The sequence below is a fragment of the Vulpes vulpes genome, chromosome 13 (genome assembly GCF_048418805.1).
Source record: "Vulpes vulpes isolate BD-2025 chromosome 13, VulVul3, whole genome shotgun sequence".
Classification (NCBI taxonomy): Eukaryota; Metazoa; Chordata; class Mammalia; order Carnivora; family Canidae; genus Vulpes; species Vulpes vulpes.
The window spans coordinates 68,538,946-68,683,124 of NC_132792.1; the positions used below are offsets into that span (position 1 = coordinate 68,538,946).

Genomic DNA, 144,179 nt, shown 5'->3' on the forward strand with positions numbered 1-144,179 from the left:
TTTATAAAGCCAGTGAAGTGGCCCATGGCTAGGAAATAATGAGAACCCTGGGACATCGTAAAGGGCTTGGCTGGCTGGTGGATGGAAATATGGAGTGGGCCTGAATGTGAAGACCTTTGTATCATATGTTAATACCCATGAAGAGGATCCATAGAAAAAGCACGAAACAACTGAGCAGACAGAATGATCCAGCAAGTTTATATCAGCCAACCTCTATTATTAATCACCTTGGCACTGACATGGTGAACCCATGAATGAAGTCACCATGGTGACTATGCATGGGCCAGATAGCACAGATTCCCATTTACAAGACCCATGGAACCACTGCCACCACAGAACGTGCCAACGTTTGGCTTCAGAGAAGAACACCATGACCTTCCATCTCCTCTGGAACCCTGCCTTGATGCACTTCCAGTTACTGGCTTTAGTCTATATCAAAGAGGTCTCAGATTCATTCTTAGAATAGCCTCTTGAAAGATCTAAGAGCTTGTTCACCTTGGAAATATTACAATAACACTTAGAATTCTTAAAACTTCTCACTTGTTGAGCTGCTAATCTGGACAAATCCAGTTTTAGTCCTAGTAGAAATATGATTGGACTTATAATTCTTTTGGTTATCTTTAGACAGTTTAGAGGTTGACTGAAGTTAATATATTTATAGACGAGGTCAGTTTTACTAACACTAAAACAGCATCATAGAAATCTATTAGAAAAAGTAGAGGGATGGGCAGCCCCGGTGGCACAGTGGTTTAGCGCCGCCTGCAGCCCAGGGTGTGTGATCCTGGAGACCCGGGATTGAGTCCCACGTCGGGGTCCCTGCATGGAGCCTGCTTCTCCCTCTGCCTGTGTCTCTGCCTCTCTCTCTCTCTCTCTCTCTGAATGAATAAATAAATAAGTCTTAAAAAAAAAAGAAAGAAAAGGTAGAGGGCTCATGCAAAGTGCTATGAAGGAGAAGGTGATTTTCTTTAAAACCCCACTACTTCCATTTTTGTGAGTGTGTGTGTGTGTGTGTGTGAGAGAGAGAGAGAGAGAGAACTCAAGAACAGGTGAGCTGGGGTCAGGGGCAGAGGGAGAGGGTGAGAAAGAATCTCAAGCAGGCTTTGTATTCAGTGAGAAGCCAGACTCTGGGCTCTATCTCATGACTCTGAGATCATGATCTGAGCTGAAATCAAGGGTTGGAAACTTATAACCAATTGAGCCACCCACGTGTCCCTAACTTCCCCCATCTATTAAATCAAATTTAACTCCATTATTGTAGGAAAACTCAAATGCATCATTATTACCTTTAATCAATTTACAGTATCTCATAATAACGGGTTAAAATCTTACAGGATGTACTTTAAAAGCCTAATATGTCTGAGAGGAAAACAACAAAGTGATCTTTGACAGAAACCATTGGTCACATATAAGACCAATTCTATAGCTGGGAAAACATAAGGACATGTATTTGTAACATCCATAATCTGTCAAGATGGTATTTAAAAGTCTAGCTTTTGGGGATCCCTGGGTGGCTCAGCAGTTTAGCGCCTGCCTTTGGCCCAGGGCGCGATCCTGGGGTCCCGGGATCGAGTCCTATGTCAGGCTCCCTGCATGGAACCTGCTTCTCCCTCTGCCTGTGTCTCTACCTCTCTCTCTTTCTATGTCTATCATGAATAAACACATAAAATCTTAAAAAAATAAAGCCTAGCTTTTGAGAAATCTGTTCTTGACAGCAGAGTAATTTCAACTGAGGAAAGTAATCCTTGAACCAGTTATGGAATTATCTACGATTTCAACATCCAGATAAAGCCTGCTTATTTGGGATAAACTTGCTATGAGGCTTCCAGATTTGTAAAACTTTGCCTGACCTTGTGGATCATTTTCAAAAATTCCACAGCCAGAAAAGTCTCTACATGATTGCTTTAGAGAGATAGCATTTTATGTTGACCTCTTGGCATATGGTGTAGCTACAACACATGACAGAGGCTTCTTCTCTTTTCTCTGCTAGAAAATGATCGTTTTGTAATATTGGGAGCCAGTGGCAGAAGAGATGCCTACATCCTCTTACCTCAGGCAACCAGAGGAGAAACAATTGAACTCTCTGAACGCCTAATAAATAATCCAATGGCAAAAAGAACATGAAAGAGCACGGGAATCGCTTCAGGCATTTTCCAAATACTAATTGTGCCTTTGGGAGACCTCTGATTTTAGAGATTTCAGGAGCAAAATAATCGATTTTTCTCATATTGAATTAATGGTTTAAAATTGAGATTAGTCATATTAGGGACTTATATCTTCACTTAAGGGAAAACTTAGCTTTGCATTTCGTAGGGTTCTGATACCTCTGTGAAATCCTGTACACCTGGCTTGGCAGTTCTGCTTCTCAGCATGCTCTCGGCTCTCTATCTTTGCTACCTGCTGTGCCCTAAATTCTCTCTGTGTCTTAATGCTTCCAAGTCTTGGCTCTGTCGGAGATCCTTCCCTGTCATCCCTGATTCAAATATCAGTTCCGCTAACATCACTCCTACATGCAAAACCTAATAAGTACATGTGTATATACTTCTCCACATCACAAGCTGAGGTAGGGACTGCCTCCCCCGACTCTCCCCCTCTCCTCCCCTTCCCTGCTATGCACACAGCTTCTGTGGAGGCCTGTGCTTCTCCGAGGATGACACTCAACACAGATACCTGCCACTGAGGGCATAATTGTCCACCTACCCCCACCCTCACCCCCCAACAGCCCTCAGCTAGACCATAAACTCTAGAAGGGGTGGTCCTTCTGGAAGCATCTTGAAAGCCACTGTATCCAGCGTCCACATCATTGGAAGAGCACCTGACCCAGAGAAGGCACTCAACATGTATTTGTCATTGTATTAGCCTTCTGCAAATTCTTGCATGGTGGATTTAAATTGATACAATTTTTCTCCATTTGGGTCAAACTGTATTTATTAATAAACCTTTCCAATCCGTCAAGTGCTTTTGGAAATGAAATACTACTATTGTTGTCTAAGCCTAGCTCTGTTCCTCTAAAGCATAGTTCAGGCACTGTTATTCATGATTTAAATGCTTTGGAAGATTACCAGACTTTATGTAGTTGAGATTAAACTTTGTAGGTTCAATCTTGGCCTCCCTGAAATCAGCAAAAGCCACAACGTACGATTCAACATGTAGAAATAAGAAATTGTGGCAAACTGACAACTAGCATATATGACGCTAAATAAGTTAAGAATGTGTAAAATTTATACCTGTGGTTTTCTGGTTTTGCAATCTGTAATAAAACTGCCAGTATTTGGTATAAGAGCTGGCAACATGTTTCATTTAGTCCAAACACTGCTGCATAAACCAAGTGGCTGTTCTGCAGAGGGATGGGGAACTCCAGAATTCTTCAGCTGAACTGCCCAAGTGTGGGGGGTTCCATCTTCTCGGCCACAGGGAAGCCCTATTTGACTCAAGTTTGGAAACTATTTATGTAAAATAACACTAAATCTGTTAGAACTCTTCGGATGCACAAAACCAAGATTAAACAACATAAATGACATAATCTGGAGTAAAGGCTGTTATTCTTCTTTGAAACAGGCCTTTTCAGGCAAATAAAATAGGTGATTTTTTACACACAACCCTAAGTTAAAATTGGGTTCACTTCAATTTAAGGTTGCTGTTTGTTCCTAACATATGTTCACTATTCTCCCAGCTGCATAATATCTTTGGAACATTCTCCCGAACAAAAGGCTCAGACTCCTTCACTCCAGTGAAAAGATCCAAACCCAGATTGGAGATTTTCCCATGCCCAGGCACTTATTTTGAACTTTGGAGACAGAGGCCCACAGGCTTCCCCTTTCCATTTCTTTCTTAATCATTTCTTACATTTTCAAGGGCGAGAATAATGAGGTTGAGATGCAGTGAGAGCTCGCTGTGCGGAATTATTTTGTTTTACTTATTTACTTGGCATTAGGGCCTGTTGGTGGAAGGAAAGTCATTCTATCTCTGAGAACGACAAAACCCAGAGTGTTACACTTGCTTTCTTCTCTCCTAAATGACCTACCAGGATCATCCTCTCTGGGCCTGCACAGGCTTTTCTACCGTCCCTCTTACTTAGGATGAGGCCGTTTTGTGTAAACCTTTTACATTTCAACTCTGAAGCCACTATAACTCTTTTGACTCTGGTCTTTAAGTCATTTTGTGTGTATTCAAAGTGCTCAACCATATCACAACCTGGGAAATGTCTTCCTTTTCACAGTTCTAGAATGGCAGTTAAGTGTGTGGACTCAGGAGTCAGATGACATAGATTCAAAGCCCAATTCCACTATATGGAGGCTGTGTGACCTATGTCAAGTCCGTTAACCTTTCTGAGCTTCCTTTTCAGCATCCCTAAGATGGAGCTAGTAATCAAACCTCTCTCTCAGGGCCGTAACGAGGATAAATGAGATAATGTTTGCAAACGGCTCCGCAAAGTATCTGCAGACATTTCGTGCTCCGCAAATGTAAGCTGTTGTTTATATGTGGGTTACCATTACTGTGCAGTCTTCTAAGTTGTAAGATTCTGCTGGGAATATCATCCTGTTCAGCTCTTCATTATAATCATAACTGGGTCACCCTAAGTTATCTCTGCCAGAGAGGTGCTTCGGGCCTCACCTTACAAAGCACTGATATTAATTCATTTCTTTTTAATTTATCAAGGGACTTCCACTAGCTACTAATTTAGCAGAGCCCAGAGTCTCTCTGTATGTCCTTGAGCTGAGATGCAGGAAACCAAGTATGTAGGGGAAAAAAAAATACTAATTGCTTAGCCTTCCAGCTGTTCATTTTCTTGTTTTTCAAAATGGCAAGCAAGAGACAGGAAAAAGGTTGTCCTAAATTGGAACTTGATTTAATGTGTTCTGGACACAAAACTTTCACTTCTTCAGCCCCCTTCAGGCCCAAAATACATGAAATACAACCTATAATGTACTTAGAAAATGGCGAGTAAGCCTAGAGGTCAGAGACAGTCAGGCACGAGGACTACTTGATCTTGCTCAACAGCTGCTCTTGCAGGCTGGCTTTGCCCATCACCTTGGTTCTGGGGTGGCAGGAACAGGCCTTTATGAAGCAGGGAAAGAAAAAGCCTCTCCTGATTCCTCTCTCTGCCCCCTAACGTCTGACTTCAGGGAGATTGAAGTGGCTGAAGCTGAGGACACAGGTCCCTTGGAGTCCACGCAGAAGGCACAATTGTGGTAGCCCCCGTGGGCAGGGGTAGCAAGCCCTGTCAAGGCTCAGTGGACAGGACACAGCCCCATACCGCTGCAGGGGCCAAGTCCTGTTTGCTGAGAGGGGAAGAAACAGCTACTTCTGTTTTATTTAGAGGAAGAATGGTTACTCTGCCTTGTTTTTCCATTTCAACTTTTATTATAATTAAGACTCCTCAGGAATAAAAATCTATAGGATCTTTTCTTTTGTAAAAGATTTTATTTATTTATTCATTGTGGCAGAGACACAGGCAGAGGGAGAAGCAGGTTCCCTGCAGGGAGCCTGATGTGGGACTCGATCCCAGGACCCCGGGATCATGACCTGAGCCAAAGGCAGACGTTTAACCCCTGAGCCATCCAGGTGCCCCCAAATCTATAGAATCTTAAAGGATGTTTATTACAGAAGATAATCCAAGGAAAAATTCCCTTTTTCTCCCACTCTACCTATATTCAGAAAAAAAAAATGACATACAATGAATTTAGGATGAAACAGGAATTTTGATAGTTGAAATTATAATTCTTATATGAAATAGTTGTTTTACTTTGGTCTCTTAATATTTCTGGATGTCATTTTCCTTAGATAGAAAATGAGGGGCTTGGAATGGATGAGCTATAAAGCCCCTGTCAGGTTTTAAAACTTTATGGTTCTGCTGGAGGCTCAATTTATAAAGAAATATATTGTCCCCCTACCCCTACCAGTCAGTTCCAGATAATGTGCTATTTTTCACAAACACTGCTGATAGAGCATCTATTTTCAGTTTCCAATGCAATGGAGAACAATGTGACCCATTTAAAAGCTAGCTTATGAGAGAATATTATCCACCAGTTATCAATCCTTCTATTTAATTTTCTTGATAAGGACCATATGATAGAAATATTTCCTTGCTGCAAAACTAATAGCAGTCTAGACTATAGTTGATAATAGTGTACATGCACTCTGTAGTAGCTCTGAAAAATGATTTCATATTTGTTGCCAATTCAATTTGGATGAGTTGAGAAAAAGGAAAAAAAAACCCACTTTTGTGCTCATTTGTCCTTAACAACTGAACAGTTAAAAAGACATATGGCTTCTTCAGATCATTAGAAACTGTAATTGTTAATTTCAATTTGGATTGCTCTTGAGTTTATGATCCAGAAATGATTGCTATTAAGAGCATATGAAATTTCTTTTTTAGTCTTAAGAAAATATTCTTCTGTTCATATATGTGCTCTCTTAGAATGAGCTTAAGGATGGTTACTAAGAAATATGGGAGAGTAACAAAACATGGGAAATAGTGTTATTTGAATGAATAATTCAGTTGATGGATGTAGTTTCCTACATTTTATCTATCTAAAAACAATCTGACTAATGTCTATCCATGGGTGATGGTTAAAAGAACTAGAAAAAAAACTGTTTCCTTAAAGAGGGGACAACTTGGCCATAATGGATAATAAATGATGTCAATGGCTCCTCATTTTCATCTTCAATTTTAGTAACGAAGTTCCTATTCCAGGTTAGGAGCAAACACCAGAGTATGTATTTTTAATGATGTATTAACTTTTAAGTGCATAATTTAAAAAATACCATAAAAAGATGGTACATTGGGATGCCTGAGTGGCTCAGTGGCTGAATGTCTGCCTTTGGCTCAGGGCATGATCCCAGGGTTGGGGATAGAGTCAGTCCCACAATGGGCTCCCTGTGAGAAGCCTGCTTCTCTCTCTGCCTCTGTCTCTCTCTCTGTGTCTCTCATGAATAAATAAATAAAATCTTTAAAAAAAGATGGTACAATAGCTAACGGATATTCTGTACAAGGAGATGCTTATGAAATGCTTTATAAAAACAAAAATCAGGGTGCCTGGGTGTCACAGTTGGTGAAGCACCTGACTCTTGGTTTCTGCTCAGGTTGTGATCTCAGGGTCCTGGGATCAAGTCCCGTATTGGGGTCTACACTCAGCAGAGAATAGAGTGTAGACTTTCTTCCTCTGCCTCCCTCCCTCCCTCACACATACACACACACACTCTCTCTCTTTCTCTCTCTCTCCTTCTCTAAAATAAAAATACAAAATATTAAAAAAAAAAAAAACAGAAATCAACCCAGCAGTACTGACAGTATGACTCTTAATCCTTTCTGATATCTGATACTCTGACCAGGAACACTCCATACACACACAGTCCTATGTACACAGACACACATACAATCTCGCATGCACACACTACACACATGCTTGCATATAGATGATGCACACAAATATGCACACACACCATACATGTAGATGCACCCCTTCCACACATGTACACATACCATAGGCAGACACACACACACACACTCCCTGAATTATTGGCCATGGGAAGGAGGACACATCCTGAAGTGGCAAAAGTGTCAGGTAAACTGACAGTGAAAGGACTGAGTGGTGCCTGGAACTCAAGTCATGGCAGGGAGCGCTGAGTGGGCTGCTCTCTCACTGTCCAAAGGAGCTGGAGAAAAAAGATTTCCAGGAGGGCTGAGAGCAACAGACCAGGGGAGCATATTAGCAGTGCTGCACATGGATGATCCTTCTGCCCCCAGCTCACTTTTATTTTTATTTTTTATTTAAAGATTTTGTTTATTTATTCACTAGAGGCAGAGACATAGGCAGAGGGAGAAGCAGGCTCCCTGCGGGGAGCCCAATGCAGGAATAGATCCCCAGACCTGGGATCATGACCTGAGCCAAAGGCAGATGCTCAACCACTGAGCCACCCAGGCATCCCCCCAGATCACTTTTAAAATCAGTGGTATGGGGAAAGCCAGTGAAGAGGGAATGAAGGAAGTAAAGGATGGTAGGGGGAGCAGAAGAGGGAGAGACATCCCTTAAATCATTGCCTTGGCTTAAGAGGAGGTGACTCTGCATTCTGGTCAGCTGGTTGTCCCCGTATAATTAGAAACAGTATCCCTTCCTCTCAAAACGTTCCAGTATGGATGATAAACTACTGCCCTACATACGTGCATGCCTCAAGTACTGGCAGCACAACTAATGATAGGTCACCAGCCCTGGGACTCTAAAGGGTCAAGTGGTGCAGTAGGGTAGGAAAATTGCTGAGGATTTGTGGATAACTCAGACAAGAAATAAGAAAATGCCACTGCATTTTTCTTATACGTTGTATAATTTTTGAAAAGATTTATCTATTTATTTATTCAAGAAAGACACACAGTGAGAGGCAGAAACATAGGCAGAGGAGCCTCCCTGTGCGGAGGAGCCTAATTAGGACTCGATCCCAGGACCCCGGGATCACAACCTGAGCCAAAGGTAGACGCTCAACTACTGAGCCACCCAGGTGCCCCTATATTTGTATGATTCGATAGACTTCTTGGAGCTTAGGGAGGCAGAGAAGTGTGTTTGTATTATAAATCATGGTCTTAGGCTTAGATAAGAGATTTTCCTCATCACATCCGTCAGGGTCATTGTCCTTCTTTAGTCTTGAAGGCAGCCCCTGTGGTATTCATGGCCTCCTGTTAATCCCTCCCTGAGTGCATGCTGGATTTTTTTTACTCCTTTCTAGCAAACAGAATGGGGCTGAGGTGATGGCATGCTTCTTTCAAGATTAGGTTATGAAAGACTCTGGATTCATCTTGGCGTTCTCTCCCTCTCTCTCTCTCTCTCTCAGGGGAACTGCCTGCCATGTTGGGAGCTACCCTGTGGAGAGGTCCATGTGGGGAAGGACCTGATGTCTCCAGTCAACAGTTGGCAAGGACTGAGGCTGCCAACCACCCTGGGAGGGAGGCCGGAAGTGGATCTGGGCCCAGTAGAGCCACGAGATGATCACAGCCCCAGCCCACACCCAGACTATAGCCTTGCGAGAACCAGAGGTGCCATCCAGGCTGTGCCCGGATCCCCAACCCATGGAAGCCATAAGGTGGTAAGTTGTCTGACCCCCTGGATTTTAGAGTAACCTGTGAATCAGCAATAGATAATTAAGACAAGCACCTTTTTTGTTCCCCTGCAGAGTTCGTGGATTGGCTTCCCCACCTCCCACTGACCAAACCTGAGTAAAGCAAAAACTCCTCAACTGGCTGTCATGGAACAACAGTCACCAGATGCCTACTGTTTAGTGGGAGGGCAGGAATGCAAACACGGTTTTGAGGGAAATGGCAACAGTGAAAGGATTTATATGCAGGGGAGGCTTCATCCAGGCGAACCTCCACCAGGGCAGCCCTTGCCTTATTCTCTGTCTAAGCTCTCCAACCCATACAGCCTCTATTGTGTGTATGAAGGCTGCGTCTGGACTCAATGCACTCACTTCCACTTCTACAGAGCGGCTTCCCAGCAACGGGACAACTCACCTGCTTTTTCCCTTGGGAGACTCTAGCCTTTCTAGTTCCCTTCATTGGGGGCAGAGGCCAAGGCTCAGCCTGTGGTGCTCTTGCCTTTACTGTGTTTGAAAAGCAATGATTCCATTTCCTGCAAATTTGTAGTAAAATGTTTTGGCTGTGTTGCACATTTTACTTCATTGGTTTTAAAGCATGCTTTACCTATAAATGGGGCCACTATTTATTTTTTTGGTAAAGGCTCTTCTCAGTTCACTCTTGAGGGACAACAAAACCCGTTGGTTCAGAGGTTGGCTCTGGATCTCAGCTTCCTGGCTTTAGGTTCTGGGTCTCACATTTACCAGCTGCGCAACCTTGGGTAATTTGCTTTGCTTCTCTGTGCATCTGCTCACTCAAACAAAAATTGGATGGCAATAACTGTTATTGTGCACCTGTGAACGTGTGTCCCTTATTTATAAGGCCTAGAGCTGGTCAGCTGTTCCAGAATGGCAAACAATTAGGAATACACGGAGGACGGTCCTACAGGGTGCTTGGGCATGAGGAAGTTAACATGTACAAAAAACCACCTGGCTCTGAGTGAGCATTCTGTGAACCTCACCCACAACATCATGATATCACTTGGCATAAATGTAAAGCCACCGTTTTTAAAAATCAAAGTGATTTCTTGAGCTAGAACTGTTTTCCCTCATTTAAATTTTGGGAATTTGCCATGAGTTGTGAAATAACCCATTGGCATATACTGGATTCTTAGAGAGTGGTCCATGACTCAGATTCCTCAATAGAAGTCAGTCGTCCTCATGCAAAGCCTTTAGAAGTCATTTGCAGTCAAAGGGTGGGGATAGATTTGAATTACTCCAAGAAAAGAAAAATTGCCTGTTTAATAGGTGAGATGAGGACACTGTAGAAAACTTATGGAACTTTGGAAGAAGTGCAGTTGTAAAATAACCGAGGTATTGTGGAAAAGTCAGTTTTGTTAGTCAAAGGAAATCGTGATCAAAGTTTCAGTAATCCCTACAGAGGAGATGAATATGTACCCAGTGATGATGCACAGATACTCACAATGATCTCATCCCATAGATGTTATCAATAGCGATAGTTTCCGGTAGACTAAGGAACATGTGAGTATAGAATGCTTGGATTGTAAGGCCTGGAAATTATATTACATATAATTATCTGTTTTGGAATTAAAACCCAGAAGGTGATATATGTATACAGGTATAGAAACACCCACACATTACAACCTTCATGAGAGGCTTGGGTATATCTACTCCCAGGCTTCTTTCCTTCTTTCTGCTTCCCCGATTATGTCCCCATGTCCTTGACCTCCTGTTTGCTGTTATGCCTAGTTAACTGATCTTTCCCTCAGTTGACTAGCTTGCTCCGTTTATGTGCTTAAACGCAGGACATGCAGGTGCCAGAGGCTGTTGGTTACAACCACAAGTATTCATGCTGGTGATGTGAAGTTGGCACATATTTTTCCCACAAGCACAGGAATGTACATGGGGGAAAATATATGAATGAGTATATTATATTAAAAAAAAAAAACTACAGCAGATCCTAGTCTCTTGGAAGACCAGCAATGGCATCCTCTGGGATCTTGTTATACATGCAGAATATTAAAAGAAAGAAGAAAGAAGAAAGAAAGAAAGAAAGAAAGAAAGAAAGAAAAGAAAGAAAGAAAGAGAAAGAAATGCAGAATATCAGACCCAAACTGGACCTATTCAATCTGAATGTGCTTTTTAACAAGATTGTTAGCAATCTAATTTTAGAAATACTTCCTAGGAAACATATTAGATTAAAACTCAAGTTCTTTTTTTTTTTTTAAAGATTTATTTATTTATTCATTCAGAGAGAGAGAAGCAGGCAGAGACACAGGCAGAGGGAGAAGCAGGCCCCATGCAGGGAGCCCGATGCAGGACTCGATCCTGGGTCTCCAGAGTCACGCCCTGGGCTGCAGGCGGCGCTAAACCGCTACGCCACTGGGGCTGCTGCCCAAAACTCAAGTTCTTATAACAGCATAGCATAGCAGTAAAATCATGGAAACTAAAGCTAGAATGCCTAGGTTCACCAATGAACAACATGAATCATGCAACTTTCTAACATCTCAGAGACTCAATTTTCTCATGTATTAAATGGGAATGATCATAGTATTACCCCATTGGATTGTAATTGGATGAATAATTACAGAATGCTTGGAACAGTAACTGGCACTTAGCAATTCAGTACCATAGAAGCACTGGTTCAATATGCTTTTTTAAAGCTCAGTATAACATAGTCAAGAAGTTCTAGAATTTCTTTCAATAATAAACTCATGGAACGATTAGCAAGGCTTACTTGACTCATTTCTCCACATCCCCCCCCCCCCCCCCCCACTATTTTCTGACTTCCTCTTCTGGGCTGCCTCTGAGCCTTGTACATATTCAACTCTGGACTTTTTACTCTGTAATGTAATTATTTGTTTATCACTCTGCCTTCCACACTAGACTATGAGCCCTTGGGAACAAGGTCTCTATCTTGGTCTTTCTGTTATCCTTTCAGAGTCTGGCACAAGTAGGTGATCAACAAATGAATGAATAGATGTTTGGTTCATCACTATTTCTATTTCTTAATCTTTCTCAAGGCCTACACATTTCTTTCTTCTTCTCATGCATTTTTCTCTTTATATTATTTAACACCACCAATTGATATTCACAGAGAACCCATTGTAGATGGCTGTATATATTTTTTAAGTTTGCTAAATATGTTTTTGCATTATTTATATCAGGTTTGAAAGTGGTGCCTGCTAGTTCTGATAATGTAAAACCCAGCATATTTCTGTAACACAATTATTCCACGGAGAATTTTTGCTCTAAGAAAGTTTGGCTCTTGTCTCCTTTAGTAACAATAGGATGTGACTTCTTTCAGTTTTAGCTCCCCTGGACACACATTACAACTTGTGTTATGCACCTAGATATTTGGACCTAATTAAGGCATACATTCTTATCTTTGAATACTCAGCAAAAAACTTGCAAACCAAATCCAGCAACATATAAAAATGATTATACACCATGAGCAAGAAGGATTTATTACAGAAGCACAAGGTTAGTTTAACATCAGAAAATCCATTAAATTAGTAATACATTCTATTGATAGAATAAGAGATGAAAAAGTACATGATCATCTTAATGGACCCAGAAAAATATGTGACAAAATCCACCACCTTTTCATGATAGACACTCAGAGCAAACTAGGAATAGAAGGCAACTTCCTCCCACTGAAAAAGAGAATCTGAGAAAAACTGTCAACAAGGATCATACTAAAAGGTGAAAGATGGGGAATGTTTTCCCCTTAAGACTGTGGACAAGACAAGGACGCCCACTCTCACCACTTGTATTCAATATCGTACTAGAGGTTCTTCCAGGCAAAGGAAATGGTAGTGACTCCTAATAGATTTCTTTTTGAGATTGATAAAAATGTTCCCTACTTTGATTATTGTGATGTTTGCACGACTCTGTAAGTACACTAACCCCTCTGACTTGTACAGTTTAAACAAGCATATTTTATGTTATGTAAATTATATTTCAGTGTAGCTGTTAAATAGTCACTGTAGTACAAAATGACAAGTGACAAATGTTGTAACAGGCCTTAACCTTTTCCTAAGCACCCAGGGCATACCGGCAAGTGCACTAAACTCTTTAAACATATTTCCATCATCGCATATAAAGGAAATGTTGCTATTAGGCCTATTTTACAGCATTCAACAGATAGGGAAACTGAGGCTTAGAAAGTTGAAGTGATCTTTCAAGGTTATACAACTAACAAGTGGCAAAGGTGGAATTTGGTCCTGAATACCATCAGGCCACAACGTACAGTGGGAGTAAAGGGGAAGGACCATCCAAATTCTGCTGTTAGTGAACACATGCTTTGATTATTAAGTCCTTATGCCATTATAATTCTGTGGACTCCTAAAGGCCGCTTCCCTTGGAATGAGGTTTGGGACTGGACTTGGAATGGGTGGGGGGCTCATCTGAGTCACAGAATGTTCTAGAAGTGAGCTGAGCTGAAACACAGATTCAGGTATGGTGAGATCACATACCCAATGGCAATGATAGCATCCTACCTAAAACCTTGGCAGCACACACAGGCATAAGAGTAAGACCACGCTCTTCCTTCAGCTCCTGGGAGATCTTCAGCATCACGTCCTAGCTCTTACAAAGCAACCCAGCCTGTGGGAAGTAAACATTCATGAAGTTAGGATGGGACAATAGCAGGTGAAAAGGGGCTATAGGAGGAGATTTCCCTCCTGTTGCTAAAAAGATATTGAGACTCAGTGAGCACTGAGGCACGTGGAGCTTCTCTTCTGTGGAAATCTTATACCCTCACTGATTCTCTCTGGCCTCCCTTTTTTTCTTTTTTGAGAAAGAGAATGATAGAGAGAGAGAGAGAGAGAGAGAAAGAGAGAGAACATGCAAACATGCATGAGCTGGGGCAGGGGGTGCAGAGGGAGACGGAGAGAGAGACTTTCAAGATTTCAAGCAGGCTCCATGCCCAGCACAGGCCAGATCTCATGACCTTGAGGTCATGACTTTGAGATCATGACTTGAACCAAAACTGAAAGTTGGACACTTAACTGACGGAGCCACTCAGGCGCCCCTCTAGCCTGCCCCCTTTGTGACTTGTCTTTACCTTCAGGGTCCTTGGATGTTTCTTTTAATGTGTTTATAAATATTGAATTGGAAGTTGAAAACAGGACAGTGTGAGAAATCCGGGTTTGCTGGGCTCATCATCACCAGCAAATGTTGCATGGGGAGTGACCTCCACAGGAACTAGGGTGTTGCTATTGGCCTCCCTGGAGGGCCCTGAATCTGTGTCTTTTGAAAATTCCTGAGTGTTCTTAATTATAAGAATCTTGTTTTGATACATTTTACCTCAATTTCACCTACCTGTCAATTTCAGAGCATTTTCCTTATGGTTTTACACTGGGGAAAAACCTAAGTAAACCTCAGGCACTAAAAAATAGCTATCTATGACACATTTAGAAGGGAAAGCAGGGCATCTCAGTTGGCTCAGCACTTTAGTGCCACCTTCAGCCCAGAGCGTGATCCTGGAGACCTGGGATCGAGTCCCACGTCAGGCTCCCTGCATGGAGCCTGTTTCTCCCTCTGCCTGTGTCTCTGCCTCTCTCTCTCTCTGTGTCCCTCATGAATAAATAAATAAATAAATCTTTAAAAAAAAAGGGAAAACAAAATAAGCTTAGGATAGTTTTTAAGTGATTCTGAAAAAAATAGGTGCATGGAGTCTTATACATATCTTTTGAAAGAGGTAGGGAGCCACAGAAATGAATGACATAAAACTTGTGACATATGCATAAAATCAGCAGTACTGGTTACTGAGAACTTTCTCTATGCCAGTAAATTAGCTGACCTTCAGAGGAGAAGCTTGGGCTCAGGACCCCTCATTTTCCTGGGGTCCCTTGCAAGGCCCTTGGAGAGGCTCTAGTAGTTTTATGTTCTTAATTTTTTGTTTTCAAAGACAGTAATTTTACTGAAGTATGACATCATGTAAAAGAGGGGTAGATGATTTTGCATTATTCTTCCTGAAGAGGATCCCATACTCCCAAATCGAGTAGGTTTCAGGCCCCAGAAAACGTGCCTCAGCCTCTGCTTAAACTTGTCTCTAGAGAGAGAATTTTTCCCTCCATCTCTCCCATCCTAACCATAGAGTTAGATCTTGATTACCAAAAGCCTCCCTGAGTTCTGAGAGGTTTTGGCATCTGTTTTGCATTTTGATAAAGAGATCTATGAAGTGACAGTGGTATCCTCAGGCTGGAATAATGTGCTCAACTTCTCAACATTAAATTTAAAAGATTTAATGTTAAAAAAATAATCTAGCATTTGAGTTCTAAAACGAAAAGTACAGGATAGGGGAAACTTGGCTAGAGCGTCATCTGTGAAGAGAAGAATTAAGTGTTCTGTTTCACTACAAACTCAGTGTGTCAGTAGGTGCTAATGAGGTTATTAGAAAGCTCTGGAGTTATGGGATGTGCAGTAACCAGGCAAGCACTGTTCTCAGACCACATTTAGTATGTCCGTCCTAGTGTGTTCTGGGAATCCTATCTCAAAAGTCTTAAAGCATAATTTTCTAAAAGATAAAATCAAAAATAAAAGGAACAGGTGTCAAGTATTTTATTTAACTCATTAATTAAAATCTACTTGAAATGAGATTCCGACTTACTGAGACTTGTGTACTCTACCAGACAAAACCCATTTGCATTGCCAAGGACAGGAATCATTTGCCTTGCTATGGGTGAACATTTGCATTGTTACCCATTTTCTATGACTTAAAGTCTCTCTCTACAGATTTGTAAAATAGCCAAGTCAATCAAAAGCAATCAGAAGTGCACACCCTTATAGAATTAGATAACTCTAGAGGGTCTGTTACCAATGCTCTGAACTCCACTGAAAGAATACCAGAAATCACCTGGGCCCATTTCCAAGGATTTGGACAATTTTTCCTATATGAGAGATATTACCGAGGAGGAGAATATTTAGTGTGGAGTAACTGTGAAAGCAGAAACTCCTGACATCAGGCATCTTATGGACAAATGATGTTGGGGGGGCAGGGGGAACTGTGGGATATTTTCAGCCCAGGGAAGACAAAGTATATTATACTGGGGATATTTTCTACCTGGCAAAGATAAGATACATTGTTGACAGTGATTCAAGTTATACAGTATTACAGAATTGTCATGAAGCAAAGGGTTATCCTTCTCTATGGTTTAAGAGGCCAGAACAGGATAAGGGGAAAACAAACAAAAAAACCCAGGAAGTTACAGCAAAGCAGATCCTAATTCAATATATGAAATTCCTGTTCGGAAATGAAAGGGCTAATTTTTGGGTTCCTTGCCATTGGAAATATTCAAGCAGAGGTTGTATAATTTTTTTTTAAGGAATTTTATGGACCTATTTTTTTAAAAAGATTTTATTTATTTATTTATTTATGACACACAGAGAGAGGGAGACACACAGGCAGAGGGAGAAGCAGGCTTCTTGCAGAGAACCCGATGTGGGGCTCTATCGCAGGACCCCGGGATCATGACCTGAGCCCAAGGCAGATGCTCAACTGCTGAGCCACCCAGGCGTCCCATAGATCTAACTGCTACACTTTTCAGAAATTTGGTCTACAGCAGTGTTGTCTTAGAAATACAATGCAACTTGTGGAATTTTAAATTTTCTTGTAGCCAGATTTAAGATAAATACTGATTACATTGAGTTCACTAATATACATTGTTTAACCGGATACATCTAAATCCTTATTAGTTAAGCACACGATCAATACAGAAACCATGAATGAAACCTTTTGTTTATTTTTTGGGCTGTTTCTGAAATTCAGTGTGTATTTTCCAGGTGGCAACATGTCTCAGTTTGGACTTGCTACATTTTAACTGTCCAACAGCAACATGTAGCTCTTAGTGATCTTAATGGACAGCACAGGTCTAGACCACTGATTCTCAAACTTTACCCTGGAGGATTTGTAAAGACATTATTGCTGGGCTCCATCCCAACTCTTCAGTCTGGAGTGGAGCCCATGAATTTGCATGTCTAACGATTTCTGGGACCGTGCACTACAAACTTTTGTTTTAGACAAACCTAAAATCTTTACACTATAAGATGAGAAATGCTTCTCTTGACATGGGTATACATTTTGGACATCTGTCACTTATTTTTGTTAAATGATGATCTTTGTGCAATAAAAATGAGATTTTTCTCAAGTTTGACTCCAAAATGATTGACTTTTTCAGTCTTCATTGAAAGTTGCCTCTCATATCATCTTGAGCTCCTAATGTTTTTCAGCATTCATTTTTCAACAGAGGTACTTTTACAAATTTCACTGCAACTAGATAAACACTAACATAAGAGTGATTTGAAAGGGGAGTTTAAGATTTTTATATTCTTATAAAGAGCATTTAATGATGGGGTATGATTTCCCAATGTGTTAGACCCCAAAGATATAAATCTCTTTGTTTTTCTTTTGTAACATATCTGTAGGCTACTGAATTTATCTAAATCTTTCTTGAAACTATAAATTTGCTAAACTATATTATAATTTTATAATAATAATTTTATAATAATAATTTTATATCAAAATTTTGAAGCTTAATAAATATATAAAGTAAGCCTTCTAGTTATTTTTCGTAGAATTTTATCTTTTGATTTCCAAGAGGAGCTTTTTAAATTTTCTTGTGACAGGATTTGGCAATCACATCTATATCTAACTTACTGATCCCACATCATTTCCCAACTAGAATGTGTCTAGATATCTCCTTGGGAACTTTAGTTCGGGTCTTATCCAATGATGCTTATCCAATGGCTATCTCCATCTATATCCATAAGGAATTCCATTTTCAACTTATGCTATCAAAACCCACATTTCTTGCATGAGTGTTTTGGTTTGGCCTCTTCGAATGATCAGTTAAGGACCAAAGCAGTTATGAAATGGAAAAAAAAAAAAAAAAAAAAGGAGGAGGAGGAATTGCATCTCAGTGTTTTGGGAAAGGAGACAGACCTGGATATTCTTGGTAGCCAAGAAGACAAAAGTTTCTTCTCAGCAGATACACAGACCTTTATTTTCATGTAGCCAAGAAACAAAAGTTTCTTCTCCTTCTTAGGAAGTTTGGGAATACAACAGGGGCCATTTTTTCATGGTCTTCACGAATGCACAAGGTTTCCATCAAATCCAAATATAGATGGGCTTGGATGTGCATGCTAGTCAGGAACACCAGGTTCCCATCAGGTTTTTGTTATAGAGGAAAAGCTTATTCAAGCTGGAGCAATTCCCAGGGAGGACCAAAATCAATGGCTTAAAAATATTAAATATAGAGAATTTTAAAATGTAAATTAAAGATTTATGAAGCTTTTCCTAAAAAAGAATTCCTTTAGGTGTGCTGTGGCTCAGAGATGCCATGTGAGAATAGGATTTTGACCTTCAGAGTATGTACCATGAAACAATATATTTGCTATTTTTGCTTGGAAGTGTTTAAATTATTTTCAACAGACCCAGAATTTTCATTTTAAATTATGGAGTTTCCAAAACATGTTACAGGTTATTAAAAAAAGATAAAAATATCGTCATGTGAATTGGTCAGCTAGCATTTATTTTGACCATCTACTAGGAGCCTGATTCTTAGTAGGTCCTCAAGATTCAAAGATGAATAAAATGTGACCATTAACTTTTGAGAGCTTATCCTCAAGTGCTAGAGAAAGACATGCGAGTGATAATTATGGTGCAAATGCTTTGGGAATAGCACCTGTTTTTGCAAAATGTGGGAGTTGGGGAAGGTTTCACAGGGAGAAAGAATTTGAGTAGAGTTTTGCAGGCAGTGAGGGAGTAAGGGGGGTTTGGAGGTAGGGAACAGAAGAAGGAGCAAGAGGTGTTCTCCCTTCAGATGGAGGGAGCACCATAAGCAATATCCATAATAGGAAATACATGGCATTACATCTGGGGACTAGAAATTATTTGGTGTTGCAGGAGTTATAAAAGAGGCTGATTCAACCCAAATGAGACAGACCCTGGGTGGCATGCCTGGGAGTTTTGAGAGCATGTGGCATTCGAGATGAAGATAATCGAGAGGGAGGGAGAACAGCTAGTAGGTGACTGCAGTAGACAGGATGAGAAATGACCATGTCTAATTACCCAGCATCCTGCTTGCTACTCAATTGTGTCTATCAGTAAGCATCTTGTACATTTTGAATGTCAAATGTATTTTTGAAAAACAGATTTGAGCTTGTCAACAATCAGCAGCTACTTATTAATTATCCCACATATTTCTGGAGTTACAATATTCTTTTACAGGATTAATGAAAGCCATACCATCTTTGAAGCTAGCAGGTTGTGCGTGCATATTCTAATTTCACTGCTTATTGCTTGTCATGTTGGATAAGTTACATGAACTCTCTGAGCCTCAGTTTCCTCCTCTTTATCACAGAGATAATAATACATCTCAGAGTTGTCATAAGGATTAAATGAAAAAAAAAAAAAGGATTAAATGAGCCAATAAGTCTAATTTGATGTAGGAATGAGTTAGGGGCAGATGGGGCTAGGCAGGGGAAGATAAGAGAAAGGCCCAGAGTTAGGCTCCCAGAAATTTGTGGGCTCCCATAAACCCCAAGGACACTGAAAGGTTCCTTCTCATCCCGAGAAAACAGAGATGAGATAGTAAAAATGGAGAAAAATAATAAACCTGGCTCCCTTGCTCTAAAATGTTAGGGAGTATCTCACTTTGATAATTACTAAGTAATCACAGAAACTCACCAGGCCAGAAAGAAATAGGTCATTAAGGTGTTATTAATAGTCCCTGCTCAAACCAGGACTGCACAAGAATCCCAAGGCGGTGGGTTCCCTGGCTAGGTTCTCAGAAAAACACTGCCATGCCACTAAAAGCCCTCAGTGGCAACCCTGTCGGGACCCCTCTCACTTCTGAGAGCTTTCTCTGTATCTCTGTTTAATAAACTTCTATCACTTTACTCACTCTCCGTTGTCCACAAGATTCATTCTTCGACTCCACGGGACAAGAACTTTGCTCTCCCATATCAATAGTACTTGATTCGAATTTGGTGCTCAGAATGTCCTCATTGCTGCTCCTGTCCTAACCCCTTCCCCGACTTTGGTGTGAAATGTGTTTTTTTCTTAGGTCTGTTCATAGATTTAACATTGAATTTATTGAAATAACTTTTAGAATTTTGTAGCATCTCTGGAGAAACTGGAGCCACTTGTGGATTGGTTTAGTGAAGGTTTGCTCTAGCCCAGTGATTTTTAGTTCTGCTGTATATTGATATTAATTCATAGAGCTTTTAAAAATTATGATTCTTGGCTCTGAACCTCTCCCATAGTTCAGAACCACTGCTATTAATTCATTTGAAAGAATTCTTCTGAAGATTCATCTGATCTGGGGCTGTTATTTTAGTTTTTCACACAGACTACAGTAACTGCTTTGAGTATTGTGAATGAGGTTCACAAGGGTGTTTTTTCATAATTCATACTCAATCTGCAAAATCATGTTGATAGTTTAGAATAGCATTTAAGTTGTCACATGATTGTTCTCCAGTACCTTTTTCCTAAGTTCATTTTATCATAAAAGATTCCTTTTCTGGGTCACAAAATGAGCTAGGTTTTTTTTTTTTTCCTGGCAGAAATAACATACTAAGATTATTTAATTTTGTTCACTTGGTATGACTTTAAGGACTCAGATTAGAAGACTCTTCTTTATAGTAGGACATGACTCAGCTCTGGAGATGTTAGTAATACATGAGTCTATCCAAAAAATTGATGGTGAAACTACTAGAGGCATTGCTGGAGGCATCTGGATCTTTCATTGTATTGTGAGCATCTGGGATAACTCCACCAATTAAAGGGAACTCTTACGGAGCCCCTGCGAAAAGATTCCAAGAAAGTGTTGTCAGAGAAACTTGAAAAGCTAGGGAGAATTAATGGGAAGAAAGAAGAGAAGATCACTAGAGTTCTAGGTTGGGAATTTCTTGATACAGAGAACTGCCAAATTCACTATGGAGAGTGGAAAGAATGTTAAGCATTAACAGGAGATCTTAGACAACCACTAAGGGTGTAAGCTTGGGGGAAATCATATGACCTCTCTGAACTCTGCCTTTTGCAGGTGTTTGTGTTTTTTGTTTTGTTTTGTTTTGGGTCTTTTTTGTTTGTTTGTTTGTTTTGAGAGAGAGAGAGACAGAGAGAGCAGAGGAGGGACAGAGGGAGACAGAGAATCTTAATCAGGTTCCACATCTAGCACAGAGCCCAACTGTCAAAATGTGGGACTTGATCTCAGGATCCTGAAATCATAACCTGAGCCAGAATCAAGAGGCTCAGTGAGGACTGAGCCACCCAGGTGCCCCTGAACTCTGCCTTCTAAATGAAGGGATTTGCAGGGGCTCTTCCATCAGGAAAAGTTGTGAAAAGACGTTTGAAATGGGCAAAGGAGATGTCTGGATGTTCTTTTAGTGGGAATCTGGCCATTGTGTCAGGGGCCTTCCCAAGAGAGTCAGATTCTCTGGGGCCATAAGTCTTCCATTGTCTTTGCTGTATTTTGTAACTCTGTAGCAATAGAAATGGGGCCTTAAAGTCATTAGTTTATAAATTTATTGAGCTGCTGGGAAACTGTAGCTGGGAAACCACTAGACCCTAGCAAGGCAAGTACAGAGAAATGAGATAGGTTTCCAGTCAGTTCCTAGCCTAGGAAAAGAGTCACATACCCCCCACTGTACAGTCATCCTTTACCTGTTCCCCTACCAACTTCCCCATCCTCGAATCTATCCAGGAATAGAGAATAGGGCAACAAAGAAACATTATGCAAAAGGGTAAGGTGGGCATGAAAACAATTGCGAGTATTTTATAGTTAATGACAAGTTGTGTGTGGTTAAGCTTTTGGACCAATTACTGAGGGAATTTAATGAAGCTAGATGGTAAGATTTGACCAGCTTTTTTAAGAGCTTTGTTTTCCATACTAAAGAAACATTATGCTTGAAGAAAGTGAATCTTATATACTATATGTGTCAGGGCATCTGTAGGGATTTTTAAGCAGGAAAGAGACAGGATGTTACCTTCACTATTGATATGGAAGATGAGCAATGAGGAGAGAGGGGAGACCGGACTACCTAGGTGAAAGCTGGCAGAGTTTTGAACAATGAAAGTAGCTGTGCAAATGAAAAGAAAGGTAGAGGTGGAGAGCTATGCTTTGAAATGGAATTAACAGGATTGAATTAGAGAGGAATATTGCATTTATGAGAAGGAATATAGTGCGGGTTGATTATGAGCTTTCTATATCATACCAGAGGTAAAGAATGTAAGAAAAGTAAGTTGTGAAAACAGGTGGGGTAAGTAAGGAATGAATTTAGCTACAGACATGTTTGAAGTAGCAACTTAGCAACTTACCAGTGATTATGAAGCAAATTTACATTTGTATAATTATTTATAATCTTCAATAATCTTCGTATGTTTTTTTATAATTGTGAGTTGACACTTGCATAGTATCATATTTTTGTCTTTTATAGAGGGCAATGCTATTCTTATCAACATCATGAATGCATGAATATGGATCAAGTAATTTGTGTGTCAGTGGTTCTTTTCACAATGAAAGCACATACAGTTGTCCTTTGATTTTCCCTAATGGTCACACCATGATTTGTAAGGCCTGTTTCTCAAGGAAATTACCAGAGGCCTTCTGTGTATGGGTACACCATTTGTCACGGTACCCCAGGCCTTTACACAGTATCTACTACAGAGTACTTAATCAATAAATGCTGCATGAATGAATGGATGGTTGCATGAAAGGCCACATTCAAGTCATCAAAGCTTAGATAGAGCAGTATAGTTGCATTACTGATGGACCTCCTGAAAGAAGGTCAGCACTTGGTATTTGTATCTTCATCATGTCCTTGAGGGTTGCTCACATGTGACTTGGGCTTTTGAAAGTGCATAAGAAGTAGGACAAAGTGTGCAAAAATTCACATCTCAAATCATCTTCTTGCCTTCTTCCTATAACCTCAGTTCCTCTGGTAGATTTATCAATTACTTCCCTGTATCTGAAACGTAAAGATCACACGCCTTCCCCCATCTATGTGATCATTGGTTAGAGAGGATTATGGAAAAACCAGTCTAGAATACATATAGTTGTCTAAAACCAAATTATCTTGAAGTCAAATACCTAGAGTCACCTACTGATTGTCAGCAGGTCCTATTTTTAATCTGTGGTCTCAAAAGGATATGGTCAATTTCCTAAGGCTTTTAATACATTTGAAATCCTCAAGTGATGGACTGTTCTTGTATTGTTTTACATACTTTGTAAAAAGTGCACACAAATGTGCAAAACCTAAAGACCACTTCTGACTATGAATATAAAAATAATAATGATGATAATATAGACAGTAATGAAACTAATACTGGTAATTATCAAGTTAACTTAAATGTAAAATGACCTAAGAAAATATCCAGGTCATACACACAAAATGTCAGTTTCTTATAATTATAACCATAATAATGACATCACTTGAGTGTTTTACTTTATTTTTTTTACATTTTTTACATTTTTTACATTTTTACATTTTTACATTTTTTACATTACATGAAAGGTAGAGTCAGTTTTGCTATAACGTGTTCTTAAAAACCAACACATGTGTTCTTAAAAACCAATGTGCAAGGGGCTCCGGGGCGGCTCAGTCGGTTAAATGTCTTCCTTGGGCTCAGGTCTTGATCTCTGGTTCCTGGGATCCAGCCCTCTAGGACCCTGCTTCTCCCTGCCCCTCTGTCCGTCCCTGCCCTGCTCATGTTCTCTCTTTCTCTCACACTCTCAAATAAATAAGTGAAATCTTCAAAAAACAACAACCAATGTGCTATGCAAAATTGGCAGTAAAAATCACAGGGCACATGGAGGAAATGAGTCTAGGGGCCAACACTCAAAAACTTCATCAGTGACACATTAAAGAAAAAAAGGGAATGTAATAAAGTGGTAGTTTTTGGCACATTTCAAAGATGCATTAAATGCTAAAGTAAGTGTGGCTTTTAACCTGGAAAAGACGTTTGCTGGTGGAAGCAGGTATTAGAAGGCTGCAGCTTGTGGGTTACTGTGAAGGGGCAGGAGGAAGGTTCCTTGAAATCTTAGGAACAGTTGTCACATCGGATGAAGCTGGATTGGCTGCTAACACGTGGCGAACTGACATAACTTTAGATGTCTGAGGTGTGCATGTGTGCGCATCTAGGGTATTCCCTGCACAACTCAGTTCAACCAGGTGCAGTTTTCTGTGTTAGTTTGGTGTTTCTCACTGGCAAAAGTGCATAAGCAGCAGGGAAGTCTTGTGCTCAAATTGTTCCTCATTTATCAATTGCAGCAGCACGAATTTGCATTTTCAAAACAAGCACTCCAGTAGAACTGACTATTCTAGTTTAAGTGCATTATCTATATGAACTTATTTAATCATCCCATCGGTTTGGTACTATTATTGTTCCCATTTCATTAATGAGGAGGCTGAGGCAGACAGTTGAGCAGTCTGATCAAGATCAAAACTTATTGAGTGACAAAGCCATTATGTTGTACTATACTGCACTGTCTTTCAACATTAAATGTTAATGATACATTTAATGAGAGCAGTGTTTCCATCAGACTTTTGGAGAGGATCATTTGAAATAATTTTTACTGTCTGATAATCATTGTGTCTCACCAAAATCTCTCATGTTGTAGTTTTAGTCTATTTTTCTGTTATCTCCTTTGTCCGGGTAGGGAATACCAAGTCATAGTGTTGTATGTTACTGCCCCTTAAGTAATTAAGGCCCAGTGGAAACTAGAGCAGTCAATCTTGTTTAGTGCTTAGCATGTACTCAGCACCAGGCTACACATTCTCTTTCATCACTGATAATTATGCTAAAAGTAATATTCAGTGAAGTCTAATCAATGGGGTTCCAATCATAATGTAAACATGCTGTGCTCCATTAGCATTAGAAATGTTTATTGCTTTGTGTATTTCATTAGTGTCCCTGGTTCCTCCTCATTACACAAACTGTTTATGAAGTAGAAATATTTAATATAAAACATCTTGAACGCTTTCTGTTTTTGAGGAGTAGCGTTTTAGGTTGCTAAGTAGGCACTTAATTCATATCCCATTGAGAGTTGGTTGCAAACGTGAAAGGATGAATAATGACACTCTGAATGGGCTTTTTGCTACAATAGTGGCTAAAACTTGGCTCTGAGTGAAAGGTGGGAGAGGGTTATGGAATAATAAGCTTTGGCTGTATTGCTGGTTGGACTTGGTTCAGATTTTAATTCTTCCATTTGTTACCTGTGTGATCATGGCTAAGGCACTTAATTCTCTGAGTTTCAGTTTCTTCCTCCATAAAATAATACCTTTGTCATATTACAAATTAGTAAGCTAAATCACATTGCATACTTAATATATGATAGGTGATTCATAAATTGCCAGCCAAGGAGGGAGGACTCTGCAGTCCACCAAGAGACCTCAGATCCTGGGCTTTTAGTCTGAATAGGGCAAACCTGAGGTTGAAGCCAAGCTGTGGACCATGTGCCACAAGGCAAAAAAGCTAGGGAAGGGGTAGAAACAGAGGTCACAAGGACAGAGAAGGGAGAGGTCAGAGGAGCAAGTAGAGGACTAAGGCTGCAGAGAAGGGCTGGTTTTGGAGCAAATCTCTTCAACCTGGAATTCCAGCCCCTGATTCCCTTTTCTATACCTAAGCACAGTTTGAATACATGGCATGTAGGACAGGACCAGTGGACCTTAATGTAACTTATGAGCTTTAGTTAATCACAGCATATCAGTATTATTAGCTCATTGTCTATGTAACAAATGTTCCATAGGGAATGCAAGATGCTAAGAAGGGGAAATTGGGCTGCGGAGGCCAGTAGATGGCAATTGTTTATACTTTCTGCTTGATCCTTTTGGGACAAAAAGAAGGGTTCATAAAATAAAATCTATTACATTTAAAAGAAGTTTCAGTTATAGTAGGTCTCTTTTTCCAAGCTTTCTTCTTTCACTTCCTTTGCTCTTGTTTTTTTTTTTTTTTTTAGTTATAGTTGAAATGATTTTTTTTTTTTAAAGATTTATTTATTTATGATAGACAGAGAGAGAGAGAAGCAGAGACACAGGCAGAGGGAGAAGCAGGCTCCATGCCAGGAGCCCGACGCGGGACTCGATCCCGGGACTCCAGGATCGCGCCCTGGGCCGAAGGCAGGCACGAAACCGCTGAGCCACCCAGGGATCCCCTTTGCTCTTGTTTTGAACCCTCCTGACCCCAGCTGCCAAGACTGGGTCCAGCATATCTCCCAGTTTTCTCAGAGGCAGGCTGCAACACGGCTGGAGTGTGCACTTTAGTTGGTGTTTGATTCTTAACAGTTCCTACAACTCATGTTTTCCCCGTAATGGTGATGGGGCAAATTAGCTGAGTTCACCAAGTCTAAAGGAGTTAATTTGGCAGCTCAGAGCATAGGTTTTTGAGACAGACCTCAGGTCGCTCACCACCAAAAGTCTTTTGGTCTCTCTTTTGGTTTCAAAAGAGACCAAAAGTCTGAGCCTTTTGTTTTCTCACCTGAAAATGAGATGATATTGAAACTCTTCTGAGAAAGTGAGCAAATGGACACCATGGGACATGCATGCTTTACAAAGCATCTGCTACATCGGCAAGTGCTTGTCTCGGTTATCCATGCTGCTAAATAAACCACTACAGAGCTTCCTGGATTACAACAATGATTTATGATTTATGATTTCTCACAGTTCTCTGAGTCAGAAATACAGGCAGGGTCTTTCTGCTACACATAGTATCAGTTGGGGTCACTCACTTGGCTGCATTCAGCTGGTAGCTAAGCTGGGTTGGAAGGTCCCAAAGGGCTTTATGCATGCGCCTGGGCCTCTCTGCTCCTGCACCCATCATGACCTGCCTACCTTGCTCTTCCTCGCAGCATGGTGGGCTCAAGGCAGTAGGCTTTCATCTGTGACCACTGGTTTCTGAGAGCAAAAGAGGAATTGGCCAGCCCTCCTTAAGGCTAAGCCCCAAATTGCACAGGGTCACTCTACCAACAGTCTGTTGGACAAAGCAGGTCACGAAGCCAGCTCTGATTTAAGGGGAGGGGAAAGAGCCTCTTCCTAGAATGGAAGAGTGGCCTGTGCCTACAGGTGAGTAAGAATTGTGGCTGCCATCTTTGGAGACAACCACAGTGCTCAAATTCTTTCTTTCCTGTGAATTTGTTTGTCATCTTGCCTAACAGGCTTCCTTCTATCTTCTACAGCTAAATGGCATGCTGCAAGGCAGACAGAGGTAGTCTAGTTGCTGTGGGAACTAAAGTATGGGTGTGGCCAAGGCACTGTTCTAACTTGGCCACTGTATTTCCTTGTTATGCCAAAGAGGGCTCAAGACATTTTTAGTATTGTTCTGTCAATACTATGTCCTCACTTAAGCATATTATCTACTGTGTATTTTATTTTCTGTCATGAGATTATTTTGAGACTTTTTAAATAAGAGATCACTAACACAAACATAGACATTATTTGAACGTGACATTTTACATTTTTGGTAATACCATAGAAAACCTACTATTTTTTCCCCCCCAAGATTTATTTACTTATTTCTGAGAGACACAGACTGAGAGATTGAGGAAGAGACCCAGGCAGAGGGAGAAGCAGGTTCCTCGCAGGAAGCCCGATGTGGGACTCGACCCCAGATCTTGGGATCATGACCTGAGCCCAAGGCAGGCACCAACTGCTGAGCCACCCAGGCGTCCCGAAAACCTACTACTAACACCACAGAAGAAGAAAAGTTGAAGCCACACTGGCTTCTGTATTTGAGTTTTTGTTGTTTTTCCTTTTGACTAGTATGTCCTTTTCCCCTCCTTGCCTCCTGCCTTCTGTGGGCAAAAGAGCACTTATCTTTCAAAACCGTTTATATGTCACTTCCTTAATGAAGCCCCTATTGACACACCTGCCACCAAGTAAACTTGATCACTCCCTCTTTTTGTTGGTCCCACTGCACCCTGAAAGCTTCTATCTTGGTAATCATAATTTTTATTGCACTAATATATTTATAAAGGCTAATCAGGTCGCCATATGGCTGCTGGCACAGGGAAACTAATTCCTAAGTGCCTACCATGTGTTATGTGGGGGATACAAAGAGGGATAAGAGGAATCCTTTGCTCATTGTCGATTGGAGGGGATGACTATAAAATGCATTTTTCAAACACGGTCTTAATTTTGGCACTAGAGATCTGTACCTGGTATGTGGAAGCACTTTAATCACTTGAGAGTGGGTTTCATTTGTCAGAATACTAGGAGGGTCCTCTAGAGGTTTTGCTTCCTAATAAAAGTAGATTTAAGAAGCCTCACTATAATGATCCCATGTTCCAATGGCAGCCTTTGTCATTTTGGTGCTAGAAGTAGGGCCCCGTACATAAGTGGTATGATCTCAGAGAAGTGAAGAGTTTTGGCACGTGTTTACTTAGAGCAGACGGGGATTTCTGATGGATAAGGGCTTTCTCGCCCTGTGGTAAGGCTGTGAGGATCCTACCTAGCACAAGGGCTTCTAAAAACTTCACGAGGTAGGATAAGGGCCCTGCCTAAGACTCTTCATTTCCTTGCAGGGCAGAGAGGTACTTTTAAGCTGAAGAAAAAGATGAAAAAAGCACTTGAGGAAATGAAAATTACCCTTGAACTGGCCTTTACCTGATGAGCTACTGTAACAGTGAGATTGTACTAGGTTATGCTGCTTAGCAGACGATCCCAAAATTTCAGCGGCTTATAAAACAAAGCCTTACTGGGCAGCCCGGGTGGCTCAGCGGTTTAGCGCCACCTTCGGCCCAGGGCTTGATCCTGGAGTCCCGGGGTCGAGTCCCAAGTCAGGCTCCCTGCATGGAGCCTGCTTCTCCTCTGTCTGTGTCTCTGCCTCTCTCTCTGTGTGTCTCTATGAATAAATAAATTAAAACAAACAAACAAAACCAAACTTCTCATTGACATAACATGTCAACTCCTGGTTGCCTGATGGCTCTGATCAAGGAGTCTTCTTCATGCCAGGATCCACACTGACTGAAGAAGCAGTGCTTTTCTTGGACTGTGTAATCTGGGGACAGAGGGACAAATAATGATGGCAGAACCACATGACAACTCCTGAGGCTTCTATTAGAAGTGGCTTGTGTTGGGGGGAGATGCCTGGGTGGCTCAGCAGTTGGGCCTTCGGCTCAGGTCGTGATCCTGGAGTCCGGGATCGAGTCCTGCATCTGGCTCCTGCAAGGAGCCTGCTTCTCCCTCTGCCATGTCTCTGCCTCTCTCTCTCTCTCTCTCTCTCTCTCTGTCTCTTATGTATAAATAAATAAATCTTTTTTTTTTTTTTAAAGAAGTGGCTTGTGCATAGCTACCCATGTTTAGTTGATCAAAGTGGGTCCTATGGTCAGTCAGTGAAGTATGATCTCGAAGAGAGGGGTAGCAAATGGCAGGAACATAAAACCAATCTGTTACAGCTGTACCAAGCCTGAAAACTAAAAGCTGGTGTTCGGAAGACAAAGCCCGAGAAGAGGTCAAACCAAAGTAGATTCATAAACAAAACTTTAAGCAGGCAAAGTATGAGACCAGATCATCTGATAAGAAAAAAAAAATACAAAAGAATCAGAATGTCTTGCCTTATAAGCAAAGCTTGAAAGCTTCAGAAATCAAAATGTACATAATGAAAATTTTGACATCGTGAAATTTAATAAAGGGAAACCTCACTCAGATGGAGTTGGGAGGCCGGAGGGGGAGACAGCAGAGGGAGCCTAATCTCTCAAACCTCTGTAATAGGAAGAATTGTCAGCAGCAAAGAATTATTAATTAATCCCCTCCCAATAGAGAATGACGTCCATTGTATCTCCTACAAAAAATAAGCCACCCCTGCAACTCTGCTAATGAGAAACCATTATCACCCTGAACTCTTGCTCTTCTCTGATGAACGACCCCTTCCAACCTCCTTCTTCTCTATAAAATAATATCCCTCTCCTTTATGTGTTGGATTTGTCTATGGTTTGCTGTAGTTTACATGTTCTGAATTGCAGTTCTCTGATATTCCTGAGTAATTCTATTTTTTCCTGTAAAAATTGCTGACTGCTTTGTTTTTAAGGTTAACAATGTGTTTACTGACAAAACAAAAATCAGACTAACAAACAAAACCAAAGAAATGTCTTAGTTCAGACATAATCCTACTGAAGCCCATGTTTTTTTGAGTAATCTAGGTTAGTCTTGGCAGGTCATGGAGGTACTTTGTGGAGAAATGGATCCACAGTGAGCACACTTCCATGTATTTGGCATCATTACTTGTGCTCGAAATGCTGTTTGCTCATTCACTGGCCTCTAAATCCTACTCATCCTTTTGCATTTGCCTTAAAAGTCATCTTTTCCAAGAAACTTTTCTTGATCATTCCCATCTGTATGAACTGCATCTTCCTTAGACATAATGGTGCTTGCATCTCTATTAACTACATTGCCTTTATTATAGTTACTTATTGACTCCCCCCTTCCCAATCCCAAGAGAAATGTGAATTCCTTGCAGCCAGAAGGGGTGTTGTTCATTTTGGGGGGTCTCCCACAGTGCACAATGCAGAGCACTGCATGTGAAGGAATATAGTTCATTGTTGAAATTTAGAAATTTGCAATCTGGTTAGAAGCCATTTGACATACATATATTAGCTCTGTCCTTGAGGTCCTCCCAGAGCATAAGATGCACACAAGAAGAAAATAATAATTGTTCATGACTACTGTAGAGCCGAAACTCACCAACACAAGAAAGCCTTCATAAGGTTGGGAAAAGATGGGGAAAGATTGGGAGGAGAGAGATGTGTAAGTTAGGGATGCTGGGGAGCAATCTTAGTGTCTCTTCGTCCCTGTGACATCTAGATCAGTCTGTCCCTTTTAGGTATTTCTATTTTCTTAGTATCCCTCTGCTGATGTGGTTTGACCTCAGTTAGGCAAACACTAAAAGTGAGCAATATAAAGTGAATTTAAGGAATTGAATATGATATTAGGTTGAAATATCTTAAAAATTACATACAGGGATATGTGGAGTACTTGTGTTCATAATATAGAGCACGGATATTTTTAGATTCTCTGATATTAGATTTAGGTGTGCTTGTTCTAGTTTATAAATCAAAGAATTGGCCTATATCTTCGGTCTGTGTGTTTAGGTTTTATAGTGACAGATACCTTATAATAACTAGAAATAGAAATTCCATCTTTAGTGATAATATAGTACAGGGACCTGAGAAGAGAAGGTCTTAAGGTGCTGTTAATTAGCAGAAATCTGAAGCACACAGTCTCAAAGCAATTAAGGCTGTTAATTGAATACTTGGATGCATAGTGGAATGGTTCATATGTTGCTGGGTAGGCTATCCTAGCCTTACAGTGGGGAGCTACATTATACACATGATGGCGAATAATTTAGAAAGAACAAATATGGGTAAACATATGTTTGTCTAGTAGTTAACTGAATTTATGAATAGTGATATATTGTTGGCTATATACAAAATGGCCCATTAGCTGCAAAATTCAATATTGATAATTCAATCTTTCTGCCTGTCTGCTATAAATATGGCACACCATTTACTCATGGAACGTTGAGTTTTTCTGCCAGGGTAATTTTGCTGTCCTCTGGTTTGGTAAACATCTCTATAATTCATGTGATATTTTAAACGAAATTGGTGGTCACACAATGGCTGCAGTTTGGCACCTATGCATGTTTGGGCAGAGCGGAATGGACATTGCTTATGAGCTCAGGGTGGCAAAATGATTTTATTATTTTCTACAGATTCCATTAGCTGCAGCATTTGATTCATGTGTGAATATCCTTCTAGAAAGAGACTTTAATGAAAACTTCAAGACTGTGAAAAAGTTTTCAACAATGGGAAAAGTGAAATGTTCCTTTTAGAAGAACTTCAATAAAAATGGTTAATACTTTGGGTAGTGCTTATTACTTTTAAAAATGATAGCTGTAGGGTAGACTTACCCTTCTGTCAATCTCAGGCTTATTAGGGAGCAGAGGAGAGAGGGTATCCACTAAACAACACCCAAAAGGCAGTGAGTGAAGAATGAATTTCATCTCCCTTAGACTGTGGCTCAAGTCCTCATAATGGTAGACTTTCTAGTCTCTATCTTAAGGGGAAACATTTTTTTTTTTTTTAATGAATGCTTAGAACCCTCAAAGCTAAAGCTGACCAATAGTTTTCATCTATTTTGCCGAATGTTCCAGAAAGTGTCAGAATTGAGTGATTTGAGCTGCCCCCCCCCCCCCCCTTCAATCCCAACTCTCTTTCTGGGCTAATTTCTAACAACCTGTTAGGTGGCTTTTTTAAAAAGTGGAGGGCTGAGCAGGCAGTGAAGATTAGGAGCACAGAACCTAAAAATCCCCAGGAGGAGAATCTCCATCCCTCTATAAGGATTTAAGCATTCATACAGATGGTGTGATTTAGGAACTGGCTATTCGAACTGCTAACAGATATTTTGGTGCGTGCACGGAGCATATAAAAACAAATTTCGCTTAAGGTCCAAATCTGAGCTTATTACGCATATACACCTTCTAAAAATGCAGAGTAAACTTGCTCAGGGGTTTTCAGCTTGGGGCTTTTCAAACGCATTGAAACAGGGGGCAGAAGGCATTAAGTCACTGGGTACATGTTTAAGAGGTAACAATGCGACCTCTTTGATCGGGAAAGTTCCTGTTTGTTATGCAATGTGTGCATTTCATTATTTACACGATTTCACTAGGCCTTTGGGAACTGTGTACACAGCAAGCTGTGCCTGCAGCAGCACCCAGGCTCCGCTGCTAAAACCAAACGCCCTTTCTGTTTTGCTTTCCACTCCTCTTGCTTTTCAGGTAAAAAAAAAAAAAATTTAATGGGGGAAAAAAAAAATCCCAAAAGCCAAAACCCAAATAGTATCTACTTCTCCAAAACAATTTTGTCTTACGTGTTTTAGGAAGGGCAAGTTTCTCGGGAATTTTTCCATGCTCCTTTCCACTGTCCTCTAAGGACGAACTGTAAAGTAAATAGCCGGTGATAAAAATCCAGAGTGGAAAACTTGCGGGGTCCTTCCAGCCCTCTCTTTTCTCTTACCCGTGGCAATGAATCTCTCTCCTCCCGGACCTGCCCGTCGGCTTTTTTTTTCTTTTTTTCTTTTCTTTTCTTTTTTTTTTTTTTTTTTGTATTTCCTGCAGTAAAGCCGAAAGCAGATAAGGTGGCAAGCCCCGGGTCGAGGGCCGGCGCACTGGGGTCCCGGGGGCAGGTGAGCCCGGGCGGGGGGCGGGCGGCGGGGGGTCCCCGCAGGCAGGGCGCGGCGGCTCGCGCGGCTCCAGGGCCGGGGTACCCGGGAGCCCGGGGCCGCTCCCCCCGGTGCAGCCCCGCGCGGGGGCCGCGGAGCGCAGGGGCGGGTCCTCCCGCGCCAGACACGCCCCGGCCGGGTTTATAAGCCGCGGGAGCCGCTGCCGGCGCCGCGGCTCCGCTCGCGCTCCCCGGGTGTCGGGACGCGCCCCCCGCGCACTCCCGCCCCTGCACCTTCCCCGCGGGGGCGCCCCGGGGACCCTCGGCCTGCCCATGGCTGACCTGAGCTTCATCGAGGATTCCGTCGCCTTCCCGGAGAAGGAGGAGGATGAAGAGGAGGAGGAGGAGGGGGTGGAGTGGGGCTACGAGGAAGGTAACCGGCCGCGGCAGGCGGGTGGCCGGGGTCCCCGCGGCTGCCCCGCTCCGTGCGCCGCCGCGCGCCTGCTCCCCACGCGCGCCCCCCAGCCCGGTCCCCTCCCCCAGCCCGGCCCGGTCCGGCCGGTTGGGGATCGCGGGCGGCGGTTCGCCCCGGGAGCCCGGCCTCGCCTCGCCTCGCCTCGCCTCGCCTCGCCCGCCGGGGGCCTCCTGCCGCGGCCCTGGGCGGAGGATGCTGGCGACGCCCCGCGCGGAGGGGTCCTGCATCGCCAGCGGAATCAGCGGGTTTGGCCCGGAGGGGGTGGGTGGACTTTTCAAAAAGTTGTGTCTGCTACGTGGACCCCGGGCCATGCAGGACTCTCAAGAGGTCTGGCCCCTGGGGGTGCTGCCGCCGACACAAATGTGGAATTGATGACTCTGATCATGAAATATGGCAAGAGGATGTAGGTACCTGCTTTGAGGACGTGTCGGTGTGCGCGTATATGCATATGCCCGCTCCAAATGCGCACTTCTGATAAGAGGTGTTCGTTCATTCACTAGCCACAGATTCACGGGTTTTGGCTCCTATCAAGCAAAGTCAGAGTTTCAGCTATTTCCCAGTAGGTGAACGAACGGGCAGAGGAAATTGTTGTGGATCTATTAATTCTTTTTCGATCCCTTAAAGATGACCTAAACTTCCCAGGGTCATAAATTATTATTACGTCCACGTGGACACATACAAATGGAATATTTTGTTAGTACACGATTCTGTATGTGGTATTAGGTCGCTGGAAATATGAATGCAGAAATTCACACCCATTTGGCACGTTTCATCTACAAACAGACAATAGTCACGACTTTAACGATGTCAAGGATCATAGACAGTGTCTAAACTAGCTTTTCCATGTTAAATCTTACTGGAACTTTCTAAAACCTGTTCTAAATTTGCTTCATTTTGTGCTTAGGTGTTGAGTGGGGCTTGGTGTTTCCTGATGCTAATGGGGAATACCAGTCTCCCATCAACTTAAACTCAAGAGAAGCTAGATATGACCCCTCGCTGCTGGATGTCCGCCTTTCCCCAAATTATGTGGTCTGCCGAGACTGCGAAGTCACCAACGATGGACATACCATTCAGGTTATCCTGAAGTCAAAATCAGGTATATTAGAAGATGCTTTTGCATGCCTTTGTAAATTAGAAGTCCTCCTGGAGCTGTTGAATTGATTTGGCTTGTATGACTTTAAAGGTAGAATAAACATGGTACCGTTATCAGGATAGCTTAATGTACTATAAGATGCACTTTTTGGAATTAATTTCTAAAACATTTTTGAAAGGATAGAAGGATGAAATTATGACGGTGGTACTTTGGTGGTTCTGTGTTATATGATGTTGCTGGAACAACCTTAGTTGATCAACTTAAACTTTGTGGGATTTGAGGAAAAGTATATGCAAGTGTACTAATCTGTATTTTGTCCTAAACTAAATTAATTATTAGTTTAATTCATTCAGAAAATGATAATGTTCTGTTTCACTACATTGTAAAACTAAAGATCAGGAGTTATGGACATAATCTGGCATTCCAGGTAGACTTCTCAAATTAATTTTCTCTACAATATTAACGTGGCAAGAAGAATGTTAACTAAGAGCAATCAAAAATCTCCTCTAAACTTGGTTAAAGATTGAAATGGCCAACAGAACTCATATTAGTATTTATTTATTTTTAGCTCTCCTCTCCTTTGAGCCTGTTTGAGATGGATTTGAAATGTTTTGTGGAAAAGGTGTTGGAAATTGGCATAAATGTAGAGGAGAAGAAAGAAGAATTTTTTGAAAATTAGAATTAATGTTATACTTAGTGAATTGTTGGATTTCTCTCTTGGACAGAATATAAAATTAGAGTATGTTGAAATACTAGAAAGTACTAATTGAACAGAGATCACCTATGCTTAAATTAATTCTGAATCAATGACTTGATATTTCAAACCATAAAATCTTTAGGTTTATTATTTGAAACAGACTAGTCATTGATTTCCAACTATGGAATTTTTCTTTTAAAATTCATTGTGAATGTTCCTGAACTTTAATTTAGAATCCACGAGCTAGTCATAGAATCATGTAATCTTCCCTGATGTTCTGAGTTTAGTCAAACTATGAGCATCATCCAAAACAGATTCTAGGTATTACTCTATGGAGTCAAAGAGAGACCTGTTCAGTTGTAAATTTGAACTCAAATAAGATTTTTTTTTTTTTTTTTTTTTGTGGGGGAGCTATCAGTCAGGGACATTATGCTTTATTTTTATTTTTAAACTATATAGTTAAATTATTAAATATTGGCTGTCTTGGCTTATAAAAAGCATATTAATGTAATATATGTGTACTGTTGTGTTGACATGCCTTTGTATTTCTGGAAATAAACATTTATGTATCTATAAAACAAAAATGCATTTCACATCAGGCACCATGGTGAGTGGGTATTGGTTGCATACAAATGCGTAAGACTATTCTTGAGGAGTCATAGTTTAGTGAGAATACAGTCCTTTAAAATACTAGTGTAAAATGTTATGAAAACGTTATGAAATATGGAAGCATGGAGGAATGACTGAGTACAAATACTCTCCGCACTAGGATCCAATTAACTCGACCAACTTGAATTTGACATTTCCTTCTGGTACCTTCTCAAACATTCATGATTTTCCTCGGCCCCCTCTCTCATCCCCAAAACAGACTATCTAGCAGTGCCTCGACTCTCTGATCATATGGTTTTCCCTTGCAGTCTCCTCTGTCCTCCACCCCTGACCAGTAGGGAAGCGGTCTCTTGTCTGTCTCAGCCTAACTTGGATACACATGTTCCAGACCCCTTACTCCTGCCTCCTTAGACAGCTTGCCCCTTTAGATGTCCTGTCTCCCTCATGCTGCTGGAATAATTTCTTCTTTGTTGTTTCCGCCTTTTCAGTATTTCTCAAACTTAAAAAATGAGTAACAAAAAATACCGTGCCTGGACCATTTATTTTCCTAGGATATTTAAGCTTCTCAAAGGAGTAGTCTGCAAGCCCTGAACATCCTGCCCTTCATTTATTTAATTCAAGTGTTAATTTTATCAAAATAGAATATAAACACAATTTAAATAGTTGACTGGTAAGTACTATATGTTTCTCTCTATCCTGGTTAGGTCCCACCCCCCATCTCCTACCACTCCCCCCGCCCCCCCCCCCCCCCCCCCCCCCCCCCCCCCGCAAAAAACTTTTTGCACTGGTGACAACCACTTTCAACTCTGAGCTGTTTCTCCTGTCTCCATCCCTTATGGATATGTTCATACTGTCATGTCTGACATATAGGGTATCTAAATGTCATAACTCCTTGCTATGGAAAATTAGGCTGGTTCTCTTATTACCTTCCCCCATTGTGGTTTTGCCTCTCTTGTCCCTGTATACTTAAATGATAATTTTTATTTAAATTAATCGTACTTTTATCATTATGATGACATAGCTGTTGTTTCCAGCTGGGACTATATTCTACATCTTTATTAAAAGACATGGAGTTTTTCTTCTCTGGAGTGAATGCATTTTTATTTAATTTCTTATTTATCTATCATGATTTTATTTCCAGACTCTGACAGATGGCAGAGCTACGTGGAGAAGCCCTTCCCTTCCTTCGCTTGGTCCTTCCCACCTCCCTCTGGAGGCCTCTCCCTTTGATCTCTAGGCCTGCCCTATAGCCCTATCACCTGCAGCTCCCTGGACCTTATGCCTGGGAAGTCCCTTTACTTGTCTCTTGAGTCCAATCACATGTTTCCTGGATGCTGTGCAGCCACTATTGAGGTTAATCCCTCATTTCAGGGAATTTCTTGGTTTATTCCCTTCTAAAATCCATCTTGAAGTAATTCACTGAGAAGAAAGGCATGTGAGGGCTAATGTTTGGATACCCAATATGGCTCTGTGCTGGGTGATTAGTGGGCCTTTTCCTCAGGAAAATTGTGTCTTCCATTTCTTAGAAATTTTCTAGCATTATTTAATTGATAGTTTTCTGTTTTTCCTTTTTTTTCTTCTTTTATAGCTACTATTTTTGTCTTTTTGTTCTACTTCCTGGTAGATTTCCTTAGCTTCTTTCTATTAAACTTTTATTTTCTGCTTTTACATTTTTAACTTCTAAAAAAGTTGTGCTTATTCTGTGGTTTTTCTTTTCTTTTTTTTTCTTTTTTTAGTTTTTCAAGTACAGCTTCTGGTATTTACTTCATAAATGCAGACTCTTTCTCCATTCTTTTCTGTATTGCTTTTTTTCTTTTCTCTTTATGTCTCAGTTTATTCTGGGTTTTTTCTTCTATTCTTTTCAAATGTCTACTTATCTTTGGCTCTTTGTTCATATTTAGGAATGGGTCTAAAAATTGGATTAGAGGCTCTGTGCACCTGGGCAGGGATTGAGGTCTGGTGGATGTCACAGTAACATGATTATGTAATCTGGCCATGTTGTAGAAGGAGCTTTTGTAGGTTTATCCATTTTTCTGGAGAAAGGGATATGGTGCCTCACACCTGGCTCTCAGCATTCTGATTGTTGAGCCACAGGCAAAAGAGTCTAATCAGAGTGGTACATTTCTTACAGCTGATGAACCTGTGTTGACTCATCATTGTCACCTAAAACTTACAGTTTACATCAGTGTTCACTCTTGGTGTTGTACATCCTATGGGCTTCAACAAATGGGTAATGACATGTCTTCACCATTATACTGTCCTACAGAATAGTTTCATCATCTTAAAAATTCTCTGTGCTCATCGGTTCTTCTTTCCTCTCCATCTCCTGGCAATCACTGATCTGTTTACTATCACCATAGTTTCATATTTTTCAGAATGTCATATAGTTGGAAGCTTACATTGACTTCTTTCACTTAGAAATGCTCATTGGCTCTTTTTACTGGTTTTCTTTGGCTTGCAAGATTCAGTTGGCAATCTTTGTTTTACCTCCTGCAAGGTGTTACTGGCTTTGGAATCAGGTAAATAGAAATCAGGCCCACAACCTGCCCTCAAGAAGGTTACAGTGGTGTACTATGAAAGATAAGTGTACGGGAAGAGATTATTTTTGGGTGACGTTATTAGGGGAGGATTGACAGAGGAAGTAGCATTTGCAGTCATCACCGCAGAGTGAAGAGTATTTGGATTGGAAATATTGGAATATATGGGAAGAGAGGGCAATAAGCAAGAAAGACACAGATATGGGAAGGTCTTAACATTGGATGAGGAAAAGTGAATCCTGAGGTATATCTGGAAGAAAAGATTGATTCATGTTACACAAGGTTTAAATGGAGAGGTTGTGTTGGAGCAAACTCATGAGGGATCTTGAATCAAGTCTGAAAGGTATAACCTTTCTTTTTTCCTCCTATAAAATATGTTGTTTTAGGAAAATTAACCTGGCTTTACTGAATAAGGTGGGATCTGGGAGAGAGTGGGAGCTGTTGGGTTGGCAGTTCTGTGGAAAGGCAGGGATGACACAGTGAGATTTCTGAGATGCTATCCACAGGAAGTCAGTGATTGGTTATGTGGAACAGGGGAGAGGAGGAAACCACTGGAGGGATGCACTGGGGTGGAGACCCTGTGACCGGACCCATCCTGTCACTGTGCTTCACCCTCTGCTCTGAACATATTTCAAGGTGAAGGATGCCTCTTAACATGGAGTTGAGCCAAGCATCACATTCCAGGTGCTGGTGTCTCCTTGAGTATGGAGAAATGTTATGAGGGCTGCCAGATTATTTAATTTCTCTGCAAGATGTGAATCGCTGTACCACTGCAATCTCAACATTAAGTGTTCAAATAAAAATCAAACATACTGGGATCCCTGGGTGGCACAGTGGTTTGGCGCCTGCCTTTGGCCCAGGGCGCGATCCTGGAGACCCGGGATCGAGTCCCACGTCGGGCTCCCGGTACATGGAGCCTGCTTCTCCCTCTGCCTGTGTCTCTGCCTCTCTCTCTCTCTCTCTGTGACTATCATAAAAAAAAATCAAACATTATTACAGTGGTATAAAGAATAGCTTAAATATAAAGATATAACTATAGATTTCTGGTCTGAGTGGTTTCGATACTTAAGTCATGAGAAAGTGTGAGACTGGCCAAGCTTCTGCGGTGGAATGTCATTCCATATGACTACCATCAGGGTGTTAAGGGTAATGCCATTTTTAATGGACCCATCAGAATGGGAGAAATTGCTAATCAGGATAGGTCATTTGTGCCCTTCACTGTAACTTATTATAGAAACCCTAATTAGACAATTTTACTTCTGGGTCTTTTATAATTCTCAATATTAAATTCAGGCTAGATTACTTTTATTATTAATCATACCTTTCTTTTTCCCCCAAAACGTAACAACTTTTTATAGTGCTTCTTAATAGCCTTGCTGATTTTAAGATGAAGTCAAAAATATCTTAAAATTATTTTCACTTAGGAAGTAGCTCTGTATTGCTTATTTATATGAGATATCAGGGTTGAATTTCTTTATGATTGTCCTTATTATTAGCTAACTTTGGGGGTCTTGCATTCCTTGGACAAGTGCCTTAATCTGCTTCACTTTGTGTATATAGACTCAGGCTAACTGGCCTCCTCCCCATACTCTTGGGGAGGAGTTGATGATATTTGTTCTTCAATATGAAATGAAACCGTATGTTAAAAACTAAAGACAGTAAAATAATTGATTTCGGCTTTTAAGATCTCAAATGCTTTTTTAAAAGGACTAATTTATACTACTTTTAGAATGTTTTATGAATACATTTTGGATTCCTTAAAAGTTAAACTGAGGTTATAAAATCTTTAGATCCATCAAGAATGACCTGTTTGGGTCTTTAGATCATTTAGGGGACACATCAGACCAATAACAGTTTCCCTCCATGTCGGAGACATGGCTCTGGAGGACTCTGTCTCCTGGCCTTACCATCCATGCCTGGGTTATGACAGCCAACCAGTTAGGCTTGCCCTTTGATGGTCCACCGTCCATGAAGATATGGGAGTAATATTTTAAAATGCAAAAAATATCAGTTGTCTGATTAAAAGTTATTGGTGATTCCCTGTGTAATAAACTCCAGCTTTTAGGCATAGCCTGCAAGTCCTTTATCTTGGTGCTCACATCTCAAAGCCTACCTTTATTTTCCTGAAGCACACTCAGGCCTTTCTCAGCCCCTTCTTTCTGTGATGATTGTACTTAATCACTTCTCTTAGCTTACTTTTCCAAGTTCTGCTTAGTTATCTCCTCCCAGAAAGTCCTCTCTGACTTTCCAATGCCCCCTTGGTTTTGGCATGGCCCTTGCTGGGTGCCCTCCTGGTTCCTTGGCACTTTCCCTTACTGCTCCCAATGTAATCTGTTTAAACTACAGTATTAAGTTTCTTAAGCACTGAGAATGCCCTGCCGACACTGAGACTGTGTCCTTCTTTTTACAAAAATCCTTGGTGGACAGCACAGGGCTGGGCATGGAGTCTATCTTAAAATACGTGTTGGACTCAAATGAAATGAGGGGAATAAGCCTTGATCAGCAGCCTTCGAACTACCTGGCAAATTTGTTTTCGGCAAAGGCTTGTGGAAGCTTAGCTAGATTTAGGTAAATGCCTGTATTTTGTGTCTTTATGGGGTTCTCAGATTTTTCAGAGGCTTTTGAAAGGAGCTCTTTTTATATGTACAAGCATAATAGCCATGCCTCTTAAAGAACATTAAAGAAAATGCAGGCAGTGGCAGTGGCATCAGTTTATTTTATATTCTTTTCACAAGTGTGTTATTCTAAGGAAATGTGGCGTTGTCATCAGTGGGAGTTTCATTGTAATTTTATTGAACACAATGACATCACAACTAATAAACCTGCCACATGGTGACAAAATATCACTCAGCAAAATTTGATACTCATAAATGTAGGAAAAGTTGTACCCCTTTTAGTATTAGTTGTTTGCCTATAAAAAAAATAAGCTGTGAAAAGGGAGAATAATACTTTAAGAGGATGTTGCCAAAAGGGTAAAACAGAGCTGCTATTTATTTTAGGTCTATAAATGCAATCATTCTTGGGAGATGAACAGGTAATGCTTTTAGCTGGCACCTCATAAAATTTTGAATTCAGTATTTTGTTATTTTTTTTATGGCTTTGTACAGCCTTGCGATTTCGGTGTGGTTTAACTTTGGAGTGTTCATCTGCTGCAAAGGAAAAGGTACCTAGAGCCTTGATTGCTGGCTGCATCTTTGTCACCTCTCCCTGGGGACCAGGCCTGGGCAAAATGCTTGCCTTCTTTGTGTTTATTTTCAACCCGACAGAGGGTAAGACCCGTGAGGATCTTATTTCATTATAATTTTATTAAACATAATGGCATCATGGCTGACAAATCTGCCAGGTAGTGACCAAATACCACTCAGCAAAACCTTGATCTTCATAAATGTGCGAATTTTCATTTCACTCTAATAGAATGTAAGATCCATAAGGCTAGTGAATTTTGTTGGTTTTATCAAATTCACTGTATCTTACGCATTTAATATGGTACCTGGTATAAAAATATTAGTTGAAAGGATGAGTACAGGAAACCCAGTGGGCCTGGCACTGCTTCCTGTCAACACACAGATCGGTCCAGTTTGAGTTTCTAGGGCAGTTAATATATCAGCTCGGTCCTCAAGTTCTATACTAAAGGCTTCATTCCTAGGAAAGAAATATTGGGCATCAGTCAAATGGGGGTTGTATTTTGGTTTCCTGAAATCACTGTCAAGGTCATTTTCCTCCATCTCTATAGGAAGGTATTGGTAGACAGCTCTCTAACAGCTCAGAAATACTGTGTGCTTGTGTGTGTGTGTGCACCCTACAAAGAGGTTTGGGGCAAAGATTTTTCAAATCCTCTTTCCCATTTAACACGTGCTTCATTTCACAATGCTCTCCTTTCTCTTTCCTCAGTAATGTGGAGCTCAGCCTCCTCTAAGACAGTTTCCAACTTCTTTTGAAAGTAGAGTGTTGGACAACCGGCCCCCAAGCCCCAGGTCAGGCCTGGCTGCCATGGGGAGGGGTGTGTTTTCGAGTTTTGATGATGCAGGCTGGGGTGTGGCATGGGATGTATAAGAAGCTTTTTCCCATTTATTCTTTTTGGTTTGGGAGGTGGGATACATTCCACCTTTGGGAGTGGGAACAGTCTGGACTTCCTTCCTGGTTTTTCTTAAGACCAGCATTGCGCAGCCAGGGGAAAGGAGTGATTTTTGAGGTTATTCACAAACTGTGGCATGTTGGTTGAAATAAAAGCATTTTACCCACCGTATGGATGATTATTGGAGAAGATGCAGTGCCTTTGCTCTGCAATTTGGGATATCTGTAAACCTGTGTGATCCATGTATTTACTTTTTTTTTTCTTTATTGTTTTGGGAAGTAGGATGAAGTGTAGTACTCAAAGGAGGGACTGTAATTTAGAAATCCAGGCTTAAAGAACTCACTGTTTTTTATCTGCTCACGGATACGGAGATCTGAACTTCCCTGTCCTGTCTAAGTGTGAGATGTGGGTCAGAAGATTGGAGTTCCAGGCTCCTGAAGTCCATCCTAGCCCATCCCAGCCACATTTCCTCCCCTTTCTGTGGTAATGGCGACTGACTGACCCCTCCAATTTTTTTTTGAAGATTTATTTATTTATTAGAGAGAGACTGAGCATACAAGCGGAAGGGGCAGGGAGAGGAACAATCTCAAGCAGACTCTGCACTGAGCACCAAGCCTGATGCAGAGCTCGAAGTTAAGACCCTGAGATCAACTACTTGAGCTGAAACCAAGAGTTGGGTGTTTAACCGACTGTGCCACCCAGGTGCCCCTGACCCCTCTGATTTGTTGTATAACTTAAAATAAGACCAAGCATTAAGAAAACATAAAAATCGTGTGAGATAGTATTACCCTAAAAGTCACATGTGTCACTACCTTCCTGCTTAGATGTGAGGTTTACACCCTTGGAAAATTTTAATTGTGTTTTGCTGCTGGTACTATTTTTCTTCTTTGGGCTGATAGAAAGCTTCAAACCAAACTTTTGGAGGGTACTTTCTGTAAGGACTTCACTTTTCCATCTGTTTCTGTCTCTTGTCTGCCTTTTCCCTCTGCTTTTCTAATTTATGTCTTCTGGCTGTATGACAGGTACTTGATAGAAGAAACCTTAAATTCTTTTTGCAACAAGGAATGAGATGAAGAACAAGGCAAACAAATAAATTTTGCTGCACCAATTTCCAATCCTCTCAGGTTTAGAATAGGGATGGACAGGCGGCCTGTCCCTCTGGGTAGTGCTCGGCTTGGGGTACCACTGCCTCCTCCACACTGGTGGCCCAAGTGTGAATGCTAATCTCTTTCAGAGACTGCTTCTTGGGGGAGGAGATAAATTTTGTCAGCTCCTTGGCTAAAAAGAACTTACAATTCTTAGCTGGTGCCATTTGGAATGAAGTTTTTGTAGGAAGAACACAAACAACGTTTATTTGTGTCAAAGTGGATCATCTGTCATAAAGGAGGTTTTTCTCCTTGACATCGGCAAGTGTTTAACTTAGGAAAGTGTTTTATTGCTTCAAGACGGGATCTTACACAAATGTATTTTTCATCCTCCTTTAGAGTTATTCTTGTTTGGGACAAAGTTCTGGGTCATATCCGGAATTGAGAAATAGAGACAGGGCCCTGTCGGACAAAATGTTAACATTTTTTCCCCCAAAGGTTAACATTTTAAGTATTGTTAATATTTTACTGTAATTTTATTCCATTTGCATTTCTGGGGTACTAAGTGGGAAATCTCTTTTTAAGTGTGATTTCTTTGTCTAAAAATCGTATTGGTGTAAGCATTCTTGTCATGGGTGACTTTGTTAGCTTACGCTTGTTCTCTAAACTGAGAGTATGGTACACATGGGGGATCTATAAACAAAATATAATTTATTGATAGGTCGATAGCAAATTACCAGACCCTGTTCTTGTCTCCTGAGCAGTGCTAAGTGTAAGCCTCAGGGAGAATTAAGTGCTGTGTGTTTTCTGACCACTCCTTTACCTGTAACACACAGGAGGTTGATGGTATGCAATATTAGCAAGTATTTCAAGAGCTTTTAAACTTCTACTGTATCAATAGGACAGTGTAAACGCATCCCACAGTTAGAATATATTTCTTATTTGGGCACATAAATGTAATCTATAGAGCTCACGAGATCTTTCTGGCCGAAAATGTCCTCTGTGTTGAGAATGCTGTACTGCTGAATATGTTTTCTCTTAATTAAACAGAGCTTACTTTCTTTTTTCAGTTCTATCAGGAGGTCCATTGCCTCAAGGGCATGAATTTGAACTGTATGAAGTTAGATTTCATTGGGGGAGAGAAAACCAGCGTGGTTCTGAGCACACAGTTAATTTCAAAGCTTTTCCCATGGAGGTAAGAATAACAAATCATCTTGTGAAAATCTTATTGTTCATGTACAGTATTCAGCGATCTACTGAGAATGGTTTAGTTTAGAAGTAGAAGCACAGCATTTAAATTTTACCAGTTTATATTAAAATAACAAATGCTTAAGGAAATGTATGCTTGGGCAGCAAATGACACTGCCCATTGACTTTGTTGAGTTTGGAGAATGCACAAGGGTGATTGGTCATAAAGGTAATCTACACTATTAAGTTTCATTTCAGTATTGTTACTGTTCTAAAAATTTGCCTTTGCAAATTCAGTAGGTCATTTTTGTAGATGCTATGAATAGATGATAAACTGCAAACCAGTTGTCAACATTAGTGAAAAGTCTAGTTTAGCTCTGATTAAAATTGGTAAGTTGGTTTGAATCACCCCAGGCAATTAGAGGGAGAGGGATAGGGAGAGGGAGAGGGAGAGAGGGAGAGAGGAGGAGAGAGAGAGAAGGAGAGGGAGAGAGGAGGAGGAGGAGGAGAGAGAGAGAAAGAGAGAGATTGATTTTGAGAGAGAGAGAGAAAGAAACAGAAATTTTAAGAGAGTCATTCTTTTGTCTAAGAATTCACTGCTTGCTTACCTTCTTAGTCAATTCCTGTTCTTTCTTCGATACCTACCTGAAGTATCATTTCTTCTGTGGGGCTTTTCCTGAGTCCTTTCCCCTAAGCAGAATTAATTTCTCTCTCTTCTTTGTGCCCAGTCTGCTTGACAGATTGTTGCCTTGGCACTCATGGATTGTAACTTTTAGTGTCCCCAGTGTCTTTCTCACTGATCCTCTGGGTTCCTGTTATGGACCAGAGTGTTAGTACCCCTCCCTCCATGCATATGTTGAATATGATGGTATTAAGAGGGTGGGGCCTTTGGGATGTAATTAGGGTTAGATGAGGTCACGGGGTTGAATCCTTGTGAATGGAATTAGTGCCCTTATAAGAGTCCCAATAGAGCTTGCTCCTCCCTGCTCATTGCATGTGAGGACTCAACCAAGAAGGTGACTCCCTACCATGCAGGAAGTGGGTCCTCACCAGACATCAGTTGTGCCAGCATCAGATCTTGGGTCGCCCAACCTCCAGAACTGTGAGAAATAAATGTCTGTATAAGCCACTCCATCTGTGGTAGTTTATTATAGCGGTTGACGTTGACTAAAACAGCTCCTTAAGATGAGTCTCCCTCCCGTTCTTCTCTTTACACCCATCATTTAGTCCATAGCTGGGTACCTCAGAGACTATCCATGTTGGTGAACTTCAGACAATGTTGCTGTTGGTCCAGGCTATGTTGATACCTCTTTCTGTAAGGACCTGCAGTTCTTTCCAGGAAACAGCACTTTGGTGACACTTGACAGTGTATTTTGGGGGGATGCTGGAGTGCCTGTCTTCCTTCCCAGTTCTCAAGTACCCATATCCTTAATGAAGCGTGGGATTGAGCATGGCTAGGTACCGTGCCCAGTTCCATTTCAGTAACTGGAAATCACTGTGTAGTTCGCAGGAGTGATACATATACTTCACAGAACGAAGATAGAGGAAGTATTTCTCTATGTTACTTTAATTACACTTTAAGAAAATCCCTTTGAAATCTCAGGATATCCCTTTTATTAAAAAGACTCGAGTCTGTTTTTGTCTTTGTTTTTAAGATTCTGTTTATTGGGATCCCTGGGTGGCTCGGCGGTTTAGCGCCTGCCTTTGGCCCAGGGCATGATCCTGGAGACCCGGGATGGAGTCCCATGTCGGGCTCCCGGTGCATGGAGCCTGCTTCTCCCTCTGCCTGTGTCTCTGCCTCTCTCTCTCTCTCTGTGTGACTATCATAAAAAAAAAAAAGAAAAAAAAAAGATTCTGTTTATTTATTTGAGAGAGAGCACGTGCAAACACAAATGGGGGGCCAGGGCAGAGGGAGAGAGAGAGAAGCAGACTCCCTGCTGAGCAGGGAGCCCAGGACCATGAGATCATGACCTGAGCTGAAAGTAGATGCTTAACTGACTGAGCCGCTCAGGCTGCCTCAAGACTAGAGTCTTAAAAGTGAAATATTAAATGTCTTTTATAGGAGGGCGAAGGAGGGGAAACTGCATTAAGTTGAGGAGCACCCGAGTATGTGATTGTGGCCTTGTGATTGGGATTGAGGTCTTGTTGGGGAAGGTTGGGCCTTCACATGTTACCACCCTGGGGGCGTTTTTTCTCAGTGCCTATAGGCATCGTCTCACTTGCACTGACTTAAAACACCTCTATGCCATCTCTGTGTCACCTCTGGCGACTGTGCCATCCCCACCAACACGAGAAGGAAAAGTGCACACCAGGACGTGTCAGAAAGGAGACAGGACACAAAACAGTCCAAAACCGTTCAACTTGCAGGGTAGTGGAGGGCAAGGTGGGGGGGGGGAGGAGGACACTGGGTGGGCAGGGCTGCTTTGGATTTGAAAGATCTTTCATCATCTCCTCTAAACTGGTCTTCAAAGACCTACTATAACATAAAAAAATTTACGGAGAGATGGGAGTAATCGTGTAGGCAACAACTTCCGGATGAGAATTTAGTGGCTTTGCTTGCAACACACAGAATTTACAGCCTTGGGAAAGCTTAATTAGATTACGTGAGTCAGTGGTGTGTGCTCTTTGCTCTGTGGTTGAATAGAGTTTCCAGACCACATGCTCAGGCTGGTCCTGTTATTTGGTGGCGTTTTGACTGCTCTGGTCCATTAAACACAGGTAATGGTTTGTTTTGAGTGAAGATTAGATTCTGATAGGCTTTGTTTCTGTAGAAATATTTATATTTAGGATAATGGAATTACTGGCTGTAATTTTTCCAAAATAAGTGATGAATAATATTTGTGGTCTTCGTTATCCCAGATCATCCCTGATTCAGTCCTAGAGAAAATGCTTGTATCATCATCCCAGGTTTGTTTAGTGCCGTACTGAGTGCATAAATGTGGGGCTTTGCAGAAGTACAGGGAGAGATCTATAGGCACGTGTTTTCTGTTTATTTTGTTTTGTTTTAATGGATGCTGTGAATACTGAACTGGGTTTTATTTTACTTTATTTTAGAGATTTTATTTATTAATTTGAGAGAGAGGGCTAGAGGGAGAGCATGAGTGGTGGGGAGGAGAAGAGACAGAAGGAGAAGCAGACTCTTGGCTGAGCAGGGAGTCCCACATGGGGGTTGATTGCAGGATCCTGAGGTCAAGGCCTGAGCCAAAGGCAGACACTTAACTGACAGAGCCACTTGGGTGCCCCTGGGCTGGGTTTTAGGGAGGAGATGGTTCATGTGGTGTGCTGACAGAAGAGACAGACTCTCCGTAGCATAGTCCAGGAGGGAATGAGATGGCTGACATGGAGCTAAGTAGGGAACTTGCCACTGGTCCCCTGGTCTGAACTGCCCTCGAGGGTCACACTGAACACAGGGACATTGCCAACAGAATAGTGGAGAGTGAGGGGAATCAAGTAGGTACCTCCTTGGGAATGTGATTAAAAAAATTTTTTAAGACTCTTTCCATATTTTATTTTACATTTTAACTCTATTATTTCCAATCTCATATGTATACATGTTTCCTTTTTGTTTTTAAAGATTTATTTATTCCTTTGGTGGGAGATGGGCAGAAGGAGAGAAAGACTTAAGCAGACTCCCTGGAGAGTGCGGAGCCCATCGTGGGGCTCCATCCCACGTTCCTAAGATCAGGACCTGAGCCAAAACCAAAAGATAGAAGCTTTAACTGTGCCACCCAGGTGCCTCTACGTATTTCACTTGATTTCACCTAAACTTAAATGAATGGCTTACTAAACTCTGCAGAGAAATAATTACCATGTCTGTTATATGTGGCACAGGAATGACTATTGGTAGTAATTCATCAGCCTCCCTCAACTTTTTAAAACTGTAAATACAGTAAAAGCAATCCTGAATATAATTTTGATACTGCTAGTAGTCAGCACCCACATCATTTAAAAAATTAACACAGTTTATGACTTTAAACAGTTTAAACTGCTGCTCTTTTGCTAAGCAAGATGGATTAGATGTGCCATTTCTGTTTTTTCTTCCTGCGATTTTTAGTTTTGAGAAACGCACAAGCTTTCACGGCATCTGACATTCTCGCTGTGCTTTCATCTTGTAAACCTGAATCCTATTATTAATATTCCGGGTTTATGCTTACATGACAGTGCCTTAGCAAGAGAAGAATAAATTGTGCTGCATTTTTCTTCCTGTTAACCTGAAAACCTAATGGGTTTGCATGTATTAACTATATTCTTACAAATGTCTGAGTCATGTCTACCGGCTGGAATTCTCTTATTTAACGTGCAGATATTTTGCATTGAGCTATTTAATCAAGATGGCAAGAGGAGTAGAAGGTTGTTGATTTAAGATAAGTCTGAGATCCAGTCAAATTAATTCCTGTGTCTTGGTCCTTCTGGGGGCTGCAGAAGCTTCATATTTTCTTTGGACATCATTAGATACCATAGCTCATGACGTCCAACTTTAATGCTCTCTGAATTTTGCCATTTTGCTCACAGTAGTGTGCTGCATGCATCTGCCATCCCACTGGATTTATTCCATTCATATTGATTTTTATTACAAATCTAACTGATAGAGGAACTTCTAAGTATTTAGGTTCACATTGAGCTTTCAGGCTGTATATTTTGTTTTTGTCACTTGTCTCAGAAGACTGTCAGCTTCCTTGCTGCTTCGAGGTAGCCTTACTCTGTGGTCTGTATAACTCTCAGAAATTATGATTAATCTCTACACTTGAATTGCTACTTCCATACTTCTATGGCAGAGTGCTTCCCAGGCATTCAGATTTTATGCTGGCGCAGTAAAATTAAAAAAAAAAAAATTAGAAGGGTGCCTGGGTGGCTTGGTCAGTTAAGTGTCTGACTCTTGATTTTAGCTCAGGTCATGATCTTGAGGTCATGGGATTGAGCTCCACATCTGGCTCCATGCTCAGCACTGAATCTGTTTGAGTTTCTCTCCCTCTGCCCATCCCTCTACTCTCTGTCTCTCAAATAAATAAATAACTCTTTAAAAAAAATTAGAGGATGAGGAAACCAATAGTGTGGCCAAGTCTTACTTTTTCTATCAATAAGAACACATTAACTATGCTGACCCCATCATTTTATAGAGACAGTATCTTTTACTAGCTAAATGTAGGAAGGATACAGTCTGAGAATAAACATAAAGTTGTAAGTTGAACAGATTTTAGTATTTAAAAAACTCACTACATTACTTCTGTTTTCTTAGATGAATGATAGTCTTGTCAGGATGGACACTGATCCTGCCCACAGACCAGCAGGAGAACATGCATGGTGGATCTGGCTTTCTTGCCCTTTGGGGCTAAAAGTTTATAATTTTCGAGTGAATGACCCAGAAGGAGCCTGTCGTAGGACACATTCTTATCTTTATATTGTTATTGAAAGAGCAGCTATTGCTCTGTATACTCTGAAAGGGCTCAGTGGTAACCGAGCCACATACCAGCTGTTTGTGGGAAGTTGAGTGCATTAGGTAAATATTTAAAAAAAGAAAAAGTAAGTTTGATTGTGCAGAGCAGGATTCTTCAGTTGTGAAGAATCTAGGCCTTGGTTGCAAAATAGGCCAACAGAACACTTGTGAGGAATGTATCTCATGATGCTGTGCCAGTTTCGAATATCCCATTCCCCACACTCCAAATCTCAGGTCTTCCAAGTTATGCTAGATTTCCCTCTCCTTTTCAGGCAAATACTAGTGTCTACCACTTAAATTTTCTTTTAGTGAAAATGATCTGGCCTTTTGCTTCACTGCCTCCCAAGTCATTTGCATATTTAACTCACTGAAGGACATTTATTGTGTATTCATTTGTTTTACTATGGGGAGATACCAGGAAGAGTTTGCCTGGTTAACAGTGAAATGAGGATCTTTTCAAGTTACTTTATTTCCACAGGTATCTCAAGTAGAGCGTCATGTTTGTGAATGGCTCCCAAAGTAGAGACTTCCTTTGACTTTCCTTGACTTTGGTGTGAGAATGTGATGAGATTAGATCTGTAAGATACATAATCATCATCATTATTATGTTTTATAAGACAGATGATTAAATCATTTATTTTCAAAAGGAGCTTTAGAGCTCACCCAGCAGAAACTTCTGTTTAACAGAGGACAGATCTGAAGCTCCAAAAGGTTAAGGGTCACAGGGAAACTTCAAGGAAGCCATAATGTATATGGCCTGGGTAGAGAAGGTTTTTTTTTGCTTAATTAAACATTACATTTAAGAAAGAATTATCCTTTAATATTGGTCTTTTCCCTAATGAGTTAGATTGAAAGAGATAATACAACAGTCTTTGTCTCCCTACCTCCCCCGACCCCCACGCCCCTGTGAGGAGCTTTTCAGTCTGCGTGCACCCCCATCCAGAGATGGGCAAGCTGTAGCCTTTGTGGAGGATGGTAGGGACGCTGTGGCATAGTGCCCTGTCTTTACAGGCTGTGAAGACAAAGCTCAGTGGCTTTGTGAAGATAACAGGAGTGTGATGTCACGAAGGTAGAATTCCTGCTGCCCCCTGGGAAGTGGGGTGGATTTAATGGATTCTGTAGTCTCCCCCCACTTTACTGGGGTGCTCACCATGGTCTGGAATTGGAGACTAGCTGAGGGTCGTACACCTAGGAAGTGTCAGGGGCCATACAAGACCTGTGAACTGACTTCTCCAAGGAGAGCTTTGTTTTTCACGTTCTAAAGCTAATTCTTAGCAGGACAATCAATGATAATGTTGAGATTTTATTTGCAGTGATGGTTACCACTGTGGATAGAGGTAGCTTGAGGAGAAAAAGAAGAGGAGTTAAGACTGATACTAAAGGAAATGATTTGAAATTTGAATGTTCAGCTTCTCTGGGAGGTTTTATTATTTTGATCAGAAAAAGGAACAAATTGTCAATAAAATAATTATTATGATTACAGTTTGGCATCCTGGAATCCTCCACAGGGCTAGCAGATTGAGCCTCATAGATAAACAGATGAAGGAGTTAGAATCTTTGCTATGGCCTTGCTGTGGTCATAATTGCGGAAACTCCCTCTCACGTCTGGGTAAAAAAAACAAAAAAAAACAAAAAAACCAAATTTTATGTTTCCTGAGTTCTGATGAACACTTGCATTTTTACTTCATAAAAATCACAGTTCCTGCTTTGAATTAGCATGTTTATTTTCTCATTTGTGAAAATGTATTTAGTGTAGAAACTTCACAGTTTACTGAGTAGGAAATAAATTACAGTGTTGAACAAACAGAAGTGTTCTTTTAGCTGGTACCACATGATGTGGCAATCTGCCATTCCCACTTAGAAATAGAAGTGTATAAGGCCAACTTGACCTTTGAGTAGTCTTTGAACCTACCTTTGATTTTATATTTGTAAGTTTTTGTTGTTGTTGTTGTTGATTATTCTTTGTTGTTTGAAGATGTATAAAATGTTTTTGGCAAACTAAATTTTGAAAGGATCATTTATATGTTTTTTTATAGTTTAAGGCAAATTTGTATGAAATGAAAAATTGTTTCTATAAATGTGCATGATGTGTAATTAATTTATAGGTGATTAAAAAAATGTATAGGTGATTATAGACTTGCAGGTAGAAAATATTTTAAATTGGGTTCTAACAGATCTAAATTCTACAATAAAATATATCTCCTCTTAATATGTCTTTAGATAGGGGCACTTGGGTGGCTTATTCGGTTAGGCATCTGACTTGATTTTGGCTGAGGTCATGATCTCAGGTTTGTGAGATGAGCCCGTTGTCAGGCTCCATGCTGGGTATGGAACCTGCTGAAGATTCTCTCTCTCCCTCTATTGCTTCCCTACCCTCTAGAAAAAAAATATATGTCTTCAGATAAAAGATAGACTCTGATTTAAATATATAGTCCATAACCAAGTGGCTGTCTTATTTATTTATTCATAAAGATTTTATTTATTTATTTGAAAGACAGCATATGCAAATAAGAACAGGAGTAGTGGGGAGAGGGAGAAGCAGGCTTCCCGCTGAGCAGGGAGCCTGACTCCATGTGGAGCTCTATCCCAGGACCTTGGGATTGTGACCTGAGCTGAAGGCAGACACTTAACCCTCTGAGTGCCCTGAAGTGGTCATCTTTAAAATAACTCACTTTCATCTATTCATCCATTTTTCCATCTGTTGTTTGTTCATCCATGTGTCCATCCATCCAGGCATCCATGCATCTAATCAAGTATTTCTTGGGGAATCCACTGTTCAGACTCTGGGCTAATAGCGATACAACAATGAGTGGGAAAGACAACCAGTGAGGCGTATTACATTGAGGGAGTACAAATGCACTGTAAGTTGTCAACTCCCAGCTTTTCCCCTAAATTGATGAGCATTTAAATAGAGTGTTTCCATGGCAGTTAAAGGCCTCATCCCCTCTATCCTGTCTATGTAGTATTCAAACTCTGGCTGTCAGAAGCTAATTAGAGTAAGGTTTTGAAGATGCTTACTAGAAAGCAAATACATTATTTAAGATGTAAATGATTGTCAACCAAAAAAAAGTATTTATTAACTAGTATGTAGAAGGTGCTGTGTCAGGTGTAACCCTGCTACAGGGTGAATTTAACTTTAATAACTTAAAACCAGACTCAGTGAGACACAGGATAGGAAAATTTTTTGATTATGGTGTGTGGACACACAGCAGAATTTATACTTATTTTGCAGTGAAAATCAAATAGCTATATCCTGTATAAGATAGTTGAGTGACATGATAAAACTTCTAATCAAACAGAAGAGGATTAAGAGATTTTTAACTCTGTAAGATCTTGATTAGTATAAAAACTATGTGAGCATGTTTCATTCTGTTTTTTTTTAAGATTATTTATTTAATTTTTTAAAAAGATTTTATTTATTTATTCATGAGAGACACAGGCTCCATGCAGGGAGCCTGACATGGGACTCGATCCTGGGTCTCCTGGGTCAGGCCCTGGGCTGAAGGCAGCGCTAAACCGCTGAGCCACCCAGGCTGCCCTTATTTATTTATTCATGAGAGACACATGAGCGAGGCGGAGACCTAAGCAGAGGCTCCCCACAGGGAGCCTGATGTGGGACTCGATCCCTGGACACTGGGATCATGACCTGAGCCAAAGGCACTCAACCACTGAGCCACCCAGGTGCCCCTTGTTCTGTTTCAGCTTCTTAGGGTTGCACACAGTAGGTGCTTACTGTGGAAACTGAGAACCACATGCCTGGAACCCTAGGGGAAACTGGAGTTTTGCATGCCATGGTTTTCCAGGAGGAAGCCTGTCCTGGTGACAGGCAGGCACGGTTGGTCAGGGGGAGCCACTCTGATTTCACTTCACTGTCGTATCTGCTGTGGGACTTAACATGTAGCCATTTAAGCTTAATTCCTTCGCTGGTACATAAGGAGAATACTTTTGTACCTACCCTTACGAAACTTAGGGAGAGGCCATAAAAATTAATGGTGTAATATTGGAGACACCATGCACTAAGTGTTTCCTATGGTGGTTTAAACACAATCTGGTGTTCACTTAAAGTACTTTGTAAAAGCATTTTAAGGGCATAATTAGCTGCATTGGGTGTAAATCTTGCAATTTATGGCCATGTAGTTGTTTTGTTTTTGTTTTTTTAGAAGCCTTGAATAGGAAAGAAATCCTGATTTTAAACTGTTGAATATCAACATTATAAATAGAAGGAAGACATTTATGCTTCTAAGACCTGACGGATGAAATAGGGACCTTTTTTTCATCAATTAGTGTTTTCTCTTGGGGACCCTGAAGCAGTACGTTCTCTAAACCCAGCTTAACAAGTCACTTAGAGCTCCAGATGATAGAGCTTATTCAGTGGAACCGATTGATTGGGCCTCAGAGTTAATGCATTTCTCCCGAACATTCCTTGGTAAGTTCTCTAAATTGATGAGTTCTCTGAGATCCATAAAAGGATCCCTTTCTCCAGCCTGAATTTTGAGCAAATGAGGAAATAGGGCATTATTGGAGTCATCACACATCACATAGAGAACAAAAACATCACCTCTGTTGTGACTAGAACTACGCAGCAGCTTTGTGGGAGAGAGAAAAGGCTCTGCCCACTTAGTTATAGGCAGGGGGGTAGGGCAAGGGGGAGGACCCAGCTCATCTCCGTAGGGAGGTCCAGGTAGGGTTGGTTAGCCAGCTGTCTAAGGGTAGCTCAGATTTCAAAAGAGGAAAAAAAAAAAAAAAAAAGAGGAGTTAGTTGACAGAGTATAGAGGAAGGCCAGTCTTGTTTAGGGAAAATCCCTCTTTATAGGAACCGGGAACAGGGAAGAGGCATTTCCCGTTAATAAGATACACTCTTCAAAAAATTCTCCCACGTACCCTTAAAAATTCGATGGCACTAGATGCTTGCCTGAGACCAACTATGTTTGGGAATCAGTGGAGGAAGTTCTGTTTCCTTTTATTGCAGGTTTGCTCATTTTAACCATCTGGGACCAAATCCCTTTTTGCTTGCTGCTCCTTTGTACTGAAGATAGTCACACAGTTTCCCACTTTCTAGAAGGAGCTAGGTGATGGAGTGAGCAAGGATTCTGATGCATGTGCAGGCTTTAATTTTTTTTTCTCCTTTCTAATTTACTTGGCTGGGTTTTTGTCCAGTGCAGCATCTCAGCTTGGGCCACTCATTGTTTCACACGAAGATATAATTGTGTTTATATGTATAAATAACTGTTGCACTTTGCAAAAATTGTGAGCTGAGTCCAGGGCTTAAATGATTAATCCTGGGATTGTGCTGAAACTATTTTGCAATAATTTTTAAGAACAAATGTCACTTAGCCACCTTGTCATGGAGAACAAATATCACAGATTTTTATCAGCAGGCATTGTTTCTGATTACCTTATTCGCCCTGACGTGCTGTAACTATACTCCCAATCTTGCTGTTTTCCAGAAGATCCAGAGCTTGCCTGTGTCAGTCAGTGGCTTGGGTCTAGTGGAAGAAAGGCTGTACCAGTAGTAATGTGTGCTGTGCTACCTTTTCCTTAGCTGAGCTCCAGTGGGTTACCTCCTGTGAGGCTTTCCCTTCTAGAGGCTGTTTGCCCCATGAGCAAGTGAAAAGAAAGCTACAACTGGATTTTGAGTCTCTCAGGAAGGCAAGATAACATGGTGGAGGGGTATACGTTTGTTAAGTATTTGTATTTAAAGCCCAAGCCTGTGAGATACACAACCCATAAGACAATGGTATTTGTGTTTAATGACTCTGGAGTGTGGTTGGAAGAAGTGGGATTAAGGTAGAAACATGTGATGAGATAACAATTGGAGGGTTAGTTGTAAGATGATTCAAAAACCACATTTAGGGAGCAACTACTGTGTGTTTGCTGTTGTGTGTGGTGCCGATACATGACAATAAATGAAAAATAATCCAGATCTAGAAGAAGTTTGTATTCCCAATAGGGTGGCAGACCTATTAAAAATGGCTATTAGGGGGTGCCTGGGTGGGTCATTTGGTTGGGTGGCTGACTCTGGATTTTGGCTCAGGTCATGATCTCAGGGTGGTGAGATGGAGCCCCACGTCATGTTCCACACTCAGTGGGGAGTCTGCTTGAGATTCTCTCTCCCTCTGCCCCTCCCACCATGTGCTCGAGCTTTCTTTCTCTTCCTCTCTCAAATAAATAAATAAATTCTTTTAAAAATTGGCTATAATATGAAAAAAGCTTTAGGGGATGATATATAAAAAGGGAACATGTATCAGAGAATAGTGGATTTCTGCTAAGCTTGGAGAAAGCTGTGGAAAGAATGGATTTTGGAGCTGGGACTTGACAACTGGGTAGGAATTTTGCAGGAAAAAGTGATATAGAAAAAGAAAGGTGGATGCAAGGCCTGTCATAAAGGACAAGTGGGATAGGGCTTGATGAGTGATTCTAAAAGGCCAATATGATACTGAGAAATGGAATGTGAGTAATTGAATTAGTCATGGGACGATTAGTAGGACAATGAGAGAGTCAGAAAGTGAGATACCATGGTGGGGAGAGGCTGATGAATTTGGGTTAATAAATGATACTCTTTTTTTTTTCTTTTTAAAAGATTCCATTTATTTATTCATGAGAAACACAGAGAGGAAAGAGAGAGAGGCCGAAGCACAGGCAGAGGGAGAAGCAGGCTCCACACAGGGAGCCGGATGTGGGACTTGATCCCGGGTCCCCAGGATGACACTCTGGGCCGAAGGCAGCGCTAAACCGCTGAGCCACCCCGGCTGCCCAATGAATGATACTATTTTAAGAAGTGTCACTTTACTTCCATCCATACTGTTTTAAATCCCAGAACACTCTCAAATTAGGTAAAAAATAGCATGAGTTGGGGTTGCCGTACCTTGAAACGTTGTAAAGATGCTCTCAGCTGTAGGTAAGGTGAAGAGAGAAAGATATTTGAAGTTCTCCTAAGCCTTGTACAATTAGAATCTGAGTGAAAGCAGCGCTAATCTTTCTCCACACAACAGGAAAGTGCATTAAATGGAGGATTGTCAGATTTTAGTTTGCATTTATTGTTAATTGGAGGTGATTTGTTTTCTCAGGAAAATAATTTTCAGTTTTGGGATTTTCATCCCCTCTTTTTAGTTTGATGATCTGAATGTATTGATCTTCGCAAGGTAACATGTATTTCTGCCTTGGGTTTCCTAGGCAACACCCTAGCAGAACCTCTCCTTTCTGGTGGTGTTTTTGAAGAGAATCTCTTGATATCAGTGCTCCTTGGAATTGCTACAGCTTGTCATTTTCAGTTGCTGTTTCTGGAGTGTCTCCTCATCCTACCTTTCCTCTGGCCATGTTATTTGTTAACATGGATATCCATGCCTTGTCAGTGCACCTGATGGCTCTAGAAGTTTCTGTATTTTAAAAAGTAAAGTGGTAGAAATAGATAGAAAGGTTGAGTGAAATAAGTCAATCGGAGAAGGACAAACATTATATGGTCTCATTCATTTGGGGAATATAAATAATAGTGAAAGGGAATAGAGGGGAAGGGAGAAGAAATGGGTAGGAAATATCAGAAAGGGAGACAGAACATGAGAGACTCCTAACTCTGGGAAATGAACTAGGGGTGGTGGAAGGGGAGGAGGGCAGGGGGTGGGGGTGACTGGGTGGCAGGCACTTAGGGGGGCACTTGACGGGATGAGCACTGGGTGTTATTCTGTATGTCGGTAAATTGAACACCAATAAAAAATAAATTTATTATTAAAAAAAAGAAAGGATAGTGATTGGGAATAGCATAAATGAAGGTGCATCAAGTTACGCTGATATTTACATTTCCATATGTCTAAATTTTATTAGAGACTATTTTGAATTCGGTGTGAAAACCATATTTGCATAAACAACACAGAATTTTGTTTTTGGTTATTAGGGTTTGCGTTGCTGGCATTACTGCTCTGGTGAGTCAGAAGGCTCTAGAGAACTAGACTTTGTGCTGCTAAATTCTGGTCAAGTTTGAACTGCCTTTACAGGAATAATTATCCTTGGTTATTTGAGTCTAATGCCAAAAACATCTTGGTTGCATCTCATTGAATAAATATTGAATCCTGTAGGGACAAAGATTTGAGATAATGGCTTTGCCTTTCTCTTCCCAGCCTTCTTTTTTTGGGGTGGAGTTGGGGAAGATGGTATAAAATTGGCTGCCCAAATACTACAATTGGGGAGGGGGGCGGAAAATCTTCAGTAAGCACGTACATAGTATCATGTTTGTCAAAAAGAAAGTGACATTTTGAGCGGGGCGGAGGGGGGCGGCTTGGGAGCACTGTGCGTTGTGAGATGACATAGGGATGCCTGGAGGAAGAGGGAATTTTGGAGGAAAGTTGTCAGGGACGACTGAAGTCATGCTGAATCTGAGATTGGTTGAGATTTGTATACAATTAAACTAAAAGATAAATTCTAGGAATTTTCACATTGGGAAGTTTGATTTCTAATAGAAATCTGATTCAGTTCCTGGTTTAGTGAGGGCTGTATATAAATATAGACAAGTGAGTGTGAAAGAATATATGGGAAAGTTCTAGGCCATCTGAGGATATATGGGAAAGTTCTAGGCCATCTGAGGATGTAAATAGGACAGTTCTAGGCCATCTGAGAATATATGGGAAAGTTCTAGGCCAGGTTCTAAGGATGTAAATAGGACAGTTATGACCCTCTCCCACTTGGAGGACTTTGTCCTTGCAGTCCCCCAGTCTGGAATATTCTCCTACTGCAGAGCCATGTAGCTTGCTCCTTCAGCACCTTCGCCTCTCTATTCCAATGTCATGGAATCAGTGAGGCTAACTTTAGCTTTCCTTAGCCTGCTGTGTTTTTCTCCATTGTATTTCACAGTGACTTAGTAGTATATATAATTATTTGTGTGTGTGTGTGTGTGTGTGTGTGTGTATATGCCATATGTATAAACATATAACTACAGTGATTTTGCAGTCATCTCTTGCAGCTGGAGTTTAGGGGATCTAGAAATTAAGTCGCTGGAGATAAATTTTGAATGTCAGGTTAATATTGATAAGCTCTTCTTTGGTCAGGTGTATGATGTCCATGTGGCAGTTCACTAAAGGATCGCTGTTCTACATTTTCACAGTTATACATTTTTTTCATGTACTCCCTAAATATTTATTGAGCACCGACTATGCATGTGGCATGGCAGGCTGTCTTAGGGAGTAGGAACACACCAACGGCAAAGAATGCAAAAATCGCTTCCCTGATAAAACTATACATGTAATCGTTTTCATTGATCAGAAAGTTGATTTGGGGAGCTCGTTTTAAACACCAGATGTGATACAACTGGGATGATGGCCTTGATAGGAAAAAGGAGGAAGTGTGAGGAACAATGTGGAGAAAGAACATTCAGAGCTTACCAATGGCTTTGATAGCTTTTCTGGAGATCAGTTGAAACGAGGGGAGTCTGATTCCTTGAAGATTTGAGCCTCGGGGCACCTGGGTGGCTCAGTGGTTGAGCGTCTGTCTTTGGCTCAGGTTGTGATCCTGGGGTCCTTGGATGAGTCTCGCACCTGGCTCCCTGTGGGGAGCCAGATTCTCCCTGTGCCTATGTTTCTGCCTCTCCGTGTCTCTCCTGAATAAATGGATAAAATCTTTAAAAAAAAAAAAGTTTTGAGCCTCAGTAACTGGAAAAATGATGGGCATCTTAAGGAATGTCAGAAAAGAGGACTATTGTGGTGGGCAGTTGTGGTGCATACTTTGTTGTGTGTTGAATTTGACATCTGGGGGGGGATTGTTGTGGTGGAAAATCGTGGTGTATACTTTGATAGGTCTTGAATTGACAGCTGCCTTTCCTCCAAGTGGGGATGCCCAGGAAGGGGCTGGAAATGCAGATTTGAAACTCAGGAGAGAGGTCACCAACCAGGATTTATTGCAGCAGCTGATATTATTTACTTTATGTATCTATTTGAATCTGGCTCTAGGTAAATGAGTTAATATAAGAACACACTGTATCTTTTCTTCTTGCAATGTCATGGGAAAACAGTTGCAATTTTAATTTGGTATCTTATCACTACTGCTTATTGGTATCACAGGAGTATGTAGTGCTCCTGAGTAAGCCTAATGATACTTTACCAAGGGGAAATTATATTCTTAATCCTGGTAATGGCTATTTATGCCCTTAGTTTACATATTATGATTGTAGCTGCCATAGTAGCATATGTTGTCTTCATCCACATCAATAATTAATCCATTCTTGAAACTCACTAAGCTACTCACCTCAATAATAAACTAGTGATAAAATCCAGTGCTTTTATTAAGAAATACCAATGTAAGCATAAGAGATTTAAGACTAGATTTATACTCCTAAAATTGCTTCAGCTGATGATACATTTTCTGCTCACTGATAACTGGTTTACATTTTTCATGTCTTTATTTTGCAAGGTATTAAAAATGATGGTATAGAAAATGCCTCTTGGAATATTTTTGTGAAAAGCTCTATGTCAGAGCAAAAAGCTCAATCCACTTCTGTCCGTTTTTAGACCTAACTTTATTTTCAGGAAATATTGCATTTTGTCTACCAGAAGACCAAATTTGCATTGTAATAAAATTTCTCTTTTATTTATTGAGTTATTATGCTACGCATGCATCGAAGAGATTTGATGTGAGAAACCAACAGAGTGCTTTCATTTAGCATCCTGCAGTTCTTTTAGATGAGTGCCTTAGTTTCAGGCAAGTAATAGGAGACATAACTAAGAAATGATCAGATGCTTTTCCTTCCACATTACAGAAGGTCCCAAAGGGCAGCTCCAGGGTTGGTAATTGAATTGCTAAGCCATGTTTCTAAGGGCCAGTTGCTTTGTTTTCTGCTAAGTCATTTTAGGAGTCTGGCTTTTCACCTTTGTTGATTCATGGTTGCAAGATGGCCATGTCACCTCTAAGTGTCACATCCTCACAAATTAATGATTTAAAGTTGTATTTTCTTGCATCAGAAAATAGTTTTACTGAGAGAAAATTTCCATACCATAAAATTTACCCATCTAAAGTGTACAGGTCAATGGCATGAGCATACTTACTGTGTCGCATGGCCATTAACCATGGTCTGGTTTCACGACACTTCAATCACCCCAAAAAGAAAAAACTATTCCCCATCCCCTACCCTCAGCCCCTCGCCCTAGGCCACCACTGATTGGCTTTCTGTCTATAGACTTTCTGATTCTAGACATTTCATGTAAATGGAACTGCTCAAAGTTTTCAAGGTTCATTTATTCATGTTGTGACCTGAATCAGTACTTTATAACTTTTATTGCTGGAGAGTGTTCCATTGTATGGATATACCACATGCTGCCAGTTGATGGATCCTTCGTTTGTATCCACTTTTTGGTTGTTGTGAGTAAAGTAGCTATGGACAATTGCATACAGGTTATGTGGAGACTTATGTTTTCATTTCTTTTGGGCATATACCTAGGTGTGAGGCTACTGGGTCATATGGTAGCTCTGGGTTTAACATTTAAGGATTGCTAACTTGTTTTCCAAAGGGGCTGCAACATTTTACTAGTGCCACTGGCACTGTATGAGGGTGTCGGTTTTTCCACAACACTTACTATTGTCTGCCTTTTTATATCGCCATTCCAGTGGGTTTGAAGTGGCATCTCATTGTGGTTTGATTTGCATTTCCCTGATGATTAGTGATGTTGAGCATCTTTTCATGTGGTTGCTGGCCCACAAATACAAATATGAATATGTATCATGTTTCATTCTGTTGAAGCTGTTGCTTGATGTCCAAAACTTTTTTATTTGGATGAAATCTAATTCACCAATTTTTTTCTCTCACCTTTGTGCTTTTGGTCCCATTTCTATTTTTTTTTTACAGCAAAAGTATTTTTATAGGTAAATAACATATGCACAGAAAGGTACCCAAACTACAAATAGACAATTCGTTAGATTTTCAGAAAGTAAACATACTTCTGAAAAACTGGCACTGAGATTAATAAACAGAAATAACCAGTATCCCAGAGGCTCCCTTCATGGTTCCTCCAAGGTTAACCATATTCTTGACTTCTAGCATCATAGAGAAGTTTTACCTGTTTGGGGACTTTATATAAATTGAGTCATATAGTGGTTGTTATTTTGTGTCTTAGATTTTTTAAATTCTGCATTGTTTGTAGAGTATTATGCCATGTTGTGTACTTTTTGTTTGTCTACTTTATCTTCGTGCATAGTATTTCATTATATTAATTCTCCACAGTTTATTTTTCTACTGTTGATAGACATTTGGATCACATTCAGATCTGGTCTGTTAGAATGGAGCTTCTGTGAATATTCTAGCCTTTTGCTATGCATAGTTAGAGGGGTAGCATGAGTAGTAGGAAGGGCATAGTTTGGCTATAGTGGATGATGCCAAGTAATTAACCAAAATATTTGCCCTATTGAATATCATTACCAGTCTTATGAATCTCTTTTTAATAACCAGGAGATGTTTTTCCAGAAGTCATCCTCACCCCTACCATTCAGCCGAATTCACCTCGTGTATCATTGTCCAGAATTTCTGGACATGCAGGTTCCATTCCCTTGAAATGACAAGGCTGTAGGTTTCATTAGGTACACCCTGTGGGGCTGAGGAGGGATGTAGCCTTCCCATAAGCCTTTGGCCTCCTGATAACATAAATACAGTTGAGGTTCTGTCCTCATGGAGACAAGGGGAGGGGAACGGATGGCAAGTGGAAGTCAGCTGTGTCTGCCAAAAGTAGGAACATCTAGTCAAACCAATTAGATGCATCAGTAAAGTGGCTTTTTGCTCCAGAAGATAGCTCTTCTGGAATTACTTTCAAAATTTATCAGGCCTTTTGGTTCAGGGTAGCTCAGTACAGCAAGTCTCAATAAGTATTTTCCATAGTGGTTGTGCTTTTCTCATTTTAATTTGTATTTTTCTAACATTACATTTTCATTAGGCCTGCTATAATAAATTGAAGTCGACCTTTGCACAGGGTAGTGAGTCCTCTTATCTTCATCTCAGAGTCTTACTGAAAATGTGCTGGGAAGTGCTCACTGTAAACCCACAGAAACAGGATTGCCATTAAGTTTTCATTACTGTTTAAGGCTTAACTGCAAATTAATTAAAAATATCACATACGGTATTATATAAAGGCAAAAATAATAAAGTACCTGTACACCTGTCAAATAATTTTAGATAGCAAAATTATCTTCTGAGATATTTTACTGTGGAGCACGGAGGGTCTTTGCTTTTCTAAGGGGCCCATCTCTGTGACTGCATATACGCACAAAATAGTTTTACTCTCATATTTCAGTTGTCTAAGACAGATATGCTACCTATAATAAAGACTTCTAGAAAAAATAATTTTGTTTCTATTTGAAATTATATAGGTTTTTTTGAGAATGGTTTTGGATGGCCAAGATGATAAAGGCACTGAGTCTTCCAGTAAAAGTAGGAGTTTGACGACTGTGATTGTGCACATCAGTGGAATAAGTGTAAAACAGAGACTCTGGTCAGTACTGGAGAGACAGGCCCCACTGGTAGGCAAATTCAGGCATAGGCAAGGTTTCTCGTTTTTTTGTTTTTGTTTTTGTTTTTTTTTTAAAGATTTTATTTATTTATTTATTCATGAGAGATACAGAGAGGCAGAGACACAGGCAGAGGGAGAGGCAGGCTCCATGTAGGGAGCCTGATGAGGGACTCCATCCAGGGACTCCAGGATCATGCCCTAGGCTGAAGGGAGGCTCTCAACCACGAGCCACCCAGGTGTCCCAATTTTTCCTTTTCTGATTGGTGTTCCCCTCTCTGCCATATCTGCCTTCTGACCACTTAAAGCACTGTGGTCATTGGTGATTATTCAGTTTGGATTATGTACAAAGTGTAATCATCTTGTTTTAGAAATGTTTTTCCCCTAAGTCAGTGTGAGCTGTACAAAATTGAAGTGCACTGCCATACAAACGTAGGTTAAATTTCCTATCTGAATTGTTGTGCTTTTTCTGGTTCACACCCATTCATGCCTTTCCTGTTCCTAGTTGACCTTTTTTAAAATTTTTTTTATTTTTAATTTTTTACCCGAGGTGCTTTGGTACAAGTTCCATCTCAGTCAAACAGAGTGATACTTTACCTTGTCACAGCATTGAAAAGAAACTTGGACTCCATAGTTTAGGTCAGTAGTAGGCTAAAACCCACTTTTTGAAATGCCCTTTAAGATAATTTGATCCACATTTGGTTCCCTGTAGCGTTGTTCCTGTGTTAACGGGAGAGTCTTAACACATTTCAGGGAAACATGGTCCCCTTTCATTAGCACTAGAAGTGATATGGTTTACAGTGAGTTTCTTGAAGAATGGTTCTTTGTGCTCTCTTGAGCAACAAGTGAGTTGGATTAGTTTGTTATAATATTAAAGTGAATTAAAAACTTACATAAATAAGGAAGTACTCTGTGGGAAAAGCCTAGGTGCAGATTTTTGCAGAGCATTTTGTCTTAAGGATGGCAGCAGTCCTCAGTTTTCATTTAGCTGTAGAGCCACATTCCTGTATCGGGGGGAGTGTTTTGCTGAAAATCTGTGACATGCGTTTCTGTGTATACATTAATTTCTTCAGCCTGTTGAAGTTCACTTTCCTCAAAGTATTTCGAAGACACAGATGTTTTTATTGGAAAGTTTTATGTCCCTTGCATCATCTCACGTCCATGGAGTTAATGCAGGATTCGTTTTACTGCAGTCCTCAGGGAATTGTGGAGATGGCATTAAGGCTTGTGAAGACCATCCATGTGTCAGGCATATGCTATGTCTTATTTAATCATTAAAATATCCCTTAGAGGAAGATGTTATGTGTATTTTTCAACTGAATGATCTGGTCAAGAGGCGTTAAATAAGTTGCCCCAGGTATGTCGGTAATGGCTAAGACTCAGACCAAGTAGCATTCTTTACCTTCTACGATATATGCCTTCTCATATTTCTAATAGAATGGTTCTGATTTTTGCTCTAGATAATTGCAATTCAAAAGTAAAAGTGAAAGCCTCTGAATATGCTGTGTTAATAGACAAGTACCTTTTGAGGATTAGAGTGGATTTTCTTTAACGTTTTCAGATAAATGCACTTTATTGTGAATTGGAATATTTTAATTGGATTTAAAATATACTTCCTGAAAATTAGGTTAATAGGCAATGTAGTAGGTATATAAAGTTGGAATATGAAATTGGCAGGTATTTTACAGAGAAATGAAATAGTGTGAGTTTTAAGCCTAATTAAAATCATTTTATGTTCATTCTTATTACTAAAAAGAGCTTAATACTGTAATTGTTACCACCAACATACGTGAACAATTAATATATAATAAACAAAGTTGGCGCACTGTGAAGATTATAGAAAGACCTCCTTGTAGTGCACTATGTTTTAAAGAGTGTGGGCTGTATGCTGGGGGCAGTTAGAAAACTTAGATGAGCTTTCCTAAGGAGGATGACATCACATTTGCACCTTATAACTGCAAGGTGGGGAATGAATTTGAAATGCCAACTTTGGAGGCATGGAGATTAATTAAGAGACCTGGGCCATAATTCTAGCAATAGATTATGGATATCTTAAACTAAAGTAGCTTGGGAATAAGTCAAGTGGATGGATTTTAAGGAAGTAGAAAATGGCAGGACATAGCTCTTGGTTATTTGTAAGGGAAGAAGATGATGAAGGAGATTTCTGGTGTGGGTCCATTAACAGAGCTAGAAGCAAAGAGAGGGTGACATAGCTCTAAGGAATGGTGGAGGGACTTCAATGATGAAATGCTGATTTTATAATATTTCAGTAGGCCGTTTAGTAAAGGAATCTAGACTTGGGACAGATTTTGGCGAAAGATGTTGATTGTGGAATCATGGGCATCTAGATGGCCAGTGAAGACCTGGGAGTGTATAGAATTACCCAACAACAATATGCTCAATGGGGAGAGAAGAGACAAGAGGATATTTTTTCTAGCTCTCTCTCCCTGTTCATCACATGCTTTCTCTCATTGATTAGCCTGCTTCCTGGAAGCATTTGAATTTGTAACCCTGATAGAAGTGACCCAGCTTTCTATAATGGAAGATAAATAGATGAGTTCAGCAGCATAATGAGAAAATAACCAAAAGGAAGGTAGATGAGCATCCCTTTGTTTTCCAAGACTTTTTTTTTTTAAGATTTTATTTATTTGAGTGAGAGAGAGCATTAGTGGGGGAGTGGGGTGTCAGGGAAGGGAGAAGCCAGCTCCTCGCTGAGCAAAGATCCCCATGGGCTCGATCCAGGATCCGGGGATCATGACCTGAACCAAAGGCAAATGCTCAATTGATTGAGTCACCCAGGCACCCCTTCTAAGACTTTTAATACAATTTTAATACAATACCTTTCTCTTGGCCCCTCCTCTTTCTCCCCAGTCTCGTTGGCTCTGGCCAGCACTTGATATTTTCCAGGAGCTTTCCAGGTAATATCTCTTGTTCTTGTAATGGCCTTAAGAGGTAATAGTATGATCTCTCTTTTATAGCAGAGACTCCGAGAGCTCAGATAAGTTCCCCAGGAGCTCAGAGTGAGTGAGAGTGTTCAATCACACTGGGTGTGCACCTTGGCACTGTGTGCGCTGTTGGCATCAGGCACAGCCCAGCAAACCATTTCTTGGTTTGTACACTCTTCCTTCTTTCTCCTTGGTTTCCCTTGTCTCAGGAGAGCAAGGGAAGTGTCATTCTTCCACGCACTGTGTGAGGACTTATGCTGTGACAGCTACCCTGACCAGTGTTGTTCTACCCTCCCTCTTTGGAGCACAGAGCTGCCCTAGAGGTCGTGGAGCCCAGCCACCCTGGCCACATCCTGGCTCTGTCACTGGTTAGCTGTGTGCCCTTGGGCAGCCTACTTTACCTTCTGTGCCTCCATTCCCTTCTCATTAAGATGGGGTGTTGGTGACAGTCATAGCATCTGTCATGATAAAGATGATGGCAAGGACTGGAGTGAGGTCATGTTTGTAACGAACAGCGCCTGGTGCAGAATGTCCCGGTAGTACATATTAAATAAATACGGATACCCAAAGCCTCCTCCATAATTTATATTGCAGCTGCCCCTTTTCACTCATCTTTTTCTTCTGTTGAATTAGAAGTTTTATATTTTTATTTATTCATACCCTAATGTATTATAAAAAGATTTGAGGTCTTTTGTGCTTCCAGTGTTGAAAGCAGTGAACGCTAAAACCCAGGTATTACTGGTGCTCAGTAAACGTTTTGTTGAATGCTGCCGTGACTTCAGAACTCTTTGGTCAAATGTGTTTTTTATTCGGGGCTCTGGGGAAAGAACACAGACATTATTTACTGATTCACCATACAGAGCGAACAGATGCAAGTATTAAATGACTTCTGTTCTGTAACACCAAGACCCTTTGACAGCTCCTTGCCTTCTTTATTTTATAGAATAACAAATGAAATATAGAGGTTTAGTTACAGCAATTTAATTGCAGCCATAACCCACAGTTCAGATTTTTTTCCCTTGTAAAATAAAAGGGAAATTAAAAAAAAAAGATGGGATATTTCTTGGAAAACAAAGAGACCAATGTCAAAGAATCAATTTTAATTGCTTCTCATCTTTTGTTAAATAGAAATTATTTCAAAATGATGTGTTTGATTTCTTTGATTTGTATGACTGCCCCAACAAGCCTTTTCCAACCTTTCCTAGTGATTTTCCTGAAGGAAGCTTCCATTTTTAAGAGCCCTCACAGCATCAAGATACCCTCTTCCAAAGAGGACAGCAGTATCAAAGCAAACAAAAGGAAATTAGCATTCAAAGAGGAGGTCATTCTGTTTAAAAAAAAAAAAAATCTTTTTAGAAACTACAGAGAATTCCAGTGCCTTTTGAATTGAGAATTCTGAATATGAAGAACACTATAAATAGCTTTTGATATTAATATATTAATAGATGAAGTTGCCCTGAAATGTTTTAACAGACCCTCCTATTTTTCTTCTACCTATGTAAGAGGATACATAATTAAGTTTAGGCAAACAGAACAAGTAAGTGACAGTCAGAGATGGAATTTGAAATAATTTATTTTCCATTTCATGCTTTACAGCGCTTTGTCACTATTATATCTGTCTGCACCTTGGATGTCCTCTGAATAATAGCTGCATAATATATTGAGAGTGACATCTTAAAGTGCAGCAGCACCTGAAAATAATACACATTAAATCTCAGTTTATCTGCAGATGAATGGCTGCTTCAAATAAGGAGGAGTGGATCTGGAGAGAGGGGCTGCTTTCTTGCTCTTCAGTTAATTACTGCTCCAGTTTTGTTACTTAAAACATTTCACTTCCAATTTCCCTGTTGTTTTTAAAATTTGAGCACTTAACGTCAGTCTTTGGTTCAACCCTCTCAGTATAAGGGTAGCTGGAACATTGTCTTTTCTTTAACTTTTTCTCATTTCATGGCTCTTCCTGAGTGCTCTGGAAATGGATGTTCAGAGTGCAGTAGAGCACTGGTGAGGTGACATTCTTGGCTTCTGAAACTCAGCATCTAGTGGGAAATGGGCTACAACTCTTCACGGTTACATTTCTTTGGGACCAAGGAAAGCAGTTAAGCAAAATCAGGACACAGAAACCAGGATCCTTTCTTGATGAATCTACAATAGGTAGTGGCCCAGCTCAGAGGACAGACTTGGTGACTATGGTTTGGCAGAAAAATGGTTTTCAGGTACAATTGCATCTGAGTTCATAGATGCACTGATTTGTCAAAACTTACAGCAGCTTGTGATTCTCTCAGGTTTACTTTTGCCCATTGCAAGAATGGATTAAAAGAATATTAAAGGCGCAATATGACTTTGATTTAAATTCGAGCACACTGTGTCTCCTTGTTTAAAATAAAGGAATCATTGAGCGCTCACTTCAGCTACCTTTTGATTTTGATTTGTTTTCTGATACTCCCTGCTCACCTTCTTGGATGAGTGGCCTTGCCTGACTGGTTTTATCCTAATGTCTTCATATTCTCTTTCTGCTTCTTTTCTCTATTTCCACCGCCTTCTCAATAATCTTTAAAGAGAAAGAAATCCCAAATCTCTTCCTTCCCTCATTTTATTTTGTTTCTTTGTAGCTTTGTTGGGAGCAGAGCTTTGACACTGTGGACCACACTTTCTTCTAGAAAGCTTTTTCTCTTTTGTCCAAACAGGACTTTGAAATTTCCTGGGTTTCCTCTTGCATATTTGATGTTCCTCCTTTTCTCATCTCGCCATTTCTGAAAGCTCAGTCTTCATACTTTTGTCACTCTGTTTTGTGACTGGATCTATGGGTGAATGGACTCTGTAGGTCTAGCTCTCTAGATATCTAAGGCTATCTGCACTCAGTACCAGCAGCCCCTCTTTTTAAGGCAGTTCTTCATTCTGCATCACTTACTCAAGGGAAACCAGTTGGACCACTGTGATGTAACTTTCAACTCTTCTCTACTACTGAACCCCTCTTTCTTTTGGTAGGTGGTCCAAGATGGAAACCCAGTTCTTCATTTCCCTTTGTATCTGCTGGTTCAAGTTGTATCTGTTTCCATCTCCATCATCTGCGTCTTCAGCCTATCAAATGCCTGTCGAGGCCCAGGAGGATAGGTAGAGTTTGGCTAAGTCTCAGGATAGGATAGGGAATGGCATTCCAATTGAATGGAACATAAAGTAGGGAGGCTGTTGTGAACGGTCAGGAGTCATATTTGAGTATTTTGGAGATAGGATGGGGAGGGATGGGGTAAGAGAAATGTAATTTTGTGTGGGCAGGAAATAAAGCAAATTAGACATTTTGGAACAGAGGAAATGTGGTGGAAGCTGCATGAAATAGACCTCAGTTGAGCTTTATAATGCAAACAATTAGGAGCCAGGAAAGGCGTTGGTGAGTTGGAGATAAAGGGGTGAGTGGGGGGGTTCAAGGTCTCAAGCCCAGGAGGTTGGGGCTCCGCGGTGAGACAGTAAGAGGACACCTCTGAAGGGAGCTGATGTCGGCTCTTAGAGATACGTAGCTTGAGCTGACAGGAAGCCATCTGAAAGGGATTGTCCATCAAACATCTGAGGGTAGGAGATTTCACAGAACTTGGGTGAGCGAGTGCATAGGGCTGGAGAACGAACTTTGTGAGTCATAAGTGCCTTTTCTGCTTTTTCCATTCCTTGTGATTCATTCTTTTGTACTTTAATGCTGTCGTGTTATTTATGTTAATAATAAACCTCATTTATCTTGAAGATAGCTTTCTGTTAGGCTGCCATGAAATCTTCAAACTTATTTCTCTCGGTGACAAATAAGTGATTATAAGGCTATGGCTTGTCACAGTTTCATAACTTTGGACAAATTTATCTGTTGCTGTGAGTTAAGTACATTAAGATTAACGTTTCACGGGTACTAATGGCATAGTGGCATAATCAATTGCAGGAAATTTGAATTTGTGAGCCCTATAGCAAAAGCTTAAAGATTTTTCTCTGAAACTATAAAAGGATGCTTTACAGTTATCATATGGTTAGGTTTTTTTTTTTTTTTTAATAGGAAGGAATGATAGTCATGATGCTGATAAGAGTAATAATGGCTCTTTGTTTTTTTTATTTCTCTATAATATGCACATTGTTAACTCACATGAGGCCACATACATGGGCAGTGGTGAGGGCTGGGGGGAGAACGGTAAGAAGTGAGGAAAGACTCGGCTTTGATAGAGAAAGCCATTTCTACTTGGACATACCCAAATTGGGAGAAAGCCAACACCTTTTGTCCTTTGAGGGAGAGTCTCTGAAGGGAGAGCTGAGAACTGCCCTGTTGCCCTGTTGTTTCGGTTGAAGAATTCTCCTCTCTTTTTCAACTACTGTCTTCAGGAGCTGTAGCAGGAGTTGGGGTTCAAAGGGCAGTAGGCAGGCTGTCTGCCACCTGCCGTGCTGGGTGTTTAGGCCTCAGAAGGCCATAGTGAGGCTGAAGTCTGCAGTCCCCTTCAGTGCCATGGACCCTGATGGAGCAAGGCAGCCCTGCAGAGTGGGCCTGTCGTGAGTCCAGGCAGCAGATGTAGTGATAATGCTGCCCAACCCCTACTATACTCCTTGGAAACGCTAAGGGGCATTTATATACTTGAGCTTCACTATCAAGTAAGCTGCTCTCCATTCTCAGAATTCCTCACCCTGCTTCTCTGCATTTGCTGCCTGCATATAATTAATGCTAATGAGCACAAAACGTGCTAGAAATCTAGGAATAGTGAGAGTACTCGGGGCGGGCAAGAGAGAGGTGTGAAGAAGCCAAGCTGGGAAGATCCAGCTCTCCTTATGTTACAGATCCTGATGCTCAGACGAGTTAGTGACTTGTGAAGTTTGCAGAGCTAAAGAGCTATGAACTGAACCAAGAGTCTAATAAGACTTGGGATTGCTGGCTCAGAGACCTTTTAGGAAAGCATGTTGCCTCTAAGAATTTATCAGTAGGGTTGCCAAAGTGCCCTGTGTCCCTGCCTCTGCACTCTGTAAAGTCCTGTGGACCAGACACAGCCCCCAGAGCCTGTCTCGACTGTCACACTTGGAAACTAGCTTCCGAGTTCCCTTCAGTGGTAACAATTATCTGCTTGGACTTCTACTAAAGCTTCCCTTTGGCTTGTTGGGTGGCTTCATCATTTTCTAAAACCATGTTCTTTAGTGTCAGAAGGCTTTCCCTTCAGACTCATTTGTCCCTCAGCAAATTTTGGAATATATAATTTTATTCCTGTGCATGTATAGTATATCATGCACTAATACTTATTTTATCTTCTGTCTTTTTCTGTATATATAATTATTTTGTGAAGCATAGGGAAACTGAAATTTTTAAAAGGATAAAGAAAAAAAGAGTAGAAGTTCTGCTATGTATTTTCTGAGCATCTGTGAATTGTTTTGTATCTCCATTCCCCTTCCCTACAGGAACCATGCTTAGGCTTAGGAGGGTAAATTCCAAATACTGTCACTTTGTTAGAGTTCCTTGTCTTTATTCCTGTTGCTACTAGTCTTGTTCATATTTCAACCTCCATTTGTCTTCACACTTTTGGTTTGTTCATTTGTTTGTACATCCTGTTTATTGGTCAAGATTCTCTAGTGAAACAAAATATATATTGAAAATACACATGTGAGACACACACAGAGAGAAAGAGACAGAGAAACTAAGATTTGTTTTAAGGAACTGGCTCAAGTGATCATGGGAACTGGCCAGTCCAAAACCTGCAGGGCAGGCCAAAGATTGGAAACTCAGGTAGAGTTTGTAAATGTCATAATCTGGAAGTATTATTTCTTCTTCTTCAGAGGACCTCAATCTTTGCTCATAGGCCTTCACCTCATTGGATGAGGCCCACCCACATTATGGGGATTAATCTGACTTAAATGTTATCACATCTTTAAAAACTACCTTCCCAGCCATCTAGACTGTTTGACAAAACAACTGGGCACCATAGCCTAGCCATGTTGACCCATAAAATTAACCGTCATGTACATCTGGCATGATTTTACAGCTAGAGCTTTTGTAATGTCCTCCTGGCTTATCTTCCAGCCTCCTATGCCTGTCTTCCACTTCTTTTCCACCCTCATACTGCCACAGGACCTTAGAAGGACAGACAGTGGCATGGGTGAATTTGATTCTAAGCAGAAAAAATAATAATATTATTGGCTAATGTATTCTTTAGTATTCCCCAAAATACAGTTAGGAAAAAATTTAAAGTTATGTGCCACCTGAACCTCTCTAGCTTCTAGCTTCATCTTTCTCGTCACAGTCAGATACCCATATACTCTAGCTACCCTCCGAGGAAGAGGTACTTTTAGTTCTTTGTATACACTGATAATTTCCCATCTCAATGGCTTTGCTTTATGAAATAGAATCAAGATTAATATGAGGCAAAATATAAGATGATAGGAATAAGGAGGGGGTATGGGAGAATCAATATGAATAATTCAAAATTTTGAGATCTGAAAAAACTTTTTTGAGGTCAGGGGAGAGGAAACAATGAGATAGAGGGTGTTATGGGCTGAATTATGCCCTCCTTCCCCGTATATGTTGAAGTCTTCACTCCCGCTACACCAGGAAGTAATATTTGGAGACAGGATCTTTATCGAGGTAATTAGTCTAAAATGAGGTTGTTCGGGTGGGCCATCATCCAGTATGGCCGGTGTCTTTATATAAGAGGAGGATATTTGGACACGGCCACACACAGGGGAAAGATGATGTGAGGACACAGGGAGAACGTGGCCATCCACAAGCTAAGGAAAGAGGCCTCAGAAGAAACCAAACCTGCTGCACTTTGATCTTGGACTTAACAGCCTCCAGAACTGTGAGAAGATAAGTTTCTGTTGTTTGCACTGCCTGGTCTGTGGTGCTTTGTTACTGTGGCCCTAGCAAACCAATACAGATGGAGTGGGGGCTTGGGGAGCACAGAGTGAACTGGAGCGGAGAGGCCCCAGAAATGTGGAGTGTTAGGTTAGTGGATTGTGCCTCTCAGTTACTACTACTAGGTTACAGCTGATTTCCAAACGTGTTGGAAATTTGCCTGGTCCTTGAGTAGACCCCATTCTAATGGTGTGGAAAGGGGATTTCTAATGATATTTGGCCTTTTTAAAGTGAGAGCAAGAGCCTCCACACGAAGAGGGTTTCCAGTAAGTAGGAGAACAGAGCTGTGTTTCCAAATTTTGGGTCCCTTGTTGATTGTGAGGCGGGGGGATCTCTTCTGCCACTGAACTGCCAAGTCCCAGGTGATCATTTAAGACCCAGATGGTAGAAGGAAAACAGGTGGTAGAGGACCTCTATTTCGTTTTGTGTTATGTGCTAGTCACACAAGAGTCTTAGTGATCTTCCAATTATCCTTTTTTAGCTGAGTGCCAGCATTTCCTTTTTTTTTTTTTTTTAATAGAATGTTTCTTTAGAATACTTTTAACTTTATAGGAAGATCATGGAAATAGTACAGAAAGTTCCCATATAACCCATACCTGGTTCCCTTGTTATTGACATCTTACCTTGGCATGTTACATTTGTTATAATTAGTGGACCAAAAATTATACATAAAGCTTTAATTTTATTTAATTTCCTTGGTTTTAAACTAATTTATTTTCCAAAAGCTCCCCATGATACTGTTACATTTAGTTCTTATGTCTCCTTAGGCTCCTTTTGTCAGTGACATTTTCTCAGGCTTTCTCGGTTTTTGTTGACCTTGACAGTTTTGAGAAGTACTGGTCAGGTATTTTGTAGAATGCCCCTCTACTGAGATCTGTGTGATGTTTTTTCATAATTAGGCTGGGTTATAGGTTGTTGGGGGGGAAGACTACAGGGATAAAATGTCATTTTCACCACATCATGTCAAGGGTGCACTCGATCAACATGACTTAGGGCTGTTGACGCCGACTTTGCACACCCGGCCCAGGGAGTGTTTGTCTGTTTTTTTTTCCCACTGTGAATTTACTCTCTCAGACAAAGTTACCATGTGCAGCATCCACTTAAGGAGTGAGGACCCTCAGTTTTTTAAACACAAAAAAATCGTGAAGCAGGTTTTGAAGATTGGGTGTGAGTAATGATGCTGCTGAATTCTAAGGAGTGGCAAGGCAAAGCACAAAAACAAATCATGGGTATTTTTGGGTTGTTTTGTTTCAGAAAAAATACTCCATAATGTTGCTATGAGAAGTAAGAAAAATGTTGATTTGAACTTTGTGATTTGTCAAATAAAAATAGATTTCAACCTTGGGCCTCCTTTGTTTATTTAATTAAGGCAATCAGTTCTTATCTGTACACTGTACACTTATCTCTACCACTGGGACTCCGAGCTATTGTTGCAGCCAGAAGAGGAAAGATTAAAATTGGTCTGTCTTTCGTTATTAATTGAAATGTTATAGAGCATTGTTTTCTCAAAGGCAGTGCCTTGACAGTTACATTTAGTGGGTGGTCACGGTCCATGTGGGTTTTTCATAGCCTGTCCTAGCTTGGCCTTGAATGTGGTCTTTTTCTAGGTTAGGGTTTCTGTTACAGGCAGAGGACTTCATTACCTCCCTCTAGCGGTCAGCTTTGCAATTTTGAGTTCTAATTGGAGAAATTCAGTAGTAGAAGAATCAAATTAGTGACTATTCTCATGATGATTTTCCTCCACGTTTTAATACGGATGCTAAAATGACATGGTGATTGAATTTTAGCTATGTCCTTTTGGATTAGAACTAATTTTTAAATGAGGCAGTGTTTTGGAGTGGTAAGTAATTATAACTTGATTAAAAGCTATAGTGATGAAGATAGCATTCTAGGCAGAAGGTTTACCTAGCTACTGTTTTACTAAGAACCTCAGTGGGCATTTGATTTTAACCAGGGAATTGAATTTGCCTTCTTGCAAGTGTTTTATCAGTGCTGGAGGAGCAAGTGCATATTCTAGATAAACTTGAAAGCTACGAAGCTTTATGAAGCTAGGAGTGAGGGAGTCCTCTAGAGCATTGTTTGTCATTCCTTCACAGATAAAATTTTATCTCCGGTGCAGGAAATGGCCTTCTTTTAGGGCTCTACATCAACATTCATTATATTACCATGACTTTAAGAAGATGCAGCATTATAGGGAGCTATCTCTGTATATCCTTAGAGAACTGAAATAATTTACCAGAATTTGAGGCTGGCTTTGTCTTATTTTTGATGGAAATACTGGGTGACACAGTATTCAATTTTGCAGGTACTAATCCCTGGCATGAGTGCTGGTGTTTATGCCCAAACCCAGAGTTTTGTTCTATTGAGAGCCAGATGGGATAGTATTTAAGGAAAGGCAACTAAATCAATGTGAAATCTGCCAGTCGCGTTAGTTATGCTCCTGATTAGGCCCTAAAGCAAGAAGCAGCGGTCCCCTGAGCATCACCTCTGTTCAGAAATAAGGAAAAAACCTCATACAGAGAACCTGTGTTAAAGCAGTGGTCTGGGGGATCCCTGGGTGGCTCAGCGGTTTGGCGCCTGCCTTCGGCCTAGGGCGTGATCCTGGGGTCCCGGGGTCTAGTCCCGCATCGGGCTTCCTGCGTGGAGCCTGCTTCTCCCTCTGTCTGTGTCTCTGCCTCTCTCTCTCTCTCTGTGTCTCTCATGAATAAATAAGTAAAATCTTAAAAAAAAAAAAAAAAAAAAAGAAAAGCAGTGGTCTGTTTGTGTCGACTTGGGATACTTTTGTTGTATGTGATACCATAGAGATGTAATAGATACAATTAAGGAGAATTAATCTATCTTTGTTTTTCTAACTGGAAATACATTAATAATGAGGTGACCTGTGTGTTGTTTACTCAGCTCCATCTTATCCACTGGAACTCGACCCTGTTTGGCAGTATCGATGAGGCCGTGGGGAAGCCGCATGGCATTGCCATCATTGCTTTGTTTGTTCAGGTAAATGGTCTCCTCCTGTGGTTATTGTATTGTTCAGAGATGCTTATTTCTAATTCCTTTGCACAATATTTTCTGTTCTCTCTCCATTTTATTACTTTTTAAACTCCTGTACAGAGAACACAGATAATTTAAAAACAGAAAACTTGATTTTTCTGGCTGGTGAGAGAGCAGCCATATTCATTGGTAGAAGATGGTTTATTTAGTTAGTAGAAATTTTCTTCATGCTGGCCTTTAGGGTCTTTGGAAAAATGATGTCGAAAATGTCTCCTGAAGGTAGGAGTTCATTTTATTAATGAAAAAGAATTTTTGAAAATGTTTTTGGACTCTGGCTTACTGCAAAATTGAAGAAAAATCAATAATGTAATCATGTAGCAGATTCTTTTGGCTCTTTGTTATTAATAATTTTCACTCTTAGGATGATTTGAAGTGTCCAATAGAAAACACTGATAAAATAAGACTGGCAAAGATCTTGGTGGATATAGTCAATTTAAAGTTTAGATTTGAGCTCTGTGCTGGGCAGAGGATATTAATTAAATTTTGTGAAACATACAAAAACAGACCACATACTTTCAAAAGTAAAAATTTAATCTAGTTCCTCGCCACCCCCCCACCGCCCACCGTGAATCTCTTTACCTTTGTCTTATCATCTGTTGGATGTCCTAAAAGATGAAGAGATGGAAGAGACCCTGCTTTCCCCCTGCCTTCCCTATCCAACAGGAGAGAAACCAGGGGCCAGAGAGGTCAGTCACTGTTCACAGTCCCACACAGTCACCGTCAAGGGTCAGAAACCATTGCTGTAACTCTGTAACTCTGTGTGGTTCCAGGCTGCTTCCTGGAAAACGTGGGCCTGGAGTAGTAATATTAGCATAGTGATCATTAGTAACTTAATTTTCCAAAGAGAATTGGGCCTTTGCAAACCTGCTTTCTTTTCTGTGGTACATATTTCAATAGTATTATTAAGTACAACAATTTTCCATTATAAATTTCTTTCTCAGGTATTTGTCTATTGATGGTTGGAAGCAGTCACCTGGTTTTAGCCTTTTAATATTTTACAACCGGTATCTTGAAAGTATGACAGGTCATAGAATTTAAAAGCAAATTCTTAGAGTTTTAAATGAACCTTCTTAATGTTCACTTCATGGCTTTTTTTTTTTTTTTTTAAGCAAGGGCCTATATTCCTTCTACATTATATAAATAGAGTGGAATCACAGTATCAAGATATCGGTAAAAATGTTTTAAAATATACACATACATTTTGATAATCTTTAGTGCACAAAAGTAGTAACTGCTGAAGTCCATTTTTGTGACCTGAAGAAGTTAATAAAGCACCCAAAATTGAGAAGTTGAGGCTATAGAAGTAGAAGGCAATGTCTTGTTATTAAAAAATAATAAAATAAGAATAAAATAGTACAAATAACTGAGCAGTCGTATCTAGAAGGAACACAAACATGTTAGTTTCATCTCTGGAGTTGCTATTCAATAAATATTTGTGGATGGAATTAAGTATTAGAATATTTTCACTTAGTGATCCTTAGCCTATTACTGGTGGGGACTGACGGAGCACTAGATTGGAAAGCCAGGATTCTGGAGACTTGCATCACTAGTCCAGGAAGAAGCACATCGTGCTTCTAGATCACGTTCCGGTGATCTAGGAGAGAGGAAGGTTTCAGAAACTCTGAGAGTGGAAGTTCATGAAGGAAAGGAGGACTGATAAGGAGGGTCCACTGAAGCAGAGCGGAGTGGGTCTGACGTCCATCTGGGGCTCCCACACTTGGGCAGGAGAAGGGGAATGGGAGCGGGGAGGCAGAGGCGATGTGCACAGGTTTCCCTTTTGAGAAGCGTGGCTCAAGAAAAGAAACACAGATGGGGTAATAACTCGTGCTGATGTACAGGAATGTCCTCTTTGTTTCTTTTAAAAATCTGCGATCTGCCTGTATTTTTATTCTGAGCAAAAAGCACTAGTGCAGACTCAGAGTTTAAAAATACTGGGGGGGAAAAAGGGATAGTTGATGTGAAAGAGTCCTAGAGGAGACAGGAGGATGCTGAATGGAGAGTTTTGTGGCTAGCCTAACCCCGGATAGGAGGGGGCACCCACCCTTTCTCCAAAATAGAGGGTCAGGAAGAAAACATGGGTAGAAATGGGATGAATTTAAAGGTGAAGAAAGGCAGGAAATTAGAAGAGCTCATGCCTGATGGCCTTATCTCTGAGACCTACAAAGCAAAATTATTTATAGTGTAAGGGGGAAGCATGGGTGGATGATTGGGTTTTGAAATAGCCCAGGAAGGGAACGATGATAGACTTGACAGTCAGTGTGGGAGACCCACTTGGGACTGAACAACATAGACTGTACAGAACAGGATACTGTAGATTGTTCTCTATCCAAGTTAAAGAGTAGAAGATTCTAGCAAATTGTTGCATTGATCTCTTGCAGAGCAGATAATTTGGGAAGACACAGGGTTAGAGACTTGAGGGTGGTTGGAGAGGTGTCGTTCAGGTAGGTGGGAAGGGAAGAAGACAAAGCCCAGATGCTCCTGAACCGTGGCTCCTTAGATCAGTGAGTGGAGAGAGAGAAAAGAGGGTAAGAGCTGATGCATGAGAAGCTGTGCTCAGAGGGAACGGTCTTCGGAGCTGAAGTTTTCAGAGTGAAAACAAATTCAGGGTGTGTTCCCAGGTTGGGTGCTGAGGTGGAATGGAGCTGAAAGCCACGAACTGAGGGGCGGTCAAGCTGCATTCCAGGGTGTTGAAGTCCTCCATAGTAGCAGCGGGAGGTGATGACTATCAGGGAGTGGCCAGCAGGTCATTTTTTAAAAACTTGGTGATAATATTATTTTGCAACAAGTAGAGCGTGGTGGTATCTGAGGAGGATGGTCCACCCAGAGAAGGACGGCCTTGTGCCCGTGGGGCAGAGTATCCACCAGTGGGTGACAGCAGGCCACTGACCACAGCCTTCAGCCCTGTCCCTGGAGGAAATGGCCCAGTGTCCGCTCTTAAGGCCTGGGAGAGCTGTGCCTTGAGCAGACATGAGGGGTTCGCGCAGACCAACAGGTGGTGGTAGAGCTTGGCAGAGATGGGCAGCATCCTGTTCCAGAGGGCACAGCGGAATGAGGTGAGATAGAGTGAGAAGTTGAAAAACACAGGGCCAGGGCTGGGCAGGGCTGATGGTTTGTGTTTTGGATGGCAGCGAAGGATGGCCAAGGTGAGAGGGAAGGAGGTGTTGGTCTCATGGTTGTTGGCACACGCTTGGCTCCAGGCTGTTATCACCTGGACTGCTCTAGAATTCTGGGGACTGGGCTGTACAGAGTTTCATCTGTACTTGCTCTTTGGTGTTTATAACCTCTTCCTACAGCAATCTGGCAAAGAAGGAAAGAGAAGAGATGGAACAATAGCTGGAGTTTGTTGCAGGTTTAAAACTCTTGCCCACAAAGTATGGAATCTTTATAGAAGGAGGAGCCAGTGGTAGTTAAGTGTTACTCTATGTAAAAACTGTACCTGATGCTGTTTGGCATGCCAAGTAAGGATAATAATGGATGATATTAATTGAATTAGGAAGGTCCATGCCCTCTTCTAAGGTCCTTGTTAGAGTCTTACCTTCAACCCCTGTCACTTTACCCGCCTGCCTGCTCTCCCCCACTGTATAGATGAGGAAGCAGAAGGACATAGAAGTTAACTTGCTTAAGGCTAAAAACTTGAGTCCAGATCAGAACCCTGGGCATCCAGTGTAAGTGGCCTTGCCCCCAAACTACTACAGTATGTGGCCTTACAACATTCAGATAAGGATTCTTCAAAGAGCTATAATCTGACAGAAGATACATGAAAGGAAAACAGATGCCAACTGAGGCGTCATCCTCCAAATGCTACATCATGGTTAAAGCAGTACAATGAAGAGAGGTCCGTTGCCCTTGCAGATTGGCAGAGGCTTCTGCTAATGCCTAGGCTTCTGCACTCAAGAGTACATTTGCCTTACATGTTACTTTTTTAACTTCAGAGAATTCATTTTCCATCTTTAACGCCAGTCTGAGGGATTGCAGACACTTGAGAAACAGTAGAAGTCTTGACTGTTTTTGAATTGCTTATCTTAGATTATGTAAGTTTCGTGTCTCTTTTCCTTCCTCTCTGCTGCCCCTTCGGCTGGCACATTTCACATTTGGTGCATGTGGAGAGAAACTGAGAGTGTGGACATGCTGGCAGCTTTTCTAGCTCCTATAGGTCATCCTGCACTATAGGATGCCTATAGGCATCCTTCCAATTTATATGGAAGAGAAAAAGCAAATGATAACATTGTTTCTCTAAGATTTTAAAATATTTCTTATTATTGTCCTCCATTGTCAGGGACCATTGAAACCTGGTTGAAACATAGAAATCAGGTGGCCTTTAGAATTTTCACAGTTAAAGTCAAGAATACTTAGTGTCAAATTTCTTTGAAGTCTCACACACTTTGGAGCATTTTATACGCTAAAAATATGTAATGATATATAGTATTTTAAAATAGAAGGCTATGAACAGCATATTCTGATGTATTTAAGAATAAAATTATACAGTTATATCCAGTAGTAATCAAGAGATGTCCTGATGTTGGTGACTTTGACATATGAAATCACAATCTTTTCTGAATTATTAAATATTTCAGCATAGATACAGTCTTTATAACAATGGTCTAGAAATGCCAAAGGTAAAAATGAAAGGGTTTGGAATGTGGTGGGCAATTTTAATTCAGAAATATCCTTGAAATGTTTATATCACAGTATTATATCATCTGATACACAATTGACCCTTGAACAAACATGGCTTTGAACTGCATGGATCCACTTACACATGAATTTTTTTACAGTAGTGTAAATGTATTTTCTCCTTCTTCTGACTTTCCTAATAACATTTTTTTTCTATCTCACTTTTTTGTAAGAACGTGGCCTATGATACATAATAATATTCAAAATATGTGTTAATTGACTAGTGTTATCAGTAAGGCATTCGGTCAACAATAAGCTATCAGTAGTTAAGTTTTTGGGAATCAGACATTATATATATGTAATTTTCTTTCTCTCTCTCTCTTTTTTTAGGTTTTATTTATTTATTTATGAGAGACACAGAGAGAGAGAGGCAGAGACATAGGCAGAGGGAGAAGCAGGCTCCCTGTAAGGAGCCTGATGTGGGACTTGATCCCGGATCCTGGGATCACTCCCTGAGCTGAAGGCAGACACTCAACCGCTGAGCCACCCAGGCATCCCTATATATGTGATTTTCAATGGCACAGAAGTCAGTGCCCCTAACTCCCTCATCGGTCAGGGGTTACCTGTATATAGCACAGTGGGTGATAATCTATACACAGCAAGGTGTATTTAGAATGAATTCTTAAAGCTGTCTAAGAACTAATACGTTCTTATATTAGCCTCTCTTACACCTTCAATTGCCTTATGTAGCTATTGATGTGGTTATTAATAAAATGGTCATTTACTTATTCCCTGAGAAGGCAATTCAGGGAGACTTGAGCTTCACTTTCTGTTAGTTATTTTGAATGAAAGCTAAGTATTTAAAAATTGTTGTGGTATGGTTTATACTTTATGCATTTCAGATAGGAAAAGAACACGTAGGCTTGAAGGCTGTGACCGAAATCCTCCAGGATATTCAGTACAAGGTAAGTTATTGTTTAAAAGCAAATAGAAACACTGGTCTTGAAAGAGGTCCCCAAGATCACTCTCAGATATGATGATTCACTCAGAGGGTAGCTATTCTCTTGGTTGTACTTTATTCCAGAGGAAGGACCCACGTGTAAAAATGAGGTCAGTGCAAAAGTACATGGGGTAAAGTCCAAGAGAAGCCAGGCAGGAGCTTCCAGCTGTCTCCTCCCAGTGGAATCACACGGGGATGAACCTCAGTCTTTTGGCAGTGATAATGCCACGATATGTGTGAAATGTTACCAACCAGAGAAGCCTTGCTTCGTGTACAGGGATTTTATTAGGGGTCAGCTATAAGAGCACACAGTGTCTGTGTAATGACCCTCAGCTGCTCTGACCCCATCCCTCCTACTCCCAGCCCCAGCAAAACCAAGCTGTCATCATAAGTCACATTGTCAGGATAAACCAATCTGGTCCAACATAGCCCAAGCATAGCCCAAGGCCTTAGGATACAAAAACACTCTTGTCAGACAGAATGTTGTGAGACCTCGGAGCCAGTCCTCAAGACAGACATCTTTTTGAACAACCCAAGCCTGCTGAGTTAATCCTTCCTGCCCACTGGTTATAGGAAAGTTGTGTAAATGAAACAAATTAAAATTATGGCAACTATACTTCAAAGCATTTATGTTAAAAAAAAAAAAAGACAGATACATGTAGGCTGTAAGCTCCTATATCTCAGAGAAAGTGATTTGGTTTGATGCGACTCTGGCGTGATTCAGCCCAGCTTTGCCTGGAAGCCCAGTTCTGTTACAACCAGTACTTTCTATGCTTATATTGGATGGATTGAATCGGAGAGGCCTTGGAAGGCAGTAGTTTAATCCTGAATGGCTACGAGAGATACAGTGCAGAGATCCAAAGACCCAAGGCCGATCCAAAAATCAATGAGAATGAAGTTTGATTAGCTCTAAGCCAGAACAAGCCCAGGGCGTCTTGGACCAGGCAAGAACATCCACCATAGATTTCCCAGGCAGGCTTAGAATAAATCCAGCTACCAAGAGAAGGTACAGACTAGTCAAAAACCTGGTAAGGAGGGGGAAGGGTACATTTTGACTGACATTTGTCTTAATGGCCTGAGAAACGTTCTTTTATTCCTTTAGCTCATACAACATTCTTTTTTATGGAATATAGGGGGCTGGTGGGAAGCAAGTGAGCTGGATTCTTTAATGTGTCAAGTGGAAGTAAGAAAGAGACTGAGGTTACGCATTCACTTGCCCTGTTATGTCTGCATTGATAGAGTAATCTTAAAAGAGATCTCCAACTACCGTGACAAATCTTTTTTGCCTCAAGGGCCTGAGCAATTTAAGTGGCACTATTTAAAATAGTGATTGCAAATGTGAACTGTTGAGTAATGGCACAAATATTTTATTGAAGTTATTTTTATTTTTTAAGATATTATTTCTAGAGATATTATCTCTAAGAGAGACATAGGGAGCACAAGCAGGAGGAGTAGCAGGCAGAGGAAGAGGGCGAAGCAGGCCCTCTGAGGAGCAGGGAGCCTGATGTGGGGCCCAATCCCAGGATCCCGGGGCATGACCTGAGCCGAAGGCAGACACTTAACTGAGCCACCCAGGTGCCCCTGGAGTTATTTATTTTAATTTTATTGAAGTTTAAATGCAGCTTTAATAAAAGTTGATTAGAATTGAATTTTTTTTTTAAAGGTTTCATTATTTACATGAGAGAGAGAGAGAGTGCAGGCTGGAGGCGCAGAGAGAGGGAGAGAGAATCTCAAGCTGACTCCATGCCCGGTGCACAGTGCAGCGTGGGCTGAACCAAATACAAGAGTCAGACACTTAAGCGACTGCACCACCCAGGCGCCCATAGAATGGAATGTTTTCATTCAGGTGTTAGTTTTCACTCTCTGGAGGACAGGACATCTAGAACATAGAGACAAGTTATCAAATGCAAATGAAACAAAATGCAAATTTAGGAGACAAGTTGTGATGCCAAGAAGGTTAGGAGTGGAGGTCAGAGTAGCAGGAGGAAGGTCATTTCAAAAGAATTCTCTGAACCAGGGTTCAGGCATTTTACACCAAAAGCCCAAGTTTCTGGTGTGGATGTGCTCAGAGCAGGAAAAGGAGCCGGCGTGGGCCAGATAGACACTAGGCAGACAACTGGAAGTTTTACTCCAGGAATTATAGGGAAAATCAAACTGTAGTAGCAAAGAAATAGCCACAGACTCAGAACAGGAGTGTCTTGTTGGAACCAGGTGCTTTGGCTCTGGTGAGAGGACAGAGTGAGATACCTACAGACCCATCTGGTCCAGGATGTTACTCAGAAAAGGCATCAATCTGGGTTTTTAGTGCTAGTAATTTTTTTTTTTAATTCTAAAATTAAGAAATTTTATGTTAACATAGGGCGTTTTTTTTTTTTTTTTTTTCTTTTTCAGGGGAAGTCCAAAACAATACCCTGCTTTAATCCTAACACTTTATTACCAGGTACGTGTTATCTTTATCGCATAAGATGAATTGTAATTGGGTGAATATGATTGCATTGTTTCCCTCAAAATGCATGTAATGATATATTATTAGTTAATAAAGTTTCTTTACAATTCGCCTTCTCTGTAGTAGGTATCAGTTTCTGATTGGTCTAAACACGAGAGTAAACATTTTGAAGTAATAAATGTTTTGTCACTTTTGCCATTATTCTCTGAAGAGTTTCCTTTGGATTTTCATTTGCAAAAATCGCTACCTCTGTGTAGAGCATGAGCGTAATAACAATACTTTGATATACTTCTAGGATTGGTCAGTGAGGTTCTTACTAATCTCTAGAGTGAAATAAAGTTTATATCATTTTATAAGGTAAACCCTTTGCAGTGATACTATCATATAAGTGTTAGTCTAATTACCTCGGCATACCTAAACGTATAAGAATTGTGTATAAAATATTCGAAACATAGTTTGTAGTTAAAGGTTGTTTTGTGCAAGATTTTGGTCTTCACTTTGTTCTGCCTAAATTATGTGCTGTTACGTAGTTTTTTGATCAAAACCAAATGTGCTGATGCATTGTATCTTCTATGCCCTATGTTTCATTGCTCTAGAACAAACCAGTTTTTGTCATGTGTTGAACATTTATCCATCGTATTGGATTGTGAATGCCTCTAATGCAGAGCTAAAAGATTTCTTAGGAATGCCTTCTTTTGTCCTATCATACTAGGACTTTAATATTTTAATAATATTTAAAATATTATTTTAATATTTTAATTATTTTTAATTATCTCAGAGATAACTAGAACCGAATAGTTAGAAAAACAGACTTTGAAGTCAGACTGCTTGGGTTTGGATCCTGGCTCTGCCAGTTATTAGTTGAGTGACCTTGGGTAAGTTATGTAACCCTCTGTCGTTCAGCTTCCCCATCTGAAAAATGGGGCTGATAATAGTACCTGTCTTGTGGGTTTGTTGTGAGGGTTAAATGAGTTCATGTAAAATGCTTAGAATGGTGCCTCACATGTAGTAAGTATTGGATTAGGTGTGAATAAGTCAAGTAAATCCTTCAATAAAGTAAAAAATATCACAGATACACTTTTTCCAAAGTGACTAAACTTGATACATACTTACACACATATATGTATATGTCAAGTTTTATAGCCACCTTTGGATTACATAGTGATACCTAGATGGAAGTCACTATAAATAATAGAGGGTTCATCATATTTTCCCATTGGTTATTTTCTCGGTGATGATTAGTTTAAGAATTCATGTGTGAGGCTGTAATTTAAGATGACCTCATCCTGAAAAGTGTTGTTCAGACAATTTGTAACTTTGAGAATTATTGTTGAAATATTCACAATTATTGTTAATTAACTAACTTTTCTGTGACATGTCCACATGGTTGCACAGATCCTTTGCTGCGGGATTATTGGGTGTATGAAGGTTCTCTTACCATTCCACCTTGCAGCGAAGGTGTTACCTGGATATTATTCCGATACCCTTTAACTATATCCCAGCTGCAGGTGAGTACAGCACTTTAAATCTTTCAGAAGTTCTGAGTTAAAGGTTAAATATTGTTTCTGCAAAAGGGAAACGTCTGTTGTATGCTTTAGTTTCCTTTAGATCAGTCATGTCTTTGCAGATGAAAGTTAGATGTCTTGAACCAGTGAAAGCAATGGAAAGGTCAGAGATGAATAAAACCCAGCTGTCATTTATGATCTGTATTTTAAAAGTTTTTATAGAGTAAATATAAGTCACTGAAATAGTCAGACTTTTGATTAGTCTAGTTATTTCTTTATGTGGGATTTCCCAGGATTGGAGAGGAGAGAGTTTTGGAAGTGAAAATATTGGTTATTTCTGTGAGTCGTGTAGGCTTTGTAATATTTCTTTGGCTTGCACAGGAAAGTTCTGGAGGCAGGAAGGTGAAGGAGGTAAAAAGAATGCTCTGCAAAGAGCTGGGTGGCTCTCTAGCCCCCTTTTTGGTCACCTACTTCCCACTTTGGGCTTTGCATAGGTGCTCTAAATGCTGATGCACAGTGGGTGAGGGCACTGAGTTGAATTGTCATGGGACGTTAACTGGTGGAATATGAAGCAACATCATCATTATAATATGTTTATGTAATGATATGATATCATTACAAAAGAAGTGCTTTATTTTTTTTAAAGATTTTATTTATTTATTCATGAGAGATACAGAGGAGAGAGAGAGAGAGAGAGAGAGAGAGAGAGAGAGAGAGAGAGAGAGACTGCAGAGGGAGAAGCAGGCTCCATATAGGGAGCCTGATGTGGGACTCGATCCCGGGTCTCCAGGATCATGCCCTGGGCTGAAGGCGGCACTAAACTACTGAGCCACCCGGGCTGCCCAAAAGAGGTCCTTTAAATGTCTCCTGTCCTCCAGGGATCTAAAGGATACATTCTTTTATTTTTATTTTTTAAAGATTTTATTTATTCATGAGAGACACAGAAAGAGAGAGGCAGAGACATAGGAAGAGGGAGAAGCAGGCTCCATGTGGGGAGCCCGATGCAAGACTCAATCCTAGGACCCCTGGGATCATGACCTGAGCCAAAGGCAGATGCTCAACTACTGAGCTACCCAGGCGTCCCTAAGGGATGTGTTCTAAAAGGCCCAATGTTTTTCTTTATGATCAGCCTCAGCAGATTTAGGCTGTATTCTAAACAAACCAAGTTACCTTTAGTGACTTTTTACCAATTTTTTTTATATCCCCTATCACTTTCTAAGAACTTTAAATTTATTAAACTACTCAGTAAAGCCTTCTTCTGCTTGTCCTTAAATCTTCAAAACCCTTTGAACCTTTAACAGTTTCGTCTTATTTTTCTTTTTCTAAGGATTAATTTTAAAAGTTCCCAATATAGCTTCTCCATCCTTTTAAAGACTTGGATCACATCACCTTTAGGCCTTCATATTTTTAATATGAAAAATCCCTATTTATTCATTCATCCCTATGTTCTTATAAGAGACTCCTCCTGAGTGCCAGGCAGACACACAAAGGATACAGAGATTAAAACACAGTCTTTACCCTCAAAATGTTGACCATAGAGTTGAGGAGGCAAACAATCATATGGTTATGTTAATTATGAGAAGTAAGGTGCTCCAGAAACACATAGGAAAGAAACTCAACTTGGCCCGGGAGGGACAGGAAATAATTCCTGATAAATAGTGGGAATAAGTCTGGTAAAGGAGAAGGAGGAAATGAGAAATTTGAGTTTTTTATTTATTTTTTTTAAGATTTTATTTATTTATTCATGGGAGACACAGAGAGGCAGAGACACAGGCAGAGGAAGAAGCAGGCTGCATGCAGGGAGCCTGATGGGGGACTTGATCCTGGGTCTCCAGGATCACACCCTGGGCCAAAGGCAGGCGCTAAACTGCCAAGCCACCCAGGGATCCCCGAAAAATTTGAGTTTAATGTTAGGAATAGATGTTTGGACTAATGATTATGGGTTCGGATTCTGACCACAAAGATGGTAGCTGCTGTTAGAGATAAATCTCAACATTTCAGTGACTTATCACAGAAGAAATTTATTTATTTATTTAAAAAAAGATTTATTATTTTTTTTTGAGAGGGTGAGTGTACAATTGCACCAGTGTGGGGGGTTGGTGGGGGCGGAGGCAGAGGGAGAGAGAGTCTTTTTTTGGGGGTGGGGGTGGGGGGGAGAGAGTCTTAAGCAGACCCAATGCTGAGTCCAGAGTCCAATGTGGCGCTCAGTGTTATTACCCTGAGATCATGACCTGAACCGAAACCAGGAATCGGATGCTTACCTGACTGCACCACCCAGGTGCCCCAGAAGAAATTTATTTTTTATTCAGAATCCAGCAAGTGGGTTTCTTTTTTTTGTTTTGTTTTTTTTTTTAATTTTATGACAGTCACAGAGAGAGAGAGAGGCAGAGACATAGGCAGAGGGAGAAGCAGGCTCCATGCACCGGGAGCCCGATGTGGAATTCGATCCTGGGTCTCCAGGATTGCGCCCTGGGCCAAAGGCAGGCGCCAAACCGCTGCGCCACCCAGGGATCCCTCCAGCAAGTGGGTTTCTGATTCACAGTGAAGGCTTCTCTCTCTGCATTTGTTCTGGGAACCAGGTTTTCCTGAGGGCATCATGTCTTTTATAAGAGAACTCTTCTAAGCTGGTAGGGTCCTACAGGACTTACTACTCCCCATTTGCCATCTGGTTACTCCAAATCCCTTCTTTCACTGGCATCACATTTCCAAGCAGGGAAAAACGTGTGGGATTAGCAGGTGGGCATGGGAAGGCTGTGCTTATTGTTGGCTGCCCCATCCAGCTCAAAACTGAGAGAAGCTGCAACCTTGGCCACCCTGAGCTGGGGTAGGAGAGTTGTGATTGTTCTGGGAATGACCTATATCAAAGATCAAACATCCATTTGCATTTACTTTTCTTACAACTTGCTTCTAGCAAGTTATGCATATTTCTTCATTGTTGCTGTGTGTAGCACAGAATCTTAGATGACTAAGTTTCAAAGCAACGAGGCTTAATATGCAGTATGTTTTGTGATGCTGAGGATTCATTCATTGGCCTTTATATGTCACTGATTCTATTAACACAAGCAATTAATGATAAGGTAATATGTTGTCATAGTCCTGTCTTCCTTTACCCTTGCCATAGGCAGATGTTAGTATGTGGAATTTCTCCTTTGAGAATAATTTGGGTAATTTATTCATTAATAAATGCATTTATTGATTGATTTGGTAATTAATTTGGTAAGAAGAAAATTTTCTATATTCCAGAGGCTGTAGTAGGCACTGAAAGTGGGAGGACCAATAAAATATGGTTCTCATCTCAAGGAATTCACCATCTAGGGGAAAGGCAAATATATTCACATTTAAAGAACAGTAATTTCATGTGAACACTGCCTTGGTATAACATGAATATGTCCTAGCACATAGGACAGGCACCTGATAAGATTTAGCCAACTGGTAGACCTTCACCAGTCCAGAATTTGGGTGTGGTGTGAGTGTTAGTGGGCATTGCCAACTGGGGAAGAAGTGTCTGCATGGGTACAGAGGCATTTGAAGATGCCCACTGTTAGTGTAAAGGGCCAGTGTCATGAAATAAAATTGGAGAGGTAATCATGGGCCTGACATTCATCAGGGAGCCTGATGTTGTGCTGTGGAGGTTTCTTGAAGGCGGCAAGGAATTACTGAATGTTGTGAGAAAGAGAGAGAGAGAAACAAGGCCAAGTCTGAGTTTGAGAAACCTCTCTGTAGCTACAGTATTAAGATGTAAATCTGAGTTAAGATTGTGACAGTGAGATGAAAGGAGAGGAATGGCCTCAGAAATACTGAAGTAGTAGAATCAGTACAATTGGTGACTGACGACATGGGAGGAGTTCCAGAGAGGACACACCTGCATATTATTCCCTGGATTTTGGCTTGAGTGATTGGTGCGTATAACATATCACTCTTCACCATGACGGAATAAAAATGGAAGAGCAGGCTTTATGGAGAGTATTAGGAGTTTATGATTTTAAATACTGAGAGTATGAAATGCCTCCGAGACATCCAAGAAAGAAGTATAATACATAGGTGATAGTAGAAGCCATCCAGGTAGAAGAGGAAGTCCTTTAAGGAGAGAAAAGAAAGGATGCAAAGCATGGAGAGTGGCAGCTAATAGGTGCATGCATTGGGAGAGTTGTCTCCATGGACTGACTCAAGGGTGGGAAGAGCAGTCAAGAGGTTGATGGGGTGTAATGTCTGGAAGCCAAGGGGAGTGTGGGTTTTAAGGAGGAGGGAGTGGAGAGATGAAAAGTATCAGATTCTGCACACAGTAAGTGAAGGGTGGAGAAGTATTAATTGGATTGAGCCACAAAGAGACATGGTATCTCAGACATGGAGATGAAATAGGAGCAGCTGAGTCTACGGTCCCATTTGTTCAGCATTGCTTTGTTTAGGAGTATTTTTCTAAAAATAGATCAAACCTTTTAGCGAAAAATAAAACTTTATTACCACAATAAATTTCTGTTTACTGAAAGTTAGCTGGGATTAACCTTGTTGAGCCACAGAAGAGAAGATTCTCAATTCCTCTTAGAATGCCATTAAGGACTCCCTTGCTAGCATGTTAAAGCGTGGGAATGTTACAGTTGAACTATACCGTGAATGTTAAGTGATATTCTGTAAATGTGAGAAATAATGTTTTCACTCCCCTGTTGACTAGCGCGCTATGCTAAAATTCAGAGACAAATCACTGTGCCTGCCTTTGTGTCTGTTTGGCTGTCTTCAAGGGGAAACTTGCTTTCTGTTATCCCTCTGAGTAAAGCCAATGACAAACTCTAATAATAACCCTGACCCACCAAAAGTAATGTTTCTTCATTGTTGTTGGGAAAAGCCATATCTTCCTAATTGGGAGTCAAAACCAAAGGAATGTGTATTGGAAGGAATAACATCAACTGCTCTTGAGAATAGATGACTTTCCAGCTAGCTACAGCTTTTTAAGAAAAAAAAAAGGTTTAGGTACTTTAAGAAAAAAAGATTTAGGAACTATTAGCACAAAGTTCCATTATAGCATCTGTTCAGAGGGCAGCAGTGGTAAAATGCCCACACACACATATTAAAATGCAATTTAGAGTGGTTTTGGAAAAAAAAAATAATTTTAGGAGAATATAAATTAGTCTGTCCTTGAATGTTTCACTGTTGCTGCTCATATAACTTCAGAGAAAGCAGAGCAAAAATAGAAAAGGTCCAGAGAGGGCAGTAAAAAATGAGAAGGACCACAGGGAGGGATGGGATTCTAGAATCTAGACCAAGAAAAATGGAGACATCTCCTATTACTGCCCTTAAAGAGGAGCAGACAGAGGCAGTCTGTCAATTATAAAATATTACTTGTATGTAGAATAACAAAAGGTATGGCAAATAGTAGATAGTCTTTGCATAGCTGAGTAGATTGAGAAATAGAAAACTTTATATTGAAGGAAAAACATTTCCTTTTAGATCACAAGGTTAACATGCGTAAATTAAGCTGCTGGGCATTATTATGGAAACAGTTGGTATCCTGAAATATACCATCTGCCATAGGAAATGGCAGTAGCCACATTAAAGAAAAGGCTCTAAATCATCGCAGTATTTTAATGAAATGCACAGCAACTTAATTTCAGGAGGAGTCTTCTGTTGACTGTAGTGTTGATGATTAAGCCTATTTATTCTGGAACATTTACATTTTCCTGGGTACTCAGAATTCTAGAGTATGCAACTGGAAGCCTCTGCTCAGTTGAATTTTTCGTCTTATTCTTGGTTAGCATACCATTTGCTAGAGAAAAAAAAGCATGCCATCAGATAGATTTGAATGAGTATAATTTTCTTTTATTTTGCTATCATCCCTAACTGTTAAATTACTTTTCGGTAAAGGGTGGTCCAAGTATGAGGAAGCTGAAGGAAAAAACGTTCTCAGCTGAATTGTTATGTTTGGAGATGAGATTCCAAGAACAGAATGAAAAATACCAAATTTCAGCAAATATGTCAACAGATTGTAAGACACATCCTAATTTCCGGAGACATTAAAATGTGAACAATATTCAGAATTGATAAAATGTGGTATTTTGGTACTGTGGCATGTGTACAAGTATGCACACATACAGAGAAATGATTAAATTTTACTCTCCTTTTCTTTTGTCTCTTTTTCTGTTCCCCTCTTACTCATCTATTCCTATTTCTTAATTTACCTGCTTTCTCAGGTTAGATGCGCCCGTCTTTGTTTTTTTCTTTCTCTTTCAACTTCAGTAAGTAACACCAGTGAAGCAAAGGACTGTGCTTATTGTTTTACGCCATGTGGATCTATGTCTGTTAGAACTTGGAAGACCACTTTTAATTTTTTTTTCTCAGTTTTGCCTCCTCTTCATCCTTCCCCATTCCATGTTTCCTAGAGGTTGAAAAGTGTGACTCTTCACAGCCCCAAGCCCCAGTCAGGGCATGGTGTGTGCTTGGCCCGTGGGACCTGGGAGCCCACCTGGTCCTGAGCGACTGACAAATGAGGTCTCATTAGGTTCAGGACTCGGCATTAGGGCCTTTCTTGTCTGTGTGCTCCACATGAGTTTTGAGGGTCTGTTAACCCTAAAGACCCAAGTTGTTGTGGGACCATGGCATGGTCATGTCTGAAAACGATTTCAAGTGATTTGGAACACTTGTGAATTTTCTTCTGTATCCGTGATTCTCAAACTTGGGTGGGCTTGTTAGAACACAGATTGCTGCCCCATCCCTCCACCCCCCGCCCCCCCCCCCCCCCCGCCCCTAGTTGCTGACTCTGTAGGACTGAGTAGGGATTTATTCCAGGAAGCACACTTTGAGTACCCTTATTTCTTGCCCATTTGTATTTCCCTCCATGTATAATTTAGAGCAGCACCAGAATGCCAAGTTTCTCAAGGTAAGCATTGGCGATCCAGTGGAAACAATGATGTGAGCCACATATATAAGATTAACATTTCTAGTAGCCACAATAAAAAAAAAACACTAAACAAACAGCTGAAATTAATTTTTAAAAGATTTTTATTTATTTATTTGGGAGAGTGCAGAGAGGGGGGGGGAGGGGCAGAGGGAGAAGAAGCAGGCTCCCCACAGAGCAGGGAACCCAATGTGGGGCTTGATCCCAGGAGCATGGGATCATGACCTGAGCTAAAGACAGATGCTTAACCAACTGAGCCATGCCAGCACCCCATGAAATTGATTTAAAGATTGTATTTTAACCTAATGTACCCCAAACACCATTTTAACATGTAATGAATATAAAAAATCCTGGGTGGGATATTTTTATACTGTTCCTTCTTGCTAAGTCTGACTTCCAGTGTGTGTCCTGCACTTGTAGCACATCTCCAGTAGGACCAGCCACATTTCAAATGCTCAGTGGCCACAGGAGACTGGTGATTACTGTACTGGATAGTGCAACTCTAGATTTTCTCTCCTGGGACTGCTCCCTCTTCCCTTTCTTAAAATGTGTTGTTTTTAGGCACCTGTGGGGAATTTTTTTTTTTCCTGTGGGGAATTTTGGATGTATTTCCTCAGTGACTTCTCTGATAGAGAGCACTTGCCCTGTGGTCACGAACTCTGGACTGTAATTCTTTTTTTTTTTTAATATTTTATTTAAATTCAGTTTGCCAACATGTAGTATAACACCCAGTGCTCATTGCATCCAGTGCCCTCTTAGTGCCTGTCACCCAGTCTGGACTGTAATTCTTGACCACGTTTGCTTATGTGTAACTCATCAGTAACTGTTCTCATGTGAAGATGGGAAGAGACCAGGACTTGGGATTGGAATAAGGGAGGGTTGACATCAGTCTTAACTGGGTAGAGGGTATTGTCTTCTCCAAACTCTTCCTCAGAAGAATTAGAAAAGACCAGACTAAGGAGTCAATGACAGATGAGTTGGTTTATGGATGAAAAGTCTTTAAAAAAAAAAGCAGTGATTTTAGAAAAGAAGTGAAATACTGGGCTGAAGAAGAAGATGAAATAAAAACAATAAGACCAAATATATGAAAGGTGGAGAGACATATAAATGACATATAATCTCAGTGTATATACATGTGTTTATGGGCTATTTAAGCATAGCTTGCTTTTCATGCTTACTTGATTGCTGCCATAAGGAATTATATTGCTCTAATTCATGTATTGTCGTTGCCTGATGATAAAAGAAAATAAAATGAGAACATTGACTTTCATGTGTCCTTTTTTCTCTTTTAACATGGTAACAGAGATGCAAGTCGAAAAAAGTCTGTTAAGAGGATATGCATAGGAACTTGGGAATTTTTAAAATTAATTAGTGCCAAACGCCAAGCCCTGTAAATTAGCACTTTCAATGCACTCCTAAAGAAAGTGGTTTTAAAGCTGAACTTGGAGTGAATAACCTGATTCTTGAGTCAGTGAGGGTTGGAGTCAGTGCCTTAGACCAAGTAGAGTGCATGCCTGGTTCAGAGAACAGTAGCTATTCAACTCTGCTACTTTCAGAAGACCAACATTTCTCCCTGAAGCTTGGGTCTCTGTTCTCTCTCTCTTTTATATTGGTTAAAAACAAATAGCCGTGTTTAAGTAGAGTGGCATTAAAAATTGACAAAATCATCCCTACTGATCCGTGTGATAGTGATAGTCTCTATACTGCCCTGACATTTGAATTTCGTTGCAGACTTTTATCCTGAAATATTATTCTGCTCATTTCTCACTACCTCTCTTTTCGGTGGGAGATAATGCAGGACGCGCTTGAAACCATTTGAAGTGACTAAAGGTTCTGAGGGGTGGTTACTTCAGAAAAATTGGCATTTCAGAAAGACGTGTTCTTCCCTCGATCTCTGTTGATGTTTGAAGTCTTCAAAGTGTTGCTATGATCAGAGAAAAACATTCCTTGTGAAATAGTTCTCTCCAAGAATGCAGCGATTTGAGACTGGCTGGCTGTGGATTCAGATCGTCTGTTCTAGAAGAAGCAGTTTTCACAGAATTTGCTTCAGGCTGAGGTCTGGGGCTTGAAAGATTTACTGTCAGTTCAGAATATGTAAATATAAAATTAACCTGGCTTTAAAATAAGCTTCAAAGTCATTCCAAAATGTAGTATTTCTTAAGTTCTGCTTAGGCAGTACACTTTATAGTCCGCATTGCTCAGCAGTGACCCCATGCACCGTTTGTAGATTCTTCTTGCTGCCATTACGTGTGATTACATGTAAAATGGGTGCGAGGAGGGAGGACTGTCTGTTTTCTCAGTCAGTTAGTTGGTTTATTGTTTCCAGTCTACCTTTTGTGTAGAAAATTGTAGCTAAATATTTATCTCAAGGTGCTGAAGGTTTGACTTCAAAAGAAGTGCTAGTACCTACTGAACACTTCTGTGTGCTGCAAGGACGCTGAATGATTCTCATTAATTATCTCACTTCTTAAACTGTCCTTGCAAATATGGTTACTATCATCTCTTTTACACATGTGAAAACTGAGGCTTAAGGAGGTGACATTATCTGGCCATTTGGGTCTTAAGTGTCTGAGGCTGAACACTTTTGATGAAGAGCCCAGCTGCCTTCACCTTCATAAGTCTCCCGTTTGAAAAAGCCTGACTAGGTTCCTTTCTACTCCAGACTTAGAGAAAAAGTCAGTAAAAATACATTCAACAAATAATGACAGGGGATTCTCTTGCAGCCTTGGCTATAGAAATTTTCCAGGTGCAACAAACGATAGGTGATGCCCGTATTTCCAACCTAAGATCCCAAGAAGGTCTAGGGAAAAACCACTGTGTCGCTTAAACAGCTAATTGCTTGTGTCACTGGCACTTGTGTACAAGTACAGAACGTAGGTATTATAGAAAAGCAAACAAACAGGACAGCGCCAGGTTAGGGTCAGTCTTACCCCATTTAGGGAAAACATGTGGAGACACAAGAAAATAAGGCCTTAGATGTTAGATTTCTAACTTGTGTGCTGATCTAACAAGTGACTTCCTTTCCCCTCAGCTTGGTTTCCCCACACATATATGAGTGGTTGGAATATTAGAATCCTGTGTGATTCAGTTCTTTTGTGATCCAGGAACCCCTTCTTAGGAAATGCACATGTAAAATTTTGCATATCATTTGGGGGTTTTATGAGCCCCTAAAGTCTCTAGGGGTTTCTAGACTTTGATTAGAACCCCCTGAATTGATTTGCATTTTATTTTAGTTCATGAACAGCAAAATTCTGTGGCTGTGCTGTATGAAGCACTTTTGTAGTTAAAAACCTGTGATAGGGGCACCTGGGTGGCTCAGTGGCTGAGCGTCTGCCTTTGGCTCAGGTCATGATCCCAAGGTCCTGGGATCGAATTCCGCATCGGGCTCCTCAAGGGAGCCTGCTTCTTCCTCTGCCTATGTCTCTGCCTCTCTCTCTGTCTCTCTGGGTTCTCATGAATGAACAAATAAATAAAATCCTAAAAAAAAAAAACCGTATGATACACACTTGGTGGACTTTTGGTGGATTGGTGCTGTTTAAAGCACGTTTGTTCCACATTCTGGGGTATATGGAGGCGACAGGTTATACTGAGTTGATTAGAATTTCTGAAGTGGCAGCAGTGAAGCTGGGAGAAGAGTGGACTTGGCCTGTCAGACCTCGCTAATGTGGAAACTTTCTTAAATCTTTCAGTTTCTTCTTTTGTGAAAGGAACGAAGACTGTCATATGACTATGTGGCATTTAAGCAAAATGCCAGACGATGAGTCCTGTAGATAAACTGATGAATGGGAATGAGCCTGGCCAATGTTCATCATGTTTGCTTGTTGCTCAACTACAGCTTGGAGGATCGTAGAGGCTTATGGGTTCTTAGGAGGCACGGACCTGGCAAATCAGAGAAACTGACCCTTGGGACTCTGGGAATCTTTTTCACGTGTAATGAGAATCCATGGGATCTGGGGAGGCCACCTGAGAAAGGGAAATGAACTTGAAAGTTGATACTGCTAAGGGAGGAAGTTGTGCTTAACATTTTTGGAAAGTCAGAAGTATTCATTGGACCTGTGCTCTCCAAAAGTCTAGAGGAGCAGCGGAGAGGGTCTTGTGATGAAGGACACCTCCATCTGATAAATCTGACATCTAATCAGTGTTACCATACAGTTAGACTAGAATTCATTAATTAAAGCTGTGCTTGGAGTACTTACCCATTTGTTCACTTCTTCTTTCTATGTTACAGACAGGCATAAAAACTTTTGGAGGGAGATGTATTTCATTTTTGCATGAGCCACATCCAGCAGGTTTCTGTGGCTGTTTGGGTTTTCTGGAGATCTTGGTATTTCTACTTCTGCTGTCTCCATTTCTTGAGCAGCAGTTCTGTCCAGTGTCTTGGGTTTGGAAGAAATTAAGTCTGTTTTACTCTTCTTGAAGATTAATTTCAATTTTCTTTTTACAAATTGTTATAATTCGTGCATATTTTAAGCCACTTATGAAACTCCAGTCTTGTTCATGTCCAGTAAATAATGACTCTGTTTTGTTCTGTTCTTCTTTTCAGATCGAAGAGTTTCGAAGGCTGAGGACACATGTTAAGGGGGCAGAACTTGTGGAAGGCTGTGATGGGATTTTGGGAGACAATTTTAGACCTACTCAGCCACTTAGTGACAGAGTCATTAGAGCTGCCTTTCAGTAGTCAAAGAGAACAGGAACAAGACTGTCTTCATCTGGGTATGTGCAGATTATGTAAGGAAATGGGGCTCACAATTACGTATACCTGTCATGCCAGAGTTATTCTCACGGTGATCCTGATAATTTAGCAGTATGAATGTACTTCATTTTGATAAAAGTGATGACACATTCTCAAGCCCTATTAATTAGGGCTTGAGTCAGGTGGCTTTAAAAATTTCATGCAGTGTTGATAAAGAACCTACAACCCTTACGTTTTCCTACCAGAGCAGCCTTTAATTCTCATTTTGCTTTAATACTGGCCTTTATATGGTAGGGAGCCCCAAGGCAGAGAGGCAGCCCCTCTTTATTCAAGGTAAAGAGGTAAAGTCTTTGTTAGTACTCACCCTTGAAATGGCAGCAGTCACCTCCTGATGATTGAGGAACATAAGGAACATAAAGAAAGCCACTGGAGCCTCAGAGCTGACCCCTGTCTAAAGCAGATTCGATCTATCTTCTTTATTAGGGTAGGTGAGGGTAGATCTGACATGTATTAAAATCCTTGTCCAACGGAAGTGTTTTTATTTGATCAAGAAGCACTTATTAGGTATGTGAGTATGGTACGTTTCTTTATTGACTGAAATATGATCTCTGCATTTTAATATATTGAATTCAATGTATGTATACCTTCTCCCTAAAGAGCTAACAAAATAAAACACCACAGGCATGGGAAAGATCAAATATGAATAAATGACTGGAAAATGAAATACTGGATTATTTCTTTACCTTGTGAATTGCCTAAGAGTGCATATAGGTCAGCACACGTAGCTGGCCACCCACTGCTTTCCACAAGAGGAAGGCATCTGTTGGAAGTTACATAGGTATATAGGACAGAGCTTGGACTTGGTTTAATGGGTCTTGGTGAGTATGAGCTCACATACTGTATGAGTGGAACAGTATAGACCAGGAGTCACAGATGAATAGAAATCTCTGGCCTTGAGAGACTCACAGTCTCTTGAGCTAGACAGTTGACATGGGAATTTTAAAGGGTGACCATTTTGTCTATGTGTTCCCCAATCCATTTTTCTTGCCTATTATTACTATACCATATATACCCAGTACTCCATCCAAACTGTCTTTTTTTTTTCATATGAATGTGCTTTGCTCACAGTCCTTCCCACCCCTTTTATTGCCTATTAAAATCTTTGCTACCCTGTAGGCCCAACTCAAATACAGTTCTCAGCATGAATTCTCTTCTTCTCCCTTAATTTGTGCCTCTCTATTCACACTGTCTCTTCCATTTAGCTATTTGTGTATTTCTTTCTGTGTTACGGTCAAGCTTTTAAAGGGTTGAAATCTGTAACTTTGAATCTGTCACAACACATCACACTTTGTGTCTTGAGTGTCTGCTGGTCAATTAGAAGTTCTTCAGAGCTACACATAGTGTCTGTCAGCCAGCCACTGCTGGTCATTCCCCGACTCTCCATTTCTGAGCTAGCCAGTATGGTTCTTCCTCTTCAGATTTTGGAGATGGTGGGCAGCCTTGGTGGCTCAGCGATTTAGCGCCACCTTCAGCCCAGGGTGCGATCCTGGGAGACCCGGGATTGAGTCCCATGTCAGCCTCCCTGCATGGAGCCTGCTTCTCCCTCTACCTGTGTCTCTGCCTCTTTCTCTCTCTCTCTATGTCTCTCATGAATGAATAAATAAAATCTTAAAAAAAAAAAAGATTTTGGAGATGGTGAGGGCCAGGCAAAGTTGCTTTGGTATGAATGAGAAGGGACTTTTAGTAATTCATATGTGGTAACGACAGAGAATCCAAGACTACTTTAAGCTAAGCCTTATAATGGAAGAACCAAATAATAAAATTATATTTGACCAAAAATCATTACTTGGTTGTGTGATTGGTTCGGGGTATCCAACGGTCAGAAGGACAGTTAAGGTCTCTGCTCTCAGAAAACGTAGAATCTAATGTGGGGAGCCTGACCATGGAAAAATAAATATTTCCAAAGCATTACAGCTACAACTTAGAATGAGAAGAACAAAAATATGCAGTGAATGAGATTTCAGCTAGAGGGAATGTCTTTTGCAAAGATCCTGAGGGGCTATGCCCTGTGGAGGAGGTAAGAATTTGATGCATTGAGGTCAATGGGAAGCTCCTGTGAGTGTGGGATGTAGTAATCAAAGAGCCCGGGCTCTTATCTTGGAGGCCCTGTGAGCCACATTAAGGCATCTTTATTTTGCCATTAGCGCATTGAGAACCTATAAAGACTTCTGCTCTGGGGAGTGGCCTGATCTCATGTACGTTTTTAGTAGATCACAGTAGCTTTGGAATGAACAGATTGGATTATAATGGGCCAGGAGCAGGAGTAGGGAGATATTTTAGAAGTCTGTTGGGTAGCCAAGATGAAAGACAGAGAAGCTCAGATGTCAGAATAGGAGTGGTGGAGATGGGAAAAAGTTAAAATATGTTAAATAGACATTGAAAGTGATATTTAGGGGTGCCTAGGTGGCTCAGTCAGTTAAGCATCTGCCTCAGGTCATGACCCAGGGTCCAGGGATTGAGCCCTGTGTTGGGCTCCCTGCTGAGCTCCCTCTGTAAGCTCCCCGCCTCAAGCTCCCCCTGCTTGTATTTCTCTCTGTCAAATAAATAAAATCTTTTTTTTTTTTTTAAAGAAAAAGTGATACCTAGTTGACAAATTGGATGATGGCAGAGAGGAATGGAAATCTCAGAGATAACCTCTGGGATTTGGGGGCTTTAGAAACTGTGTGGATGAAGTGCCATCATTGAATGACAGCAGGAAAGTGGGAGGAGACTTTTGGAAAGTTAAAGAGTTGAGTTGGAGCTTGTTGAATGAGAGATGTCTGTCAATTAGTGGACCCATTGTGCAGCCAGCTGGAATTTCAAAAGTGGAGATCAGAAAGGAGGTCTGAACTGAATCTGGGAGTCATTGGCATGGAGATTATATATACATGTGTCATGTTCTAATGCTGCATGGGACCATCTCATTAAGCATTCACAAAATTTAATGTGAGACTTTATAGATAAGTTAATGGAAGCATGGAGAAGTTAGATCACTGGCCAAAATAATGCAGTCATAGAGCAGTAGAGCTGGAAATTGGACCCAGGCAGCCTGACTGGTAGAGCCCTTTTTCTTATCCACTGCCTGGCACAGGCCAGAGAGCATCAGCATGCTGACGGTGAGGTTGGTGTGATATGGAGGCATGCGTGTTGGCAACAGGCTGAAGTTGAGTGGGAAGGGAGGATGGGAGGAACCCTGTGATGACAGCTGTTGATGGGCTGGGTGGTAGGAGAGCAGAAGGCTGCAGCAGTGAGGGGGATAGGGAATTGAGGGACACTTTTCTTTCTTTTTTTAATTTAAAGATTTAAAAAATTTTTATTCATGAGAGATAGAGAGGCAGAGACATAGGCAGAGGGAGAAGACAGAGGCAGAGACAGAGGGAGAGAAGGCAGAGACATCAGGCAAGGGAGCCTGATGTGGGACTCAATCCTAGGATCCCGAGCCAAAGACAGAAGCTCAACCACTGAGCCACCCAGGCATCCCAGGACACTTCTTTTTGAAAAAACCCCACTAGCACTTGTCTGTATGTTGGGGTAATGAGCCAGTAGAGATGGGAAGTGATGAAGGTGCCATTTCTCAGAGGGATTAATCCTAGCAGTGAAGTCTCTAAAGACTTGGAAGGGGACAATCTGAAACATCTTGCTGGGTCAGTTGGAACAGCATGCACCTCTTGATCTGGGGATCTTGAGATGAGCCCCACATTGGGTGTAGAGATTACTAAAAAAGAAAGGCAACAAAATCCTGAGCAAATGTTAAGACTGCCTTTGTTATGAGCATGGTGACCTTCTGGGCTGTACTAGGAAGGGAAACAGAGGGTGGCTTATGGATTTAGTATTTCCATTACTTGCTTTTATTATTTCAGGAAGAATGAGGCTGCAGCTAGGAGAGGTGACAGGAGGAGACAAGGGGGAGAGGGTGGGCTTGCAGTAGCGACCCAGTAGACCCAGTAGGAGGGGCGGGCGGGGAGGTGCAGTGAGGTTTGGTGAATGTGAATTTATTAATTCCTCCAGTCTGGGTTTAGTGTACTCTCTGAATATCAGTAACTGTAAATTACACTTTTTATGAAATCAGATTATTATCTTGAATTTTTGATCCATATCTAGTCCTAGACCAAAGTTGCCTTTCTCCAACTATCTAAATAACCATCACTCTTTTCTTTCTCTCCCACACATGCACGCAGACTGAAATGTTGTGTTGGTGAGATGATGTGTATTTCAGATGCCTCATATTCTTTGTATGATAGGAAGATAGTGTATAATTTTTCAAAGCTTTAAATTAATTATGATCTAGGTCTTTTAAAAGGAGGATGGATTTGTGTCCTTACCTTGGTGCCTGCGGTAACTTAAAAGGGGTCACTTTCCCCCAAATTTCCTAAGACCGATGCAGGAATTCTTTCAAAGGCAACTCCAGTTCTGACTTCATCCTTCTATGAATACATTTTTTGACCCTTTTATCTTGAAATGTGTAATACAAATCTAGTCATAGTTCTACATAAAAATTATATTGGGAAATCAGACTTATGGATGTGTGCTTTTTATTTGATATTTAATAATGCCCTAAGGCAGGTAATTCAAATTTTTATTAAAGTGAAATGATTTGACAGTCAGACTTTGAGTTTAATGCATGAATGTTTCATTTAAGCTCTTGGAACTGAAAAGGCAAAAAAAAATTCTGGTGGTTCTCTAAAAAAATGTTTAAAATAATTCAGATTTATTTTAGCTATGTCTTACTAAAATAACTTTAGTTTTTGGACTTAAAATGCCTTTTTTTCCTTTTTTTGCATGACATGTCTAGACATCTGGAGGGCTTTGATAACCAAGACTTATTATTTCCATGAATAATCTGTGACTTTTTATATTACCATTTAAGAAGTGTGAAGTAAGGTTTTATACTTGTTTAAAGAACTAGGACATAACTCATCCAGGTGCTAGAAATTATTTAGTTTGGCAGCACTAGTTCAGATTTCTGGGAGCTAATGGACATGAAATGATCCTTTACCCATTGAATTTTCTGTGTGAAAACCAAATCTTAATAATAACAAACAAAAAACAAGACCAAAATTTTGGTCCAGTTTACTTGTTGCTCTCGGTATCTGAATATTGGTACTTATGTTCTGATGACATAATTACTTGCCTGTTTTTTTCATGAAGTATTAGCTCATTATTTAAAGCTTTTCTGACTGTTCAAAGACTTATCTGTTTCCCCTGCAACTCAAATATTGTTAAGCTGAACATGTGTACAGTAACTATACTTGATTATAATTATTTATTTTCTGTAAAACCAATGCCACGGGGCTCTTTAAATAGTTTCCTTTCTTCCCCTCTTAAAAGGGGGGAAAAAATCTAAGTATGCCCCCAAGTAAATTTGGGGAAAAAAATAAAACAGTAAAGGAAGAAGAAAAAAGAGGGTTATTAACTAAACAGCTCTGATAGATCCCTTTGTTAGGCTTGCCCTCATTTTTCTTTTTGGGTCTTTGAAGCCATCCTTGACTGTGTTGAACTCTCCCACCCCCTAATATACGTTTGCAATTAAAACTTTTTTTAGCTTTAATAACGCTATCGCAAGCATCAGTTTCTTATCTGTTCTCTTTTATAACCTAAAGAGTTACAGGTTAGAAAAGGATAAGGCATTCTAGAAAAGGAGGGGGGAGAGTGTCAACTCTGAATGACCAAGTAGGGAAAAGCTATTATCCTTCCCAAACAAATGGAAAGCTCAAAGCCATATTTTCAGTCAATAGAACTTGGACTTTCCCTCACTCTAATAATTTAACTTGATGCACAGCATTAGGGTGAGAAATGAAAACTCGATGGATATAGCTGTTTTCTATTTACTGTATCATATAGAATTTCTTGAAAATGGAATGGATTTCCTAAAGGATTTCAGGAAAAGGCCAAAATATCAAGGGTGCTCAACCTATTATATTATGTTTTGATTATGTGATATAAAACTTGTTATTAACCCAAGAAGGAAAAACATCAAAGTTGTATAGGCATTTCTTCAAGATTACTCAACAAGGAAAATAATCATCACCTCTATGTTTATCCTTTTTTCCTTCTTTTTTTAATGTTTTAGAAATGTTAATGATTTATTGTGGATAAAAATTGCAGAATGATTTAGTTTTTTTCTCCCTCTGAATTCAAACAAAATTGTGTTTGGGAAGAAGAAAAGAGAACATTTTATTTGTAGTCATGGGTCAACCTGTATGCTCAACATTCATATATCTGATATCTTAGATATGGTAGGTTTCACGATTTTAAACCTAGAGGCTATATTTTTCATAAGAAAATTACCAAGAGCAGGTTATCTTCTTTAAACATTTTCTCTTATGCCTTTGGCATCATGCCTTTGGTGCTCATTTTTGGTAATTTCCTCAAATCAATTTTTTAGCTTGACTAGTTATTAAGAAAACTAGTTCTTAAGAAAACCATATTCAAGAGGCACTCCTTTCCATTTCCTCCTCGTTTATTTGCTGTCTATTCTCTCAAGTTTCTCTTTTTTTCATGATGAAGTTTACAGAGATTTAGGAAAGCAGTCATCCTCAACCTGGGGAAGTATAAAAGTTCAGCACTCAAATGGACCTTCATGGAGGCCACTTACTGTTAAGAGTCCTCACAGCTCAGCCTGAGGCATGCTCTCTTTATAGGTCTTATCCATACCTACAGTTTCTGTTCCCACCAAATGCAGATGACCCATGCATTTATAGGCCAAGACTAGGTCTCTGTATTAAGTTCTAGTGTTAAATACATCTGACTTTCTCTTTGGATGTGTCAGAGACATCTTAAACTCAGTATATAAAAGAGTGAATTTATGATCTTGCTCCACAGAACTGGCTCTTCTCCAGTTTTCTTAGAAACACAAGTAATACTTGACAACTCTTTTCCTCACCTCACCTCACATTTCCAGTTTATCATCTGGTTTTGAGATTTGCCTTCTGATAACTCCCAAATCTGTCTCTGTGTCTCCATCCCCAACATCACATCCCATGAAGTTAGCCCTGTCTCTCACATAGACTGTCACAAGAGCATCCCCCCTCTCTTCTACATAGGATTATTTTTTAAAGATTTATAAAAATAAAAGACCTGGATGATGTGGTGAAGTCAAACTTGTCTGTTAGCTGTGCTTGGTTGAAAAGAATACTGAATCCACCTATGAGTATAGGGGGATGGAGTGCTATGATTAATTGGCAGCATCTGCCATTGGAGTTTGATGATGGTATTGTAGTTTGTTATTGCCATCCATAATGAAAGTTACTCTTCTTGGCATCTGATTGAAATGTCCACTCTTAAGGTGCAGAGTCTCCTGAAAATGGGGTTTGGAAAACCTATCTGCATTAGATCTACTGATATTTAATATAGAAGCATGAGGGAATGGACTGAAGTCTTTTTAATATTTTCATTTCTTTATGCAATAGTTATGGTCCTGATGATTATATATAGCAAATTTCTTACATTATAGCTAAACCTAGGGAATCTGAAATCTCAGCATGGAAATGAAATGGCATGAGGGTGAGGAAAGAATTATGGCATGATAATGTGGAGGAATCTACCCCAGACCTCTTTATTAGGGATAAAAGCCATCTCTTGAAGAAGGGAAAAGGGTAAAATAGAGAAGAAACCATGCAAGAGAAAGTTGGATATTGACATGACCCTCAAAGGGTGAGAAACAAGGATACCCAGGTGGCTCAGTGATTGAGTATCTGCCTTTGGCTGAGGGCATGATCCCAGAGTCCTGGGATTGAGTCCTACATCAGGCTCCCCATAGGGAGCATGATTCTTCCTCTGCCTATGTCTCTGCCTCTCTGTCTCTCATGAATAAATAAATAATAAAATCTTTTTTAAAAAATGTGAGAAACAACATATTTTAAAATATTTCTAGTAAAAATTTGCCATAAAAAGTTATTCATTTAACTGCAAGGTCTTGGATGTGTGTGTGTGTGTGTCTAAGTTTGCCTTATTTTTTTGGCTATTTCAGTTTTAATTGGACAAACAGTACAGTTAAAACTTGTTTTGGTAACATATAAAGCTAAATAATCTAGATAATACCCAGTATCTTGGGCAGAATCTGATGTTTCTTAGGTGATGGGGAAGTTTCTCCAGTCAAGAAATTTGCCACTAGGTTGGTAACACATTCTCAAAATAAATTAGTTGTTAAAACAAGAAAACCACATTGGTTTTGTTATAAGTCCATTTTCTATTACAATGTTTCTTTAACCCCCTTCAAAATTTCTGCATTTTTGTACTTTCAGTGGTTAGACACTCCTAAAGGTCTTTAGGGCTTGTCTACAGAAAATCTTTTTAGAACATCTTGTAAACACGGAGTTGAACTGAACCTTAATAAATCGCTTAATCCAGTCAGTCAACTGCCGGAAGAAGTCTTCAAATCAGTTATTTCAGATAGTTGGTCTCCTCATCTATATAAAGAAGCAAGCAAACCTTTGTTGTTGGAGAATATCTACTTCAGATGTTTTTTTTTTTTACTTCTGTATAATGCAAAAAGGGAAAAAAACTCCTTATGAAATAGTCTCTCTATAACGTATTAACTGAATTTGGAATGCCATTTTGATACTAAAATTTTTATGGCTTGCCATAAATAAGTATTTTTTTGTTAATGTAACTATATTCCAAGATTTATATTTCTCTTCTTTTGGCAGTGTGTGAGAATTCCTATAACTTTTATGCTGCAGAGAAACTCATCTCGTTTTTTACAGATGTGAATGTTCATTCTGATTTTGGTACAACTAATGATTCTCTAATGGTATCTTTTCTTTAAAGAATGATTATATTTAGTGGGTTCCAACAATAAAATCACTGTAATGAGGAATAAAAGATTGTAAATAAGAATAACAATGTTATTAATCATCTAAATTAGTCAGTTATGGCACATTCCTGTACCTGAAATATTTCCATAGGAAATAATGCTAAAATCCACATTTACTTATAATTAGACATAATACAAACCTTCTCTCATTATAATAGTTGCCCAAATCCCAATTCAACTTAATTTCATTGACTTTGATTTCTAGACTAAGAGCATTAAGCTTGAACTAGTGAAAAATGTATAATATGTGCATTCAATTAAGAAGTAATTAGATACTCAATCACCCTTACAACACACCAGGGATTAGAGAAGAAGAAAGAAAAATGTGACTCACTGTAGTGTGTAAAAGTTTTGTTAATTGGTTTACTGCTAATTGAGATTGAGAAAGTGTCAAAGTATCATAACATAGGTTTACTACTGAACAACCTTAAAAGCTAAGTTTAATATTTTATGATACTCTGATGCAGAATAATGTAGAAATTACCAAGCTGTACGATTTATCTTAGAGTTCTGATTAAAGTTTATGTATTCATTCTAAGTTACACATATTAGTGAGTAGTGGGAAGAAAAAGAGTGAGTGCTTTGTTATAGTTTGGACACGATGCTGTATTTTATGTCATTTAATCCCCACAAGGATCCTGTGAGGCCTGTGTTTTGATTGACATGTTAGAGATAAACTGAGGCTGAGAGAAGTTGAGTAACATACTCAAGGTCATAGTAAAGTGCAGAGCAAGGATTCAGACCCAGGTAGGTTTCGCTGCAAACCCGGAGCTCTTGTCACTACAACCACATTTCAAATAACAAAGGGCAGAAAGTCATGTAGTCCTTGTATATATTTGCCTCCTTATCTTTTTCAGATAATTTCCTGGAAATGAGATTTCTGGGAAGAAAGGACACATATGTTTTCATATTTGGCAACATATTGCTAAATACAGGGTTATGATAATAAGGGTTATGCTAATGATGCAGGCTGGCTGGATCCCTGAGGACCCAGAGTGGCTCCTGCAGGACCAGCCAACCTAGTTTTTGGCTTAGCGCAGGACAGAAATCAAACTCGAGCCAAGAAGAAGTGAGAGCAGAGTATATTGGAGAAAGATTAAGTGCAGATTCACACGGAGTATCTGGGAAACTGGAAAAGGAGAAGAGAGGAGAGTGAATCTCATCTTTGCTTGGGGCCTGGGGTTTTTACTGGGGATTGTGGTCCAGTGCACATGTCTTCCCCGGCATCCAGGAACAAAGATGAGTGTTCAGGTGTCCCCCTTTAGTCATGTATGCCCTGGAACCAGGGCTCTTGGTGAATCAGTGGTCTTGGAAAACGTTCATGATGACCCTGCTTGGTCACTCCTAAGATGTTATCTATTGTGCTGGAAGACTCCAAAGAAATCCCTAACTCCTTGACCTCTGCAAGGGTAACATACATTAACTGTGTAGTGGGCAGGGGGAGGTATAGGGCTTAGTAAGAATAAAAGCAGGACAAGAGAAGAAAAATGCAGGTTTTTTTGGTCCCTTTATGTATATCTGTATGTATGCTTGCACCACTGATTAAATATTTTATAGAAGGTCTTTCTGCCCTTTTTTTTAAATCACTCATTTAATCACTTTCTACCTCCTCCTCATCTTTTTCTTCCTCAATTTCTTGAAATGTGTTCATCTCCATCTACCTCTTGAAATTGCTGTGGCAAGACTCACCTTTGATTTCTTTCTTTTTCTGTTCATTGTTCCCATGTTTCTTAATGATACAGGTTCATGACAGAAACTTCAAACAATATAGAACAAAGTAAAGGAGCAGCAGCGATTTCTCAAACCCTCCTGCCAGTGACAGCTGTCACGAGCTCTGGGGTGCATGTGGAGGCCCCATTGCGTAGTGGGGATGTTTCGGGTTCCATTTTGACTCCACCAAATTAGTGTGTGATCTTGGAAAAGTTACTAATTTCTCTAAGTTATTTTTTTTCATCAATTAAAAGATGTCCATAAGTACCTCATAGTGTGATTGTGAAGGTAAAATGAGAGGATATAATGTGCTTAACATGTTTTTGGCCTACAGTGTAAGTATTCAGTGAAAACTTAGTCTTTTTTTTTTTTTTTTTTGTCTTTTTGGTCTCTCTTTATACATTTATCTCCTATGGATATGTAGACATATAAAGTTCCCATAAGAAACTAAGGCTATTTTTCTTTTTCTTTTATTTTTTCTTAGAGATTTTATTTTTAAGTAATCTCTATACCCAGCATGGGGCTTGAACTTAGAACCCTGAGATCAAGAGTCACATGTTCTGAGCCAGGCAGGCGGCCTGGAGAATCTGGTCATCGTCATCGTTGTTGTTGTTCTTAAGTAGGCCTACATCCAGTGCGGGGTTTGAACTCACAACCCTGAGATCAAGAGTTGCATGCCCTACCAATTGAGCCAGGCAGGTGCCCCAGGCTGTTTTCATATCTGCTTACTAATGTATCTTTTTATGCCATTGAGTAGATCTATGCCATACTTATAAATGATTACCTTTTAAATAAGTTACCTTTAAGAATGTACCAAAATTTTACTGAGCTGTTCCTCTATTATTATACATTTAGGTTATTTGCAGTATTTGATATCATCAGTGCTACTGTGGCTGATTTATGAATCTATTTCCTTAAAATTCTTAGTAATGAGATTACTGTGTCAGAGAGTTTCAATTATAGTGTTTGTGTGTGTATATATATATATATATATATAGTATATAGTATGTATATGTATATATGCAAATTGCTCTTCCCAGGAGTTATGTCCATTATGCTTCCACTAACCATAGTTCTCCTCACCTTCACCAACATAAACTCTTTTCACATTTTTCATCCATACCCATCTGACTAAAAGGAAAAAATATGTTGCAGCATTAAATCCGTGACTATTTGGTTCTATTCCTGAAGTCCCTCTCCTGTTCCATGGGTCCACCTATTCATGACCCACAGTGTTGGTGGCATTAGTGTATGTTTCAGCATTTGGTGGGTCAATATCCCTTACTAGTCCCTTCAGCAGAATTTTTCTCGCTATGCACAGAATTAATTCTTCCAGATAAACTGGAGGATCATTCTATCAAAAGGATGGAAATAAAGAGTAAAAGAAAGAGGGGGTGCAAAAAAGAGAGTTCAAGAAAAGAAAAAAAAACCTGCTAGAATATTTCATTTGGATTGCATTGAATAGATAGTATTCAGTATTTAGTATTGAATATTTCTATCAAGGACCAATGGATAGGTCAGTATTTATTAAAATTTTTATGTTCTTCATTCATTGGATGGCTCTCTCTTATCACTAGACTTACTACGGGATGTGCATTTGGGCTCTAGAATCAGCCTTGGGTGGGGAGCACGGCAGCGCCACCTGTTCCATGACTTGGGCAAATTTATGATATTCTATCAGCCTCAGTGTCCTCATCTATGAAGTAAAGATACTAAGAGTAATACCTCCTAGAAATGTGCAGGTGAAGTGAAATAAGGTAAATGGGCAGCGTGTGCTCAGCAGAGGGTTAGCGTTCAACAAATGTGAACTATTACTATTATTATTTTTTCTTTTTTTTTACTATTGTTATTGCTACTGCTGTCATTATCAATATTGATTAGTACTATTTTCCATTATATTTTTCTATGGGTTAATATTTCTTCATTGATCAAATAATTGCTTAGGTTTGTCTTTGGCTTTTTTTTAAAAGACTTTATTTATTTATGAGACACACACACACAGAGAGAGAGAGAGAGAGGCAGAGACACAGGCAGAGGGAGAAGCAGGCTCCACGAGAGGAGCCCGACGTGGGACTCGATCCCAGGTCTCCAGGATCACACCCTGGGCTGAAGGTGGCGCCAAACTGCTAAGCCACCCAGGCTGCCCTTGTCCTTGGCTTTCTTATCTAACCTTTCACATAGTTTCCAGTAACATTTTAGCTGATTATTTTGAATTTCCTAAACAGACCATGATCACATATGTAAATAATGACAATCTTCTCCTTTCTAATTTCAGTACTTATTGCACCATAGAGTAATTTCAGAATAATGTCGAGAATCTGGCACCCTTTTCTTATTTCTGATATGCTTTGACTTCTCTTTCCAAATACAGTGGCATTTTCCTCACTCTCTATTCTTTGAATCTTCAGATGCAGTGGACATTCCTGACCTCTTCCTTTCTCTTCATCTTTTCTCCCTTTACTTTCCTTCCTCATGACCTGATGTTGTTATCAATGGGTATGTTGGGGGGGGGGGGGAAGAAAAGGTGGCCATGCACCCTTTCTTGTCATGGAAGGACATTTATTTTTAACCTTCTGTTCTGGGTATGGTGTTATTCTAGGGGCTGTGTGAAAATATAAACATAATCAGACACAGACTCTCCCAGCCTAGAGTTGGGAGTAAATCAGGTACATGGCTAACTCCAAATTAAAGCAGCATGTGAAAACTTTCCCAAGAAGGTGTTCCTCTAATGTACAGGACAAAGAGACCATTCTGAAAGAGAATCCTCAAGTCTGATATGTTTCTTTCTTTCTTTCTTTCTTTCTTTCTTTCTTTCTTTTTTTCTTTTTTAAGATCTATTTATTTATTTATTTGAGAGAGGGAAGGAGAGCACAAGGGAGGGGAAGCAGAAGAAGAAGGAGCAGCAGGCTACCCACTGAGCAGGGAGACTGATGCAGGGCTGGATCCCAGGATTTGGGATCATGACCGGAGTTGAAGGCAGACACCCAACCAACTAAGCCACCCTGGAACCCCCGTATCCCTATTTCTTACAGGATTCTTTTTTTAAGGTTTTATTTATTTATTCATGAGAGAGAGAGAGAGAGAGAAGCAGAGACGTAGGCAGAGGGAGAAGCAGGCTCCCTGTGGGCAGCCTGATGCAGGACTCGATCCCAGGACTCTGGGATCACACCCTCAGCTAAAGGCAGATGCTCAACCACTGAGCCACCCAGAGATCACCTCTTACAAGATTCTTATTTTGGAGATTTTATCCTGAGTTATCTTAGTTAGAGAGGGAAACTTTAATGGGTTGTCAGTGAGCTGAGCCAGACTCACTAGAACTTAGGTCAGCCCTGGGACCTGCCGTGGCCTCTGAGAAGTAGAGCATGTGTGCACACGTGTCTTTTTATTATTTTACTATTTGTTATCATTTCTTTTAATTTTAAATGTTTGTTTATTTTTGATAGCTTTTCAGGAAATTCTCCCAGTAGTGATTTGATTTGCACTCATTCCCATTCCCAAGGGTCTCTTCACAGAAAGTAATTTAAGGTTCAGAAAAAGTCACATGTGAAAGATAGCATCTGTTACAATTATAATGAAATAGCAGATGATTTAGAGGACTGCGTAGGACATGGCCATACTTCAGGTTCTCATTATTAACAGTGATTATTGTATAATAGAACATTATTTTTTAGAGTTAAGCTTATATATATATATATATATATATATATATATATATATATATATACATACATACACACACACACATACACACATAAATGGGTATTTGGAGGAAGTCCCAAAGGGGAGCGAGTCAGCCTGATTACCTTGGTATATTGAAAATATTATTTCTTTTCTGATTAAGTTTATATTCTGATTATCAAGTAATGCAGTTTATGGTAGAAGCTTGAGAAAGTCCACAAATGTATAAAAAGGAACTTTTGTATCAAATAATGATAATCCATTGAACATGGGCAATTAATTTTGTTTCCACCACAAATTGCATTAAAATAACAGGAAAGTTGTTTTTTTTTTTTTTTTTAAGTGCACAGAGTTACAAGGAGAGAAGAAACAAAAGAGACAGTAGCAAAAACATTTTGGAAGCTGGAAGCAGATGGTTGTGAGGTAACAGATTTAGCAGATGTGAGGAATAAGCCTGTTTACGTGACAAAGTCAAAGTCTCAGGAATTGGTGGCAATGGATAATCTCTAGAAGTTGGAGTGAGAGGAGGCTGAAATCATATGTAGTGGCTAAAAGCTGATGAGGAGAGAGTCTCCCTATTAGGGGACATAGGTGCAATGGAGTATCAAGATACCTCACTGAACAATAAGGTAATTAAATAACATCCTTATATCTTATGTTCTCTCCTCCCCCACTTGGCCTTCAGGACACTGACAGAAAGGCCTCTACTCTTTAGACAGGGGCATGGAAGGGTCTTTCTGGAGAATCTGAGCAACTCCAGGGACTTCTTTAATGAAATGGCCCAGCTGGTGCATTCTATGGTGAAGGCAGGACAGATGAATAAGTGTCTGCTCTGTGCTTAGAGCCTCCACTCTGGTTTTGTTTGTTGTTGCTTTAATAGTGGTCATTCCCATTCTTTTTTTTTTTAATTACTTTTTTAAATTTAAATTCAATATTCCAGCATATAGTATAGCACCCAGTGCTAATCCCATCAACTGCCCTCCTAAGCAATTGCACTACTGGGTATTTACCCAAGGATACTGATGTGGTCATTCCCATTCTTAGGTACAGTCAGTTAAGGACATTTGAAGAAGGTGGATAACATGTAAGAGACCAAAACAAACTGAAGAAGACAAGATATAAGAAATAAATATTTAGGAAAAGAGAAACATTAAAAAAAGTGATCATTAATATCTTTAGAGAGGTAAAGGAAGAAACTGCAACCATGAAATGAGAATTGGATGTTATGAAGAAAAGGAATATTCCAAAAAGCTTTTGGAAATCAAAAACATGATAGCAGAAATGAAAACTTTTATGGTAGGATCAGAAGGCAGAACTGAAATCTCAAAGTAGAGCAAAAAAAAAAAAAAAAGAGATTAAAAAAAAATTAAGAAAATTAGAGAAGCAGTCCAGAGGTCCATTATCTGAATAATAGGAAAACTCAATATAGAGAACAGAGACAATGGAGGAGAGGTAGCAGCAACAAAATCATGTAAACATTTTCTCAGGACTCATGGACATACATTTACAGTTTGAAAAGACCTGTTGAATTTCCAGCACGGTTAATCAAAATACACCCGGTATCACTGTGAAATTTCTAGACACTGAGGGAGGAATTACAGGGAGAAAAAAAAAAAAATCAAAATCAAAGAACCTGGAATTTGAACTTCTAAATAAACATCAGCACCGAAGCTGAATGTCAAACATGAATTCTGAGGGAAAATTATACCTCACCTAGAGTTTTTTACCCAAACTTCAAGTAGTCATTTCTAAAATCAAGGTCATTGAAAATTATTTCCTAGGGAGTACTAGAAAATATACCTCACCAAAGTAGAGAGAACAGGTGGAGGATTCAAGAAACTGAGATCCAGCAAAGGAGATGCCTGAAATGACTGAGAAGTAGAGTTGTAGGGATAGAGGTTGTGAGACCAGATGTGAGCAATGAGAAGGTTCTAGAACTTCCTCCAGAAAGATGAAATTGATAGACTGCATGATATGCCTTTAATGTCTTGAGAGTCAGATGGTTGGGAAGTAGTTTTGGATTGAATACATAGAAAACTATGGTGGAAAAAACCCAAGATAATTATTCACTCCAGAGGAAAAAAAAGTACAGAGAAAAAAATGATACATTAGTACACACAATTCAGCTCTGAATAATATTTACATTATCACAATAATAGAAATAATAGAAACTGATCCAGCCAAAATTCAATATAACCATATTGGAAGGTTGGAGTGAAGGAAGGGTTTATATGCATGTAGGGGGTGTGTGTATGTGTGTAGGGTGTCTGACAGAAGGAAGAAGGGACTCCTCTTCATTCTCCATAAGGAAAGTCAACAATCCTAAAAATTGAATCACATTATTTAGCTCTATGGTGTTAATAAAATGATCAGTTAAAAGAGTTGAGGAAATCGGTGGCATAAGAGACAGGGGCCTGCTAGTTTTCATAAGAAACCTTTTAGAGCTCTTTAACCTATTATATGAATGTGTAATTTTGATATGAATTTTAAAAATTAAATAAAATTATATAATAAAGTTGCCACTGTCCTTTTGTTATATATTTTTAATGTATTTACATGCAAGTGCGTACGCACACATTTTTTGCAATGTTTGCTATGGGTCAGATACTGCTTTGGACTTTGGGAACAGAGTGCAAATGAGATCAAATATAATTTCATCCCATAAAAACTTTCTCTGAAATTCTGAAAAGTAAATTTTGAACACATGCTATGGAAAATAATAGGCCATGGTGTGGTTCAATTTTCAGCTAGTAAAATGTCCGTAAATCAGCTGAAATCCTCATTAGTAGCTCAGTTATGTGCCTGGGACTCACTGCTGTCACGTTTTATTTGTTGTCTCACTACATTCTCTATATGAACCCTATGAAGATTGTATCTGGTTCAGTTATCATCTGAAGCACAGAAGGGGCAAGTAGGCTACCTAAAATCTCACCGAAAGTTTGTGGGCAGCTGGCATTTGAACATCCATTTCCCTGATTTCAAATCCATACTCCAGGTTGTGATTGATTGAAATATTTCCCTAAGTAACTCAGTCTCTGCAGTGAACAAGGTCAAACATCCATTTTTGGGGGGAGCTAATAGAAAGATCATCCTCACAGTGCCTTATAGAGGAAAAAAGTCCAGTAAGCATGGGGCATTATTATCTTTACTTTTTTCTTAAGGGAGATTTTAGCAGAGTGAGTACTAAATTCACCAGGAGAGTCCACACTCTGATAGATTAGAATTCACTTGGCACCTGTTGAGAACTATTTACATCAGACCCTTAGAACCTCAGAATGAATGAGACACCAATGAGCATGTGCATCTGTTGCATTTTGGATGTACAGTGTTAAAATGCACTGGGCTAAGACTTGCATTTGTATGATTAGGGAGACTGCATATTAACTATCTTTTGTTTAATTGATGTTTGGGACCACGGTAGTTAAGTTTTTAGAATGATTTTATATACTCTTAAAATGAAATTTCATTACTTTCATAAACTGGGAATATATGTGCCTGTAGACTAGCCTTTTCCAAATGTGTTCTGCAGAGCCAATAAGATAGCCATTAAGGATCTCTGTTAAGTCAAGAGCTGATTGTCAACAGAGTTGGGGATTCATGGATTTATTAGTCTCCTTTTGGAGATTTACAGTGCACATAAGCATGTTCAAGACTCTGATATGGTCTTGTATGGAATAACCATATATTACTGTATTTGACCAGGGTTTCCACAGATTTTTGAACATAGTTTTATTTTTTTCCAACTGATTTTTAGTTATGCAGAACACATTTAGGAAATGGGGGACTCCAGGTTATTTTTCTTTTGCAGAAAATGCTTACATCATGACCTTTAGGTTTATTTTAGCTTCAAAATGCTGTGGCTTCACAATTTTGGTCATCAGTTTAATGTGAGTCACCTTGAGTTACAATTTGCTCGGTTGTAATTGTCAAATATACACACAAAGTCCTATTTTTACCGTTAAAGTTCTGAGATTGTAAAGATTTGATTATGACTCAACTATCTTTGAAATGTAGTTTGGAAAAATATACCCCAACATTACAAATACTTTCTAATAAATTGTTCCAGAAGTTGCATGTATCTGTATGTACACACGCATACATGGGCAGACACATGTATGTGTATTTGAAATATATCCACACACACACCACATGTGGCCATTTTTCAAGTACTCTGTAATGTCCCTCTTTATTCAGGACAAGTCATTTAATTGCTTCAGTGAATATCCTTACATATAAAATCTTTGTATGATTGGATGGTTCTATCTGTACGCTAAGCTTCTTGGAATATAATTTCAGGTCAGAGAATATATGCATCTGAGTTTTAATAGGCATTTATTGTCCAAAGGATTGGACAGTTCACATGCAGCAACTGTATGAAAGTTGGATTTGCCACTCCCATCGTTGGCAACATGAGTAGATGTTCTTGAACTAAAGTCTTAGCAGATTTTGTTTTCCTAAATGGGAAATGCACTATCTCAAAAAAGCTCATTGTTTCATGTGTTATTTTGTATTTATTATTTATCCATGTATTTAGTAGGACTGCAAAGTTATTTGGGGGGGGGGCAAGAAGAAGTCTGTGTGCAAGCAGTTACCATCTGTGATTAATACACATGAAATTAATGACAATAATTTAAAGCTTAATTTTATCCTTAAGCATGTTCCATACATTTTTTGTTCAGCTTAAGCATTGCCTTCAGTTGAAAACACTCAGTTCTGTGAAATTTTGCCCTAGTAGCTTCTGCCACAGAAATAAAATGATGGCAGAGTTTATGGGAAAAACGCAGAGATTACAAACTTGAGTGTGAAGATATTTTTGAAATTTCCACATTGTCTTATGAAATCTTTGGTTTTCACTGTCTCTTGTTGGACTGCAAGAAAGCCTTTTCAGTTGGCTATGAAGGGACGTCAGTAACATAATTGATTCATTCTCTTTGCCTCAAGGAGGAAGACAATGATTCCACAGTGCCCTTGGATGAGAAACGGAAACTTTTGAGCTGCAGCTTCAGTTTATCCTCAAAGCCTGCATTGTTTGTCTTCATCTAATCCAGCTTTGATGGACATCTGTGACAGTTGCCTGTACACTTGCTCTAATGAAATATTAGAAATGGCTGTACATTCAAAGGAAACCCAATACTCTATATCCACACCACTACTGCTAGGATTCAGATTTTGCACATACTGTTTATTGCTTATGTGTAGAAGAAATGAAACTGGTTTTCAGAGTTGTTATTAATATGAATATATATCATGTATTAATACTGAGACAGGAAAAATACATTCCCAGTGTTAGCGATCCTTCATTTCCTGTCTCCAAGAGAAAAATTCACTCATTCGGAGAATAATGTAATTCTTGATAATAAATAAGAGTTTTGATCAGGAACAGCATATGGCTTGAAAATGGAATGTGAAAGATTAGTAAAAGTCGTATCTCATGTTGTTTTTCAGCCCTCATACCACAATTAATGTCAGGCTGGTTATTATGCAAAACAATTTGGGAGTTAATGCAAGAACAAAATCACTTTATATATTTCTCAAAGGATCAAACTGAATGTATGAATCTAATTGTATTTATTTGACGTATTAGAAGCTCTGGTTTCTAGGAGTTTGAGAAAGGCATAAAAATTGGAGAAAAAATAAGTGGGTACAACATACCAGAAATGCTGTATTTTCCGTGATAGTAACATAAATTGTATAGTAACCTATAATAATTTAGTGCTGTACATTTTGTAAGACCTTAAAATATTTTATTCTATGGAGTTTACTTTAGTATATTGAGACCTTGCTTTCTAAGATAACAATATCTTTATTTTAATTAATTTTAAGTGCTACTGGCAAATGTAAGCATATGCTTAGAAGCAGTTAGATGTGACAGAATGAGATAATTTATGTAAAGCAGTAGAGTGGCACAAAGCAAGTACTTAATAAATGTTATTTGTTGTTATACTTATTGTTGTAAAACTAAAGACTTCGTAGTCCTAATTTGGAGGGATTTTGTGATGCAAAATGTTTTAAGTTAGAGATAACACAGGTACAATAAGTATGTGTTGTGAGATTTTACATGTGTTGGGTAGGTAGAGGCTGTAATAATGAAAGCATTAAACACAAATAAAAAGGACACCAAGTATCCCTGAAAATAGCAGCAAAGGAAGATCCTGGTAGAGCCTTGAGCAGGGAGAGAAAGGACTGGCATGGCAGCAGAGTGAGGAAAAGCGGGGGCTTGCAAAGGTTTGGGGTCTGCCCTTAGCCCTGGATCACGAGGGCAGCATTGGGCAGAGCCCCTGAGAAGCGGAGAGAAGCCCTGGATTCATCCTTCCTGTAGTTTCTTGTATACAAAAATGAAGAAATGGCAAAGCATGGTTGCAAAAACTGAAGCATATTTAAACACTTCTATCTCCCAAACTAAAGCATGCCACACACATGCAAACATGGGTTGTAGCTTTAGCCTCAGTTGTAGCTGACCTCCAAAGATGACCTCTGAAGATTTAATTTTCTTGTGGATGAGAAGCCAGTCAAAAGATGCCCTGGCATTCTTTTGGGAGAGCCTGTATTCGGTCCTTGAAAGCAGTATGCACCCCGCCTCTGCTCTGAGACAGTTGGTACTGAGCATCCAAGGGATCTTCCTGGACTTGATTTCTGGTGCTTCTTAGAGTCTCCAACCAGCTGTCCCTGAAAAACACAGAATAAACATAACAACTCAAAGTGACCGTTAGGGAGATACCTAGTTGCCCATATCCTCCCTTCCAATGTCTTTTAATTGAAGCAATCAATTTTATTTACCATGTATTTTTTGAGTCAAAAGACTGAAATGAACTACTTGATCCAGCTTGTGGCGTCTGTTGGTGGTGAGGTTGTGTGTGTGGAGATTTACTAAGCTTTAATCTAGGAAACACGTACTTCAGGCTCAGAATATGAATGCTGGTGAGAGTGATGCTTATGTAGGAATAAATTTGAAAGCGTAATTTGTAAATCAACACAAGTGCAAATAACTGGTCTCCAATCTATTCTGTTTTGATGGTGTCATGGGAAAGAATAGTGAAAGGTATGTCATGGGTCCTAAAATTGAGGAGGGAGCCTCCCGAGGCCAAAGTGTGTGTGTGTGTGTGTCTGTGTTGGGGGAAAATAAATGACACATTTCACGAATCTTGAAATGTAATTTAGGGTGGAATTGTTTACCTAACAGGAAAAAAAGCAACAAACTGAAGTGCTTTTCCACATAGCTTACACATCTAAAAGCACCTCTAATTCATGGTAATTAATGTACCTGATGCTGTGTTAAGTAATACTGTCCTCAGAAGGTTTGCCAATTTAGATGATTTGATCTTTAAAAAAAAAAAAAAAAAAAAAAGAGGATTTGAGACTTTTTTTCCCCCTTGTTGTTGGTCATTTGAGTGAAAGGCTTGCCAATAATTTCAATCCTTTCAAAGACTGACCAGTGTTTGATTTTCTTGGTTGTCTCTACTGTGTTTCTATTCTCTATTTCAATAAGTTCTTCTTTAATCTTTAATTTCCTTCCTGCTTGCTTTGGGTTTGGTTTGTGATTTTTCTAGTATCTTAAGGTAGAAAAATAAGTTATTGGTTGGAGGTTTTTTTTTTTTTTCAATAAAGCCAGTTACCGTTGTAAAATTTTCTTTAAGCATTGCTTTCTGTTGCATCTTATAAGTTTTGTTAGCTATGTTTCTGCTTTCTTTTATCTCAAAGTATTTCCTAATTTGCCTTGTGATTTCTTTTTTTTTTTTTTTAATTTTTTTTTTTTTTTTTTTTATTTATGATAGTCACAGAGAGAGAGAATGAGGCAGAGACACAGGCAGAGGGAGAAGCAGGCTCCATGCACCGGGAGCCCGATGTGGGATTCGATCCCGGGTCTCCAGGATTGCGCCCTGGGCCAAAGGCAGGCGCCGAACCGCTGCGCCACCCAGGGATCCCAGCCTTGTGATTTCTTGATTTAATGATTATTTAGGTTTGTGTTGGTTAATTCTTATATATTTATGAATTCCCAAATTTCTGTTATTGATCTGTAATTTCTCTCCATTGTGGTCAGAGAACTTACTCTGCATGTTTTCAATTCTTTTAAATCTGTTGAGGCTTGTCTTATGGGCTAGCATATGGTTTATCCTGGAATGTGTTCTATGTGCACTTGGCAAGAATGTGTAATATACTGCTGTTGGTGTGTTCTATAGATGTCTGTCAAGTCTAGTTGGTGTATGATGTTGCAGTATTATATTTTGTTGATCTTCCTATTTCTATTATTGAAAATAGGATATTGATGGCTCCAACTATTATTATTGAATTATCTACTTCTCCTTTCATTTGTCAACTTTTTCTTTAGGCATTTTGGACTCTGTTGTCAGGTGCATACATGTTTGTAATTTTTATATCTTTCTGAAGGACTTATCCTTTTATTATTATAAAATGTCCTTCTTTATCTCTAAAAACATTTTTTCCTTTAAAAAGTACCTTGTAAGATATTAGTATAGCCACTGCAGTTTTCTTATGCTATTTGCATGATTTGTATTTTCCATTCTCATACTTTCAGTCTATTTGTATTTTTGAATTTAAAGTGTGTCTCCTGTAGACATTTAAAGTTGGATCTTGTTTTTTTTCATGCAGCCTAACAAGCTCTGATATTTGATTGGATTGTTTAACCCATTTACGTTTAGTATTATTGCTGATATAGTTAGATATGTGCCCACCATGCCATTTTATTCTTTGTTTCCTGTAGGTCTCATGTCTTTGTTGTTGTTCTAGCCCTCCTTAATGGTCTTTTTTCTTTTTCTTTTTTTTTTTTTTTTTGCATTAAGTGAATATTTTCCATTGTACTATTTCAATTGCTTTGATTTTTTTTTCTTTTACTTTCTTTGGATTTTATTTTCTTAGTGCTTGCTCTAGAGCTTACTATATACATATTTTTAAGGTTTGCTTGTTTGTTTGTTTGTTAAAGAGTGTGAGCAGAGGGAGGGGCAGAAGAAGAGGGAGGTAAGAATCCCAAGCAGACTACATGCTGAACTCAGAGCCTGAAGCAGAGCTCAATCCCACGACCCTGTGATCACAAACTGAGCCAAAGTCAAGAGTCTCATACTTAACCAACTGAGCCACTGAGGCACCCCACAGAGCTTACTATATATATGTAATTCATCGGAATCTGCTTTAGATTTATACTAACTTGATTACAGTGAGGTCAGAAATATCACCTCTATATTTCTCTATTCTCTCTCCTTTCCTTTTGTGCTACTATTGTTTTATAAATTACATACATATATGCTACAAGCCGAACAACACATTGTTATGATCATCATTTTATAGAATTGTTTGTCTATTAAAGCAGTTAGGCAAAGGAAGGACAAGTAGAATTTCTTATTCATACAATTTCTTATATTAGCTTTCTTATTTGTCATTTCTGGTTCTTTTAATTTGGCCTTGTGCGTTCATGTTGCCATCTGTGTCGTTTTCTTTTTTTTTTTTTTTTAATTTTTATTTATTCATGAGAGACACAGAGAGAGAGAGGCAGAGATACAGGCAGAGGGAGAAGCAGGCTCCACGCAGAAAGCCTGATATGGGACTTGATCCCAGGACCCCAGGATCATGACCTGAGCCAAAGGCAGACGCTCAACCCCTGAGCCACCCAGGGACCCCATGTATCATTTTCTTACTTTGTCTTCAGCTATGTTATTGTCAAATGTAATACGGTTTTATACAATTGCTTTTCAAATAAGAGACACAAGAAATATCTACTTACACTGTCTTTTATAGTTACATAATTACTTTTACCGGTGGTCTTTGGTTTTTGGTGAGGATTCATATTACTGTCTGGGGTCACTGTGTTTCACGCTGAAGAATTTTATGTAAGGCAAGCCTACTAGCAACAAATTCTTTTTGCTTATGTAGGAATGTATTTATTTTACCTTTGTGTAAAATATAGTTTGCTGTAAATAAGATTCTTGATTGACAGTTTTTTTCCTTTAGAACTTTGAATATGATATCTCTGCCTTTTGGCCTCCACTGTTTCCATTGTTTCTCATGAGATGTCAGCCATTAAATTTAATGGGGTTCCCTTCTATATGAAAAGTCATTTTTATGTTGCTACTGTCAAATTATTCTTTTTTTGCCCTTCCTGTTACCTGCCCTCTCCTCCCCATCTTTCTTTCTTTCTTTCTTTCTTTCTTTCTTTCTTTCTTTCTTTCTTTCTTCTCTTTCTTTCTTTCTTCTTTCTTTCTTTCTTTCTTTCTTCTTTCTTTCTTTTCTTTCTTTATTTCTTTTTTTTCTTTCTTTCTTTCTTCGTGAGAGACACAGAGGCAGAGACATAGGCAGAGGGAGAAGCAGACTCTCTGTGGGGAACCCAGTGCAGGACTTGATCTCTGGACCCCAGGATCACAACCATGCACCCCTACCTATTATTCTTATTAGGATGTGTCTGAGTGTAGATCTGTTTGTGTTTATCTTACTTAGAGTTTGTTGTGCTTCTTAGGTATATAGATTAGTATTTAATCAAATTTGGGATGTTTTTGTTCATTGCTTCTTTAATTTTTTTTTCTGTATCTCTCCCTTCTCTTTCTCTAATACTCCCATTCTGTAAATGTTAGTGCACTTGATAGTGTCCCATATTTCTCTGATCCTATGTTCACTTTCTCCCCTTTCCATCCATTCCATCCCCTGTTTGTTTTTGTTGTTTGCTTTGTTCATTTGTTTAATGACTTGACTGGACTATTTTTTTTTTTTTTATCACATCTATTACCCCATGCACTGTGAAGCCTATGATGTGGCTCCTCAGAGAACCGCAACTCTGGGCATATGTACAGTGATCCTGGGATGACAGTGATGTAACAGGACTCTCTCTGTTGGCCTCTTTCCTTGATCTCTCCAGTAAGCTCTTTGCCTCACAAACACACCTAGCTGTTAGGTCCACTAATTCCTAGTTGACTTCATTGTTTTGACAATGCCCTGGGATATAAGTTTCTTTACATCTGGTTCAATTAAATTTGGAATGGTTTTGAGGTCAGCTTTGAGATTTGTTCCCATCCTAGGAGGGTTCTTGGCTGTCACTTTCCATGGTTATCTCTGATAAACTAGCTAGTGATTGAACTTGTAATCCTCATACAATTAATAGTCTCCTCTTAATTACTTGCCATCAGAATCTCCATTGTTTTCTAGACAGCTTTAGGCTTGAACTTCCCCAGACTCTGTTACTAATCAAGTTAGTTCTTTGAGAGAAAGTTTTGGTGCTCTTTGCTCTTACCAACTGCCTCTTGCCCTCTCATCTTTAAGTTTCAGCTCTTGAGCTGTGGGTGGGTCAGTGGCTTGCTTCTGCAGTGACACTGCTGCTTTGCAAATAGGCCTCTGGGTAGGGGCAGTAGCCTCTGATCTTTGTGGCTTGCCTCTCCCAGAATGGAACTGCCAGTGTATGTGTGAGCTGGGACAAAGATGACAAAGGCTGCAGGATTCTCACTTTGCTGTACTTGGCATAGAACCTCTGCTCTGTTAGTGGGGGCTGTAGAAGAAAGGGGCCTGTGAGCCCTTGGCTGGAGTCTTCAAGGGCTTAGCCTCTGCAACTTTTTTTGGTGTTCCTTGATTGGGAATTGAGAGGGAACCCCATCTTCCTGCTCATCTCCACCATGAGTGGAGATTTAATCATGCTAAGCCTGGTGTAAGGGAAGGGAAGGAATGGGTTTATGGCTCAAATTCCAAATATTCTTACTGTTCTTACTGAGATGTAGATTTTCTTGATTAAATGCTTCTTTTTTTGCTGTATGTCCTGAGAAAATTTTTGAGACTTTTAATTTCTTTCTCTCTTTTTTTCTTTTCTTTTCCCCCCCCTAATTCTATCAGTTATGGTTGTTTTGCTGGAGAGCAGGTCTGTGGAGCTCCTCATGTTGTCATTCTGGATATAATTTTCTCTCACTTAAGATAGTGTATTGCTTGAAATGTCTGGCTATCAGTTTCCCTTTTGGAATTTTCACTTGAGGGAGCATATTTTTCAGAATTTTGTGTCAAATATCATCATTGTGATTGAGGGTAGACTTGTGGTTTTTTGGTAAAATTTCTTGAAATGATGGACATGATATTGGTCATTAACTTATTGAGTTAATTACTCTGAGATTTTCTTTCTCAATTTCTCCAACTAATTAAAAGCAGGTAACTAGCATTTGCTGATGATTTTCAAGTTTTAACTCTACAAACTTAATCCTAGGGTGGATGTGCATAGATTCCTGATAAATCTCATTTTCCTTAGAATCTATTCTTCTTTTAGAACATATTAATATAGCAAATACTTCTATGATAAAAAGCAGCCTACAATTAATTAAATTTAATTAATAGTATATAGAATGTTATGAAAAGATGAGGTATTGTACACCAATGATGTAATGCGACCCCTAAGGATATGCACACGGAAACATTCTTTCCTTCTTTTCTATGTTCTCTTCCTTTGTTTAGAGTTGTTTCCGGTGTTACTTTTGTGTGCAAGTCTTAACTGGCACTCACTGAGGTAGTGAGGTGGTGAAACATGACCCTTCAGACATTTTTGAGAAAGATAAAAACAACACAGAAGAAAGGATTTTAATTGGAAATTTTGTGTTGTATCAGGCTTAGATGTATTTTATTAAAGCATACTAGAAGTTTTCTACTTCATGTTGTACAGGAATGCCCATTTGGAAATGACATTATCGAGATTTAAGAAACTTTTCAGTTTCTGAAACTAAATGAATCTGTATAAAACTGCCTTATAGGCCTTTGTCCTCCCTCCTTCCACTGGAACACTATAGTTTTAGTAAGTGAATAGAACTTAAGAAATTTCTCAGAGCTACTCCAAAGACCTAATATGCTTGTTTTACTGCCTTTGGGCCTGATTCATTTCCAGAATAACTCTACTGCATAATTCCTTTGATAAACTTTAATTGCTTTCAAATTATATTGGAATTCAGTCAGCCTCAATAGGAATTTTCCTGTGAAATTGTATTAGAATCTGGCCCAAAGGGATTTTCTTAAAATGCAGATTAAAGTCTATACATTGCATGAAAAACATGTTATCTTTTATAACATAAAGATGCTTCTTTATGGCATAAAAGAGAACTACAGTATTATTGTAGCACAAGACAGGATGAAAATTGATCCCTTCAAATTTTAGTCATATTAAATAAATTTCCTTATGAATACTTTTTTGAATGAATCTCATTTGAATGGAATGGTCTTAGTACAAAAAAACTCCTATAATATCCGTGATTTCTTCTGCTTTTTTCTATTCATACTTAGAAATTATTTTCATATGAAATAGTTACAAATATTCAATAAATACATTTGAGGCACTTAAAATAATTCACATGCAAGTCTACTGAAGTGTTTTATGATGGCTTTGCGGCCTCTGCTCTTAGTCTCAATAGTCAAGATGACCAAGCTCAGCCTTCACCCATAACCAGAAACGTAAGGCAGTCTGGAAAAAGCAGATACCAGGTCAAAGAAACCTATAATTCCAGAGGTTTTTATTTTCTAAGTCCCCACAAAGGAAATGTAACTATAGTTCTTCTTGTGAGTAGATTGGTCTTCCCAGGAAGAGAAATTAATACTTCAGAGCACCAAGGAGGTGATTTTCTCATTTATGGAAGTGTGAGAAAATGTCCTAAGTGGTACTGTCTTGTGTGAGACAAGTAGCAGGTGAGCAGTTAGCTCCAGGAATGGTACATCACACATAGGTTAGGACCATTATTACTACTAGTCCTTGCACAAAACCACGTATTTGAGAGTATTTTATGAAATTGATTACTCCTATTATATTTCTCACTGCAGGTCTGACCCTTGGGTTCCAGTCTTGTGTCCCTCTGTTCTCAGAGCCTCCTTGAGACTATAGGATACATAGTTGCTAACTTATACATCTTTGGCAGGATGATACATATTTTCAGTACTATTTTTGGAGAAGTTTTCTTTCTTCTGGGTTATTGACAATTGGTCTGTATTTTTATATTCTCATACATTTGTATTAAATGTATCTTACATTGTAATCCCTCTATTATAGGAGTTAGTTCAAAGGAGGCAGACAGTGTTGAAGCCAGAAGAAACTTTTTTTCCCTCTCTTTATAAATCACCTTTTAAAAACTGTTTAGAGAGGATGACATAATTGATTTCTGGAGTTTCTTAATTCTATCCTTTGATTTAGCCAAGAGAAACTTTCTTTCCTGTTTTTGACCAGAAAGAAAAAAAAAATATGTCAAGTACCTATGGTCAGACCTCTGCATCTGATGCAGATTTTTTTTTTTTTGTATTTTTGATTTCCCTTAGAATATTTCCAGTGTGTTGCACGATACTCTTAACAAGACAGACTTGCCTCAACAGCATTATTTCCCACCATTACTCTATGAGGTGGGAAAGTCAGGAATAGGAAGCTGTGGCACATCTCTTCCGGCTGATGAATGGAAAGGAAGCCCCAGCATAGCCAAAGGGAGGGAAAACAGGGCCTTCAAGTAGAAAGTGACATTTCATAAGATAACACACCTGGGGCAGGTACATGAATGAAAGGAGCTGTGAAGACTTCACAAGAAGAACAAAGAATTTCAGTGAAGCCAGACCCACAGTAAAGTAATGGCTGTAGTAGATACGGGTGAGTACCTTAGGTAATTCAAGGTGGCATTCATAACACCATTCTCTGGGCAGGGTTTTGGACTGACTCCAAGTTATGTGCTCACATCATATCGTGTGGCCAGATGGTCAGGTATTCAAGAGGTTCAAGGCATAGATGAAAGCCAGGCTCCATGATTTGAATTCTGAGTCTGAGCCTGCCAGTGATGTGTGACCTTGGGCAATGTACTTAATCTCATTGGGTATCAGTTTCTTTGTCTTTGGGTCTGTCTCAAGATTTAAATCTTAAGTTGTTCGTTTTTAAGACTTCGGTGCTCATGGGAATATATGAATGAGCGTTTGTTATTATTACCCATCACTTACAGGAATGTCTAAGACATTAGAGAATCCCTTTTACACTATAGTTGTTTTGATAGTATATAAAAGATGAATCCACTTGTCCAATAACTGTTTATTATGCCATTTTACAAGTTCCAGGCATTGTGCTAAGTGATAGGATATAGTGATGAATGAGTCAGAACAATCCTTGTGTTTGTAGAATGACAGGCATTAAGTGCAAAGGCTGCCTGGCAACCTCAGCTTGCCAATCCATTCTTCAGTCTTTCTGGAGACTTTGCAGAGTATACACCTCTGTGTTCAGCCTCTCTGCATACCAAGACTACATAGATCTCCCCAGATCCCATTTCATATCCAAGATGATTGATAACCAGTTCCAGGTTTTCATTTCTCGGTCAGAACACCAAGAGGTGGGTTGTCTTGTTATGATATATATTAACTCTGTCATGAGATTGAAATGGACCATCCTTATGGTTCTGCTCTCCTAGTGATGGTTGGCAGGTCTGTGTGTCCATGGGTGAAGGAGGCACTCTACCACCAGTGGCCAAGAACCCTGGGACACTGGAACAGGACTGCCCAGTGCAGTCCCCTTCCTTCTCTTCTTTATCACTCACTTCTGCCTTTTTGGAAGGATCACCAGTTTCATGGCGGCTGGCTCTACTTGGGCTTCCGCACAGACGGTCATGGACCTCTTACTCCCTAAGGCAAAATCTCCTGAGGTTCCTCTCATCATTTTTCACCTTCACAAATCCTGCGCACTAAAAGTAGCTCTAGTCCTTAGGAAGGATCAACCTCAAATAGGTGCCTGAATATCAAAATACTTGAAGGAAGATGATGAAATAATTTGTGGAGGGAAGCCATACTCTGAAATGAAGAGTGAATATGTTTACAAAGTGTAATTTGGTTGGTCGGTCCTTGTCTGTTGACACAGACACATAATTTAAAGAGCTGGCCATGCCTTCTTCTTGTATAGTTAGGTAGAGATTCAGTCTCCCAAGGGTAACTTCTTTGTGTTTTAGAGTTGCTGAGGGACCCCCTCTCAGAGATGCAAACATAGACACCTAGGCATCCATCACTTGGCAGAAGGGCACAGAGGAGTGTGACAAGGGGGAGGCTCCTTTCGGTAAGGAGAGCTTAGGGGTAGAGTTGACACTATTTCCATAGAGTTACGGTCCTTCTGGGAAGGGAAGAAGCTAAGTGTCTCAAGTGAGTGTGAAAGTTAGCGAAACCTATGGGAGTTCACTGTTTGGGAAGGGCACCCCGAGGCCCAGCAGAGCAATGCACCACATGGGGAGGACCAGGCTGATCTGGGGACACTGGATGAAAGCCAAAGCCTAAGGGTTGGAGGTTAGGACTGGTTGCAGTATTTTGGGGGCTGAGGCTGGAATCTTCTCAGGATCCCTCCACCCTTCACAGCCTTGGATAACAATGCGGAATGTGAGTGACCCTGAAGGCTATGGGAGAAACATGAAGTGTCCAGACTGGTTCTCTTGGAATGCAAATGCTGGCTGCTGGGACCGCGTTCCTCGAGGGGGTACTTAGACTTTCTGCGAATGAGGATATATGGAGATGAAAGTGCCACATTACAAAACGAGTTATGTGATGCGTTTTGATGCCCACACTGGTAAAGGAAGTCCTACTCAGTATTTATACACAACAAACTATAAAGAAAGATACTGAGGACTCAGATACGGTTCCTCCTCATGAAGGAAGTGTTTTTAGTCCTTAAGCAGGGTAGCAAAAAGAACAGACATCATCCTCTCTGGATCTTGCCCTTGTGTTGCAGATTGTTCTCTTCCAAGCCAACTCCCTTTTCCCTCATTATAATTTTTTCCTCAGCACTGACAATTCTTAGAGTTTTGCTTATGTACTTGCTCAAATTGCGGTTGTTAAGTTCTGAGTCTTTCTCAGCAGATTCTTTTGAAGGCTGTCTTCCCGCCATAATGTTCTGTGAGATGATGGCTGCTACCCAGACTTGTTAATGAATGTGGCCACTAGAAGCCACAGCTCTCTGCTCCTCCCATCTCACAGTTGCTCTTCGTGTCCTCTATGGCAGCTTCTTCCTCTCTTGATATCATTCACCACTATGTCATGATAGATATCATACTTAGCACCAGTCTGGTTGGAAAAAGTGACTTTCTGCTTGGAATCTGACTGGGATCATCTCCCACATTCCATCACAGCACACCGACTTCCTATGCAGTAACATGAAGTCTGGGTAGCGTGGGGATTTTTTTAATCCCTTAATTCGCAGGTTGGTGTGTGCTAGGTAAAGGTTAGGTTAAGAATTTTTAGCTTGTTAAGAATTTTGAGCTTGTCTTATCTCAAATGGAAGTAGAATTTTAATTTCCAAGAGCCACTTACATGAGAGAGTTGAAAATTCTGTGAAGGTAAGTGAAATAGTTATTTGAAGAACTTCTGTATTCACTAAATATCAACACTCATTGCTTTTCCTTCCAGTGGTGAGTCAGCATTTGTTTTGTCTGTGGTCTGTTCATTGCCCACATAAATGAGGCCTCTCTTGGGGCCAAATGCCTGAATGAAAGTAAACTCCTCGATTGTCCGTCTACATTGATAAATCGAACTTCTTCATAATGATAGAGCACCAAAGGCAAACAGCTGCAATGCTTGGGCTGTTTGCTTCATCTTGGTGTGTGCAAAAAAGTGAACAAACCTGCACAGACGTAGATTTTCAGTTGCTCTTCATCCACCAAGGAAATGTAAAATGCGAACAGAACTTTCTTAAGTTTCTGCCTGAAAACAGTCTAGCAAGAGAATCTGAAGCAGATAAAAATAGATGGTCATTTGATACCTGTGAACTTGAAGCTACTGAATTTGATCTAGTTCTAGTACATTACAATTTTAATAGCTTTGTTTTAACTCGGTTTTAGACAAGGTTCTAAAAAAAATCAGCAATTACTGAATTATTGAATTGCACAGTTAGGAAATGGGCAGGGCTCTTTGCAGTAGCACATGGAGTACAGAATTAAGTGACAAGGAGACTTGAGGGTCACCCTGGGACTAAAAGTCTCATTCACTTACACAATAGACAAGTCCCTTCTTGGACAGGATGTCAGTTTGTGGGAGGTGATCCAGAATATAAGTGTGAGTTAACAGTAGTCTTTTGAATTCCATTCTCCCATATTTCTAATTATCCCACTCTATTAGAACACTACCTTATTGTATTCCTTTATAAATTTCTACCACAAAACCCCAATTTATGATATCACCATTGGTTAAGTTTTCTTGAGGTACATATTCCATTTCTTTCCATGCCCACTCTGTAGTCAGGACTGGTGAAATTTATGTAACAGTACATTATTATATTCTTCTCAACTTTCACTCATCAGAAATATTTAACAAATACCCTGTGTAATACTGTGAAAACTATTCCTAAAGGAAGTTATTTTTGTGGATGCATTTAGATGATGCATTATCTCTTTTGGAAATGTAGAGCTTTCTAGAGAGGGGCCCCTAACTGATTGGGGTAAGTGGTACTGCTCACTGAGATGCCTCCTGGGATGAGGGCCAGACTCACTTTGAAGCTGAAGGTAGAATAAAATAAGGTTTACATGTTGTTGGGGTCAGACAGGTGATGATTAATTAATGATGATTAATTTGATGCTTATCATATAGTCTGTAGTTATCTTTAATATAATGCATGTCCTGATGCAGATTTTGTGTTTTGGTGAGCTGGCATCTCTATGCACAAGGGCAAGGGCTGTTGCAAGGGAATAGACAAGATGGCTGTGGATGGCATGGAAACGTGGGCAACTTCAAGTGCAGTGGTTAGGCTCCTCCTTCTGTTTCTTTCTCCTCTTCTATTGTTGTAATTAAACATGATTGGTAACATCTGACATTTCTCCCTTGGCACTGAGAGTGACAGCATGCAAGTATATCATTTATTTATTCAATGAATACTTACTGAGTTCTTACTTGTGTCAATTAGAGTGCTGTGCTAAGGGAAATTCAATTCTTGCCCAAAACAAATCTAAATATAATTCAGAGCATCTTCTAAAGCCAGATGGATGGTGCAAAGAGTATGTTCAAAAAAGAAAAAAAAAAAGAACATTCTGAGGTGAGCAGGGACTGCTTCATGGGGAAGGTGGCACAGGACTTGAAAGCTGGAGAGGAAGGTTAGAGAGGCAGGTGGGAAGGCATCCAGGGACGTAGACCAGCAGGAAGAGAGGGGTGAGGAGGGTGGAACAGGTGGCCGGATGCAGAGTTGGTGATGGGCCATTTTGGCTGAATCTAAATATATTCAAGAAAGTGGAGAAATTTTACAATAAAAGGCAGGTGAAGGAATCACACTGAGTACTTTGAGAGCTGGATTATGAAATTTGACCTTTATCTATCTACTGGAGATAATGGACTCATTATGCAAGTTTAATTATGAGCTCGTAAGTAGCATGCACTATAATAGGCACTGGAGACAATGGAGGATAAATGATCCAGAGCCAGCAACAAGGCCCAGAAGAATTTCGAATACTGGCTTGATGTTTCTGGAGATTAGACCCCACATTATTCGTGGTGGTCTGGAATGGGGGAAACTGGGGACTGGCAGGCCTGTGCCCTAGAGATGGGGGCAGGCCAAGACAGATCAGAGCCAAGAGGCAAGATGGAGAAGCAGATGAGATAGGACAGGTGCCTGCTCCACCTCCTGGCTTGCGAGCTGAGGTCTGAGGCTGCCTCCTCACATGTACAAGCTTATGTCCTTATGAGTCACTCATCTAACAAGTGGATGAGTCTAGATGTAAGTGAGCTGCTACCCCTCAGCTGACTTTGTGGGGCGAGTCATGCAAACATTTTACATTACTCCTTAGACTCCGAGAAATAGAACCGAGCTCTCTCATGTGCTTTCAATGTCTTACTTGCAAATTGCCTTCCAAAACATTGTATTGGGTCTATGTCTGCTCCTCTCAGGCAGCGTTTAATACCTCAAAAATAAGGACTATTTTCAATCTCTTTGATGGGTTCCCCCAGCGTGTTTTGTACCAGACACTTTGATTCCTGACAGGTTCTCCAAAGAGGTAAAGATTCTGAACTTACTACCAGATGCAAACGAACCTCAGTAACAACTAAATACAAACTTATTTAACTTACTTATCTTTTCGGAAATGTAAAGCATAACCTCTGTGTGTGTGTGTGTTCCTCCCCGCCCCCCATCTCTTCCCTGCAATCCTTGCTGAATCCATGATTTCATGGTAAAAATATTTGCCATCTGGAAAACACCCAGCAGCTTCCTGGCCTTTCACATTATCCTAAAACCACATCACCCTTTTTCTTTTTGCCTTGCTGACAACACAGTTGTTCAGGGTCGTACACTCAGGATGGGCGTGTCTTCTTGATAAAAACTAATGCACATGTGGTTGTTCTATCAGCTTCTGACCTTGTTTCTATTTTCTAAAAGTGTTCTCTAAGAGGATGCACAGGCCCGGCCCCTCGGCTCCTCCTCAGCATCCTGTAACCCTGTAGGTTCCCCATTTTCTCCAGACCCAGCAGACTTATCCCTGCTACAGAGGACAAATCCAAAAAGACTTTAGGTGGGCATCCACCAGACAAAGCAGAGGAGGTGGGTGCTGGGCGCTCCTCTGCTGGTCCATGGGCAGGTTGCTTGAACCGAGTGGTGCCAGGCTGAGGGGTACTGGATAGGGAGATGAAAGCAAACCCAAAGGATGGGTAAACTCACCGTGGTGGTCTCATAGGCCCATCCTTTACCTGGTCAACATCCGATCTTCTACTCTCTTTTCTGCTTATTTTTGGACAGGGCTCCTTTGCATATTTGTATTCCTTTAAAAATAGATTTATTCTATCTACTTTATGCCACACGAGTGATTTTTCATTTAATGTAAGCTAGTGCACTATTTCTCATTTTGATGGGGATTTGTCTTCAGAATTAATTTCAGTCATTTCTTCGTCTCTTCATATCTTTAGCAACTTGCAAACATTCCCTGGAAAGACTAGTTTATATGATTTATTGGATCTTTAAAAAACCATTAATATCTCTTCCTCTTCCATAATTATTTTACTTAGAAGGTTATAAAGTTATGCTTCTTTCCTCATTTAGAAGTGAAACATAAAAAAACAGCGTCATTCTGTTTATGTGGTAAATACAGGATAAAAAAAAATTACCAGGATTAGCTTGTTGCGTCCATGTGTCCTTCAGTGGATTTTCTTCAGCCTTTGCAATCACAGGAGCAATGCTATTATTTTTCTTTTACTTTAAACCTACCAGAGAAAATATAGAGCCCTAAGCAGTTTTTCAATTAACTTAGGTTTTTTGTTTTCACAATTGTCTAACAAGAGTGTTGTTGCCTGAAAGCTTTGTCACCTAAATGTTGCAGTGAAGAGCCATGCCTGGCACATTGCATTGCTTTGCCATGACATCTTTCTCTGCAGGGGCATTCTGCAATGACCCTGGATGGATGAACTGTCTTAAAAGGACAGCCTACCGTGATTCGTGATTCGTAATCCTGGTCCTGCAACAGTGGGCATAGCTGCATAAGACAAAAAGGCTTTTCCCAGCTTTGTGTGAATCATCACTCAAGCATTTAAAAACATGGAGTCTGTTCTTTTCAGCGAAGCACTCCCGTTAATGTTAATGAAAAGCCACACGTTTACCTCAAAGCCAGAAAGGATGCCTCAATCTTTCCCCAGGAATCCTAGATTATAAAGAAAGAAGATCTGTCCTTTTTGTAGTGGAGCGGAATGGAATAATGGAGTTTAGGAAGAATTTCAGCAACATTTAAAATAGAGCTCTCCATTTGTTGACACTAGAAAAATACTTTAGTGTCAGAACAGAAATGCAAATATCTCCCACCTGTGCCTGAAGCTTTTTAGGTTTGTCTCTCTTTTTCTCCTTGAAGTGAAAATAAAAATAATTTTGATTTTTGCAAGATAAAGGGGAGGTTTAAAGACATTTTACAGACACCAGCCACTCATTTTCTCACTAATTCAAATCAAGTGTCTTATCAATCAGAAAAGGAGAAGAGATAAGACATAATGGATGAAAGAAATAGTAGTGACACGATGGTCCTGTTCCTCCTCTCTTAAGGGAGGGCTGTCTATCATTCCTATCCAGCTAAACTACCTCTGATGTTGGCTGACTAGGTTCACAGAAAATGAAACATTTTCAAAGTGTTAGATCAATTAGCAAATCCTTACAAACCAAGAGTAATAGAAAGCATCGGACAATAGGGCAATATTATGTAGCATTGTTCTTCTAAGAATGACAGTAATTCGATTTTCTATGTCAATCCACATGGTCAATCCTATTCACTTTGAGAATTTGGGGATAGTTCTGTATTTTGCTTAAAATACAGGAGACATGGGCACTAAGGAGGGCACTTGATGGGATAAGCACTGGATGTACCACTGTATGTTGGCAAAATGAATTTAAATAAAATATTAAAAAATAATACAGGAGACTCCCCGTGTAGTTAGTGGAAGGTTATGGGTTTAGGGGTTAGAACACAGGCTCATATTTATTTCGTTACTCAGGAAATGCGTGTTAAGCACTCAGGCGCTCAGCCTCATAGTGGCTATGGAATTTTGTGTATGGAACTCAATTTTTTAAGCTTTGGTGTGGTGGATGGTCTATCACATTTAGTCTTCCCAGCAGTTTTCTGTAGGAACTCTGTTCTACCTAACGAGGTTGCCAATATCTGACCTCCTTCATAATATGATGTGGGATGGGACAATCTAAACACTCAATTTACTTGCCACAGTGATTAGCATAGGATGGAAGGACACGTGGCTCAAAGTGGGCCACCTGGGAACGTTCCTGGAGTTTCCTGGAAAGAGGAATAAGTGAGTTATTCTTCCCCAGGATCATAAGCTATAACGGATGGTATTAACTTAGTTTCCAGATATTAATTTACCCAAGAATAAACTTTAACCCACAGAGAAGGAAGCCCACAGAGCTGGAGAGAGCTTACCTGAGAGATCCCTGATATGTTTGAGTCACAGACTCTAAACTTCCCTTGGATCCAGTTCTGGATGTTTCAGTTATTTGGAATCAATTTTCTTTTAACCTTTTTGTGTTTCATTTTGATTAGATTAGTTTGAGTCCTGACAAGAACATTTTGGTTCTGCATTGGTAAAATTGGAGTGATGCTTTTCTTCTTAAAGATTCGTTGTGATAATTGAATGAGGTAAGGTAGGTGAAAGCAAAATATATACATTACCTATGGTATGCATCACTGACCATAGGTGAAGGACTCGGAAAGGCCTCGGTCTTGAGATGGAAAAGGTAAGGGAGTGACCGCTAATCCTGAAGCTCTCAGATACTCTAGTGAGATTAGCAGTTCTTAAGATGGATCTTGGTCTTCTGCTCAGAGGTATTATCATTATTACAGGTGAATTATGTTTATAATTTATACTAACAAGACAGGAATAAAAATCCCCACAGCTACTAGTATCCATTTATTTAACAAATATCTGAGTGCCTCTGTGTCTCAGGCACTGTTCCACATGCTGGTGCTGGGGATATAGCGGTAGGGATATGTGAATCCCATGGTGCTTGCATTTCAATATAGATGCAGGACTGTACCCATACTCCAAATGAGAGTCAGCATTTGGATCCTGGAAAAATGACTAATGATTTCACTTTCATTGCTCAGCTGCTCATGTTCCTGGCCAGGATGTTAAACACCGGGTGACTTGATTCCTTTCTTCAGTTAAATATTTGTACATTTGATCCAGGTCTACCCTGACTCTCTTTTTGCTAAAATTGGAAAAATGGAAAGACAGTTTTTACAGTGGGTCTTAGGATCCATGAGTGAGGCATCCATAGATACAGAAGAGTAAGACAAGGATTATTGCCCATTCAGCAGTGCCCTGCCCACATTGCCAGATTGCCTCACTGATGTACCAGGTTGGTTTGCTCAGCCATATATTCCCAGGAAAGATCTTGGTTGGATTGATGAAAAATAACTTTCTACCAGTCTAATATATCAACTGATTTATCTAAAGTTTAAGTCTTCACTTTAGGACTTGCGTCGAGCTTGGCTTTAACTGTGTTTTACTCATTCTAGTTGGGTACAAAATGCAGTGTTCAAAAAGTGGTGTTGTGTGTTGGGTAGAAGGAGCGCAAGCTTTGGAATCAATCAGATTAATCTGAGTCCTGGCTCTGCCACTTAGCATTTAGCAACTAAGCTTTCTTAATCCATTTCTAAGTCCACAGAAATCTCGGCTGAACTCAAGTCACAAATTTCTGTAGAGTTGTTTTTCCATTTATTCTAATCATTTAACACCTAAAACCAGAGGTTATATTCAGATTAATGTTGCCACAATCTGAAGGAAGGAGGAAGGGCTCTACAAAATTGTTATAGGGCTCCACAGAATCAGAGATACTTCAAATATTACCTATAAGCAAAAATAGTATGCTACTATTTTTCAAGTATCTAAAGATAATTTTGAATTACTAATTAAATAAATCCTCTTTAGAAATATTGCCTAGTTCAAAACAGCTTTTTGCAATTATTTTTTTCAATCAGTGGATTTTAAGTGCATAAATAATACCGTATATGACTTTTTAGAGTTTTTAAACTTCAAAAGGAAGTCTAAAAAGTTGGGAACATTTACAATATTTTTTTCCCTCTATTTATTTTGTTCTGATTGTTTTGACCACTTCCAAGTTCTGTAGTTCTTCCTGCCTTCCTCCTCTCACCTTTCTTTCTCTCCAACTAAGGGTGTCTAACTTCTGTGTCCTAAACTACTATTGGTCAGCGTTATAAAAACAGGCCCCCTGTAAAACAAATGTTGGCTGCTGCTGCTTTCCTTGGAGTTTCTTTTAAAGAGCCCTGCTGAAGTATATAAATTGTACAAATACTTCCATCCCGTGCTACTGAAATGTTGGTTTTTAAATGGCTTTTTATCCCCTTAGCCAAGATTTTCTTTGGCGGTTCACACTGCACATCTCAGCATACCAGTTTTGTATGTACACATAATACACATAAATATATATAAAATATATTATATATTATGTATAGTATATATAAGACAAATATATTTGATTTGATTTCAGGGTACGTGGTACCACAGCTTGAGAAGGAGATGGTATAAAGTCACATTTACTCTGATCCACTCATGATTCCAGTGTCTTGTCTCCATCACCACTCCAAGCAAGCTGCTGAAAACTACTGCTTTATTCTCAGGCTTGGAGTCTCTTTTTATTTTGCTTTTATTTTAGACAATAAATTTATAAATTTAAAATTTATAAAAAGCTAAAACAATGATAACAAAATTAAGAATACCAACTTTTTTTTAAAGATTTTATTTATTTATTCACAACAGACAGAGAGAGAGAGAGAGAGAGAGAGAGAGGCAGAGACACAGGCAGAGGGAGAAGCAGGCTCCATGCAGGGAACTTGATGTGTGGGACTCGATCCCGGGACTCCAGGATCACACCCTGGGCTGAAGACAGTGCTAAACTGCTGGGCCACCCAGGCTGCTCCAAGAATACCAACTTCTTATAAAAGAAAAATCTGCCATATCCGTGTTCCCCGCTTGTTAAAGATGTGAAGCATAACATGAAGCTAACATCTCCTTGACCACGTAACTAGTCCCACTACCTGACCTGTTTTTCTGAGGCAGTTGCTACAATTAGTATGTAGTTTTCCAATTCATTTCAATGCATATATCTATATATATAGATATATATCACTACATAATATTACTTTTGCATGTTTTTATTAACACATTTATTATGTTAGTATCATTTTATCTTGCCTTTTTTTTTTACCCAATATTATGTTTTTGTTGTCTCTGCATGTTGTAGAGTGTTTTATCTTATGTCTCTATTGTGTTCATTTGTTCACAATTTGGTGGCCATTTAGATTGCTTCTCTCTCTAAAGATGTCAGAAATATCCATCTTTGTAACCGTATGAGACTTTTCTAACATATAGCATTTTTTAAAGGACTTTTTAAAAGATTTATTTAGAGAGAAAGAGTGCAAGCAGGGGGAGAGAGTGATTGAGAGAGAGAATCCCTGAGCAGAATTTCAGCTGAGTGGGGAGACCAATGTGGGGTTTGATCCCGGGACTCTCAGATCATGGGCTGAACTGAAATCAAGAGTCAGATACTCAACCAACTGAGCCATTCAGGGGCCCCTAACATATAGCATATGTAAATTTTGTACTATAGGAAAGACTGTGGCGCAGTGTTACAATCTTAGAATTCCTTCTGTGATAGAGTTATATTGATGCCAGAATTCTTACTTTTTCCACATTGATAGCATTGCTTTGTTTTGCCAAGTTTTCAAAATTTCTTTCTCTCTCTTCCCCCTTGATTATCTGCACCCTTCCACCTAACTCCTGCCTCTCCTCACAGATCTACTCATAAGCCAACATCTCATTAATGCTTTATCCAGTGTGGTGGCTCAGAGGATGTACATAATATTGCTTTCCTGTGACACTTTCCTTAGAAATAGCAAAAATAAGTCCAGTGGAAAAAATAATCACAGAGAAAGATCTATTCCTTAAAATGTCACCTCTCAGGGTGATATGAATGACTCAGATTTAGGAAGTGACAAGGAATGTATTGTCATTTTTGAAACAGAAATTACTAATCCTTAACCCTTGACCAGCCAGATCATCACAGGTAAGATTCCTTGTTAGTCTGTAAATGAGGGCGGCAGACAGCCTACTCAGTACAATGCATAGTCATTCCTCCATATATCAAGCCTCATCTGTGAATATTTTATGATGATAGCCAGGTAATTAAACAAATATTTGAAGGAGCAAAAGGGTCAAGTGACAGAATGAGGAGGAGGGAAAGAGGCATTAGATGCTCGCACCTTATGTCCTGGAATTTCATTAGCTTAAAGCTCTTATGACATAACTAGAAGAAGTATTGTACATATGAGGAACTTTTATATTTCACTTCTCTGGTTATGCATGGTTCTTGAGGTAGAAACCAAGGCCTCAACAGAGGCCACACAGATCTCACCAGTGGCAAGATGACACTGAATGCATGGGAGTGTTCCAGGTTCAGAGCTCTCCCCATTGCATGACTACGTGGGCTGCAGCAGTTGTCTTAGAAGAGAAATACTTCACTTTTCTGAGCATGTTCTAAGTGCTAATTGTCATTGCAATGAACAGGAGCACAGAGCACTCAGTGTAGACAACATGATGGTTTAGAAAGAGTTTGAACTTGCAGTCAGAATCATCATGGTCTCTAATTAGCCAGGTGGTCTGGGGCAAGTGCTCCTCTTTCCCTATCAATAAGTGAGCTAGTATTACACACATACACACACGAAACTCTCAGATTTCACCATTGCCAAACATCAGTGTCCTTTCTTCTGGCTTTTTTTCCCCCTTATAGAACTCCAACAAGTAGCAAATGTAGTTGAAGTTTCAGGCATAAAAATCAGTGGTATTTAGAAAAGTTGGGGTTGGATGAATGAATGAAAGCTTTGTAAGATAATTTAAAAAATCCAGATGAATACATTTACACAAATAGCAGAATATGTCTGATATCTTATTTTAGAGATGCTTTGCTAGATGGAAAACATGATTTGTGATGATTTTTATAATCCTGGAACTAAATATCTGTTGGTGTATGTTGTTTAACTAGATTTAAGTGTGGGTTGCATTTGCACTATTAACTCCCAAGAAAGCATAAAATAATAGTTAATGCAGGACTTCCACTTCTGCCCTTGAAGAGTCAAATGCTTTTGGAAATTGCTGTCCTTTTGTTAAATCTAGAAAATGGAACTGTGATCCCCAGAGAATGAAAACCATGGAGTGGGCCATGCCTTACAACCACCTCAGGTTGCTGCTCAGGGCCAGTTTCCAGGCTGTGGTGTGGACAGAGAACCCAAGTGGTGCTGGTGGTTTGCTGACTGGAGGAGACAGAGACTAGTTTGGAGAGGCAGCAGGTAGTCACAGTTTGTAGGCAGAGAGGGTGCCGCACAGACAGAGAGCTCTGGAGATCTGCAGAGTCTGCACTCAAATGTGAATTGAAGGCAGTGGGCCAAATGATTCCCAGAGTTCAAATGGGTCTGAGGGGGGGTTGCACTCTCACCACCCTGGGTGAAGAAATCTGATAAGACTTGGAGTGAGGCAGAAACCTCAGAGAGGTCATAATATTGTTTCCAGCAAATTAGCTCTAAAGCAAGTGCTCTAGGCCAGCCCTGATAAAGCTTAAGCAAGCCTTGAAAAGATCAAAATGATGTGCAGGTAAAATTCCATCAAAGCCAAATACTAAAGGAAAACAACAAAATCCAACACCCAGTGACATGAAATCCACAACGGCCAGGAAATGATTTAAAAAGATCACTCTGCTTGCAAATAAGTAGGAAAAATATGCCTGATACCCAGATCCATCAGTACAAAAAGAATCAAAACCGACAGAGATAAAGGAATTAGGAGATAAGGATCTTAAGACAACATTTATAAATCTTAAGTATGCTCAAGGATGTAAAAGAAAACATGAAAAAGATGAGGAAAGAAATGGTAGATATGATAAAGAACCAACAGGAACTGGGATGTGAAAAATACAATATCCACAAAGAAAAACAGACTGAATGAGATTAACATGAGATTAGACACTGCAGAAGATCAATGGCCTTGAAGAATAAACAATAGGAAGGATCCAGAATAAAGTGTGAGAGAGAATATCAAGCAGTGTAATGTATGTTCAATTAGGGTGTCAGAGTTAGAGGAAATAGAGGGTGGTACAGAGTAGTTTTTTAGAATCCAAGAAAATAAAAAAACCCCAGGAAAAATGAAAATAGAGAAAACCACATGTGTCAGTCTGTGTCCAATTAGAAGAAGGAAACCACATGGTAATTTAAAAGGAAAAAGAGTTTGAAAGGGAACTGTAATAGGGGATTGGCATAATGAGAGATTACTAGGAAGGAATAAAGAGGATTCTAAGGAATATAGGAGCAGTAGGGTAAGGAGCAGCTGCTACCCCTAGGGTAGAGTGCTCAAGGACGATGCTCTCCAGGGTTGAGATCTAGATCTTGATGCAGAGGCACAGCTGTGGCTCACTGATGGCAGAGAAGTCACCATGGTGCCATGCTATGGAACTTGCTGGAAATGTGCCCTCTGGAGAACTTGCTAAAATTCCATACTCCAGGGCACTGGGGAAAGCTGTTTATGGGGAGGTGTTTCACTGAAGGCATTCTGCTACAAAGCCACTTGAGTAAGGTGCCAGGGGAAGTTGCTGGCAATGGACTGCTGCCACCTTCGTACACTGCAGAGTCTTGCCAAATGAGCACACCGGAACCCGATGGAAAGCCCCTTCCTCTTTCCTAGCACCCTTTATTGACAAAACTTAACAGCCATTGCCAAAGGAAAAAAAAAAGGTCCAGATCCTTTTTTTTTTTTTTTTCCAGAGTAGACAGTGAAATGTGAATTTGGAGCTGAGAGACAATAATTGATAACTGGCACAGTCCGCCTACTGACTACCTATTGAGCTTCCATATGCACTCTTCTATGTACATATGAGCTTTCTTACATCATCAAAACGATTCTTTCTTTGTACCTAAGATACCTCCATCCATCTGACACATAAAAGTTCCTATCCTTTCCTGAAAAGGATAAACATCACAGTCCCAATAATCATTGCATCAGTTGCTGACTATATTAATTCCTCCCCAAATTTAGCTACAGATGGTTCTATTCTTGAAAAACCGAAATCTAAATGCAATTTCTAATAACATATAAAATAGGAATGGGAAGAAAGAAGTAGGTGGCTAGAGTTTATACAAATTTATGCAACAACAACAAAGAGAAAATATGTAAAGCTCTGACAGTCATCACTTCTGTAATTGGTCACAAGGTTGTGGTTCTTAGCTATGTCTTCCTTCTTCAACTGCCTGTTCTGTATCTCCCTTGCTCTCAGCCAGACTCTCAGCTGCCCTGGGTTCTTTATCTGGTGAAGTGAACCAAACAAACTTTCCTGAATGGCTTGACCTCACCCATTCTGTTTCTTGTTGCATTTTCTAAGTAATTTTTACTATGGGGCATGGAAGTACTGAGAGGCATCGCTGAGGATCCCCTGGGTTGTTGACATAATTTGACATAATTGTCCTTGCTTCCACTGTCTCAATATTCGTTTGGTGATCGAGAATAATCACTTCAATTTGTAAACCAACATCTTTTTTTACCTATTGGCTCATTGGTGTAAGGATCCCCAAATGGCCAGGTAGAGGTTTTTGTGATGTCATTGTTGTATTCCTGACAGAAGCATTTTCGCCTTTGAGAACCTTTGCCAGAATTCTATACCCAGCAAAATAGTCTTCAGAAATAAAAGCAAAATAAAGAACTTTTCAGACCAATAAAAACTGAGAGTCATTGATTATTTGTTCTTTTGTATGTGTCATTTAAATAAATCTATCTTATGGGCAGCCCAGTTGGCTCAGCGGTTTAGTGCCACCTTCAGCCCAGGGTGTGATCCTGGAGACCCCGGATCAAGTCCCATGTTGGGCTCCCTGCATGAACCCTTTTTCTCCCTCTGCCTGTGTCTCTGCCTCTCTCTCTCTCTCTGTGTGTCTCTCATGAATAAATAAATAAAATCTTAAATAAATAAATAAATAAATAAATAAATAAATAAATAAACCTAACCTTCATTCACTGGCTTCTCTTAAAAGTTGTAGATTTGTTTTGGTTTCTTTCAGTTTCACTATAAGTATACATGTGTATTTCTTTTATATTTTCCTGCTTAGCATTCACTGGGTCTCACAAATAGGTGGGATGATATCTGCCATCAGAAAATGGAAAATGTATAGTCATTTTTTAAAGATTTTATTTATTTATTCATAAGAGACACACAGAGAGAAGCAGAGCCACAGGCAGAGGGTGAAGCAGGCTCGCGGTAGGGAGCTTGATGTGGGACTCGATACCAGGACCCGAGGATCACAACCTGAGCCAAAGGGAGATGCTCAACCACTGAGCCACCCAGGTGTCCCTAGCCATTGTTTTTTTGGTTATTGCTTCTGCTTCATTTTTCCTGTTCTCTCCTGAGCCTCCAACTAAACACATAGTATATACACTTTTGTGTATCCCACAGTTAAAAAATATCTTCTATCTTTTCTTCATGTTTTTTTCAGCTAATTTCTTCCATCTTCTTTTTTTTTTAATTTCTTCCATCTTCTGATTCACTCTCCCTGAATGTAATCTGATAGACTCTTCCATTGAGTTCTTAATTTTTCAATTTTATAATTTCTACTTGGATTTTCTCCAAATCATCTATGTCACTGTTTAGTAGTTTCCATTTTGGTGCTGATAATTTTAAACTTGGCTTTATTATAATACTAGTTGTTTCAGTCTGTAGTCTGATAATTCCACTGTCTATAATTCTTGTGGATCTGTTTCAGTTTTCTGTTGCTTCTGCTGATTTTTGTTTATGGGGTCTTATTTTTTATATGCTTAGCTGTCTTTGACTCTATTGGACACCAAAGTCATAGGAATAATTTGAGACTTCAGATGATAAAATATTTTCTTGAATATCTTTAGGGTCTTTATATATTATAAAGTTCTGTGGTATCGGGATACTTGGGTGGCTCAGTCAGTCAAGTGGCTGACTCTTGATTTCCACTCAGGTCATGATCTCAGGGTCCTAGGATCAAGCCCTGAATCAGGCTCTGAGCTCAGTGAGGACCCTGCTTGAGGATTCTCTCCCTCCCTCTCCTTCTGCCTCTCCCCCTGCTCTCTTTCAAATAAATAAACAAATCTTAAAAAAAAAATTCTGTGATATTTATCTGAATTAATTAGTGAGCTACAAATTGAGATTCCATTGTGTTGTTAAGATATGTATATGTGCATCTGCTTATATCTATTCATATTATGTAATCTGTTAATTTGGGGAAGCTAACTTGATCTTATAGCTAACTTTGGGCCAGGGATTTATAGTCCTGTCTTTTGTGTACTTGATTAAAACTTATTTGATTAATGTCCATTTAAGCTCCTTGTCGTGTATTTTAAACATTAAATAAAATTATTCTAGATTTAATATTTTGAGTCATATGACTTTTAGAGTTTTAATTGATTAATATGTATATTGCCTGAGTTTAAAAATATCTTTTTTTTTTTTTTTAAAGAAAGTTCTATATGTGATCTCTATTTGTTTCTACTACTTCAGAAGATAGTCTGGAGTACAAGTAATGAAACATTAGCAGTGCACAAGAATAGCTACACAGATAC

The 144,179-nt window shown here is 39.9% G+C and overlaps 1 protein-coding gene across 2 annotated transcripts; it reads left to right on the forward strand.

Moving 5' to 3' along the window:
- The first annotated feature begins 33,425 nt into the window (after nucleotides 1-33,425).
- Nucleotides 33,426-118,088, forward strand: CA8 (carbonic anhydrase 8). 2 transcript variants are annotated; one of them, XM_026011848.2, is made up of 9 exons: nucleotides 33,426-33,669; nucleotides 34,616-34,807; nucleotides 44,878-45,002; nucleotides 76,595-76,690; nucleotides 82,261-82,323; nucleotides 84,750-84,798; nucleotides 86,200-86,312; nucleotides 97,739-97,908; nucleotides 117,072-118,088. In XM_026011848.2, the coding sequence occupies exons 1-8, from the start codon at nucleotides 33,570-33,572 to the stop codon at nucleotides 97,871-97,873; spliced, it is 873 nt and encodes a 290-aa protein (XP_025867633.1). In that variant the 5' UTR covers nucleotides 33,426-33,569; the 3' UTR covers nucleotides 97,874-97,908; nucleotides 117,072-118,088. The 2 variants fall into 2 exon arrangements, with proteins under 2 accessions (XP_025867633.1, XP_072590782.1); XM_072734681.1 differs by lacking the exon at nucleotides 117,072-118,088 and having other exon boundaries at nucleotides 97,739-98,612.
- Nucleotides 118,089-144,179: the final 26,091 nt, after the last annotated feature.

Coding starts and splice junctions, on each gene's coding strand:
- CA8 (XM_026011848.2), top strand. CDS start 33,570: ATGGCTGACCTGAGCTTCATCGAGGATTCCGTCGCCTTCCCGGAGAAG. Junction 34,808..44,877: donor TATCCTGAAGTCAAAATCAG/GTATATTAGAAG, acceptor TTCTTTTTTCAG/TTCTATCAGGAGGTCCATTG. Junction 82,324..84,749: donor TCCAGGATATTCAGTACAAG/GTAAGTTATTGT, acceptor TTTCTTTTTCAG/GGGAAGTCCAAAACAATACC.